Source organism: Hylobates moloch, unplaced genomic scaffold, assembly GCF_009828535.3.
Source record: "Hylobates moloch isolate HMO894 unplaced genomic scaffold, HMol_V3 SCAFFOLD_14, whole genome shotgun sequence".
In the NCBI taxonomy this organism is placed as follows: domain Eukaryota; kingdom Metazoa; phylum Chordata; class Mammalia; order Primates; family Hylobatidae; genus Hylobates; species Hylobates moloch.
In genome coordinates this window covers 4,977,625-5,121,803 of record NW_026652289.1, presented here as the reverse complement: position 1 = coordinate 5,121,803, position 144,179 = coordinate 4,977,625, and the positions used below count along the sequence as shown (strand labels likewise).

Below are 144,179 nucleotides of genomic sequence, written 5' to 3'. Positions count from 1 at the left end.
TAAGTAAGGGAGGGCATCTGAGTTAAAAATAAACATTAAAAAATGCTCCCGAACACAGTTTGGAGATTGAAGGTGTACGGGAAACTGGGACACTGATCAAGCCCCAGTGAGACAGACTATTCCGAAGGAAGCCCGGAGGAGAACCATGACTCCATCTGCCCCCTTCTGCTGGAGGAGTAGAGGCGTCCTGGCAGCTTCACTCGCTCAGGCAGGATGGAGGTGACATAAATGTTTCCTGCACCAAAGCATTCAGAGCTAGGTTAGGAAAGTACAGAGAAGAAGAAAGGACAGCAGTCACAAAACTGGCCTTTCTAGTTCTTCCTTAGATCTCATAGTGAGCTCAGTAGCAACTGGGGTAAAGTAGGCGCTCCTACTTCAGCAAGGACGAATCATAAGATGACCCCATCCCATCACCGCGTCCCCTCATTTTCCACCTTTGTCTCACCGGCTCCCCAACCCCAAGTGTACCTCTGCTCCAACATCCACCCCTCCTCACTTCTGCCTTCAGCGCCTACCTGAGTGGATCCCGCTGGGCCTGTGAACCCCTCAGCCACAGGTGCTGTTTCTCCAGGGCCCTCCATGGGGTCCTGGGCTTTCCAAGGCTCCTCATGCCCTAAGCCTACTGAGAACATGCCTCCAGGAGCTGACTGTACACAGTGCTCCCACGCTCTGGATAGACAAGGTGTCGTGGTCTCTGTTTAGTACTACAGGTCATGAGGCTGAGACAGTTTCACCAAGTTCAAGGACAGGCACTGATGATTTGCTTCTGTTACCCTGTGAGATTTAAATGACAGAATCATGTGGCTACTCCCATTTTTTCCCTTCCCTTCCCTTCCCTTCCCTTCCCTTCCCTTCCCTTCCCTTCCTTCCCCTCCCCTCCCCTCCCCTTCCCTTCCCTTCTCTTCCCTTTTCTTTTCTTTCCTTTCCTTTCCTTTCTGACACAGGGATTTGCTCTGTCGCCCAGGCTGGAGTATAGCAGTGCCATCTCTGCTCATTGAAGCCTCGATCTCCTAGGCTCAGGTGATCCTCCCACCACAGCCTCCCAAGCAGCTGGGATTACAAGTGTGGACCATCACGCCTGGCCAATTTTTTGTATTTTTCATAGAGCCAGGGTCTCACTATGTTGTCCAGGCTGGTCTTGAACTCCTGGACTCAAGCAATCCTCTCACCTCAGCCTCACAAATTGCTGGGATTACAAGCTTGAGCCACTGTGCCCAGCTTTTCTCTTTTTTTCTTTTTTTTTTCTTTTGGACAGAGTCTCGTTCTGTTGCTCAGGCTGAGTGCATTGGTGTAATCATGGCTCATTGTAGCCTTGAGCTCTGGGGCTCAGGTGACCCTCCTGCCTCAGCCTTCTGAGTAGATGGGATTACAGGTGTGTGCCACCATGCCCGGCTTTTAAAATTATTATTATTATTTGTATAGGTCTTGAACTCCTGGGCTCAAGCAATCTACCCACCTCAGCCTCCCAAAGTGCTGGGATTACAGGTGTGAACCACCATGCCCAGCTCTCATCCTCATTTATTCTGAGAATATGAGAAATTGTCCAGGAAGCCCTCCCTTCCTACTCATGAGGTGAGGTCACATTCTGCCACCTGCAAGACCCACTCAGCTCTGTGCGCAGTGCCACGCCAGGCACACTGGAGCTGCCCAAGACTGTGGTCAGCCTCTCTGCTCCCGTGGAAGCAACTGGAGAGAAGAGTGAGAAATACGAGTCAAAAAGTTGTGTGGTGACGTGGGGTGGGGGATCCTTTCCTGCAGGACATGAGAAAAATGGATGGTGAATGGCAGCATTTGAGAAGGACCATATGTAGGCACCTGTCTTTCTGTATCTATGTCAAAAAACCATAATTTTAAGAAAGAAATTGAGGTCTATCATTTTAAAAGTCAAAAACTTTAATCAAACTCTACCTCTGCTCTCTACCAGGTATTTGCAACTCTGAACAAATTATTTCGCTTATATAAGCCTTTATCTCCTCAACCTGTAAACTTGAGATAATAAGTCTTGTTTCCTTCATCTCAAAAGATTGCTGGATGAGCCTATTATATTGGGAATTAAATGTAGGTTTGGTTTTTTTCTGGCAAAGTATAAAGCACTGTAAAAAGGCAGGGTATTTATGCTTGCCCTATGGTAAAGAGAAAATTAGAGTAATTGGTGCTATTATACTCATATTCTACTCCTAGCTTTTGTGAAAGATTTAGTGTAGATTATATAAACTCTTAAAAAGCTTTATTGTATATTGATCAACAAAAAAGTCTGTTTTAGAGATGTGATGCCTGAAAAAGTAATATGGTTATTAAATTTAATAAATGCATCTGTATAAAAGCATCCAGATTCTACCATTTTCAAGGGACTGTTGCAAAGATCCAAGGGCACCGTGAGGCTGGGAACCTCCTTGAACTCTGAAAAGCAATTCACGTATTAGTTGTGGCTGCTATTATGATGAGTGCAAGCTGCAGGCAGCAGCGTGGCCAGCCCTGAGTCCACCAGAGGGAGATGAATCACACCACCGGAGGCTCGGGGAGAGATCAGCTGTGAGGGGGCAGCCGGATGATTGCCATGAAAGGGAGGACGATGGCAGAGAAGGGAGGAGATGGACATGGGGTTGGGGGAGCCACAGGGACAGAGAGCATGGAGAGCCCCAAGCAGAGAGTGGCAGAGTGGCACTCAGAGAGACCCTCACCGCCCGTGGTGGATACCGTTTAGCTCCCTCAAAAGACAAGGAGCACCCGAGCAGGGAAGGGGAGCCCCCAGGAGCACCCAGCCCAGCACCGGTCGGGAACTGGAACCAGCTGCCGAGGCTCCCGCTCTACCCCAGGGCACTGACAAGTCATGAGGCTGCAAATCCTAGGTATGTACCCACCTCACTTCCTGGTCTTTAAGATTGCAGCTGCCAAAACCTTGTCATCGTCCTACGATTGCTTTCAGGGGATTCAGCTCTACTAGTTTAATGCAATGACAGTGTCACATTTATATCCTGGAACCCATCCAGATGCTCTGGAGGCCAGAACACCCCGCCAGAAGAGGATAATGAAGCAGATGACACCTAAGAGGGTTGCAGGCCCAGCTGACAACCCCCCACCCCAGCCTGAGTTGGCAACCTTTGGACAGATTCCTCAGCTTGGGGGCAGAAGAGGCTGCTAGGGGCCCCCTGAGGTGCTGTTGTCTTCTGAAAGCTTCCTCATTCTGGTTGTGCTGAGCAGGGAGGTCAAAGCCTCTTACTCCAAAAAGTCAGCAGATCATTAGTCTAATTAGCATAATAAAGCTGGCATTTTCACTTGGCTCTGAGCCTGGAGTTAAAGTAGCTTACAGTTGTGCAGGGTGTGGACTGCACAACTCAAGGGTTCTCATTCCCATGGACTTGCTAGACATGGCACCCCCCACGGGCTGTTCAGTGTCCAGCTTGTTTAACCCTGAGCAGGGTCTGGAAGTTAGGGACCTACAGGCTACCGTGGTGTAGGGAGGAAAATGGGCATACCTGCTAGTGAAGACTGCAGGAGGTCAGTGTTTAGGGAGGAAAGAAAATCAACAGGAAACGTGGAATACGGGTTTCTTCCACTCTGTTCTCCAGGATTTTCATTCCTTGGCCAGTTGCTTCCGGGAATTTATTCCCTTGTCTGGAAATACCATCTCTCTGTTGTTCCTTGAAAACAAAGAACAGAAACATAAGAGAAATCCTTTCATTACCTGGTACAGGGCTACCCATGGACACAACGAGGGGCTTGTAGAAGCAAACAATGGGGGATTCATTGACCCCACTGAAAGAAATATGCACAAGCAGGCGCAACAACCCACATGTTTTGTTGTTGTTGTTTATTTGTTTGTTTTGCTTTCACAATATTCTAACCAGGAAAAAAGCAAGTTTGATTCACAGGAGGAAAAAGCAGTTGGAGACTTAACTTATGCAAACTGATGTGATATTTGCACCCATATTCTAAAAAGGAGCCCCGTGCCTGCTGATCCCTGCCCACACAAGCAAGGGGGCCTGGAGAAAGTGAGCATTTGCCATGAAAGGGGCAAGGAGGGTTTCTAAGATGAGACCTGCTTGCAAACCAGCCCAAGCTTCACTGCAATGTTCTTTTCAACTGTTTCCACCATTCTGAAAGTGGATGGCAGATGAGACCCTGGCCAGTCTCTGCAGCCATGGAGACAAAAACTACAGGCTCGAGAACAAGGGCTGGTGCTCAGTGAGAACTGCCCAGCTCTCCCCAGCTCCCCCAAACCCCCTTTGTCCATTAAGCAATTGGGAAATGGAGAAAAATATTTGCAGACACAATGTGGTCTGAGGTTGATACATTCTTATCTAGGGTAGATTCATCTTGGATAAACAGACACTGTTCATTTTCCTAAGACACAAGGCATTTCATGCAGGTTCAATGACAGAGCGGCTGTTTCTGCAAGTGGGGGTGCGTGGAGAGGGAGACGCAGAACAGTCGCGTCCCCACTTCTGCAAGCTAACTGGCTCTGCTTCTCGAAAAGGCTACCATCCCCGGGAGACACTGCAGCTTCCCCTGTGAAAAGCAGCCTCACTATCCCGACATGGCACCAAATGCTCAAAGACAGTGTAGGTGGGTGAGGGCAGCCCCTCCCTGCCGCTGCTGCGAAGCGGAACGAGCTTCCTCTTCATTCTAAGATTCAACAACTACTCATTGAGCATTTAACCAGCTTCCGCCACTTGCCAGTTGTGCCTCAGTTTCCTCATCTGTGAACAAGGGTGACAATTGTTAGATCTGCCTTGCATGATGTTGGGAAGATTCAATGAGCTGATACTGTAACGGCTTAGAAGAAGCCAGGTCAACATGGGGCTGTCATGGAGACTCAATGAGCTGATACTGTAGCTGCTCAGAAGAAGTCCAGCTCAACACGCCGCACATGCACTGTCAGCCTCTATGACCACTTGCAGCGTCCAAAGGCCCTTGTGCCACAAGGTCAGAGCATGGGATGTCATGGGACAGAATTCCAAGCATTAATCTGTGAGTCTCCATTGCCCTCCATATGCTTTCCTTCATAGCATCCCAGGGGCTCCGCTCAGGAGGAAATGAGAAGCAAAGGCTGCAGATGCTCACATCAAGTGTTCCTGGAAAAGCTGTTGACCTGAGCGCCAGGGAGATGATTCCAGATGCGGGCACCATTGGGGTTGGTTTTCTCCTCCCTCCTGGTGGGGATGGAGAGCACAGGATGCAGGTGAGGTGAGGACCGGGAGGACAGGCAGTGTTTGAGAAAAACCTGCCAGGGTTGATGAGCCCTCCCTCAGTCAAGTAGTCTTGGGGAAACTGAGTCAGTGTCCAGGGGTTCTGCTTGTGGCTGGCTTCAAGGGACCACCAGCCAAAAGCAGCCAGCCATAGTCTGTGCCTCAGAAACTGTCCAGCCCCTCTGGCCATTCCACATGGAAGCCCCATCCAATGGCACTGGATGGTCACCAGCCCTCCAGAGCACAGGTCGAGGCAGGGGGGACTTGACGAGCAGTCTAGGACAGCCGGGGACCAGCCATATGCCTCAGGGGCAGCAGCGTGACACAGCACCTGTCCTGAAGGTGCTTGGGGCAGGACCAAGTGAAAGCCTGTGTGAGCACAATGGGGCTGGTGTGAGAGCAGTTGCAATGTGGTTTACGGCTAACGAGCCATCAAGAGATACTGATGTGTATGGGTGTGCTGTGTACGTGTCTGTATGTGGTAGTATGTGATGTGTTTGTGTGGTATGTAGTGTGTGTTGTGTGTGTGTAGCATTGCATGTGCAATGTATGTGCCGTGTGTGGTGTGCAATGTGTGTGCCATATGTGTGGTGTGTGTGATGTGTGTGTGCTATGTGTGTGGTGTGTAGTGTGTGTGTCCTGTGTGCTGGTTGCGTGTGTGATGTGTGGTATGTAGTGTTGTGTGGTGAGGGAGTATATATGATGTGTGTGTGGTGTGCAATGTGTGTGCCTGGGTGTGTGATGTGTGGTGTGGTGAGGGAGTACATATGTGTGTGCAGTGTGTGATGTGTGTGTCTGAGTGTGTGATGTGTGGTGTGTAGTGTGGTATGGTAAGGGAGTGTATATGATGTGTGTGTGGTATGCAATGTGTGTGTCTGAGTGTGTGATGTCTGGTGTGTAGTGTTGTGTGGTGAGGGAGTGTATATGATGTGTGTGTGGTGTGTGATGTGAGGTGTGTAGTATGGTGTGACGAGACAGTGTGTAAGTGTGATGTGTGCTTGTGTGTGTGGAGGTTGAGTGTCTCCGTGTGTGTGTGTGTGAGATAGGGGAGAATGGGGTCTCTGAGCCTGGGGTGGTCAGGGAAACCTTCCCATGTGCACCAGGACCTAGTGAGGCTTCTCCAGCAGGAGGAGAAATGGAACCCGATATGAGCAGCTGTTGGGGAAAAAAGCCCAAGATCACTTTCAACAATGCAGTTGTGGAGCACAAGTCAAGGCTTGGAGGGATGGAGGATACCATTACCTGAGTAACTACGCCTTAGAGCCTCTGCTTCCTCATTTGTGGGGTGGTCACAGTGAAAGTACCTTTGGGTTGTTGTGGGTTCGGAGAACCTAACTGCTGCAGCTGTCACATCTGCTACCCAGAAAGAGCTCCGAAGAGTTGCTACTGAAGCCCCTGATGATACTGTTCATCCATCGTACCCTGCAATATCGTTATTTTAATATTGTAAGCTATTAATGCAGTAAAATACTTTACTCAAGTATTGAAATCATCTAAGCTTCCTATTCCCTAGAGATGCATGAATAACAGAGCTCTGATGCTTATTTAAGTTTGCATAGTATTTTACATTTTGCAAAATATTCTCAAATACAAAATCATCTCATATCAGTTACCTTCCCCCACCACTGCCAGTTAGTCTCTGGCTAGTGATGTAACCCTTATGTACCCCAGATTCCTCATCTGTTAAAATCAGGTTGCTGGGAGGGTTAAATGACTTAGTAAAGGTAAAGCGTTGGCATTTGTATACAGTAAGTGCTCAATAAATGTTAGCCAGCAACAATAAATGTTGCTGTCTCCGGGTAAGTTATCTGCTTTGCCTGAGATGCTTGGTCCTGGGGTTCCAGAGTCAGTCACCCTCATTGATAGAAGACAGACATGAAAGTGGGCCTAAGAACATGCAAAGGACATAAAAAGGAAGAAAGGAGAGAGAAAGGGAGAGAGGGAAGGAGTGAGAGAAAGAGAGGGAGAGAGAAGGGAGACAGAGAGAGATTGAGATTGAAGGCCAGTGAGGTCATGTGCAGAAAAGATAGCCAAGATCACCAAACCACGGATGGCCCCAAATACGTGCAATTTCCATTTTCCTCTTCTGTTTTCTTTCTCAGCAGAATCTGCAAGCATATGGAAGTCAAGACCTAAGCCCAGCATCTTCCTGTGTTCTCTCTGGCTGGACGGACAATTGAAGATCATTTAACCTGAATGTCCACATTGAGATCTGCTCATACTAACAGCACTTTCAGAATTGTATATATTAACAGCCCAATTTTTATAGATATGGTAGCACAAAATATTAAATATGGAAAGTAGGTGTATTAGTCTGTTCTCATGCTGCTATAAGGACATACTCGAGACTGGGTAATTATAAAGGAAGGAAGTTTAATTGACTCACAGTTATGCAGGACTAGGGAGGCCTCAGGAAACTTAGAAGGGGAAGCTAACACTTCCTTCTTCACATGGCGGCAGCAAGGAGAAGAATGGGTGCTCAGAGAAGGGGGAGGTCCCTGATAAAACCATCAGATCTCATGAGAACTCACTCACGAGAGTGAGAACAGGATGGGGGAAACTGCCCCCATGATTGAGTTGTCTCTACCTGGTCCTTCGCAGGACACGTGGGGATTATGGGAACTATAATTCAAGATGAGATTTGGGTGGGGACACAGCCAAACCTTATCAGTAGGCAGGCATAGGAAGAAATAAGTGGACTTAAAAGAATTATGCCTTAAAAAAACAAAATACCCTGTAAATCAACTGGGTTTACATGAACAAATAAAAGAGGAGTTACACAAAATCCTATGTATTTAGTGACAAAAGACAATGAAAAAATTGTGTTTTCAGTCTTCTGTCCCAAATCAGAAGTTTTAGTGCCTGTTCATCTGAAAATGACTTTTTAAAACTCATGAAGTTATTTATTTATTTATTTATTTTTGAGACGGAGTCTTGCTCTTTCGCCCAGGCCAGAGTGCGGTGGCGCCATCTCCGCTCACTGCAAGCTCCGCCTCCCAGGTTCACGCCATTCTCCTGCCTCAGCCTCCCGAGTAGCTGGGACTACAGGCGCCCGCCACCACACTCAGCTAATTTTTTTTTTTTTTTATCTTTAGTAGAGACGGGGTTTCACCATGTTAGCCAGGATGGTCTCGATCTCCTGACCTCGTGATCCGCCCGCCTCGGCCTCCCAAAGTGAAGTTATTTTTAATGGGAGTCTTATTTATTAAAGATTCTTGTTGCTATCTGCAGATCCCAAACAAGATTCTTCGGTGTCCTCAGCTTGCTCTTCTCCCTTTCCTTGGTAGACTTTTCTCTTTGTCTGTACTTGAAGTGCCTCCTGCCAAGTAGAAAATGAAGAGTCAGTCCGTGTGCTGGGCTCAGGGCCCTGCCGTTTTAGTGGCTTCATGGATGGCTTGGCACAACTAGGGAGCAATGGTGTCTCCCACCCCTGAGATGGACCCTGTTGGACTCAGAGTGGCCAGCAGGGTCTGGCTTGACCCCAGTAGTACATTAAGCTCAGCCCAGAGTGGCAGGAACTGCAGCAGCCAGGAGAATGTGCAAAGGTCACCCAGACTGTAGGACAAGCTAGGAATCCAGTAAAGAAGAGGGCCCTGGCAGTTCCTTTGGAATCCCTGTGACGCCTTCTTTCATTCATGCCTTCATTCATTCAACAAATATGTGTTGAGTACTTGTGACATGCCACCTTCTGTTTTGGGCATTCAGGATACATCAGTAAACAGAATAGGCAAAGATTGATTGCTGCCCTCATGGAGCTTATGTGCTGGGGAGAGAGGTATGCAGGGAGACAGGGCACAGTGAGATGGTGAACGTCCACAGCAAACACAACGAGCCATCCATTTGTGTGGTTTGTTATAAAATGATTAGAGCTGTGGAAGGATGGAAGAAGGGAAAGAGGAAGAGAGGGAGGGAGGAAGGGAGGGAGGGACAAATGGAGAGAAGGAAGGAAAGAAAGACAGAGGGAGGGAAGAAACGAAAGAGAAAGAAAGAAAGAAAGAAAGAGAGAGAGAGAAAGAAAGAAAGAAAGAAAGAAAGAAAGAAAGAAAGAAAGAAAGAAAGAAAGAGAAAGAAAGAAAGAAGGAAGGAAGGAAAGAGAAAAGGAAAGGAAAGAAAGAAAAGAGGGAGGGGGAAAGGAAGAGAAGAAGGAAGGGAAAGAAAGCAAAGGAAAAAAGAAAGGAAGGCAGGCAAACAGGCAGGTAGAAAGAAGGAAGAAAAAAAGGAAAGAGGAACATCAAAACCACAGGGGACAGTAAGAGTCAGGGAGTGCCTGGGCCAGGGCAGGGAGGAAGGGGCCTGGCTGTGACTGGAAATGGGAAGTGCCCCCTGGGCAAGGACTTGTAGGAATTGTAGGAGTGTTCGTCCTGGCGCCATCTAGCAGGTAGCCTTCCAGGTAGAAGTAAGGGGCTGCAAGGAGGCCTTAAGGGTAGAGCCCACCTGATCATTCCCCAGAGGGACAATGAGGCTGGAGGCCTGAGGAGCTGGAGCAGAACAGGTTGCAGCAGGAGAGCAAGGGGGCTTATGGACCACAGAGGACCTCAAGGACCACTGTAAGATGCAGTCCCACGGGAACCATGGCAGGCTTTTAAACAGAGGACCGACACTCTGTGCCATATTTTAACAACATCACTGGGGCCACTGGGCAGAGAACAGACCATGGGGACAAGGGTGGAGGCCAGAGACCTGCTGGAGGCTGTGGCAGGTGACCGAGGATGGGAGCTGGGGCCAGGTGGCTGTGGAGAGGTGAGAAGCGGTTGGTCAGTTTCTGGTAAAGGTTGAAGGTAGATCGAGCATGACTCCTGATGGCTGCATGTGTGGTGTGAGAAAAAGAAGAGTCGAGGGTGTCTCCAAACTGTGGTCTGAACAACAAGAGGGACCGATGGGACCTGTGGCTGAGGTGAGGAGGACGGCAGGTAGGGAAGAGATGGGATGACAGAGGAGAAATTCCATGTGGATGCTGTAGAATCTGCGATGGATGTGAGGAAAGCCCAGTGGACTATCAAAGAGGCAGAGGGTATAAGAGTGGTGGGCGTTCAGGAGAGGTCTGAGCTGGAACTAAAACAGATGAGATATTTTGAGTCAAGATTGAAACGTGGGTGAGATTCCCCAGAGATCAACAATGGACAGGAGCGCAGGAGAGAACCAGGGACTGCACCCTGGCTTCTCCAGCACTAAGAAGTGGAAGAAAAGAGGAGGAGCCCACAAAAGAACCTGAGAAGGAAGGACTCAGAGGAAAGAGAAAAACCGAGAGAAAGACATTGCAGAAATCAAGAGAATGGAGTTAGAGTGGTCAGCACTGCATCAAATATTGCCAAGGGTTCAGGTCAGATGGGGACTGGGGTTTAAATATGATTCCAAGTTTTATTCAAGAACTAATATAAAATATTCCATTCTGGAGTTTGCAGCCAGAGATTTTTTTTTTTTTTTTTTTTTTTTTGAGACAGTCTTGCTCTGTCACCCAGGCTGGAGTGCAGTGGGGCGATCTTGGCTCACTATAACCTCCGCCTCCTGGGTTCAAGTGATTCTCCTGCCTCAGCCTCCCGAGTAGCTGGGACTATAGGCACATGCCACCATGCACAGCTAATTTTTGTATTTTTAGTAGAGACAGAATTTCACCATATTGGCCAGGATGGTCTCGATATCTTGACCTCATGATCCTCCACCTTAGCCTCTCAAAGTACTGGGATTATAGGCCTGAGTCACCGTGCCCAGCCCAAAGTCCTTCCTTGGGTTATGGAAGCTTATTCCCAGTTTGGTTCCCATCAAGTTCAATATCCAATGAAGTGGCAGCTGAAACTTGAGGATATGACGTGTTTACCTTTGAGCTTTGCGTACAAAATACCGCAGCTGAAGGTCCCCCACAGAGAGTTTGGAAAATAAAAACACTACGACCATCAAATTCCCAAGCAGAAGGAAAGACAAATTCATGAGCAAATCACCACATTCATAAACAGAAAGCCACCAGCCTTCAAGAAGAGGTAAGGCAGGGCTGTTCCCATTTCATGGGACGTTGTTACTGTTCTACTGTTCATCTCTATAAAGTATAGATACATGAAAGTATTTTTTTGCAAACGCAAATTAAAGTTCTTTTCTTAAATGAAAATAATCTAAAAATAGCAATAAAGCATAAAAGAAACGTGCTGTCCTCAAATTTTTCCTGACGTTATACCACGGATCTGATTCTCCAGGGCTGGAATCCAGTGTTTCCACCCAGGAGGGGCAAGTTCCTTCACTTCCCTGGGTGTCGATGGTATCACTTGTAGGTTGGTGATAGCACCCACAATCCACAGTTCCTTAAGAATTTTTTGAGACTGAGTAATTTGAGGCTGGTAAACAGTAATGAGGATAACAGTGATTACCTAGCTTTAAACAAATTTCCCAAGGAGATAAGTTTCTACCAAGGTTCTTTCCTTTGTCAGAAAGCTCCAAACGCTGAACAGTGGGCGTCCCAGCTCCCAGATCCCCATCCTGATAAAACCCTGGTGTGCCCACCCCGACTCTCCCAAGTGACTCCAAAGAGAATGATACCCAGAGGATAGCAACTGGCTCCCAGATCTGTAGGAGACCTTTTGACCTTTTCTCATCATCATGCAAGGGACTGAGGCTCTTTGCAGGATATGGATGGCTCAAGGGAACTAATAGGAACAGTGTCAGCGTGTGGTTCCAATCCCATGTCTGCAGTTTAAAAACAAATGGCTACAATTGCATTGTGTACACAGGCCTACATCCTCCTCTCTGCTCCGGGGAGAATAATAAAGGTGTGACTTTCTTTGTTAAGTGCTTTCTTCCCTACCCTGGAATCAGTCTCCACCCACCTGAAAGGGAGGGAAGAGGAGGAGCCCCAACCTTCCAGAAGAAAAAGCAAACAAATTCCACCCTCCAAACCCAACCCAACCCAACGCTGGGAAGCCAGGTTCCATTTGTGTGGCTTAGCACAGAGGGACACCACCCCAGCCTCCGGTTTAAGTTTATGTAAAAAGAGTTTAAAAATATGTCTGAACCTATATTATCCCATCACCATCAGGAATAATAATTAGTATTAATTAAAATAATACCTAGTGACTAGGGCTTAAAACCTGCCAGCTTTATGTGAGATGATTTACATGTATTCCCACTTAATTTCACAAATATTTGATGAACTGGGCCCTATCTCCCATTTAACAGAGGAGGAAGCCAAGGTGTGAAGAGTGGGTATGGTGTGCTGGGGAGCACACGGCTGGCGGATCCTGAGTGACAATGCAATCCTTGGGGTGACCTCCCTTCCCCATCCCTGTTAAGCTCTCTCCCACTCCCCACCCCCCACCTCTGCTCTCATCACACGCCAGCCCCACCCACACCCCTGGCCAGATGCTTTTTCTCTTTTCCTTCCCTTTTCCCCCTCATTCTTACCCTACTCCTCCAACTCAAAGAGTTAGTTGACGGCTGGGCGTGGTGGCTCACACCTGTAATCCCAGCACTTTGGGAAGTCAAGGCGGGTGGACTGCCTGAGCTCTGGAGTTCGAGACCAGCCTGGACAACATGGTGAAACCCCGTCTCTACTGAAACACACAAAATTAGCCTGGCTTGGCGCCGTGCCCCTGTAATCTCAGCTACCGAGGAGGCTGAGGCAGGAGAACTGCTTGAACCTGGGAGGCGGAGGTTGCAGTGAGCCAAGATTGTGCCACTGCACCCTAGCCTGAGCAACAGAGTGAGACCCCATCTCCAAACATAAAATAAAATAAAATAAAATACTTGAAATAATCTGAAATATTTTTTCTCAGTTGTTTTGTGGTTCTGTCTTTTTAGATCACATCTCTATTTCAAGATTCCTTTCTTAATAATTGCATTAAGCTTTTCGTCATATTACCAACAATTATTTAGATTCAATTTTGTGCTGCAGTCATGTGCTGCATAATGGCATTTTGGTCAACACAATCCCCCTGCATATACCACCATGGTTTCATAAGTTTATACTGATGCTAAAAAATTATATCACCTAGTGATAGTGTAGCCATCATAATGTCATAGCTCAATGTGTTACTCATGTGTTTGTGGTGACGCTGGTGTAAACAAAGCTACTGTGATGCCAGTCATATAAAGGTATAGCACACACAGGGCCGGGCGCAGTGGCTCACGCCTGTAATCCCAGCACTCTGGGAGGCCTAGGTGGGTGGATCACCTGAGGTCAGGAGTTCGAGACCAGCCTGGACAACATGGTGAAACCCTGTCTCTAAAAAAAAAAAAAAAAAAAAAAAAAAATTGGCTGAGTGTGGTGGTGGGCACCTGCAATTCCAGCTACTCAGGAGGCTGAGGCAGGAGAATTGCTTGAACCCGGGAGGCGGAGTTTGCACTGAGCCAAGATCATGCCACTACACTCCAGCCTGGGTGACAAAGTGAAACTCCACCTTAAAAAAGAAAAAAATAAAATTAAAGTATAGCACGTACAATTATATACAGCACGTAATACTTGGTAATAATAATAAACAACTATTTTACTGGTTTATCAATTTGCTGTACTTCTAATCATTATTTTAGAGTATACTCCTTCCAATTATAAAAAAAGTTAACTGTAAACAGCCTCATGCAGGTCCTCCAGGAGGTATCCAGAAGCAGGTTCATGTTATCACAGGAGACATTATCGGCCCCGAAGACCTTCCAGTGGGACAAGATGTGTAGGCAGAAGACCATGACACTGAGAATCCTGACCCCACGTAGGCCTAGGCTAATGTGTGTATGTGTCTTGGTTTTTAGTGCAACAGTTTACAAAGTAAATAAACAAAATAAAAAATTTTTTAAATGGAAAAAAGTTTATAGAATTAGGATGTAAAGAAAATATTTCTGTACAGCTGTATAATGTGTTTTGAGTATATTGCATGTTGTTCACACAATGATGAAATCTCCTGATGACGTATTTCTTAGAGTGTATTCCATTATTAAGCAATGCCTGACTGTACTCTTTTTCCGGTCATGTTATCCACAATTGTTCAGATTCATTTGTTTCACTTATACAATTGTTTCTCAGATACTTCACCTTCTTTTTCTTGAATTCCTCCTTCTGATTCATTTTGTCCATTGGGTTGATGTATTTTGTGAGTAAAAATACAGTGATGGCACATGGAAGGTAAACCATACTTTTTCTGCTTCCTCCCACAAGACAGATAGTTGGGCTGGATATAGAATTCTGGAGTGTGTCACTTTCCCTGGGATCTGTTGCTGTAGTGTTTGCTACTATCTAGTCTTCTAGAGAGTCTCATACCAGCCGGCCACACATTTAAACAATTTCTCTTTCTCTTTTGAATTCTTAAGTGTCTTTTAAAATAACTCCCCAAGCATTTGGCAAGCATTGTTGATCTGATGTCTTCAGCTCAAGGAAAACTTCTTGTTCCTTTGATCTTTGTTTTACCTCCACCATTTCTGTTCTCTTTTCTTGGACTCCTGTGACATGGAAGGAAAAGTCTCCTGGATCTCTTTTTGTTCCTTTCATCATTTCCATCTCTTTGCTTTTTTGTTCAGAGGCTGTGATAATGCCTTAAATTACACTAAACCAATACTTCACGACATCAGATTTTAGCTTAGTCCCTTCTGCCATTTACTGCGTCCACTCAGCTTTTCTTTTACTCTCAAAAATTATGCTTTTATCTCCAGTGATTATTTTTTTAGCTCCTATTGCTCTTTTATTTTTTTTAAGTAAAAGCTCTTATTTCCTTGATAGAATAGTTTCTAAAATTTACCTGAGAGGGGGAAATAGTAGAATGACTTGTTAGGTTCTCCAGGGCCCTTCCTCAGCTGCGGATCCCATGTCTGGGGTCTTTTTATCATCTACACATATTGATATGTCCCAGCTAAGGTGGATGAATTTGGGCAGCTAGTGTGGGCTCTCTCTGTCAGTAGTTTAGTAGGAGTCTTTGGGAGACAGTGAAGGGAATGGAATTGTGGCCAAGGGTAGCGGGCACACTCCCCTTTGGGTGTGGTGCAGAGGTAGGATGGAGGCAGGCGCGATAAAGGCTGAGCTCCAATGCGCCAGGTGGCAGCTGGCACTTGAGCCAGCTAAGTGGCTGTGGAAGGTCAATCTGCAGGCCAAGGCTGGATAGTCACCTTCTGTGGGGGACCCTGTGGTGGAATTATTGAGGTTCTCTAATTAATTCTCCCACAACTGTCCCAGTTTACATTTCCTGACCCCCAACCCCACTTCTGGCCTCTGCACTGGTGAGATCTTAGGGCTTTCTCTGAGAGGGCACTGGGAAGTCCAAAGAAGCACATGCAAAGCTGAGCATGAGAGCATTTCACGGCTGCTGGAGGCCTTCTTCTCCCACCTTTTACATCACAGCATCAGCATCGTAAGGTGAACTGCAGCACTGCCCTCTTCTCTTGGGGTTTCTGTTGTCGGCTAAGGGCCCTGCCAGGCCAGATGCCCTGAAGCACTTGATCTCATTAAATTGATCTAATTTAAACAGGACCAGCCAGGGGTTCCGAAACTCTGCTGAGCACAAGAATCTCCCGGGGAGGGTGTGAACATGCAGATGCCCAGCTGTGCCCTGCAGTCCGACTTGCGTTTTCTCTTGCTCTTTCTTCCTTATTTTCCCCCTTCCCTCCCTCCTTCACTGTTTTACTTTTTTCCTCTGATCAACACATAAATCTGCCCAAAAGACAATCTCCAAATGGTCCCTGTGAAAACAGACACTTTTGCAGGCTCGAGCTTCCATTGGTCTTCCTCCAGATTTTTACCAGGGAAGGGGAGAGATGAAGACTTTCAGAAAATGACCAAATAAATAGAATACATTCATGAAACACTTGTGTCGCCAAAGGAGTCAGTCTGCTGTGGCCAGCAACCCACTTCAGATTTCACCACTCCAGGATTCCTCATTCCTGCTTGCATTGCCATTAATACCAATTAATCACGATGATCTGAAAACCCTTGCGAATTCCAGAAGGATGCTGCATGTTCTAAAGATAATTCCATTCCCTCACCTAGGCTTCACCACTGCACAACTCATCCACGTTACCCAAAACCACTGGTACTCCCCAAAAGTACAGGGTGGATACTTTAATATATATCTATATATAAATATATATTACATATTTATATATCTATATATAAATATATATTACATATTTATATATCGCTATATAAATATAATTACATATTTATATATATTGCTATATAAATATAATTACATATTTATATATATATATAATTAAACACTCAAAGAACTACATACCTAAAAAGGTGAAATTTGCTTTATGTAAACCGTGTCTCAATAAACATAATATAAAAGAAAGAAAAGGGGCTGGGCGCGGTGGCTCACGCCTGTAATCCCAGCACTTTGGGAGGCCAAGGCGGGCAGACCAGGAGGTCAGGAGATCGAGACCATCCTGGCTAACACGGTGAAACCCCATCTCTACTAAAAATACAAAAAAATTAGCCGGGCGTGGTGGCGGGCACCTGTAGTCCCAGCTACTCAGGAGGCTGAGGCAGGAGAATGGCGTGAATCCAGGAGCGGAGCTTGCAGTGAGCCGAGATCGCGCCACTGCACTCCAGCCTGGGAGACACAGCGAGACTCCCTCTCAAAAAAAAAAAAAACCAAAAAGAAAGAAAGAAAAGAAATGGACAGTGTTCTTGGTGCACTGGGAAAGGTGACAGTGCAGTTACAGAGTGGGAAACAGAGGGCGTTCAGACCAAGCCCAAGAAATAAGGAGGGCAGGCTGTTGACATAGGCACCCCAAAAGTCACAGATACACATAGCCAAGGGGGTCACAGGCTTAAAACCCTAGATGACACTTTCAGGAAAGGAAAACCAGTGTCTGCTGAGTGACTGCTATGTTCCAAGTGTTGCCCAGTTTCATCAGCTCTAATGATACTAAGACATATGCCTCGACCAAAAGAACCATCCTTTCATGTACTACTGAAAGCATGCTACCATTAAACCATGATACTTTATTATTATTATTTAGGATTTCTGTTTTGCATGTATGAAGAAGGCTGGGCCCTATTTAGACGTTCTTATATAAACATTATATATAGGTGAAATCAATTGTTAAATAATTCCTAACATTTTCCACACTCAGGCTAACTCTTCTGAATCACATTTGGACTTGGAGTCATCAATATCCATGATTTTCCATGCACTATCATCTTCTTTGCCGTTAAGATGTCAGGTGGCAGAGAATTTTGTAAGAGTAGTGTATGAGTTTCCTACACACTGCAGTCACAAATTATCACAACCTTTGTGGCTTAAAACAAAGCAAACCTTGTCTTCTACTTCTCCGGGTCAGAGGTCGGCCACAGGTTTCACTGGGCTGTCACGGGGTCACAGGATTGCTTTGCTTTCTGGAGTCCGCTTCCTTGCTGTTGCCAGTCTCTCGAGCAGCCTGTGTCCCCTGGCTCATGGCCTCTACCACTGCTACAAAGCCAGCAACGCTGCATCTCTCTGACCCACCATTCTTCCACAGTCATGGCACCCTCTGATCACAGCTGGAAAGGTTCTCTGATTTTAAGGATGCACTTGATTAGCTTGGGCTAGCGTCTGGATTAACCAAAATAACCTCCCCATCTCAAAGATCTTCCTTGAATCACATCTTCACAGTTCTTTTTGCCACGTAAGGTAACTTATTTCTTGGTTCTGGGGATTAGGGCAAAGACACCCTTGGGGGACACTGTCCTCCTCACTACAAGCAGTTTCCCACGGTCTCCAGAACACCCCCAGCCCCCGACACCTTCCTGAAAATGTTTACACTGGGGCTCTCTTGACATCGTCAGAAGCTGTCAACAGGAAGGTGTTAGACACCTTCTCCAATGACCCTTAGTCATCTGGTAACTAAAATGTCAGGAGAGATGGTTTCCCATCATGACACCAGGAATTGCAACAATACGCCTACCCTCACCACCCCATGGCTGTGGCATGGAGAACATAAGACGCTACAGTGGCGTCTGCATCCTGGCTTTGGAATGGTTAAACTAGGAACGAACAGAACTGAGAGACTGTAGACTATGATTTCATCCTCAGGAAGCCCACTGCAGTGAGTCACCGAAGCCATACTGACACACAACTTCAGGAGGGGCCATTCATGTTGAGTCTATGAGAATACGCCCTTGGAGGTGGCCGGTAGACATGGAAATAAGGACACCAGAGCTCAGGGGGCAGAAAATTGCCCGGAACATGCCAATGGTCTAAGCAGAATCAGAAGTTGACCCCAGGTCTTGAGGCTCAGAGCCTCTGAGCCCTCCACGGGGTATCTCCACGCTCATTCAAACAGGAGGGCTGATGATAAACAGACATTTGGAAACCTCTATGATTTTAGCCACCCACCTCTCTAGGTAGAACCTTGCCTAGCTGGGACCTTGCTGATGTAATATAATAGTAACGGGCCTTATTTATCCAACTGATAAGCTCCCGAAAGCATGCACGGCTTTCTGTAAATGGGACTCTATTTTAAATACATGAGGAAAGATTGTTCTTTAAAGGAAGTCCGAGGTGAATCCCTACTTCCCTCTGTTCCCAAATGTGCCTAATTAGTAATTTGAAGAAGGCAACATGGGTTAGGTAAAAAAATATTTAGGCTTCTGCAGCTGACTGGGTTCAAATCCGGGTTCGTCATTTCCTCACTGTGATTTTAGACGAGCCATCAACTCTGTGCGTCCGCGTCCTCCTCTGTGATGCAGGTGCATGGTGCCTACCTGGGAGTGTTGGAGGAGAAGAGTTCCAGGACATGGTGGGAGCTCAGCCTTCCTGTCCCTCAATTTCCTTTAATAAGGAAAATTATCATCCCTACCATCCCTGCCTCCCACTGCTTGAGGAGCAAAATGAGGCAGGATTTGTGATATTGCTCTGAAAATTGAACAGCACCAGCGCCATGCAAACAGGAGAGATTATGATGCAGATGGCTGTGTGTTGAGTGCTCCCATCACATGAGAGTCCTATGATGCTTCTTCCCTGTGCTGCGAGGGCTTCATCTCCTAAGCACTAAATGCTAAATTCCCCCTCCCACGCCCATCGCCACTGTCCTCACGGATCCTCGCAGCAGCTTCCCAATTGGTCTCCCTGTCTCCAGCCTCACCGCCCCCAACTCTCCTCCACCTAGAAGCTAGAGTGGTGTTCCCAAAAAGGAAACATATTTACAGTCAGTCTGTCTCCTGCCAAATTGTAATTTCTGATGGAAGGGGCTTTCTGGGTGTTATTCGCCCATGTGAGCTCGCCTCTAGCGTGGAGCTTGGCACAGGGAGGGTTCAGCATATGTCTGTTAAGTGCCTGGTTATGGATGCAGCCTGTAGGGTTCTACTGGCCTATTGCACTTTCTGTGTCCTGCCAGAATGCAGGTGGCATTCTGCAGCCCTCTCCAGCTGGGACAGTCCATGAGCTCCAGAAAGTTCACATCAAAGGGTGGCCCGGGCTCCATGATGAAAAGTATAGGCTCTGAAATCAGACCCAGGGTTCTGAATACCATTCCCACCTCTCACCAATCAAGTAGCAGTTCTGTGCCTCAGTTTCTCATCTGTAAAATGAGAATGATAATAATGCCTGCTAATAGGGTCATTATTTGTATTAAATAGCTGAGAATATTGCCTGAAATCCTTGCCAACCCACATTATTTTGAAACAAGTCTCATTTCATCCATAAATATGGCAGCATGTGTCTCCGCTAGATAAGAGCTCTCACACACACAATACCACTATCACACCTAAAATATTAACAATAATTCCATAATATCATCCAACCAGTGTTCAAATTTCTCTCATTGTTTCATAAACAACTTTGTCATTTTGTTCAAATCAGGACTGAACAAGGTCTATCTATTGTAAGAGACTGATAGTGTACTGGGATTCTTTTGATCTATAGCAGGGGTTGGCAGACTTTCACTGAAAAGGGTTAGATAGCAAGTATTTCAGTCCTTGTGGGCCATTCTGTCTTTGCTGCTATGACTTAAACGAATGGGTATGGCTGTGTTTCAATAAAACTTTATTTATAAAAACAGGCAGTTGGCCAGATTTGGCCCCAAGAAGGCAGATTGCTAACCTGTGATGTACAGGCTTTTTCAGATTCAGGGTTTTTTTGTTTTGTTTTGTTTTGTTTTGTTTGGCGATAACATGTCATAGATTGGTAGCATTGTGGATTTCCATCAGAAGGCTTAGAATGTCAGGGTGTTTCTCTTTCCCTCTCTCTCTAATGTACATTCGGTGTCCAGATTCATTAACTCATTAAGGGAAGTAAAACGGCAACATTCTAATTCTATTGTCCTTTCATCTGTTAGCCGCAATACTTTTACAAAGAGAAACTCACCTTTATCTACTATTTGCTTATACTGAGGTATAGTTTGTACAGGAAAGTCAAGATAATAAATGCTTGATCCCTTTCCTTTCTTTGCCAGCTTTTAAAAATAATGAGTTGGGCTTCTTAGCATTCTTCAAAGATAATCAATGAACTTTTAAAAAGAACATTATGAGCAAATAGATTTCAACACAATTGAAGTGTTTTGAGGCATTGCAGTTACTGCCTTTAATGATGTTTAAATCGTCTCCGTTTTGCCCCAGCTTATGACAAGACCTCAGAAATCTTTGATAACATCCTTGCTTTCTGGTGTGATGAGATATTCTAGGGTTATCTTATTCAGTTTATCAAATCAGCCTTCTCCAAAAAGCCCTGGTTCTCTCTGGAGGGAAGTGATATTTAGTAACCCTAATATGATACTAAGGATACTCATTGTTTCCAGAACTTTTCAGCAGATATACCAAAGGATCATTTTTTTTAAAGGTCTCAGAAATACAGAATTCAAAATACTGAAATTTCTGAATCAATTCAAGACCACAGCTGGGGCCTCTATGGGTAAGGTAAGTATGTGGGAGGTAAGATCCCCCATGATCAAAGCTGTTTGCGTCCCTCGGCCCAGCCTGATCAAACTTCTGGATGCCATCGAAGAGACCTGCCTAACCTAAAGATCATTGTTCTTTAAAAGAAAAACAAGTTCATTAATCACGTGAGGAGCCTTGGGGCCAGGATATAAAGTTAATGACAAGGGACTCCCTTCTATTAAAAGGACTGTGCAAACAGGCATGCCTGGAGGAAGCCAAGGATAAAGGATAAAGGAAAACAAACGCCTTATGATTCATCTAACATAGGCTCGGTTACAATTGCAGGTGTAAAAGGAACTGGGAGCTGGCAGTGAGAGACAACAAACATCAGTGGAACATGGGATGGTGACTCTGGCTGAGTGCCACACGTTCCTACCAGGAATCTTCTATTAGTCATTTGGGCTGGAGGGTGAGATCCTTCCTCACTCTCCACCATGTTTGTTCTTTCCAAGGAGAGAGGGCCCATCTAATCGCAGGGCTTTTGCTTTCCTGAGTGGACTCAGGAAGGCTGTGGCTGAAAACGAAGGTGCTGAGAGGCTGCAAGGAGAAGGGAAGGAGGTGGAGGCTCTGGTGGAGTGAGGAAGAGCAGGGCAGTATCCCATGTCCTCTGATGTTAGGGGTGAGGTCAGGAAGGTGGGTCTCACCTTCTCCTTTCTCTGCCCTGCATCGGTCACCATGGTTTAAAAATCAATGCTATTCCATGAGAGGGCTGCCACTTATCATTTCAGTTCCAACACCTGCAAAGTCAAATTATTGTCTCCCAAATCTACCCAGCACCATAGGCTTGAATAGGGATTATGTGCTCTAAGACCATTCATGAAAACAGAGACAACCAAGGAGACAGTCACCCAATGCTGTCCCTTCAGCTTGCATTATTTTCTGACAAGACAGCTCTGCCATCCATGGAAGCCTGTGTGCTCCTCCGTCCCTGGATCTTTACGCATCCTTTTCCCCACAAACCCAAACCATCCCTCTTAAAATGAAAAGCTTACGAATACTCACCCTAGACTGAGTCACGAGTTTCTAGTACAAACTTTAATTAGACTTGATTTTTAAAAAATTTCCCTTGTGGCTTTTATTTATTAGAGAGAGCAAATGTCTCTAGTATTAAACTTATATGTCACAATGCCGCTTTATCAATGGCCCTAATACATTTCGTGTGCTTTTCAGAAAGATTATATTCTTCCCAGAGCTGTCTGAATGTCTTTTTGAACCCCTCAAGACTGGACACCAAGGAGTATAAATAACCATTAAAAAAATCACACTCCCTCTACAACCTTAAATCTGAAATGTGAATATATGAATAGAAGGGCTCTGGAATAACAATGCAGATTTATGGAGAATATCAATTTAAGTTATATCACGGGATCCAGCTATGCCTTTCTTCGTGGAGCTGGGGATTTGTTAAAGTTGAGGTACGGTTTGGGGCAAGTGTGATTTATGGTTAAAGTCATCTGAAAATCAATACAGTTGAAGATCTCTGACATAAGGATCCCTTGCAGAGCTAGACGTGATTCTAAAATTGGGAACACAGGAATAAAAATCAAATCTTGAGTAGAAGTAGCTGAAAATTGCAGTGATTCCGGGAAGCTTGGCTTCTAACTCCCCACTGTTTGAAGATGGGCTTGTTTGTTTTTTAAAACAGCCAACATAATTCAGCTGGAGGAGGTAGAAAGAATTTTCTATTCCTTGTTTCTGTAGAAATCAATGGACTTTAGCTTGTATAATTGTCCCCCCTGCCTTTAGTATCTAAAATAAAATAACCCTCGTTGCTTGCATTACTCAACACATTTCTGCGTCTTGGTGTCTATGGCTAAACGAGTATTAATTAGATAGTCCGCGGAAAGCTGGCTGGGGATAGAAGGGGAGGTGGGGGAGAAAGGCAGGGATCGCAGCAGGGTGGACTCGCGGCCCTGATTTGGGATCCTGACAGCAACTTATTAGGTGGCCTGAGGGCCCGGTGCCAGGGGAGAGAGAGCGTTCCAGTAGCATCTGACCTGTATTAGGGACAGGGGCGCGGCGGAGGGGGCGAAGGGGGCGGGGGTGGAGGGAAGGTGGCTGGGGGAAGCCCAGGTTCGCAGCTAGCTCCGGGCAACAGAGGGAGTAAGGGGGGGCAATGAGGCTGGGGCCAGGCGCCAGCAGCAGCCACGCCCCCCACCTCCCCCGATTTTTAGGGAAAATTCTCCAAAGCTCTCGCACCCTCCTCTGCCTCCTTCCACCCTCCACCCTCCCGGCCTCCACTGAGACCTCTTTAAAACCACCCAGGGGCCGCCGGGTGATGAGGCCGGGAAATGGGCAGGACTGGGGGCGGGGGTTCGGGGGCAGCGCACGGGAAACGTCTCGAAAGCAGCCAGACCCGGCGACTGAAATGAGGCGGAGGAGCTTGGCGACGGGAGGCGCAGGCTCGGAAAGGCGCGCGAGGCTCCAGGCTCCTTCCCGATCCACCACTCTCCTGGCTGCCCTCCGAGTCACCCCCGGCAGCCCCCGCCGCTGCAGGGCGAATAGACCCCCGCGGACCCCCACGCGCGCGGGGCCGGGGCCCTAGTTCAGGCCCTCGCTTCCCCTTTAAGGGTTCTCGAAACTTTCCCCCCGGTATCAGATGAGCCTCGTCACATCCGTTGGCCGTGGCCGCTGGGGCGCTTTCCGAGGAAATTCGGGACTCGAGTTTCCCGGGGAAGAGGCGCGGCCTGAGCCCGGCGAGGGTGGGCAGGGCAGGCGCAGGTGGACCCCGGCGGCCCCGGAGCCCCGCTGTGACCTTGGCCGCGGGGGAGGGGCTGGGCCGCTGCGGGGCAGTCGCGGCCGCCAGAGGGGGCAGCGGAGAAGAACTTGCCCAACTTGGCTGCGCGGGCTGGGGCGGCTCTGCGCCTCCGCGCCCGCCTCCCCGGCCTCCGCCTTCTCCCCTCCCGCGAGCCTCCTCCCCTCCCGCGAGCCTCCTCCCCTGGGCCCTCCTCCCGTCCTCCCCGCCGCCGCCGGTCCCGGTGCGCGCCCATCCCTGCCCGCAGCCCCGCGCGCCGGCCGAGTCGCTGAGCCGCGGCTGCCGGACGGGACGGGACCGGCTGGGCTGGGCGCGCCCCCCGGGCCCCGCCGTGGGCATGGGCGCACTGGCCCGGGCGCTGCTGCTGCCTCTGCTGGCCCAGTGGCTCCTGCGCGCCGCCCCGGAGCTGGCCCCCGCACCGTTCACGCTGCCCCTCCGGGTGGCCGCGGCCACGAACCGCGTGGTTGCGCCCACCACGGAAGCCGGGACCCCTGCGGAGCGCCACGCCGACGGCTTGGCGCTCGCCCTGGAGCCTGCCCTGGCGTCCGCCGCGGGCGCCGCCAACTTCTTGGCCATGGTAGACAACCTCCAGGGGGACTCTGGCCGCGGCTACTACCTGGAGATGCTGATCGGGACCCCCCCGCAGAAGGTAGGGACCCCCGGTTGCTGCCGCGGGCTTTTCGGGCTCGTTGGAGGGAGGGGGCTGTCCAGAGACGCCTCCACGCGGCTTAGCGTCGCCCCCAAAGCAGCAGCTGTCCCCGCACAGAAGAGCGGGGAACGCAGAGGGGCTCGGGTGGGCCGGGGAGCGGGGGCGCTGGCTGTTGAGTCGCGGAGGACGGCAGCCCCCGCCCGGGGCGCACGGAGGGGTGTGCGCGAGTGTTTCAGAACTTGTGAGCTCCCCCTCCGCGGGGCTGGGCGGGAGAGGAGACCTGGAACTTGCCGCCTCCAATAACGTGATTTCCTTCTTGCGGGCGACACCTACTTCCAGCGGGAGACGGAGCGGTGGGCCTTGGGCGACGGGCTATTATGGGGAAAATCACCTCGTGTTCTTACTTTCCCTCCCCCCCGCCCCCCCACCATGCTGTCTCATTGCTAAAGAGGCTCGTGGCCGGCTTCCAAAGGCGCAGTACCCTTTAAAAAGGATTTATGCATGAGCTCAGCTAAAAGCAACCCGGTTAAGAAGTGGCTCGCTTGCTGCTCTGAGGAAGGAGCAGCGTCTCCCCTGCGCCCGCTTTGCTTTCTCCGAGTTGGTTTGTCAGCTGTGTCCTCGCTCATCCGGCGGCCCTGCCCCTCTGCACGGTGCGATGCATCTACACGCGGGTGTGCAGAGAGTGTGAAATGCAGTCCAGCTACCAGGAGAAAAATAGGGGCTGAGTGAGGTGTCCGGGGACCAAGTGGTATCCCGATTACAACACAAAAATAAAATCAAACAGCTTTCCTTTTCTGTTACTCTGATGTTCATTTACTAACACTTTTTGTAGCAAGAAACAAATGTTCCCAAGCACAGTAATCTGAAAAAAAAAAAAAAAATCCCAATTGATCTGCTTCCCCTCCTACTTTCAAACTATCTAATCCAAGTGGGATTTGAAGTCCTTTGCTCAATTGAATGCAGTATTTGAAGATACTTTATTTTTATTTTTAACATTGTCATTTGGGTTTTGATTCAGCTATGATTCCCCCATAAATAGAACATACTCATGACTTTTGTATAATTCTCATTAAATTATTCAAGACTTTAAGAGGAAAGACATGCCATGCTAATTCTTTTAAAAAAGGAAACTGCCGAATAACTTCTGTAGTTGTTTAATTAGTTTAGGGGAAAAAAAACCTTCAAAAGCGTATATTCAAACTTTGATTCTAGTTGCCTTTCATCTAAGTCATGGGAAGCCACGTGAGTGATCTTTGCCATCTCCGGGAGTGGATGGTTAGAGGGAGGGCATAGGAATCTCCTTCAGCTGAGGGAGCTTAACTTGGCTGTAAGATGTGGTCTTGGTGCAGCCAACACGTGGGAACATGCGCCTGGTGCTGAGAACCTTGTAAATATGACAAGATATTGAGGAAGAACCTCTTCTGTGACTTACAGAGAATCTTTTGGAACAGGCCTTGAATGAATCCCCATTTGACATGTGTGCTTTGATGCAAGGGAATTCTCTCTACTAAAAGTAAATTTGGGTGGTCTGAGGGCTATGATGAAAGAAGCCCTGAAACCCTCCCTCCAGAGCAAAGGGGAAAGGAAGAAGCCTGAAGAAGGACTAAAAAATACTTAACTTGGGCAATCAAAATAAAAAAAGCTTTTATAAATTATAACTTGCCTGTTAATTAATTCAATGACCTTTACTTTAAAATGATGAGGTTTAATTAATTTAATTAACAGAAATGTATTGAGTACCTAGGCTCCTGTCTTTACCATCGCCAAGGCAGTAGTTGGTGCAAGATTACTTCCTCAACCATTAGCATGTTTCCAGGGAGGGCTGCTTCTACAGAGACAGATTTAATTTTTACATGTGATGGGGAACGAAATATCCTGTACCTCCTTCCTGGCTTGGTTTAGCGATAAGCTGCTTTATAGCAAAATCTTTCCCAATGCCTACTGTAAATTCAGGCTTTACTGACTACTGCATTAGGATTCACTACCTGCCTGTGTTGCCCTGAAATGTCTCTGACCACCAGCAGGGTGTCAGCAGCTGGCTAGAGGGGGCAGCAGTGAGGTGACTTCTGAACCTGGAGTGAGCTTTCCTGCTCTATTAATGGCCAGGAGTCATGCATTTATTCTCTGCTGATTCTCTGAAGCCTAAAATAAAAATTGCTTAGGTGGAAAGAAAAATGGAATTGTAAATTCAAGCGATAAATAACCAAGAATTTTTCAAGAATTAAGTAATCGTCATAGACAACGTCTGAAAGCTGAGTACATGACAAGCACTGCGCCCTGTGCTTTAGGTGTGCTTTCCCAGGAATCCCTACCCACCACCCGCCACCCCTCGGGGGTCTTATATGCATTTGGGGGTGGGAAAACTGAAGCTCGGAGAGACTGAATGACTTTCCAGGGCAACAGGGCAAGAAAGAGGGAGGGCCAAAAATGGAAGTCAGGGAGCTGAACTTCAGAAGCCAAGTTCTGAACCACCAGGCAGATAACGACTTCCTTTCCTTCATGCCTCCTAATCTCTTTGGTTTTGGCCTCAAACTACCCTTTCTAGCCAGAGAACCCTGAACTTACACCCCAAGGTGTTAGAAACTTAATGTATGACTGCAACTGGACCCTCCAGAACTCCCTGCTCTTCCCCCATCTCCTCCTTCCTTCAGCACTGCTGAATGAGCAACAGAATGAAGGGCTGGATCCAGGTGTGCATGGGAGAGGCCTTGAGATGAGAGGTTCAACGGGAACCAGAGCCCTCCAGCTCCCCTTCTTTTATGGGAACGTCAACTGTTGGAAGTGTGCTTGTTCCCCGAAGGCTTTAATCAGGAACTGGAGGTCCATTGTTTGCCCAGTGACTCTGTGAGGAGTCACAGGCATGTGCCCAGAAGCCCGCGTGAGAGCTGCAAGGCCTATGTGCTGGCTGGCAGGGCCACGTTGGCATGGAGATGACTGCCAGGTTTGTGGCTGATCCCATTATGTGGGTTCTTTCGAACCGTAGAACTTTTGAACAGTTCTTTCAACCAGCATCTGCTTGAACCGTGCAATTTGGTCTTAATAATAATAACACTCTTCTAAAGCAATTATAATTACAGCAATTTCCATTATTAAAAAAGAGACTTTCATGTTAACACAATAACTCCAGCTGAAGACAGGAAAAGGTGTACAGCCATATACCTTGTAGTAGCTTCAGAAAAAGCCTTTGGGATTTTTTTTCTGAAAGATTTTCTGTCATCTCCACTAAGACAGGTAAAGCAGACAGCAAAACTATTCTCATACCTGAATACTTGAATGTAAAGGGCCACCTAATTATTTTGGCAAATCCTATTTTAATCATGGTGCATTCACTTGATTATCAGCCTCTTAGTACACGGTTATTTGGAAGACTTGTATTGAAAATATGGACCGAGCATATGCAATAAGAGTTTGTGTTCTTCAGAAGAAGCCATCCAGGCTCCCCAAATGGAGCTGACTGTAGGTGAGGCTGAAAACAAGAAGGCAATCCCAGCAAGGAGAAATCTGAGGGAGCCACCTCAAATGGTAAACTATTAAAGACTGAGAAAAAACAATTACTGAGGTTGAAAGAACAAGAAAGTCAAAGCCAGTTTGCCACCAGCTCCTTCGAGTGAGAAGTGGCAGCTCCTGGGCTTTAGAGAAAGAATTCATCAAAGACTGTATTACAGAGGACTGGGAACAGTGAGCCAAGAAATCAGCTTGAAACAACAAGGAGGGACAGGAGTCTGAGAAACAGTTTATAAGATCAAGAGCTGACCTTGATTTCTTGCTGATGGAGTGTTGGACACTCAAAGGGCATGTGAAGCGCTTTGCGTGGCTCACCTCATTGTATCCTTGCAAGGTCCTGGAAAGTGTGCACAGTGATGTGACTTAATTTTCAGACGGGGTAACCGAGGCTTGGAGAGGCAGAGTAGTTTGTCCAGGGCCACACTAGTGAAGGCAAAGCGGGGCGGAGCTGTCAATCTGGGTCTGCCCAGCTCAGTCTTTGCACTTCACTGCGGTTCCTCCTTAGGTGCAGTGTTTTAGTTACAGTAACTTTTTGAGAAGAACCATCTTCATGCTTCTGGAGATGATGTGGTTTGACAGGAAGCATCCTGGCGTGATTACAGGTCCTGAACACTGTAGTGTCACACCTGTGACCATGAGCAAGTGTGTAACCTCCCTCGTCTTCCCTTTCCTCAGCTGTGGATAATCTTCTAATTTCTGCATTAATGTCCTGGTCTCAAAACAATAGAAACTTGTTCTCACAATTCTGCAGGCCAGAGTTCAAAAAGCAAGGTGTCAGCAGAAACACTATGCCGCCAGAGGCTCTGGGAGAGGGTCCTTCCTTGGCTCTTCTTAGTGTCTGATGGCTGCTGGCATTTCTTGGCCCTTGGCTGCCATCACTCCAATCTCTCGCATCCGTGTAAGTTTCTGTGGTCAAATTCCTCTCTTCTTATAAGGAGACTAGTCATTAGATTAGGGCCTGCCCTCCTCTAACCTGACCTCATCTTGATCACATCTGCATAGACCCACTTTCTGAATAAGGTTAAGTTCACAGGTACCGGAGTTGTGTCTTCAGCATATCTTTTGGGGAACATGATTTAATCCACAACAAGTTCATTCTAAGTTTTTCATTCTATGGATTTTTTTTTCTTTGATTCTACCTCGCCTTTTAATTGTTAATAATTTCAATTTGGGATTCAAGTGTAATTTTTATCATAGGCAATAAACAAATGATGATTTTAGTGCTGTATTAATATGAAGCCTGTGGCAAGAGAGTGCCCTGGGGCTTAGGGTGGGAGAAGGAAGAGAGGAGGGTTTCTGCTTCCCTTCTGTACTTCTGTATTGTTTTTCCTGCTGGAGAGTAACTGTTTAAAAATTTAAAATGTCAGGCCGGGCACGGTGGCTCGTGCCTATAATCCCAGCACTTTGGGAGGCTGAGGCGGGCGGATCACCTGAGGTCAGGAGTTTGACCTGACCCAGCCTGGTCAACATGGTGAAACCCCGTCTCTACTAAAAATATGAAAATTAGCCAGGCATGGTGGCTTATGCCTGTAGTCCCAGCTACTCGGGAGGCTGAGGCAGGAGAATTGCTTGAACCCGGGAGGCAAAAGTTGCAGTGAGCCGAGATCGTGTCACTGCACTCCAGCCTGGGCGACAGAACAAGACTCCGTTTCGAAAAAAAGAATTTAAAATGTCCCATGTCATGTTGCACTAATTCTAGAATTGCTGAAATTAATGTATAATATGAGAGAAATCCAATGTGTGCAAGATTAGATCAATGATATTTAAATACCTATGAGTAATAAACACTTATGTTGGGATGGATGTAGAAAGCTTCAGTATTTCATGTTTTAAACACATTATAAGGCAACCCCCTTATCAATCAGGATATATTTAATATGAAACAGGTGCTTCCCCCCATACTTCCCGCCATACTCATCCCTGATCTCCTTGTGTGATCTCCTTGTTGTTGGTAGGTTGGCTTCACCTCCTCTTGCCTGCCCGTTTTTCCTTTTTCCTCCTAGAATGATCCCAAAAGGATAAGGCTAGTTGTTGTGATGAGTGGCTTTTTTTTTTTTTTTTTTTTTTTTTTTAAGACAGTCTCGCTCTGTTGCCAGGCTGGAGTACAGTGGCCCGATCTTGGCTCACTGCAACCTCCGCCTCCCGGGTTCAAGCGATTCTCCTGCCTCAGCCTCCTGAGTAGCTGGGACCACAGGTGTGTGCCACCACGCCCAGCTAATTTTTGTGCCTTTAGTAGAGACAGGGTTTCACCATGTTGGCCAGAATGGTCTTGATCTCTTGACCTAGTAATCTGCCCACCTCGGCCTCCCAAAGTGCTGGGATTACAGGCGTGAGTCACCATGCTCGGCCAAGTGGCTATTCTTTTGTGGTGGTGGTACCTAGCTGCATTGCTCCCAGGGGTGGACGGGGAGGAATTTAAAGGTGGTGTTTTTCTCCTTCTCCCTGGTATCTGACAGCATGCCTTGGGATTTATGTAACATCTCATTCATAGACCAGAGCAGGTCAAGCCATTGGCCTCTGAATTCAGGGTCTACCTGTGCTGGAGAAGAGGTGGGGGGTTAGTGGGCACTGACTCTTGCCCCACCCCCACACTGGGTACAGCAGGAGCGGGGTGGTGGTCCTGTTTGCTGGTGAGTGAGGCCCCTCTCCAGGTGACCTGAGGCTCCGATGACTGACTGTGGGCCTCTGCCTTTCCTTGAGTCCCTTGCTGTGTGTCATGGATCCCTCCTCTGGGTCACCCTGTTTGCCCGGCCTTGGTGAGACACTGGGGCTCATTGTATGTTAAGGTAACACATACTACCTGGACGATAGGGCATACCTGTGAGGCAGGTGGGCAGCCTGGCACCCCTTCTATAATTTCCCTGGGTATAAGCATGTTTCTGGTGGAACCTGAGGAAGAGAGTGTCACCTCTTCTGGGTGACTTTCCTGGCCTGGCTCCCCTTCATCTTCTCTTGGCCTAGATGTACTATTTTGATATTTGACTATTGCTACTCAATACAAAAAAAATGGTCACTTTTTTGCTCTTAGAATTCTCAAAAGAAGAAAGAGTACTCTGGGAGTGCTGACATTAACCACATAAAGGAAATGCAATGAGTGGGTTTGTTCTGTGCCAACGCTCGCTGTCCAGCCCAGGCCCCGGGTGGGATGTTTTCAGATTTTTGTTGTATGGCGATCATATACCTGCACCTAGAAATATACAACCTCAGTGCTGCCACTGCAGGAAGACAACGAGACTGTCTAGAGTGTAACGTGGCAATGCCCTGGGCAGCACCATCATTCCAGGGAAGCATAAAGGGAAGTGGGAATGCACACTCCATCCGTTTCACGCTAGGCTGAAAGTGGCAGGGGGAGAACTTACACCTGGCCTGCTAAGGGCAGCCTCGTGTTCCCACTTCAGAGCCCCAGCTTCTCCAAAGCCAGTGCTTGGGAAATGGCCTTGTTGGCAGCAGGCAGGACACTGGTGCAGTGTGCCAGCTGTGCAAACCCCCACCAGCAGCCAAAGAAAACAATTTCTAAAGCAGCCCCCAGGATTTCATGCCATGGGGGTGGCGAGGGGTAGGAGGAGGTGGAAAGCATTGAATCAGAAAGTTTTGCAGGTACCAGCAATGCCAGGGTTAATATGGTCTGGCTTGCTTTTCAGGTGAGCAACTGTAGCTGGCAGGAGAGTGGCTTCTTTCCTGGGGCATGAATTCCAGAAGCCTTGGAGGGCTTGAAGCCTTGGTGGGCATGAATTCCAGAAGCCTTGGAGAGGCATCCAGAGCCCCTCCCACTACATCGTGCTGCCTCCTGGGGAAATTCCTAAGCTTTTTTTGAATCAGAAAAGCCACTGACAAGCAGACAGAATTGTGTGGCTTGTGCAGTGATTGGAGAGCTAGGTGCTTTGGGTACTAGTCCCAGATCTGCTACCTGCCGAATGTTGGGTATTGGAGAGAAGTCATTTGACCTGTCTGAGCCTCTGTTTCCTCATCTGTAAATCAGGGAATTTGAACAAGTGACCTCAGATTCCTTCTAGAAGCTCTAACAGTCAATGACATCATCTATTTCATTTGAGAGACTCTCCATAGCTCTAATTTTTTGCCCCAGACCAATATGCTTCAGCTTTGTGTGGGTGCCACACCTGGGGTTCTGTTAAAATGCAGAATCGGATTCAGTGACCGGGAGCAGAGCTGAAGGTGGCTGCTGCCAGCTCACCGGTCACACTTGGAGTCGTTGCTTCTTTCCCTAAACCAGCTGCCGATGGTTCCTGGAAAGACCAGGAGTGCCTTGCAGAAGGGCCTAGAAATACAGATTCCTACATGCAGTCCAGGCTTATTGGGTGAGACTGTCTGCACTAGGACCTGAGAATCTGCATTTTATTATATCCCTTGAGTCCCCTTTAAGCAGCCACGCTGGCCCCAGCCGTTGGACTCTATTTGGAGGCCACTGCAGAGGCCAGATTCCCCTCTGCTCAGCGGTTTCCTGTGCAGAAAGGCTGTGTTCTTTTGTCTTCCTGAATACTGTTCCTAGGTTCAGTCAGTGTTTCCTTCTCTTTGCCCATCTAGAAAATCTCCACCTCAAGCAGATCGTGTTCCAAAAACTCCTTGTGTTGGGCAAGTGGAAAACACGCAGTTTTTTCTAGGGATCTCATTCTGAGGTGGTGCTGCTCAAAATCTTGGTGCTGAATGTGTGTTTTTTGAGATTTCCAGTCTATCACGGGGCCGCAAGGTGTAAATATCAAGAAAAATGAATTACTAGAAAGACAAAGTGAAAAAGACATACGAAATACAAGTGTCATTCTTTTTATTCTGAGTTTGGACAGATGCTCTATTCTTCTACACTGGTCCCACAGTTTCTGAAGCTTCCTGTAATGATCAGTGGTTACCTTGTTCCCCAACTAACTGCAAATCCCTGCTCTACACAGTGCACTTGCTCCAAGGCAGTGCACACTAGAAGCTGTTACAAATGGTTCCAGTAACAAATTTGTTTGGCGGCCTTTTCCCTTGAATGAGACAGTGGTTATTTTTGCTAAAGCAGAAAGGAAATGTGATACTATTGGGCTGTGTTTTGCTCTCTGGAGTAATCCTGCTTGGGGAAAATGGAGGCTTGTTCCAGAATGCAGAAATCCCTGTTAAATGAGGCAGTCTTGGGCTGGAGGACGTCTGCCTGCATCCCCAGTGCCTCACAACTCATATCTCTAAAGGCCACTCAGGTGGGACACCATCAAGACATTGAAAATCGGCAGAAGGCAGGCAGGAAGGGGAGAGGATCGAACCTGTCAAAATAGATATTCAGAAAATCTGTGTTCTACAATAAGGCAGCCCTTCCCTCACAGCACACTTATTCCTAATTTCAACAGGACTCTGAGTCTTGCCCACAGCGTCACAGCCTACAGCAAATTAGAAACTGGGGTGGGGGGGGGATATTATTCCACCAGTAACACCCTTGGGATGGGGCACACAAGATGTTTGCCTTCCCACCTCTCTGTCACCTTCCCAAGAAAGGGTCAAGATGAAACAGTGTGTGTTTATAGTATTGCGAGAGTTAAGTGAGCCGCGGTGTATTAGAACCTTAGCCTCTCACAGCGGCAGCCGTGTGGTAAGCGTTCCATAAATCTTCGTTTAGAAAAAGTGGCAAATTCCAGGCTGATAGTAAACAAGGGAGGGAAGACAGGCAAAACGGAACAGCAACAACAACAGAAAACCCAAGAACTAGATGCCTAACAATCCGGGTCTGTGTCTTGAAGGCATGTGCATCCTGGCCTCTGATTGCAAAGCCAGGCCTTCTGTGGCCCCACGACGCTGCCTCCTAGCCCTCCTAAGGTGGGAATGGAGCTTCACCCCATGGTGGCAAACAGACCTGGCTCCATGGACCTCAACCCGGGCTGATCGTGTCCCCGCCCCAGGGGACATCTGGCGCCCTCTGGAGACATTTTGAGTTCTCACAACTTAGAGGGTGCTACTGGCATCCTGTGGGTGGAGACTGGAAGCGCTGCTCAGCATTCTTTGCCGTACAGGGCAGCCCCACAACAAAAGAACGATCTGGTCCAAAATGGCAACCCTGCCAAGACTGAGAAATCCTGGTTACTCAACACAGCAGGTCGGCTGGCCTAGGAGTCACTGCCCAGAGAGGCAAAGGGAGAATGTCCAGTGGAAACAGCTGCCCTGAGCGTACAGGGCATGCTGACACCTGCTGATTCCCCCATCCTTAAGGTCCTGTCTTATTCCTAACACCACGTGGATCTTCTTGCTAGATGCATTAAAGTGTGAGAAGAGTTAAAAATCACTTATAACTGGAGTGACTGGGGATTAAAGAGGAGAAAAAAATTGAACCTGACTCAAAGGATGAGCATGTTTTTCTTTCTTTCTTCAGCACATTGGCTGGGTGTGGTGGCCCCATGCCTATAATCCCAGCACTTTGGAAGGCCGAGGTGGGAGGATTGCTTGAGGATAGGAGTTCAAGATCAGCCTAGGCAACATAGCAAGTTCCCATCTGTACAATTTTTTCTTTTTTTTTTAATTAGCCGGGCTTGGTGGTGCATGCCTGTAGTCCCAGCTACTCAGGAGGCCGAGGCAAGAGGATCACTTGAGCTCAGGAGTTCAAGGCTGCAATGAATTATGACTGTGCCACTGCACTCCAGCATGTGCAACAGAGCAAGACCTTGCCTCAAAACATATTGATTAAGCACCTACTGCATGTCAGGGCCTTGGTCTAAGCCCTGGTATGCAACAGTCAACTAGACAGAGATAGTCTTGGCTTTTACAGAACCTCTCCTTATAAGGAAGACAGATTGTTAAAGAAGTAAACAGACTTTTAGAGGAGTGCCGTGAGACAGTGCAGTGTGGGAAGGGGTATGGGTGAAAGAATCCTGCTTTGTAAGGGCGGTTACGGAAGACCTCTCTGAGGAGGTGCAATTTGAGCTGAGATTGGCATGAGGAGGACTGAGCCTTCAGAAGTTAGGGAAAGCGTGTCCCAGGCTGCAGCCAGGGAGGTGAAGACTTGAGGGTGTCAGGGTGAGTGAGGGTGTCAGGGTGAGTGAGGGTGTCAGGGTGAGGAGTGAGGGTGTCAGGGTGAGTGAGGGTGTCAGGGTGAGTGAGGGTGTCTGAGTGAGGGTGTCCAGGGTGAGGAGTGAGGGTGTCAGCGTGAGTGAGGGTGTCAGGGTGAGTGAGCGTGAGTGAGGGTGTCAGGGTGAGTGAGGGTGTCAGCGTGAGTGAGGGTGTCAGGGTGAGTGAGGGTGTCAGGGTGAGTGAGGGTGTCAGGGTGAGTGAGGGTGTCCAGGGTGAGGAGTGAGGGTGTCAGCGTGAGTGAGAGTGTCAGGGTGAGTGAGGGTGTCAGGGTGAGTGAGGGTGTCAGGGTGAGTGAGGGTGTCCAGGGTGAGGAGTGAGGGTGTCAGCGTGAGTGAGGGTGTCAGCGTGAGTGAGGGTGTCAGGGTGAGTGAGGGTGTCAGGGTGAGTGAGGGTGTCTAGGGTGAGGAGTGAGGGTGTCAGGGTGAGTGAGGGTGTCAGGGAGAGTGAGGGTGTCAGGGTGAGTGAGGGTGTCCAGGGTGAGGAGTGAGGGTGTCAGCGTGGGAGTGAGGGTGTCAGCGTGAGTGAGAGTGTCAGGGTGAGTGAGGGTGTCAGGGTGAGTGAGGGTGTCCAGGGTGAGGAGTGAGGGTGTCAGGGTGAGTGAGGGTGTCCAGGGTGAGTGCACATGTATGGTGGGGAAGGTTTGCAGTGCTTCAGGCGCAGCTCCTCTCTCATCTAGTTTAAAATTGTGCTCTGAGGTTAGATTTTAGTAGAACAAAGGCCTTACAAAGAATGTGAAAACATTATGCTACCCTGCTTACAGGCAATTAAAAAGGAGAATAAAGTTGACAGTGCCCGGTGTGGGGTGGGGTGGAGAAGACCACAGAGACTGTTGTGTGTTTTATTCAACAGTGTCCTGGGCTGGTTTCTCCAGAAATGGCCCTGAGACATGGGTGTAAGTGTGGCTAGTTTACTGGGAGATGATCTCAGTGATGCACGACAGGCGAGCTCTAAGATTGAGGCATAGCCCGGGAGGGTTCTTAGCTTTGCCCCGGAAGGAACTCAAGGGCAACCCAGTGGTGGTAGCAACTTTTACTGAAGCGGCCAGCCGTGCACAGCAGCACCAGAGGCGCTGCTCCTTGCAGAGCAGGGCTACCCCACAGGCTGTGCGCCCAGAGTAGCAGCTCAGAGGCAGTTCTGCAGTCGTATTTATACCCACTTTTAATTATATGCAAATGAAGGGGCAGTTTATGCAGACATTTCCAGGGTGAGGGTGGTAACTTCTGGGTTGTCCGGTCATTGCCATGGAAAGCGGCAGTAACTTCTGGGTGTTGCCAGGGCCGTGGTGAACGGACTTGACACAGGTGGGTGTGTCCTATGGAAACCGGCATCTGCCCTTGACCTATTTTAGCTAGTGCTCACTTTGGTCTGAGTGCCTGAGCCCCACTTCCAGAGTTGAGGCCCGCCTCCTACTTCATTCCCCCTTCAGAGATTAGATAATCCTCCTTAATCTTAAGGGGGCTGCAGAAGGGCGGAGATCTGTTTTCCGTAACTACTTCCTGCTGAGTTTATGGACGTAGGCCCTGCCTAGTACTGGAGGAGTAAAAATCTCTGGATATCTGATCTAAGGGGCCCAGAGGCAGGACGATTTCATTCTCCGTGTCAGTGGACAGGATGGGCTGGAAGCCTTGTGCCAGCATTGTCTCTGGAACTGTGGTAATCTGGAATACACAAACTTTACTAAGAGGTTAAAGAAGCAAGGACCAAAAATTTGTAACAAGACAGTTGTCAAAGGTCCTAGAAGAGGTGAAAAACAGGTGAGACTTGGGAAGGCACTTTGGATGGTTGACCAGATATAGTTGGGTCAGTGCCCTGGTTCTATGTAACTAGGTAGCTTGCTCATAGAGCTTTTGAATGTTAACCTCAACCTGTCCGGAGTTAATATATGTGCAGCAGGTTGTATTAATAACTGCACGAGACTCCACCTTGTTCAGCTAGTAAATAATCCAATGCTAGTCTGTTATCGACAACTACATTTGCCAGGGTCTGGGGAATTCTTGAATTCTCTTTGATTCCTGAGCTCCGTTGGTGGCTAAGGATTCTAGGATTTGAGCCAAGTTCTTTAGCGTTAACTCATGGTAGGCAAAGCCACCCCAGGGTGCTGCTAGTCCTATTGCCGCGCTGATTCCTGCCAGAATTAGTTTTATTGCTTACTTATTTCTGATATTCTTGGGTCCTAGGGGTTCTAGATTGTGACCCCTGGAGGGGCAAGAGTGGCCAACATTCATTCACGTCAGTTCCAAGTTTTTTAGATACAAGGGAAAGTTATTCCTTAAAGAAGAGGTGACTCCTTAGGGAGTTGGAGTGGTTACAGGGTGTGACTTCTTCCCATTCATGGTCACAAACAAAAATGAGCCCAGCTGGGGCACCAAGAGAAGCCCTGCAGGGTGCGATGTTTATACTTCGTTGCCAGGTTGGGTCTATAGAGATATTTTCCACCTGTTCTCATGGTGGTGGTTGAACAATCTTTGTTTTCTAGAAGAAGGTAGTACTATCACCTTCCCAGATCAGGCAGTTGTTTTTCCTTTGTATGTTCCCATCCGGGAGAAGGTACCATATATGGTCTTTTCACTTACAAATGGAATCTCATTTACCTCCCTGTGGTCTTGGAAACTTGGCAACTAGAGTTGGATCAGAGCATTGCAGGGAAGCTTCCACTTTTGTGTCATTAATGCAAGAGTGGATGCAAAATCTAGAGTTATGAGTGCACTGGAGATATAGATGCCCAACTTCCCAGATTCCGATAATAGTGGTCAAGGCAGGGGGACAGCAGGGTTCAGGTGGGATCCACTAAGTGGGGGAGAGTTCCACTTCACAAGTAGGGCTTTGGGTATTTTGGGATTGCTATGGTTAATTAGGAAGTCTGGGGACATGGTCCTGAGATTTTCCAGATAGATCAGAAGATGAAACTCTCTACCCTGGGGGTGTTGATGACAAATCTAGCAACCATAAAGATGATTGATTCTATGATGCTATAATTTTTGAAATATTTACTGTAGAATTTTGTCCACCCTCCCCATCCACATACACACTGGCTTAGGTTAATTAGAAGAGCAAACAGAATTAACAGTGGCATCATGGTATCTGGTTGGGTCTTAGAGTAGCCTCTGTACCCAACAAGCCCACAGGAGATGTTTCCCAGGAGGAGGTGGCTGGTTAAAGCCATAGAAAGGAAATACTACAGTCAGGAAGAAGAGCAAGATTAATGCTCCTATTCCCATCTACAGCATTACATTACCTCTTCTGGCTGAGTGTTGATTATTTTAAATAGGTAGCAGAGGTCTTCCAAAGCTTTACTGATATTGGTTGTGGTTGTAGTGTCCTTCCTTTGTGCCTGTGACTCATAAGAAACAGGTTTAGTCCTGGATCTGTGTGCCCAAGTAGGTGTTCCCTGAAGTTTAACAGCAGTGGGGGTACTTAACAATACCTGATAAGGGCTCTTCCATTTTGTTGTAATCGATTCTTGGGGGATCCCTGTCTTTACCCTCTCTTTAAGGTTTTAGGAAGACTAAGTCTCCTGGTTTAACAGGGGAGCTATTTTTTCCTTTGTGGGGAAGGACAGTATTTTATTTTTATATTGGAGGGCCTTTTGAACCTGTCCTAAATTCTAAAGGGGAGGGGGAAGGTTCATATAGGTAATTACTACAAGCCAAGACCACAGCAGCTCAACACGTAAAATCCATAGGCAAATCAGTTTTACAACCCCATTTCCTGGCTTCTAGTTCTTGGCTTCCATACTGCTCAAAAGGAGTTCAAGGGCCAATGAGTACCCACCCACCTCCACACTCATCCACACTGTGCAGATGACTTAGACCATCTATAACATGGTTGAATTTCCTGACATGTTCTGTACTACCTCTTTCTTAAAGTTATTTTACTCTAGGATAGGAATTTACTATACAAGATTTCTCCACATATAAAATTACTCTTTCTTTATATCCTTCCTTGCAAAACAAACAAAAAATACATTTTCTATTCATAATGTTCTTTACATCTCTCTTTTCTACTCACTGGTTCACTCATGTTTTGAACCTCCCATTTAATAACTTCCAGATTAGACAAAAAAATTTTTCTCAATAAAGAATACATTTCTTTAGCACATTTTATGTAAACCTAGGAAGGAAGAAGTCATGAACTTCACACTAGATATAGTCATTCTATAGATAAGAACCATTCTACCATTTTATGATTTGAAACCATACATTAAGCATATCCCATTTACATGTATTTAATTATTTCACTTTTAACTTTATCTAGATCACCAAGAACCAAGATACCATGCAAAGCTGGTCACCATTTAAAGCCATTTTAACCATTTTAAAGCCTATGAACATCAGTTATTTTTACCTAGGTAAAAATCCTAAAGTTACATTTTGGAAGACACAAGATTCTCTTCAAACTAATAAGCTTTCAGTAGTCTTATTTGTTGAACGTATGAGCGTTCTTTTATCTGTAAGCCAATTCGATAGCACGCTAGACACAACACACATCACAATACATGTACATATACCCAAAAACGTATTAAACAAAACGACCTATACAAGACAACTGGATTCAAGTTATTTACAGAGCTGGGACCCATCTACCTGGCCAAATTTTGTTTGCCCCGATAGGTATGGAAAACAGGAAGAGGCAGGACAGGGAATCCCGTAGCATCAACTAAAAAGGGGAGGGAGCAAACTGCATTGCTCAAAAGGAGATTCTGGAGTCCCCAAGCCACTGGAGAGCACACTCAGCAGTGGAAATACCAGAGCAAATGTTCAGGCGGCTGCTTATCTGCCACTGTGGAAAGCCGTCCTCTGGGACAGTAAACTTGCTTGAGCTAAGCAGCTCACTGGGGCTGGTAGAAGAAGGTCGGCTCTAGTATTGATGGAAGGTTTTTGTCGTTATTGTTCTCTCTCACCAGCTCAGTTAGGACATCCGCATTGCCGGGGGCCCTTTTGCTTATAGTAGGCGCAGTGATTCTGGCCCAGGGGTCAGCAAGTCAGGCATCAAGTCTTGTTTAGACATCCCAGATGCTAATTTTGTAACATATTCTCAAGGTGAGTAACCCTGAGGGGGAAGGGGGCTTAAAGTCACTGTTAACAATTGTACTTTTTGGCTATTTCTTTTTACTCCCCTCTTTTGCCCTGCCCCTATTGTTGTAAACTTTAAAGGCTATGTTTAAGTGTTGTTTCCTAGGACTTGAAGGTCCCATTGCTGCTTTTTGTAGATTCCTCCTAATGTCCGGAGAAGATTGAATGATAAAATGTGTATACCCAGGAGAGCTTGCCCTTCTAGGGTGTCTGGGCCTGCATTAGTATATTTCCTGAGTGCTTCAACGAAAGGACCCTGAAACAGAGCGGGATTTTCATCTTTTCCCCGCGTTATTTCTTTAACCTTGTCATAATTGACTGGCTTAACCACACACTTTTTCCTCTACTTTTTTTTTCCCCACAGCACAGCAAGCGGATGACAATATTTGTAAGTCATGGCACTTTAAGGAACATAGTCAACGTAACAAACTCTTGTATAAGCTTTCCTGGTTTATCTGAAAACTGGCCAATTCTTTCCTTTTATAAGGTCCAATTAGACATAGAAAATGGCATATGTACTCTTTGAGTGTTCCCTCATTTCCATCAGCTACTTCCCACAGTGGACACAGGCTTGACTTTGGGGGCTGATGTGGAGCCCCACTCCTGGTGTACTGGTTGGACTCATTTTCTTGGGCAGCGGAGGGTATAGGCTAGGGCTAGTTGGATAGGGGGGAAAGGTGCCTGATGATATTGGGGTGGAATCTTTCATTAGAGAATTGGCGAGAACCCCCACTCAGGAATGGGGCACTGAAGAGACTCTGGGGAGGCTTATAAACTTTCTATGGGGAGCAGCTAGTTGGGGATCCCTTATGCATGGCATTCTAATGCCTGGAAGTAATGTGATCCAGTATAGAGCCATAAAAGCCTGTACATAAGGGATCTCTTCCCATTTTCCTTCTCTTTTACAAAATAAGCCTAATCGTAAAATATCATTATAGTATATAGAACCATGTTTAGGCCAGATATATTCATCATCTAACTTGTATTTAACCCAAATGGTGTTGCAATACAAAATGAGTTTCTTTTTCTTTAAGCCAAATTTGAATTTGCTCCAATAGCTTAAAAGACACCCTAGTGGCGAGTCCCTTGGGATGCTCCTTGTTGTTCCCATGGCTGTAGTAAGGATCTCTCTACAGAGGGCTTTAATTAGCTCAAGTTTAGCAAAAGCCTAGTTACTCTTCCCTCTTAAATTCCCGTGTTCTTTAAAGGTGTAAATATAGATAGCAAGGTGTTATAGAAATGGATTATGAGCTACAAATGGGCAGTCGAATGTTGAGCCTAAATTCCATAGAGATCTGGAGTTGGGTGGAGAGGGGGGCTAAACAAATGGAGGAAGGGAAATGGGTAAACAGCGTTGCCCAAGGGGAGACCTCAGAGGCTCTGACTTGCTGGAGAACCTCAGTAGTGGAGATACTGAAAAAAATATTGGGCCGGCCCCTTGTCTACCACTGTAGGTGGCGGACTGCCAGGCCGGGAGCCTGGGAGCTCCCAATTCCTTTGACCCAGAGCGGCTTAGGCAAGGGAGTTATAAGACAGTACACAGGAAGGAGCTTGCAACTGGCTATTAGGAAAATAATACTCTTAACTTCAGGGTGGAAAAAGACAAGACCAATATTCACCTGGCGAAAGGGGTATAACCCACAATCCTAGAAGAAATGTCAGTGCTGAAAACCCCAGAGCATCTGGAGGGTGGCCTATAATACTGATGCTGAGAACCCAGAATGCCTGCGTTTCAGCCAACAAGGATGCCCTCGCCAAAGCAGCTGTGCACAGCAGTGCCAAAAACCCTGGGGCACCCAGGGGGCGGCCAACCCCGTGAACCCAAGACCAGGTCACAGAACATAGAACAACGTGACTCTGGTGTCCCAGAGTCAACACAACAGGGGACCTCTCACAACCAAGTGTCCTGCCTTAAACAATTGCCCAAATACAGTTAACAGAAAGTCGAAAGCAAGCATAAGACTCCAAACAAGACATACATATTAGGATGCAAAATGAAACCGAAGTGGAGCAATAAAATGGAGTCAGAGGAGAAAGAACCAGGTGAAGGGGTGGCAAGAATGTGCTTCAAGGCACCTAAACTGTGGGGAACCGACCACTTAGCCAAAGGCTTTTATTTCCTGGCTTAGCTGATATTATTGGGGGAGGTTGCAAAGGGGACACTCACCCATCCACAGAAGACAAAGTGGCACCAGCCAGTCTTCCACGTGGGACCCGGGTGCAGGTGTCTCCAGGTTCCCCAGCTTGGGGGTGCTCAGCTTCTGTGTAGGGGGCTGGCTGGTTGGAGCAGTGGGTCCCACACGAGGCAGCTATACTGTGGACACTTGGCTGTCCACTCAGTTTCACCACCTGCCAGGGAAAGATGATGGCTGTGAAGAGAGGCACTGATTAGGGTGATAGCTCGGTAGTGCTAGCAGCCCTTTATTATTACTTCCTCGGTGCTGCAGATCTTACATCCTCAATCACAGACTGCTTCACCGGCTCTTGCTGTCTTGCCAACTGCTGTCTCTTGTCTCTCACCAATTGCTGCCTCTCTGTCTCCGCCGTCTTGCCTCTCTGCCAATTGCCACCATCTCCGCTGTCCTCGTCCCTTTGCTGGTTGCCAGATGATGCAGGACAGGCAAGCCCCCAAATGGGGACTTAGCCTGGGAGAGTTCTTGGATTTGCCCAGAAATTCAAGGGTGAGCTGGTGGTGTTAGGCAGCAGCTTTCATGGAAGCAGCTGTGCACAGCAGCGCCAGAGATGCCGCTCCTTGCAGATCAGGGCTGCTCCATAGGCTGTGTGCCCTGAGTAGCAGCTCAGAGGCAGTTCTGCAGTCATATTTATACCTACCTTTAACTATATGCAAATTAATGGGCGGTGTATGCAGATACTTCTAGGATGAGGGTGGTAACCTTAGGGCCATTGGGTCATTGCCGTGGAAAGGGGTGGTAACTTCTGGGTGTTGCCATGGAAACGGTAAACCGACAGGGCATGCTGGTGGGTGTGTCCTATGGAAAACTGCATCTGCCCGTCATGACGTGTTTTAGCTAGTGCTCAGTTTGGTCCTATGTCCAAGCCCTGCCTCTGGAATCAAGTCCCGCCTCCTGCCTCACCAGGAGTCGCAGGTAAGAGTGTGTGTCATGGAGGAGGTTATAAATGTGGGCCACTGAGGCCCACTCCCCCCTGGGGAACTCTGAGAGGTGACATCAGATAGATTCAGCTATGCTGACTAGGGGGCAATGCAGCTGGGCCTTATCACCCCCTCCTGCCAACCGTGGGTAGAGGGCAGCTCACAGGGGGTTCACTCTTCAGCATTTCTGGCTCAATAGCTGGCCAAAGAAACCATCCGCAGAGAGTCATAGGTGCTTGCATTTAGTAGAGTCAAGTGCCCAGGAAAGGTGTGGCCGGCAGTTTGCTGTAGCTACTCTGTGTCTAGAACAGCCACTGTGTGCTAGAACCATGGCTGGCACAAGTTAGGATGATATTTGAGGAATGAAAGATCGAATATGTTCTACCACTGAACGTATTTGAGAGCATTATTTTGGCCCAGGAATCACAAAACAGAGTTTTAAAAGTGTTCTTTAAAATCCTAACCTGCTAACAGGCCCTAGAATCTAACTCATGAAAGCCTCTGTGAGTTTGGAGTGTGCCTGTCACTGCTGTGTAGTACTTTGAACTTTTATTGGAAGGTGAAGATGTGATGTGTAGATACTGAGCAAGAGAAAATGGTTGGGGGGCAAAGGGTGATCGTGTTTGAGGTTATAGACAACCGCAAAACCACCTTTGAGAATTGAGTGCTCTGAATGTAAGAGCTTGCAAACCCTTTAGAATGGCTGGGCTTTGTATGGTTAACTGACAGTACAGCAAAGTTGCAAGCAAGTGTTAAATTCCTGACCCACTACCACTTCCATGAAATCCATCAGGAAGTTTACCAAAGTATAGCTCCCACAGCTTTTGTATACCTAAGAATTTACTATGTAGTAGTTCGTTTATATCCTGTGTAACATCAGTTCTTAAGTACACACACATTTTAAAAGTATCTAATATTGTTATCATCCTTCCATTAGTCAATATATGTACATTTATGTAATGGTTCGGTTATATTCTGTATAACATCAGTTCTTAAGTACACACACATTTTAAAAGTATGTAATATTGTTATCATCCTTCCATTAGTCGATATATGTACATTTTGGCTTGACCCTGTAGTCCAGGGCCAACTTCTATGATCCCTTCTTCTTGCTCTTTGCACCCAAATAGGAGAGAAGGCAGTGTCATTCAGGATGGTCGGGCTGGAGGCACCTGTGGGCCGTGTTTATAGAGACTGGAATCACTCTGTGCCCAGCAGAACCCACATCTTCCCCTCTGTGTCTGAGGTGGTGCTTCACTTGGGGCCTGCTCATCTCTGTCTCCATGGACATGTGCCTCATTGCCTGGGTTTATGAACCATGAGGCTAAGTAGAGAATTGAAAACTCCCAATATTTGTGTTTCAGGCTGAGGGAAAGGCAGGGTGTTCCGTGGTTGGGGCCTACGCAAACCACCCCAGAGTCCAAGGAAGCTGAGAGGCCGAGGAAGAGGCTGCCAAATCCAGTTTCTCAGAAAGAAATATTTAATAGGGACTTATGAATGGAAGCCATGCCTGTGTCTAAAGTGGTGGTGAGACGAGATGGCGGATTCCCACCCATCACCCCCCAGACCAGGGCTTACATACCGTAGGAAAGGAATGTCTATGGCAGTCAAAAAGGCAAGAATCCTATGTGAATCTGCCTAAGGGCGGGATTGCCTGAGCTAAGGGCAGGATTTACCAATAGGTACTTTCTCTTACATAAGGAACAATAGATAACAGAAACCTTAGAAGCCTTCCAGGAACTGGGGTCAATCAGAAGTCAACATGGTGGTGGAAACCCAAGGATGGAGTTGCTTTAGCCTCTCCACAGGGGCCTGCTCAACCTCAGCCTTAAGCCTCATGCTCCAAACCAGCGTCAACAGGATTCTTCCTGGGGCCACTGGGTTTTGGCACAGCCAATGGCACATTGGTTACTGTGGTTCCTTAGCCCTGTAATTGCATCAGAGGCCTGCCCAGAAGACTGATTGGAGGCCAGCAGTCTTGCTCCTGTGGCCAAGCAGCATCTTCTTGTGTCCCTTGAGAGTTTTGAAGGTATTTTCACATTATCTTCCAGATGCTATTGATAAGTCTGATGCAATTGTAATTCCTGATTCACTGTATATGAACTGTTTTCTTTCCCTCCAGAAACATGCGAAATATTCTTGACCTGGTATTTGGAAATTTCTTGTTGATGTGTCTTTAGTCTGGATCTTTTTTAAAAAAAAAAAAATGCTGGGCACTTAGTGAATCTTTTCAGTCTAGAAACTCATAACGTTCATGTCTGAGAAATTGTCTAGTAATTGCCTGTTCTGTCTTCTTGGACCTCCCATTATTCAGATGTTGCACCTTCTAGTCTGGTCTCTCTGTTTCCCTTGTCTGTCTTTTTGTTCTTCTCTCCATTTTCATTTCTGCCACCCACATTTTAGTTTTCAGAATCACTTTCTTTTTCTCTGAATGCTTATGTTTTTGTTTGTTTTTCACCATATTCCTGCTTCAAAGTTGCACATCTTCTTAGATTTCTCTTAGAAAATTATGATTTTGCTTAACATTTGATTTCTGCTTCCTGCTTTTTATCTGTCTCCTCCAAGTTCCTTGTTTCAGTGTGTTTGTCATGATCTTTGTGTCTCATGCTAGAGGCTTTCCTCACTATCTCATGATTATTGGCTGTCTGTTCATATTTAAAAGAGAAGCATTAAAATTTGATTGGAAGTTAAGGACTGTATGGAGACAAGGTATAGAAAATATTTTCATTGTTTTATTAGTCAGGGTTCTGTAGGGGAACAGAACTAATAGGAGATAGATATAAATATAGAGATAGAGATAGAGACATAGACATAGATATGGATAAAGGGGAGTTTATTAAGTATTAACTTACACAATCACAAGATCCCACAGTAGGCTGTCTGCAAGCTTGAGGAGCAAGGAGAGCCAGTCTGAGTCTCAAAACTGAAGAATTTGGAGTCCAATGTTCAAGGGCAGAAGGCGTCCAGTATGGGAGAAAGATGTAGGCTGGGAGGCTAGGCCGGTCTCTCCTTTTCACATTTTTCTTCTGCTTTATATTCACTGGCAGCTGATTAGATGGTGCCCTCCAGATTAAGGGTGGGTCTGCCTTCCCCAGCCCACTGCCTCAAATGTTAATCTCTTTTGACAACACCCTCACAGGCACATCCAGGATCAATACTTTGTATCTTTCAATCCAATCAAGTTGACACTCAGTATGAACCATCACAAGTCCACCCCTTGTCAACTTGAACCCATACACATCTGAGATCATACATAATCTTCAAATAAAGACAATAATAAGATCATAATTATGCCTAACATATTACAACTATTCTTTGTACAACCTGAAACACACCAGTCCCCAACCCAAATACTATTACATAAAGTTAACAATACTTAAATGCTGATTTGAAGTCAGTAAATCTTATGTTACGTGCTAAAGGAAAAAGGAAATAAAATCAAGATATTTTCTTAGTACAAGTATAAACATGCACAAACATGTTTTTAACAAAACAAGGAAAAAATACTTATGACAATTATAGTCCTCATTTCTGCAGCTGGTCACGTGGTTGTAGCCAGTATTGATGACTGCCTTCTTCTACTACCCATTCTGTATTCCCTTTGCCTTCAGCAAACACCTCAGCAGGTTGTGTGTTTTTTTTCTTGGTGGAGTGACCCAAACCTTCATTCCTGAAGGGTCTGGGCCATTTGTAGTCCTACCTAGATTGGGCTGTGGTAGTTTCTTTCCCACTGGCCTTAGTCACAGGGCATGGTAATACTAAGAGATGCCCTAATGGATCTCCTGTATTCCGTGAGTACTCTTCCTTACCTCTGTTGTGGAGTAGTAGACTGATTTCATCTTGATAGTCTGGGTCAATCACCCCGGCCAACACTGTAACTCCCTTCTTAACCTGTTGACTTAAAGGTAGGAGGAGCCCAAACTGTCCAGGTGGCAATCTGAACTTCCAGTTTAATGGGATTGTTGTTGTGTCCCCTGGTGGCAGTGTTCCTCCCTCTGGAACTAAGACCTCTAGTCCAACAGAACTTAATGTTATGGGAACAGGAAGCAAAAATTTTGCTACTTAATCACTAGGGGTGATGGTGAGTGGTGCCATTTCCACTTCCACCCCTTGATTCCTGGACCCGTGAATGCTGGCTATAGGAGAAACAGTACTATATATGGGACGCTGATTCAGAGCATACATGGCCTTCTGGAGAACTTTGTCCCAGCCATGCAAAGTATTGTCACGTAGTTGGCATTGTAATTGTGACTTCAAAAGGCCATTCCAACATTCTGTCAATCCAGCTGCTTCAGGAGGATGGGGGGAACATGGTAAGACCAGTGAATTCCATGAGAATGAGCCCACTGTCGTACTTCTTTAGCCATACAGTGAGTGTCTTGGTCAGAGGCAATGCTGTGTGGAATACCGTGACAGTGGATAATGTATTCCATGAACCCACGGATGGTAGTCTTGGCAGAAGCATTGCGTGCAGGATAGGCAAACCCATATCCAGAGTAACTGTCTATTCCAGTGGGAACAAACCTCTGCCCCTTCCATGATGGAAGAGTTCCAGTATAATCCACCTGCTACCAGGTAGCTGGCTGATCACCCCTAGAAATGGTGCCATATCGAGGACTCGGTATTGGTCTCTGTTGCTGGCAAATTGGGCACTCAGCAGTGGCCATAGCCAGGCCAGCCTTGGTGAGTGGAAGTCCATGTTGCTGAGCCCATGTGTAACCTCCATCCGTGCTACCATGGCCACTTTGTTCATGGACACATTGGGCGATGACGGGGGTGGCTGGGGAAAGAGGCTGAGTGGTGTCCACAGAAAGGGTCATCCTATTCACTTGATTATTAAAATTCTCCTCTGGTGAGGTCACCCGTTGGTGAGCACTCACATGAAATACAAATATCTTCACAATTTTTGACCACTCAGAGAGGTCCACCCACATCCCTCTTCCCCAAATTTCTTTGTCATCAATTTTCCAATCATGCTTCTTCCAATTCCCTGATGATCCAGCCAAACCATTGGCTACGGCCCATGAATCAGTGTATAATCACACATCTGGCCATTTCTCCTTCCATGCAAAGTGCACAACCAGGTGCACTGCTCAAAATTCTGCCCACTAGGAAGATTTCCCTTCACTGCTGTCCTTCATGGATGCCCTAGAAAGGGGCTGTAGTGCTGCAGCTGTCCACTTTCAGGTGGTGCCTGCATATCGTGCAGAACCATCTGTGAACCAAGCCCTAGTCTTCTCTTCCTGTGTTAGATGATCATAGGGAATTCCCCATGAAGCCATCAGTGCAGGCAAAGGGAGAGAAGGTAGGGTGGCAGGAGTGGAGACCATGGGCATTTGAACTGCTTCCTCATGTAACTTACTTGTGCCTTCAGGATCTGCTGGAGCCCGATCACGTATATACCACTTCCATTTGATGATGGAGTGCTGCTGTGCATGACCCACTTTATGGCTAGATGGGTCAGAAAGTACCCAGTTCATGATAGTTCAGGTCGCATGGTGACTTGAAACATTCAGTTTCCACCAAAGCCTGGTAACAGGCCAAGAGCTCTCTCTCAGAAGAAGAGTAGTTATCTGAAGAAGATGGCAGGGCCTTGCTCCAATATTCTAGAGGCCTCCACTGTTATTCACCTATGGAGGCCTGCAAAAGGCTCCAGTCAGCATCCCTATCTGCCACTGACACCTGAAGCACCATTGGATCTGCTGGGTCATATGGCCCAAGTGGCTGAGCAGCTTACACAGCAGCCTGGACCTGTTGCAGAGCCTTCTCCTGTTCTGGACTCCACTCAAAATTGGCAGCCTTTCGGGTCACTCGATAAATGGGCTGGAGTAACACACCCAAACGAGGAATGTGTTGCCTCCAAAATCCAAATAGGCATTGTGCTCTTTCTTGGTTGTAGGCGGGACTAAATGCAGCAACTTATCCTTCACCTTAGAAGGAATATCTTGACAAGCCCCACACCACTGGACCCTTAGAAATTTTATTGAGGTAGAAGGTCCCTGAATTTTAGTCACATTTATTTCACATCTCCTGGCACATAAATGTCTCACCAGTAAGTCCAGTGTGTTTGCTACTTCTTGCTCACTGGATCCAATCAGCATAATGTCATCAAACTAATGGACCAGTGTGATATCTCATGGAAATGAAAAGCCATCAAGGTCTCTCCGAATAAGATTATGACACAAAGCCGGAGAGTTTACTGTCCTACCCCTGAGATAGGACAGTAAAGGTGTATTGCTGGCCTTGCCAGCAGAAGGCAAATTGCTTCTGGTGGGCCTTATGGACAGGAATGGGGAAAAAGTTATTTGCCAAGTCAATGGCTGCATACCAGGTACCAGGAGATGTGTTAATTTGCTCAAGCAATGAAACCACATCTGGTATAGCGGCTACAATTGGAGTCACTACTTGGTTAAGCTTACAATAACCCACTGTCATTCTCCAAGATCCATCTGTCTTCTGCACAGGCCAAATGGGAGAGTTGAATGGGGACGTGGTGGGAATCACCACCCCTGCATCCTTCAAGTCCTTGATGGTGGCACTAATCTCCACAATCCCTCCAGGGATGTGATACTGTTTTTGATTTACTATTTTTCTAGGTAGAGGCAGCTCTAATGGCTTCCATTCGGCCTTTCTCATCATAATAGTCCACACCCTACCAGTCAGGGAGCCAGTGTGGGGGTTCTGCCTGCTGCTAAGCATATCTATGCCAATTATGCCTTCTGGCATTGGGAAAATGACCACAGGATGAGTCCGAGGACCCACTGGATCCACTGTAAGTTGGACCTGAGCTAAAACTCCATTAATTACCTGACTTCCATAAGCCTCTACTTTACTGGAGGACCACAATGACATTTTGGGTCCTCTGGAATTAATGTCAGCTCAGAGCCAGTGTCCAGTAGTCCCTGAAATGTCTGATCATCTCCCTTTCTCCAATGTACAGTTACTCTTATAAAAGGTCTCTTTGGGGAAGGATGGGAGAAAGATTCACTGCATAAATTGTCGGTAATGTAGTGGGGTCCTTCCTCAAGGGGACCCGACCTCCCCTTCATTCAAGGGGTTCTGGGGCTGTAAACTAGCTCAAGTCTGGAAATTGATTGAAGGGCCATGATTCTCTGTTTTTATAATTCAAATTAGTCTTTTGTCCATTTGACCTAGAAGTTTTCTGCTTGTATAAATTAAGTAGGAATGCAGTAGGCTTCCTATCAATTTCACTTCCAGGAACACCATGATCAATTAACCCATGCCAGAGCTCTACACGAGTCGGACTATTCTGATTGCAGCTTTGCCTCTGCTGTCTATCACGGTAGCTATGCCCACCTGACCTTATCATATCTAGTTTTTGAAACATGGCAAGGAAAATGATTCCACGTAACCTGACCATATCAGCTGGATGACTGAATAAAACACCTTCTCAGGTCGCTTTCCTCTGGCCTGAAGCTTTTTTGCTGTAGCTGTTTTTGCAACAAAGGACACTGCTGTAGACAGTGGATCCTAAATGGGGGTTTCCTGGGGGACTTTAGAGAAAGCTTATATTTTCCTGATAAAACTGTCAAGTGTGACCAAGATAATACTTCCCCCTGTTTTCTGACTTTAATGAAAATACAAGGCCCTCGACAGAGATAGCTGACTTCTGACTTTGGGAGAGAGGTCAGGGAACAGCAGTGATGCTGACGCTGATGTTTTTGAGATATTGGTCTGATAACACTAGAGGCTTCCTTTACATATTTGAGCCATCCTAAATCTATAATTTTCTGTTTACTTGTAGCCAAAAATATTCTAAATGTTTCACCTTCATACTTTTTAGAAAAAAAATAATAGCTTAATAATAATAAAGTACCTTAAGGCAATTTGCCATTCTTTTCCTTTCTTCAAAATCAGCAAAGCATGGCAGGACACATCTGAAAGTCTGTTTACTGTTGTTTTTGTTGATGTTATTGGCAGGCAGGGCACTTATTTCCAGCAGGGAAGAAGCGGATCCAGTTAAAGGGATCTAGACTCTGGTCATCAGGAACAGGTCAAGCCCTTCACCATGAGAAGAGCACCAAAGGGAGTTAATATGGGGTTGACCAGAGGTAGGCAAAGAAAGGCTTGTGGGCCAAATCTGGCCAGCTGCCTGTTTTTATAAATAAAGTTATTGGAACACAACCATGCTGGTTTGTTTCATAGTTCCTGAGGCTGCTTTCACACTGCAATGGCAGAGGTGAGTGGTCGACACAGATGCCGTTTCACCAAAGCCTATGATATTTACTGTCTGGCCCTACACAGAAAAAGCTTGCTGACCTCTGGGTTAGACTGTCAGGTGGTAGAGACTAAGGAGGGAGTGATAAGTCCCTGGCTGGCCACCTGAGGTTTTGTCTGTATCAGGAAGCTGCAGATGGGAGATGTCCAGGCAGTGGCTCAGAAGAACTCATGGAGGACCCATTAGGGGAAGGGTTGGTACGTGGACACCAGCCACGCCCAGAGTGAACCAGCTGTGCAGTCAAATACAAAACTTCCCGTCCCTTACACCTCTATTCCCTGTGTTTCAATTTTAGTGAAGTCAGCCACGCCCAGAGTGAGCCAACCGTGCAGTCAAATACAAAACTTCCTGCCCCTCACACCTCCATTCTCCTTGTTTCAGTCCTGGTAAGGTCAGAGGCACAGTCATGAGCAAAGTGGGGAAACAGCAGTAAATCCAACCACAACACCTCTCCTCCCCGACTATAGACCGCCAAGCCTAAATCAGGCCCGTCACATTGGATGCCAGATAGAAACTTTGATATGAGATAGTACTGGACTCAAAATGCCTAAAATCAAATGTATGACCACAAAGCTATTCAAAAAATGTAGACTTTGTCCAAGATACCATTCAAGGGTGGAGAAGTATGACTTACATGGCTTGTTAGAAAGCAGTGGTATGGCAAGAGAGGATTCTATTAAAATATTGTTCCATCATATAATTTCTATGGAGAGGAATTCGGAAATGGCTAGCAAAATTACGTACATTTATCCTTTGACTCAGAAATCCACTTCTGGGCTGGGCGCAGTGGCTCATGCCTATAATCCCAGCACTTTGGGTGACCAAGGCAGACGGATCACTTGAGGTCAGGAGTTTGAGACCAGCCTGGCCAACATGGTGAAACCCCGTCTTTACTAAAAAAATAAAATAAAATAAAATAAAAAATAAAAATTAGCCGGGCATGGTGGTCCATGCCTGTAGTCCCAGCTGCTTGGGAGGCTGAGGCATGAGAATTGCTTGAACCTGGGAGGCAGAGGTTGCAGTGAGCCGAGATTGCACCAATGCACTCCAGCCTGGGTGACAGAATGAGACTCTATCTCAAAACAAAAAACAAAAAACCAAAAAAAAAAAAAGAGAGAGAGAGAAATCCACTTCTGGATGTCTATACAAACGTTATACTGGGGAAAAATATGAAAAGCAATTCACAAGGCTATTCACCATGGCACGACTGTCATAGCAAATGATTAGAAATAACCCACATGTGCCTCGAAAGGGGACTGGTTGATTAAACTATGGTAAATCTACACCATCGAACATGATATAAATGATTGAGAATATCTTCAGATACTGCAAGTGAGAACAGCAAGGTGGAGAAAAGAGGATAGATGTGTACCACTGTTCACCTAAGAAGGTAGCATATGGCATATGGAGGTGTCTTTCCCAAGAAACTGCCCAGGACAAAGGTCTCCAAAGTTAGAGGATGCAGGAAGAAATTAGAATGTCTGAATTTGTTTTGCCTAAAGCAATAAAGAATTTGGCTTTGGTAAGTTGTGATAAACACAGGTAAACCTCGTTTGGTTTACCTGCCGGGTATCCTGGTCTTCATTGACGGTGACACACTGCAGAGGTCTGGGGTCTAGGGATCGCTGATTCTGCAGCTCAGTGAGCACAACTGGTGCTTCCTCTAATGTTCTTTTGCTTGCACCCTGCTGGTGGCTTCAGTTTCCAGGATTTTGTATGGCATCAGTCTGGTTTGTCTTTTATTTTATTTTATCTTATTTTTTGAGACAGGGTCTCACTCTGTCACTCAGGCTGAGTGCCATGGCACAGTTACTGCTCACTGCAGCTTCAGCCTCTCAGGCCCAAGCCATCCTCCCACCTCAGCCTCCCGAGTAGCTGGGACCACAGGTGCATGCCACCACACCCAGCTCGTTTTTAATTTTTTGTAGGGATGGGGTCTCACTATGTTGCCCAGGCTGGTCTCGAACTTCAGAGCTCAAGTGATCCTCCCACCTTTGCCTCCTGAAGTGCTGTGATTACAGGGATGAGACACTGCACCCAGCCAATTAGGTTTTTTTTTTTTTTTTTTTTTTTTGAGAAACAGGGTCTCTAAAGATGAGTTGCATGATTTTATTTCTCAGAAAGTCACAGTTCCAGATTTGCTGACATTTATGGTGTTAGCAAGTGACTGGCAGTGATATGGTACTTAGTAGATATTGAAAAAAATAAACACAAACCAGGTCCCTTTAAGATGATATTTTAATGCTAACTGAGAAGTGTAAAATCTCTCGCTATGGAGAGGTCTTCTGAGGATGATATCTGTACATGTTTACATCATTATTTGATTTCTACTACCAAAATGGAGTACGTTTGCTACCTGTAAAATACTTTGGAACCCTTAACTTGGGGACAGAATTTCCTACCTATGTAAAAATCTTCCAAATAATGTTGCTTGTGTTAAAAAAAAAAAATGGAAATAAGCTGTATGTTCCGATTAGTTTGCTAGTAACTGATTGACATTAGGAAATATGCAAGTTGACTTTTCCAGATGAGGAAACTGAAGCACAGATCAGCTACATGGCTGAGGTAACATCATTCATGAGGGCAGAGCCAGGATTTGAAAGCAGGTTGGCTGGTCCGTCACCGTGTGCCCTGAACCAGTGTACTAAGCTGCCTCTTGTGTGTTTTATAAATTTCAAAATGTATGTGATGTACAAAGGGAGGATATGCATAAGGGGTAGATACATACACACATAGAAGTTAAATACTCAAAAATATTTATTTTTATTTTTATTTTTGAGACAGAGTCTTACTCTGTGGCCCAGGCTGGAGTGCAGTGGTGCAATCTCAGCTCACTGCAGCCTCTGCCTCCTGGGTTCAAGCAATTCTCGTGCCTCAGCCTCTCGAGTAGCTGGAAATACAGGCACGAGCCACCACACCTGGCTGATTTTTGTATTTTTAGTAGAGGAGGGTTTTGTCATGTTGGCCAGGCTGGTCTCGAGCTCCTGGCCTCAAGTGATCTGCCCACCTCGGCCTCCCAAAGTGCTGGGATTACAGGTGTAAACCGCTGTGCCCAGCCCCCAAAATATATATTTTTTGATGGGCCAGTTTATCCCCAAATTTTCAAAGTCACTTGTCACTGAGAATTCTGAAGCCTTGTGGGGAATGATGGACCTCGTCTGATTCAAGAGAAATTGCCTGTTTCTGAGTTGAGTCATAGTGTATCCGGGTTATCAGGCCAGATCCTAGAACACCACAGACGCTCAGGAGTGATGCATTCACCTGTCTGTTCCTGACAGGGCTTTCTAGCTGCCTTCTTTAATCAGCTCCTCTACCAAAGCAGTTCCAGAGAGAATCGAACAATCTTTTTAAAGCATAAATAACAGCTTCCAATGGGGGTCTCCATGCAGTCTCTACTCTACGGGTGGCGTATTTGACCCCTCTTTCCAGCCAGCTGGTGTGAACACACCCACTCGAGTTTCAGCACCGCCGCCTTTTTTTTGTTTTGTTTTGTTTTTTGTTTTTAATTTTAGTATGAGTACTGCTAGCAAAAACAGACTGCTTCTGGAGGTTCAGCCGAATAACCGTCACCCTTCTAGGCAACTTGGGTGATTTGTTGATGGCTCTCTGTACACTCTTTCTTTCTTTCTTTCTCTTTCTTTCTTCCTTCCTTCCTTCCTTCCTTCCTTCCTTCCTTTCTTTCTTTCTTTCTTTCTTATACTTTAAGTTCTAAGGTACATGTGCACAATGTGCAGGTTAGTTACATATGTATACATGTGCCATATTGGTGTGCTGCACCCATTAACTTGTCATTTACATTAGGTATATCTCCTAATGCTTTCCCTCCCCCCTCCCTCCACCCCACGACAGGCCCCGGTGTGTGATGTTCCCCACCCTGTGTCCAAGTGTTCTCATTGTTCAGTTCCCACCCATGAGTGAGAACATGCAGTGTTTGGTTTTCTGTCCTTGCGAAAGTTTGCTCACAATGATGGTTCACCGCCTTCTTTTTTAACAGGAACCCTCTCAGAGGTCAAGGTGCTGCCTAGCGTCTGCTCCTCTTTCCCTTTTCCTCCTTGTGGTGCCGGGAGGAGCTGGCTGCCGGAGTCCCTTCCTCATCTTCCTCCACCTGCGCCTTCCTACCCTCCCTCCCTGCCTCCTTCTGGAGGGAGCCCCAGGGAGGAGGGGAAGGCTGGTGAGGAGGCAGAACTGAGCTCTGCTGGCAGCTGCTCAGGGATCTGCAAGGTGCTGAGGATGGCACCGCTGGGGGTGGCAGTGGGGGTCTGCCCAGCACCTGGATGGAAGTGTCTTGTCTGGGTGCCCCGGTGAAAGCAGTACCACCCAATGTCCTCCCCCTGCGGTTGCCCAAGGAGTAGGGCATTTTCCTGGGGTAGCTTCCTTCTGTCCTGTGCTAGGGAGGCCAGCTTCCAAGAGTGGTTCAGACTTCCTTTTCTTCTGGCTTCTGATTCAGCTCAGAAGGGCAAGAGAAAAGCCGGTGCATGGATCCCACTCACCCTTCCTGCTTGTTCTAGCCGGGCTTCGATTCCCTCTGCACCTCCAGCTTCTGAAAGCAGGGCGTCTCCCAGCCCTGGCTCTCACTGGCAAGCAAGGTGGTGTGTGCCCTGCCCCTCAGGCCAGGGGCGGGGATGGCTGCCATTGTCGTAAGTCCCTTGTGCCCTGCTCACACCTCCACAAATAGCCCTTCCATCAAAACCTGTTCTTCCCACCTATGAGTGAGAACATGTGGTGTTTGGTTTTTTGTCCTTGTGATAATTTGCTGAGAATGATGGTTTCCAGCTTCATCCATGTCCCTACAAAGGACATAAACAATGAGAACACATGGACACAGGAAGGGGAACATCACACACCGGGGCCTGTTGTGGGGTGGAGGGAGGGGGGAGGGATGGCATTAGGAGATATACCTAATGTTAAATGACGAGTTAATGGGTGCGGCACACCAACATGGCACATGGATACATATGTAACAAACCTGCACATTGTACACATGTACCCTAAAACTTAAAGTATAATAAAAAAAAGAAAAAAAAACCCTCTACTTGGGAGCTCTGGAGTAGAATTCTCTTTCTGGCTGGACTCTGATAAATACAGCCAGTGATCATTATTTCAGAATGAAACTTCGTTTAGTTTATGAGTCTGTCTAAATATTTTGATCATTTAAATTCAGATTTTAGTTTACCTCGATTTGTAGAGAATGGACTGGGCTGTAGAAACTTAGGAGTCAAGCGAATGTGGACTCCGCTGTCTTCATTGCTATCTTCTGTTACTATGGATGTCGGATTAGGTGCGCCCATGAGGTCCTGGATTGAAACCCCACGTTCTGCAGGTCTCGGGACCTCTTCCCTGCACTGTGCTAGCCTGGCCCCCTGTGATGGACTGAATTGTGTCCCTCAAATTTATGTGTTGAAGTCTAAACCTCTAGTACCTCAAAATATGACTGTTTTTGGAGATGGGGCCTTAAAAGAGGTCATGAAGTTAAAATGTGGCCATGAGGGTGGGCCCTGATCCAGTCTGACAAGTGTCCTTATATAGGACATGCAGAGAGACATCAAGGGTGTGTGCAGAGGGACCGCCATGTGAAGAAGCAGCAAGAGGAGCAACAGGACGGCCATCTGCAAGCCAAGGGGGAAGCCACCAGCCCACACCTTGATCTGAGACTTCCGGCCTCCACAACCACGAGAAGATACACGTCTGTTGTTTAAGCTGCCCAGTCTGCGGTGCTTTGTTCTGGCAGCCTGTGCTGACTCACAAACCCACTTCTGACCTAGGCCCTGAGCGGGTTCAAGCACGCACAGCCGGGCCAGCTCAGCCACTGTCCGCGTTCACAGCCTCCTGCAGCTTCCATTGCTCGGGTATCCTGGTCCTAGCCTTCTTAGTTGCCCATTGCTCACCAGACCATTTTATGTGGGCAGGAGTGAGGAGACAAGGAGGGCCTTCAGGGACACAGTTGCCCCTCTGCTGTCATACCCTACCTGTCTTATCCTCTGGACCATGCAAAATGTTTATCTTATGAAGTCTTTTGTTCTTTGGTAAATGCATATTAATATAACAGACACATACTTAGTATCCATGGTGTCCCAGCAGCCCCGCAGCTCTGATCGTAGTAGAGGTGGTTTAAAGAGAAATGCATTAAATAGAGTTGAGTTTGTTTTTCACAAATCAAGACACATCCCACTTGGGGCAAAGTCGTGACATTCAGGTGAACCTGCAAGTTATAGCTTCTTTTATAGCCAGTTATCCAAGGGCTGAAGCCATCGAGCTGCCTGCCTTCTGAGCACTTGAGACAAAAAGGATTGGAATGTTTGGTACAAAACCCAGCACTTAAAACCTATGAGGCTTTCAGCTATGACTCTTACTGTCTCGCCTCCGTCTGGGAAGTTCATTGATCTTCAAAACCTGGCAGGCTCCTCAGGGGAGAGGAGATTTAAGATGGGGCAGCCAGCTCAAATCCCTATTAGGTCCAAGAGCCGAGAGGTGCAACGCGCAGCTAGTTAGGAACATATGAACATCCTCCCAAAAAGCTGCGAGACCATTTTGCGTGTAAATCTAAGTTCAGGAAATTATGTGGTGAAATGGGTTTTTTTACAGTTTGCACTTAGGCCCTTTTCCAAAGAAAATCTGTGTTGACAGTGGAGGGAGGTAATGTTTGAGTTAATTGATGAGGGTTTTAAGCAGTAATCAATATTTCCCAAACTAGCAAACCCAGCATGTTTTAGGGTCATTTTCAATGATTCAAATTAAAATTTGGTTGTTTCAAAACTTTGGTTGAATGCTAACCACTGGAGGCCTGGTGTTGGACGAACAGAGCATATTGGGATGCTAAAAGATATTAAGTGCAAATCCCATCTTTGTCTGAAATTGGTTTTTATATAATTCCTGTTTGAGGAAATTGTGAAATCATGTAAGACAGTTTTCACTATAAATTATTTTCATAAGTCTTTGTGCTAAATGATCAGGCATAACCGTAGTGAGCTGTTTGTTATTTGTTACGGTTAATGCTTAGTTGCCATGTGCAGAAATTGATGGTTAGATGTTTGATTAGGGGATTGTTGAAGGTGGTCTGAGGGCTGGATATTGACTCCAGATGAGTTTTTCAGATTCTACCATGATGAGGAAGGAGCGGGAAATCATATCACATGACCAATGCTTGGAGGATTTCAAGGGGGTGTGCAGCCCACCCACCTCCACCCCAGACAGATGCCGTGGGTCCTAGGCAGGGAACACTCTACACTCAACAAGCTGCCAGCCAGGTGGAAGAGGGCATTATTGCAGAGGACAGGCTTGGGTCTGCTGGAAAGCAGGAGGGGATGGGAAGTATTCAGCCAACTGGACGTTTCCTGGGGACAGGCACCAAGTCCCTTTCACTAGCTGTTTATTTCTGGATAGGCCATCGTTCCTGGCACTGGTCAGATCCTCAACAAATACTGTGGAATTAAACTGAAAAAGGGAGAACGTGGTGAAAAATATGCCCTAACACTGTAACAAGTTAGGTCATGAGGTAACGCACTTCCCATCACTGAAAAACCCAGCAGAAACACTGTCACCTCTGCATGCTGATACGCAGCAGTGCGGTCACTGGGAGATGGGACCAATCGGTGCTCCCCAGACCTGACTGATCAGCAGTTACATGGGGACCTGGTTAAACATATGGATTCCAGGCACCATTCTCTGGGCTGGAGATGTATATATTTTTTTAAGTGTCTGAGGTGATTCCAGTGATCAGCCAGGACAAAATGATGACCCCTAAGATTTTCGTGTTTCTTCATAAAATCTAGTGCAGTGACTGAGTTTGGTTATTGTTTTGGAGAAGTTACTGTAATCCACATGTGACTGCAAACATTTGACAAATCGATATTGCATGGACACGTGATACTTGCCTGGTCCTGTTCTAGGCACCGAGCATCCAGTAGGTGCAACAGTCACCAAAAATCCTGCCTTCTTGGAGCTTCCTCTTTCATGAAAGAGACAGGCAGGACAACGTGTTGTAGGCATGGTGACAGAGACTATGAAAGGATGGTGATAGATGCTATGAAGAACATTACCACACGGGCAAAGGAGTGTCAGCGGTAGGGAAGTGTCACAAGTTCATAATTATCATGACCAGGGAAGGCGTCTCCAATGAGGGAGCTCTGGAGCAGAGACCTGAAAAAGGAGGGGTGGGAGAGCAAGGTGCTTGGGGAAGGGTGTCCAGGCAGAAGGAAGAGCCAGCACGACGGCCTTGAGGACGAGCTGTGCTTGTGTGCTGGAGGAAGCCAAGGCGGCCTGTGTGGTGGAGCATGCTAGGTGAGCTGTGTGGAGGAAGGCTTGAGGAAGGCGGGGGAGTGCTGTTGATGAGAGTTGCCTGGCTGCGAGGGTGAATGGGGAGTGTGGTTTTGGAAACGCCAAATGGAGGTGCCATTCCTAACACCCATGGGGAGAGCACCTGCAGCAGCTGATCATGCCTCTGGGCCCAGAGACACCTGAGTTTTGAGAGTGTGCTACACAGAGGTGGCACTCACGCCCTCCCATGGACTGAGCCTAGGGAGAGGAGGTGAGGTCCCAGCACGGGCTCTGGGACACCCCAAAACTTAGAGGTGGGGGAGGTGAGGAAGGGTCAGTAAAGGGCCCCAAGGAGGAGGAGCCTGGTGAGGCAAGATACCTGGAGACGGGGATGGGGCAGGGAGGAAAGGAGTTTTGAAGGACGTCAAACCCCTCAGCAGGTCAACTGTGGCTGAAGAGGACATTGCTACAGAGAGAAGAGCTGTTTTTTGGTGGGGGTGGCCCCAAGAGAGAAAGGGAGGAGAGGATCTGGAGCCTGTGAGCTCACTCAGCTCTTTCAAGGGGATTTACTGTGGAGGAGAACAGAGAGATAGGGCTGTGGTTGGAGGACAATGTGGGGTTAAGCCCAGGCTGGAGTGCAGTGGCGCAGTCTTGGCTCACTGCAGCCTCCGCCTCCCGGGTTCAAGCAATTCTCCTGCTTCAGCCTCCTGAGTAGCTGGAATTACAGGCACCCACCACCACGCCCGGCTAATTTTTTTTTTTTTTTTTTTTCAGTAGAGACAGGGTTTCAATATGTTGGCCAGGCTGGCCTTGAACTCCTGACCTCAGGTGATCTGGCCGCCTCGGCCTCCCAAAATACAGGGATTACAGGCATGAGCCACTGCGCCCAGCCAAGAGTTTGCATTTTCTTTCTCAAGATGGGAGATATCATGTCCCATGTGTAATAAGGGGGAGTGATCCTGGGAGAGGGGAAAAAACTGATGATGCAGAACAGAGGGAATTAGGGGCATGCTGTCCTGAGTGGGCACTGAGTGGGGTGGTCCAGTGCCCACGGAGAGGGGCTGGAGCTAGGACCATGGGTGGTACCTGTCTCCACTGCTTCTCCAGCAAACATATTTAACACTCACATTCAAGGGCTCTCACACGTATGTTGAAGACTTTGCCAAGGTTAGTATGTTGCAATTTTTTCTCCAAGTCTTCTTCATTTTTCCTGTCCCTAGAATGTTCTGAAAGATTTCTTTATGACTTTTCTATACCATAATTAAAGAAAATATCTGTATTTTGCTGGCAATAGAAGCCAAAGAGGGATGCACCTGTCATTTCTCTTCTGGGTTAGCATTCTTTCAAAATACCTGGACACCATAAAAATGTAGGGGTCAGTCAATAGAGATTTAATGCTTTCTTGTGAGAAATTCCCTTGGAAAGGCTTTAAGAAAGTCTTTTTAGAAGAGAATGATATCTTTGATCACCATATGCCTATTAAAATACTTTTTTTTTTCTTGTGGGTTTAACACGGAAAAAAACATCAAAGCCTTATATGAGCCACATAGAAATAGCCTGTTTCTTAAAGGGCTGGCCTGAAATTAGCGAAGGGCAGCAAATTGAACACGATGGTGTTTCTGTGTTGTGCATTCAGTTTGGGCTGATCAGATCCCATGCAAAAAGATGAACGTAAAATGAAGATGAAATTTTAGATTTTAAGAAGATTTCATTGGAAAGCTAGGTCACAGCATTCCACATTCAGGTGAGTACTAGAGTTTATAGCTTATCAGTCATTGTCATTAACATACTCACATATAATTGTCATTGTTGCTCAGAAGTGTTTGCACCTTTTCAACACTTAGAAATTAAATCACATTTTCTGCATTCAAAGCCCTCAACCTTAATCAATATTTTATAATGTATTTTCATAGATGAGATAAATTTGAGTTACCCCAGTTATAAGATGGTTGCTCCTTGCAATTATTCTAGACGTGAAGATTCATTTTGCTAAAATGTGGTAAAATTGCAAGGCCATTCAGCAGGTCAGTTTTAAATACAATACGATGATTATTCCGTCATCTTGTGTGTGATTGAAAATAACAGATTGTGTGATTGGCAATTCGCTTCCCCATTAGAAAATTTACCTTCCTACTTCTGTTGTGTCTTATATGGTATAATTATTCTGTTGCCTTGAAAAATATTATAATAAACAGAAGGGCTAATTTTTTTTAAGCGGGTGGCTGAGGAGAAATGAAATTTTGAGTGGAAAACCTCACATGAATTGTCTGTAGTCGCTTGTCCTTCATCCCTCACCAGTCCAAAAGCCAATTCCACAGGAACTGAAAACTGTTATGAAAGAGAAGGCTGATCTTCCGTCTTAACATCGGGTTATGAATTCAATGGGGAACACTGTATCTTCTTCATCTCTATGACTCAGGCACATAGTAACTGCTCACTTAGTATTTATTAGAAATAAATATTTATTGAAAAAATGAATCTCCCCCGAAGAACTGAAAGCAGTGTCTTGAAGAGATATTCACACACCTGTGTTCACAGCAGCATCATTCACAATAGCAAAAGGTGGAAACAACACAAGTGTCTGTGGACAGTTGAATGGATAAACAAAATTCTGGTCTATACTTATGTTTTAGTTTGGGCTGTCCTAACAAAGTACCCTAGACTGAGTGGCTTATAAATAATGTCAATGTACTTCTCTTAGTTCTGGAGACTGGAAACCCAAGATCCAGGTGCCAGCATGGTCAGGGTCCAACGAGGGCCGCCTTCTGGGCTGCAGACTGCCTGCTCTTCATTGCATCTTCAGATGGCAGAAAGAGGATGAGAGCTCCTCCGTTCTTTTTATAAGGGCACTAATTCCATCCATGAGGCTCCATCCTCATGACCTAATCACCTCCCAAAAGCCCTGCCTCCTAATAGCACCACCTTGGGGATTAGGATTGCAACAAAAGGCAGGGGACACAAACAATCAGGTCATAGCAATATATAATGGACTATTATTCAGCCTTAAAAAGGAAGACAGTTCTGGCACATGCTATAACATGGAAGAACCTTGAAGACATTATGCTATGTGATAGAAGACTGTTACAAAAGGACAAGCACTGGATGATTCCATTTATGTGAGGTTCCTGGAGAAGGCAAATTCATAGAGACAGAAACATTAGGGGTGGTGTCTGCAGGAATGGAGAGTGAGGAGTTGTTTAATGGGTAACGGTTTCAGTTTTGTAAAATGAAGTGAGTTCCTCAGGTGGGTGATGATGATGGTTACACAACAATGTGAATGTACTTAATGCCATTGAACTTCACCTTTAGAAAGAGCTAAGATGGTAAATTTTCAGTTATGTGTATTTACCACATTTTAGAAAAAATGAATGTTAATATCTAGAATAATTGCAAGGAGTAACCATCTTATAAATTGCAGTAACTTGAAAATCTTGCCTGATGCTGCAGCAGGTGTATATGACTTATCTCTTTCTTTTTTTACATTTATTTAAAATTGTGACAAAATTTGAATGTTGGCAACCAGGGTAAAGTTAACGATGTTCTTTTTCTGTAAGTTCAGGTTTGAAGTGGCTCTTCAATGGCTGTCATCAACTCTTGAGCAAAAGAGAACATTTAGTGAAACTCCAGAAACATCTTGAGAACTAAGACATTACACTTTTGATAAGAATTTATTCACATTTCTTTAGAAAATGTGCAGAAAGAACTCATTTGTAGGTAAAATGACGTCCTAAAATTTTGGGAAATGCATAATGGGTTCCTAGGGATTCTTTCCGGGTGGCTTTAGTTGTCGCTTGGGAAAGGAAGAAGCTAACTAACCCTGTTACTAGAAATGTTATTCTACTTCTCCCCCTCCCCAACTATCATTAAAGTATGAAGGTCAAAGCTCTTTTGTCCTTTTTAATAGTTTGTTTTCTTAAAAGTGGTTGAGTGTGAATTTTCTCTTGCGTGGGAAAAGGATAATTGTTTTTACTGGCATCAGTGAATGTGCTCACACATGACTGTTTAAATATGTCTTCATTCCTTAGTCAGTAGGATCGCATCCTGCTAGAAGACAGATTGTGTAACCTCAGAGGCTTCCAGGGAAACTCCAGTCCCAGGGAGAGAGTGGGACAGTGCATGCTCTATAGAGAAAACACCCCTTGTTCTCTCTCTCTGCCTCCCCAACCCTGCCCCACTGATCTCCCTCCTGGTGCAGGCTGTCTTCAGAGGGGCTGTTGGAGCAGAAGAAAACATCCAGCTCACCTGTCACTGAATATCCCCTGTTGCACAGGAACACAGGCTCTCTGGCCTCCAGCCCACATCTGCGGAAGCTTGGTTGGAGTGAGGCTGCTTACGGCTGCTCCCCTTTCAGTCCATGTTTGGTTTCTGCATCCAAGAGGCAGAGCGAGAATCAGACCCTGGACGGGGCTGATCCCTGAAGGCAATGCAGTCATATGCAGTCTCTTGGCAAGCAGCCAGTGCTCTCAGCTGGGACACCCTGTCTTCAGGCATGCTGCTCTGTGGCCCCGATGACAGTGGTGACATTGCCTGATCCTGGCCCTGGTTCTGCCTATCACTGGCCAGGCAGCCCTGAACCAAGCTCATACTGCTAGGGCCTTAGGGAGGGAGAGGAATGCAGGCAAAAGTCATCTCCCATCCACAGCCACCTAAGGAGGAATAGAGCCTTAGGATGTTAAGTGGAACAAACCAAGTCACCACCCACATGTAAGAATGTGACCAAGAGCAAGAAAACCCACAGACACACCTTTCTAAGGGTGGTGGCCTACCCTTAGAATCAGCTTCTCTTTCTCTTCCAAGTGACTGCTCTCCCCACACCTTGGCCTCCACCAGAGGGGGATGTGGGCAGTGCACGCAGGACCACACGGTGTCTTCTGCAGGGGTGAAAACAGTATTTAAACCCCTGTGACTGCAGGTGTCTGCACCTTCTGGGGGTGGGAGAGGGCGTGAAATCCATCACCAGGAAAGTCCATCCTTGCTGCTCCACTCCACTCGCCAAGGCCGAGCTGGGAAGAGAGGAGAGAGGACTTCAGAGGTGCCCAGGCTGTTCCCAGGGGGAGGCCTGTGTGGTACCCGTTTGTTCGGAGATGATAAGGAGTCCATTTGAGGGAGGAGCTGCCTTCTAGACATGGGAGTGGCTGACACTACCTCTTCGGGTTTCAGTGCAGAGATAAGGAATGCCAGTCTGGTGGATAATTTGATGCGTGCCTTGTTCTGCAGAGTGGTGTATTTGAGAAACAGTCCTGTAACGAGAAAAAGCCGCACTACTCCTCTTTAAGTTCAAACACCACTGTGCCAGGCACTTTTCTAGAGGCAGGACAAGGTGCGATGCTCAGAGCAACACTCTTTATTAGCCCAAGGTACAGACAAGGGGGCTGAGGCTCAGAGAGGGTGGCAAACCTCAGATTCTGCAGCTAACAAGAGGTTGAGCTGGGGTTAGAATCTCGGTCCAGCACACGCTGAAGTCACTATTCTTTCCTGTATGGAGAAGACACAGGTGTATCCTGGGACCATGGCTAGGGAATGAACGTGAAACTCGCATCCTGTGAATGTTATGAAAGGACATAGTTCCCAATATCTTTAAGGGCGTTCTCTATGGGTTTGGGATGAAACCTCTCACTGCTGTAGAAATATGTCCTTTCCACTCTTCATAATTGATGTGTGTTATTTGGAAAGTTTCAAAACTCAGGGAGGTCCCTCTCCCCCCTAACCAACCTATCACCCCAGGAATGAGGTTTCAGCTGCAGAGGTAGTGATGACAGCTCCCAGGTCCAGAAGAATTAGGATTTGGGGACTTGGATTTGAGTGAACTCTTAGGTTCTTAAAATGGGCCTCCTACACCCTAAATACTGCTCCCTCAACTTCAACCTCCACAGTTGGTATCAACCTGCTGTCAACTAAAAGTAAGCTTCTAAGCCCCCCACCAACTGAACAGACCTTCTTTTTGCCAAGGAGACCCCCCCAAAAAAACCTTAAAAACTTAGTTCTCAGCCATGATGGGACAGGAGATCAGACACACCTTGTTATGCTTTCTCCCTGTTATGGTTTAGGCACAACGACTGACCAGTACTAATGTTAAAATAGAGAATAGAACAGACTGTTTGTGGCAACAGATACCAACTTATAAGCAGCAACCTCAGGCCATGCCAGGCAAGGGTCGAGCCGCGTACTCTATACTTAGAGAACGGATTCCATTCTCACGCCACAGCGTCTTCTTTTTCTCCAGCAGCTAAACATGCACCGGCCCCGAGATCAGCCAGATTCAAATGACTGCAGCTCATCCACCCACAGACGCTGACTGACCCCGTTCCACAGCCATGACTACAGCTCAGATTGGGCAGGAGACTGACTTCAGGAACCTCCTCCAGATAAGAGACCCCTGACAGTGACAACCTGACTGGTTGATAAGAGACAACCTGACTGGCTCTGGCTGCTTTACAGAGGCTGCTTACTTGAGTGCCTTCAAGTCCTGAAAAGACCTTTTTTGACATTTAGGGCCTAATTGTGATACATTTAAATGTTAAGACTCCAGCCCAGAGTGAACACAGGAGGCATGTAACAGGGATGTTCAATATGTGTGCATAAGGACCGCCTTCATGAATATTCATAGTTCCTCCTGTAACCTGCTGAATATGTATGTTTAGCCAACCCATTCAGCATAAAGCTCCTTCCCCAACCCCTCCTCCTTCAAAGTGCCTGTCTCTGGTCTTGCACAAAGGCACACTTCCCAGACTGCAGGATGGCCGCCTTGCACCTTTATAAGAAGGTATTCTTTCCACCTTCCCAAATGTATAAATATTGTGTTGATTTTTTTTTAAGTGAACACTGCTAAATGCTAAGCATTTGGTGGAAAACCACCACGTTCCAGCACCAGGCAGCCAAGCCCATCCCCATTCCCCCCCCACCCCCCACCCCTCTCCCCGCTTCACTGCCTCTAGAAAAGTGCCTGGCACAGTGGTGTTTGAACTTAAAGAGGAGTAGTGCGGCTTTTTCTCATTACAGGGCTGTTTCTCAAATACATCACTCTGCAGAACAAGGCACGCATCAAATTATCCACCAGACTGGCATTCCTTATCTCTGCACTGAAACCTGAAGAGGTAGCGTCAGCCACTCCCATGTCCAGAAGGCAGCTCCTCCTTCGAATGGACTCCTTATCATCTCCGAACAAACGGGGACCACACGGGCCTCCCCCTGGGAACAGCCTGGGCACCTCTGAACCACACTTGGCAGTTGTGGTTTTCCCAAGAGGAGCCCGGGTATCCATGTGTCTTTCAACATGTGTCTTTCTAGTAGGAGCCTGTACAGCAATAGTGAAATGGCTCACACTCTCACATGTGCACACACAGCCGGAATAAATTGTATAATCAAGCTCCTCTTAGCTAAGTTCTGTAACATCTGTTTGTGTTAAGTGGCGCTCTTTGAAAATGATTCCCCCCCTTTATAAAAACAACCTTAATTTTAGATTGTGGAGAAATGGCGCAAGACAATTATTTTTGCTTTCTTCAACAAGATGTGTTTAAGTAAATGAGATTCATTTCTAGAACGGAAGCGCTGAAAGAGCCTGATTAACAGAATCAGTGCCTACAATCATATGTAATAACTGTGGGCAAACAGCCCCACGTGGCTGGGCTGCAGAGGCCACTGCTGCTGTGCGTTCAGCTTGCCAGCAGACTTCAGCAGATGGGCTGCTAATATAATTAGGAATCGTTGTGTTAAATGAGCCATTATTTAAATTATCTGCTAATTTTCCTATCTGTTAACCTGCTGAAATAGAGTAATATCTGAGAAATCTCAGGCTGCTAATCACTAACTAGATGAATCACCCAGTTTTTCCCTTTAATGCAACATTTTACCTTATTGCAGCAATTAGCAAATGGCTTTCTGTAGGGTTATTGCCCAATGCATCAACTGGAGATTAAGAAGGGACAGTGGGAGACGTCCACAGTCTGTTCAGGTTTCATCCAGGTGGCAGATTGGTGGCTAGACCATGGCTTCTAGCCTAGGAGGCTCTTGGCTTTCTCAACCACTGTTTTCTTATTTATTTCATAGTCTCTGCATTAAAGGATATTTGGCCTTCAGAAAGCTTCTCTTAGTCCATTTGGGCTGCTATAACAAAATACCTTAGACTGGGTGGCTTATTGATGGCAGACATGTATTTCTTACAGTTTTGGGAGCTGGAAGTCCAAGACCCAGGCACTGGCAGATTGAGGTCCAGTGAGGGCTTCGTGCTTCATAGAATCAGTGCCTTCTCTCTGTCTCCTTACATGGCAAAAGGTATGAGAGAGCACTCTCAGGTACTTTTGTAAGGGCACTAATCCTGTCTCTTAGGGCCCCACCCTCATGATCTAATTGCCTCCCAAAGGCCTTGCCTCCTATTATCAGTACATTGGGAATAAGGGTTCATCATACAAAGTTAGGGGTCAGGGCACAGACATTCAGAGCATAGCAGAGCATAAGATGGGGACTGTGTGAGTAAAACTTCTCTCACTCTCCCTACCCTGAGACACTGGTGGGGGCAGGGAAGTGAGGTGGGGGGGAGGAGGAGGTCAATACAGGGTGCACTCAGAGTGGGCTATTGCAGTGCACATCTGGGGCTCAACCCCACAAAGGACTTCTGGGGGATGGCACAGAGACCACTCCAAACTGTTTGCCTGGAGAGTAAGGGAGCAAGGGTTTGGACCCACCAGCTGTTTATTTTTGGTCGAGGGCTGCTCCCAGGAGCATTCACTCCCTGGCGCATCAGACCTAACTTGGACACTAGATAATCTCACTCTTGAGGTTACAGAAGCTGAAGTGAGTGCCCAAGGAATATGGGTAGGCCAGCAGCAATCTCTGCTGTCTTCTCGCTTCTAGCTTTGCTTATACTTGGACATTTAAGAGACAAGTTTGTGGTTATTTATATAGCAGCTGGGAGGTTGACTAAGTTTAGCCTGCCCTAGCCATGTCTAGAAAATCTAAATTAATTCTTTGCACACATGATTTAGGAGTTTGGCCTGTTGAACTTTCTCCACCTACTTCCAACTTCTTGGCGGGTTTGTTGACCTAATTGGCATTCTCTCTGCTCCCAGGTGGGGGCTCGTGGACGTGCTTCCCCATCTTAAGGAACAAGTGATTAGTGAATTCCTATTAGTTGTAGGCACTGTGGGGACCATCAAAAAGAGACTAAGAAGAAGAGCTTTGTCTTAAGGACAAAGGAATTTATAAGCTCATTGAGAGGAAAGATAGGCAACCGGGAAATATTAGAGGACAATAAAAGACACGAGACGACCCTGGACACCAAAAATCAGGGCATGAGCTGTCAGAGAGGAGGAAATCAGAGCTGCAGCTGGGAGGCCTTCTGGGGAATGCAGGACTTAGCATGGGTCTCAAAGGCAACAGCCTTTGTACGGTTTATCATTTACTCTCAGCCAGCGGGCAGAAGGGGTGAGAGGTGGTTTCTACTTGCATCAAAACAAAATAAGGAATATCAAGCCCCACAAATCATGCTGTTTAAAAAAATGAGTAAGCTGGCCGGGCATGGTGGCTCACGCCTGTAATCGCAGCACTTTGGGAGGCCAAGGCGGGCGGATCACGAGGTCAGGAGTTTGAGACCAGCCTGACCAACATGGTGAAACCCCGTCTCTACTAAAATACAAAAAAAATTAGCCAGGCTTGGTGGTGGGTGCCTGTAGTCCCAGCTACTCGGAAGGCTGAGGCAGGAGAATCTCTTGAACCCGGGAGGTGGAGGTTGCAGTGAGCCAAGATCGTGCCACTGCATGCCAGCCTGGGTGACAGAGCAAGACTCCGTCTCAAAAAAAAAGAGTCAGCTTTGTCTGGGCAGGGCCCAGCATGGGGAGAACAGTTCTAAAGGGTTCTTCATGAAGAACCCTTTAGAATCAAATTACTCTAGAATCAGCCATTTTCCTTGTCCAGAGGTTTTAGTGCCATGGGATGCTATGGATTGTGTGTCCCTGGTCACCAGGAGCCAGACTCAGTTTACTCAGTTTTCACACCTTGCTGGCTAAAATTGCACGTGGAACCGGCGCTAGTGTTTATTTGCCCACTCACCATGAGCCAGCACTGTGAGGAGCGTGTGTCACAGCATTTCCTTCTCACAAGCACCCCGTGATAATGGTCATTGCCCCCTTTCCTAGAGGAGGGAGGGTGCAGAGAGACCTGGGGAGAGGAACCCACCTCTCCCAGGTGCCAGGCACCGGCACATGAATGGTGGAGGGAGACTGGACCCCAAGCCCTGCGTGCATTCAGTCATTCCACTCAGTGAAGTGGGGACAGAGTTTGTGTGACGGGAGGTAGAATTGTTCTCAAAGGGCTTGTGACTGAGGAGGAAGATGTCCACATTCAGGACATGTCTACTTCCTGCCCACCTGTGACCTGTGCATAATGGCCCTCCCTGTTTTATAATTATTTTGTAAAATCTGATGATGCGGTTTTGGGTGGGGCTGCTGGAACTGGGGCATATTGCCAAGGACGTCTATGCCAAAGACGAACAGTTTTCATCGTGGGGGCATAGAATTTTCACACATCTTCTGGAATAGATCATCGAAATTCTTTTACTCTCAGATTTTCTGTATAATTGGTAGGTGCTCAAGAGATTCGCTTTAGAAATGAACAAGCCACCTTCCTTTTGCCTGGAGTGTGCATTTCTCCCACTTGCTCTTCACTGCATGAACGTCTCTCTAACCTTGACTTTCATTTATTCATTCAACAACTGTTTAGGGAGCACCTACTAGGCTCCCAGGCACTGTCTGAGGTACTGGTGACAAAGAGATGAGCCACACGTGGCCCTACTGTCAGCTCTGATGGAGGGCGCACTGTGCTGGGGACATTATCTGGAGAAGACAGGCTCCTGTGTGACAGTGAAGCACCCAGGACAGGGGCACAAAAGCCTTGGGAACACCATGTAAAGTTAGAGGAAGAGGTATGGGGGGAGGGCAGAGATCAGAAGGAAGGACTGTGGGGGGCAAACCAGGAGGGCGCATTTCCAAAGCTTCACTGAGGCCTGGTCACTTGCGGCCAGCACTGCCTGCAGGCTGGACAGGTCAGGGGAGAGCTCAGAGATGACCGTGGGCCTGGAACTCAGAGGTCACTGGTGAGCTTGGCCGGCCATGGAGAGCTGAGGCAGAAGCTCCATCTCTGCAGGTGGAGGAGAGAAAGGGAGAGAGGAATTGAGACGGGAGGTGGCCCACTGCTGGATGCTTGACCGCGAAGGGGGAAGGAACAGTAGCTGGAGGGAGTGTGTTTTGGGTTTCGCCGTTTTTAAGAAGGCGAGAAGAAATTAGCCAGTCAGTTCCTGCAGTTCCACCTCCTTAGGTCTCTGGCAGCTTGGATCACAGATGGTTTTTAAGGGCAGGTCCTGGTGGACGGGCCATTCTCCCTACTAGATGCTGCACTCTGCAGGGGCAAGGGCACAGGCACCATCATCTTTGCTGCTCTCACCCCATGCCCCAGGTTCAGCACAGCAAGGACCCACATCTGCCCTGCAAAGGCCCTCAAGGCCGCTGATGTTGGTGGCAGGGTTGGAGTAGTTAAAAGCCAGTGGTTTTCAAGGTAGAAGACTCCACCCAGCTTCTGCTGGAAAACAGGTCTTTGTTAGTTGTGACTGTGTTCTGGAAAAAGGGAATGTGACTTCTATGGGAGGCTGCCTAGTATCACGAAAGAAGCAGGGAACAGGGGTGGGGACGTCGGGATCTCCCTGGGTCGTTTCACGTCTCCAAGGCATTTCTGTTTTCCTCAGTTGTAAAGTGGGGATCTGTCTATTGTATGAGCTTTTGAGTCATTTTAAGTTATGCTTTGCTTGGAAGTTAAGAACATTCCCTGAATTTGAGAATATATCTTTTCAATGACCTTTTATGTAGCTGAAGGGACATGGCCCAGGGCTAGGCTGGCGTGTATGTGTGAACACATGCATACATGCACGTGACGTTGAACCCAAAGAGGCAGGAAATAATTTTGGAAATTCCTAGAATAAAGGAAGGGGCAGATTAAATTGCTAGCATGTGGCGTGAGGTGAGGAACCTGGAAGGAGCCCACAGCCGGGGTGTTTGAGATTTCCGTTGTTTGAGAGTGCCTCGTGTGAAATTTATAGAGCAGGTGGCATTACTATTTTTTTTTATCTCTGTGGTTGAGGCTACTTGCAGAAGTGGGTAATAGTCTTGGCTAGAATTCAACATGAGAAAGGTCCATTTCCAGTGTCACCACGCAGACAATGGTGTTGGCTCCTGTGGGCCGCTCAGACACACGATGTGATACACAGCCCAGAGCATTTACTGTGCCCTGGAGACTCATCCCTTGCCTGATTCTGTGGCCGCCTTATTTATTTGGGGCCATTTCTCTCAGATCATATGCTCTAGGAACGATCATCAGGGTGACTGGCTTTGCCAAGCTGTGACTCTGAGTTGAACCTTCTTGAAAATCAGCTTTTGCTGGAACTGCCACGGAAGATATGGTTGTGCTGAATGCCTGGGCAATGAGAAGAAATCACCTGTGTAAAAGAGTGCAGTCCACACTTTGGTCTGACTTTCTCTGCATTTGTGTTCCCCGCCTCTGCAGAGGAGTGACACCCCCTGAGAGGCAGGACCGGGTCTGGGCGTGTGAGAAAGAGCTCTGGTCATGAGACGATGCAGAGGCTGCGGTGGAACTTCAGATGGAGGGAAGCAGGGTGAAGCGTCTCTGGAGAGAGTCCCCCTGTCACTAGGGCTGCTGTGTGGAGGGCAAGTCTTGTTCCTGCCTTGGCCCTGTCTAGTTACGCAGTCACAATCAGCATGGACATGCATTGCCAGCCTGACCGGCCGGGTGTGGGATCTCCTGAGCTACTGAGTGCAGAGTTACCAGCGAGACCCAGAAATGGTTGTGAAACAGCTTCCACGATGGACAGTGGGCACAGGGAGGAAGGCTGGTCTTGTTCAGAAATCTGTAGCTGTTCTTTTTTTTTTTTTCTTCTTCGAGATGGAGTCTTGCTCTGTCACCCAGGCTGGAGCGCAGTGGTGTGATCTTGGCTTACTGCAACTTCTGCCTCTTGGGTTCAAGGAATTCTCCTGCCTCAGCCTCCTGAGTAGCTGGGATTACAGGTGCATGCCACCACGCCAGGATAATTTTTGTATTTTTAGTAGAGACGGGGTTTTACCATGTTGGTCAGGCTGGTCTCGAACTCTGACCTCGTGATCCACCCGCCTCGGCCTCCCAAAGTGCTGGGATTACAGGCATGAGCCACTGCGCTCGGCCCAATCTATAGCTGTTCTTATCTGTGACTTTTAATGGCTAAGAAAACGTATTTCCTACTGTTGTGCAATTAGTTATCTTTTTAGGGCGATTGATGTTTCTTGCCTAATATCCACACTGTCCTCTTCTCAAGCCCTAATATTCTCTGATTTGCCTTGTAAAGGAATTTTTCTGTGTTTTTTTTCTGTCTCTCCTTTACCTCTTTACCCCCCTCCTTTCCTTCTTTACCCCGTTTTAGCCAAGCAACTTCAAAATTCATCTCACCTCCAGGAAGCATTTAAATCCCCAACACAGAGACAGTGGTGAAGACTCAGGGCCCTGTGCCTTCCCTATGGCAGCTCATGGGCAGCTTTGGCGAGGTATCTGCTGGTTGAGCCTCGGTGCTTTCCAGCCTGGGTGCTGGACACGTGGTACTTTGGAGCCTCCTCCCAGTGATGGTTTAGGTCCCGGCCCTTGCTCTTTTCACGTCAGCCATAGAAGTGGCTTTTGCTCTTGTGATAATCCTAAGCTGGCTGCAAAGGTGTCACAGAGCCAGCTCTGCAGGCAACGAGGAGGCCTGGAGGCCAGCAAGCCTTGAAGATGGACGGAGCAAGTAAAGGCGCCGGCCAGCAGCAAGTGAGTGGGAGAAGCCTGGGGACATGCCTCCATGACACAGCCTGAGGGCTGCCAGCCCCTACTAGAACTGGGAGAGACGAGAAGGGCCCTCCCCTGGAGCTTCTGTGGGAAGCGCAGCCCCGCCCACACCTAGATTTTGGACTTCTGGCCTCCAGAACTGCCAGAAAATAAAAGTCTATTATCTCATGCCAACCAGTTCATGGCTGTTTGTTAAGGCGGCCATAAGAAATTAATGTAAAAAGTGAGTCCCGTTTTCCAGGAAACTTGAATTAGACCAACCAATGTTAAGATATGTCAGTAACACTATAGAACGATGGTTCTAATATAAACAATACAACTATAGAACTTTGTGGCTATGGAAAGAATTCTTCAGTATCCAAGGAGAAAAAGTCACGTGTAATGAGGAAAAATAAGACATGCTTTAGATTTCTCCACAAATACTCGCTGTTGAAAGACACTGGAGAAATATATATATAAAGTGTTAAGAAAAAAAATACGACCCAAATGCACAAAACCCAGGCAGATCATTCTCCAAGTGTAAAGGCCATGGATAGGCGCCCGCAAGCATGAAAGCCCTTGGGGAAGATGGTGTCCGACTTTGGGTGGGGCCCGTGGGAGGCTGAACAAAACCTAGCCATTGGGGAGCTGGGTGAAGTCAGAGACAGGAGGACTGGTAGGAAGGAGAGAACCTCTTTCCTTATAGAATGACTAAGCAACTGTGGGAAATATGGGTATCAAAAACAAATCTTGAAAATATATAAACAACAGTGTAACCCATGGAGAGGTTGGTGGGACTGAGATTCCTGGTGACATAGATACATTCACCACCTCATCTTCCTTAATGGAAGGAAATTCTGACAGACAATAGATAAAAAATATTGGCAGGTAGGTAAAAAAGAAAGATGGTCACGCATTATGTAAAATTACAAAAAGGCATATCATGAAAATAAAAGTAATGTTATAATCCAGCACTTCTTCCCATCGCTCCCTATCCTAGAGCACCCCCTGTCCCTTCCAAGCATCTTGATTTTTTTTTTTGAGACAGAGTCTCGCTCTGTCACCAGGCTGGAGTGCAGTGGTGTGATCTCGGCTCACTGCAACCTCCGCCTTCCCGGTTCAAGCGATTTTCCTGCCTCAGCCTCCCGAGTAGCTGGGACTACAGGTGCGCACCACCACGCCCAGCTAATTTTTGTATTTTTAGTAGAGACGGGGTTTCACTGTGTTAGCCAGGATGGTCTGGATCTCCTAACCTCTTGATCTGCCTGCCTCGGCCTCCGAAAGTGCTGGGATTACAGGCGTGAGCCACCGCGCCCGGCCACATCTTGATTTTTTTAGAAGTGTGCAGAGTGGGGATCCCAAAAATATCATTCTAAGTTGCTAAATCAAGAGAAGAGGTTAAGAGATATCACATAAAATTGTAAAGAAAATGACTAGAATAATTTAAAAATAGATGTAAAGCTTGCAGTTCACCATGACAATTATTAAACACCAGAAATCTGTATAGTAAAGATGAAAAGAATAAAAGAAGAAACATTATAGCAGACAGTGTCACATAGGAAGAGATAGGATGAGGAAAAGTGTGGTATAATTCGATGCAAATTGATAAATTCATCTCTTAAAATGATTCAGTTTGGGGGAATGTTTAAAAAATGGTGCAGGGATTCTGATATGCCTGCCCCCTTTGAGAATCAGGTTGTGGTGAGTTACTGATAACTTAGTGTTTATTATTTAAGAGCAGAAAAAGAGAGAACCCTGTCCTTCAGGAATATCTGGTTCAACCAGACTGACCAAGGGACGGATCTCCTTCACTTACTTTGACCTGTTACTGACTATTTGATACATACAAGAATTACTCAGCCTCCAACAATTTCTCTCCTGTAAAATCCATGTCAATGCAGATTTGTTTGGTTCCTCTAAGTGGAAAAACCACACACTGTTTTCCCTCTGCTCTCACACCACAACGATCAACACAGAAGACTTCCGGGACCAAATGTGTGGGGATTTCTCCTCACCGAAAAACAATCGATCAATTCTGCAACAGACACCAGCTGCGTATCCTCTAGTTTAGTTCAGTTCCTACACTGTCTGCCTGGGGATGGCGTCGGGCCCCAGAGTGAGGGCCCAGTCCCCCAAGACTGCCCCCAGCTTCCATGCCAGTCGCGAGCTCCGGGTCATTGCCTGTGCTTCTGCTCGATCGGCTACAAATGGAAGATTTCCAGGATCCTCTCCTTGGTTTGATTAATTTGCTAGATTTACTCACAGAACTCAGGAAGACACATACACTGGTTTATTATAAAGGGCATTACAGAAGATACAGATGAAGAGATGTGTAGGGTGAGGTATAGGGGGAGAGGTACAGAACTTCCGTGCCCTCCCTGTACACGCCACCCTCCAGGAACCTCAGCTGTCTGGAAATTTAATGAACCCTGTTCTTTTGGGGTTTTGTGGAAGCTTCGTTATGTAGATATGATTGATTAAGCCATTGGCCATTGGTGATCAGCTTAACCTTCAGCTCCTCCCCACTCCCCAAGGTTGGGGGTGGGGCTGAAAGTCCCAGTCCTCTAATCCCGCCTTGCTCTTTCTGGTGACCAGCCCCCATCCAGAAGCTACCTAGGGGCTGCCAGCCATCAGTCAACTCACAGCATACAAAAACACATCACTTTGGAGATTCCAGAGATTTTAGGAGTTGTATGTCAGGACATGGGGATGAAATCAAATATGTATTTCACAATCTTTCATGCCCTTTTGTATGTTTATGAGAAATTAGGATTAAATCAAACCCAAATTGTGACTTTGAAACTTGGGGCTGTTGAGCATCTATATTTGGATGAAGAACCAGATAATAAATTATTATATATAATACATAATATATATGTAAATATATTTTTATATATGTGAGGTTACATTCTATCTGAAATCAACCCAAACACCTCTGTAAAGGAGCGAGATCTTACGCGTTTTCTAGGAGTTGTGTATTTGTAAATAGAAATTAAGAATAGAGCATTCATTTACTAAAACTAAGATGTTTAAAGTAACATTTATAGTCTCATTATTTAGAGTGCCTTTGCTGGGCAGGTATGGTGGCTCACGCCTGTAATCCCAGCACTTTGGGAGGCCGAGGAGGGTGGATCACTTGAGGTCAGGAGTTCAAGACCAGCCTGGGCAACATAGTGAGACCCCATCTCAAAAAAAAAGTATATTAAAAAAAAAAAAAGTAGAGTGCCTTTGCCATTGTTTTAGATTCACTTCAAAACTTCATCCCCCAAATCTGTTTCTCTACCATTCCTACAAAGTTTTTGTGAACATGATCTTCATTGGTCGGGAGGGAATTCTCTGAAGGCACAAAGTAGCTTTTCGTTTGAGAAAACGGGTGTCACCACAGGTTATAGCATCGCCCCTGGCAGATGCCCAGGACTGTCGTTCATTCCTCTCCACTATTTCCACAGCCTCCTGTAGGAGAAGGGGCAATGGCACTTAGTAGATTAGGGAAGTAGGAGCCTGACTGTTTTTGCCAGCAGCTCGAAAACTGTGTGTGCAGAACATACACACAGCTGCTTTGTGTGCACAGACTGCATTATTCTTGCTTGTTTATTTTTTTTGGAATCTGTTATCTTTTTACCAAGGGCAAAACGAATGTCTTGGATTTTACCTTTGCGAATAATTTCGTTGTCGATTCCACAAATGTGTGAGTGTCTACTGTGTGCCTGGCCCTGTTGTAGGCATTCATGGCAGACAGAGCAGCAAACAGCAAAAATCCCTGCCAGAGGGAGGCGTCACGCTGGTGGGGCGGAGACAGCCGGAGCTGTCGGGACCCTGTGAATGGCATGATTGCGCACGGGGCCCAGGCAGTGGCTGAGTTGGTTACAAGAATGCGCTCGGAGTCTGACTCTGGGTTCCAGCCTCAGCTCTGCCACTTACCCTTATAGAGTTGAGCAAGTCAGACTCTCTGCACCTCAGTCTTTCCATCTGTAACATGGAGTGAGGACTGTGCTGCCCTCGGAGCTCTGTTATGAGGTTGAAATAAGCTAATGGATATAGGAAGCACGTACAGCAGTGCCCCGCCCACTGCAGGCGGTGTTCAGTGTCTGCTGTCACTGTTACATGAAAGGTGTGGTGTCATGGGAGGGAAAGGGATGCACAGGCCGGCAGGAGACTGGGAACAGCAGTTCTCCCAAAGGGCCAGCCAGGGTCAGGTTCGCAGAGAAGGTGGCGTTGAAGGAAGCCTGGAAGGGAGCGATGGGCCATGCCACGTGGACCTGGGTATCCTGGGGAAGAGCCCCCACCCCAGCAAGGTGGCCAGGGGAAAGGCCCTGCCTCTGGGGCATGTCTGGGGCATTCACGGAGTGGCCTGGTGGTCAGCGTGGCTGGGAGGAGTGATGTCAGGGCATGGCGAGTGACTCGGCAGGCCATGTGAGGACTTTGCCAGTTACTCTGGGTGACGTGAGAGCCACGGGAGGTGGAGGACTGACTCCCTCTGACTTAACTGTAATAGGACTGTGGTGGCTGCTGGTTGGAAGTAGGCCTAGGAAGGAAGCAGAGACACCAGTGAGGACGAGGAGGGGAAGACAGTGGTGTGGACCCCCACAGTCTCCTTGGAGGAGGTGAGGGGTGGGCAGGTGTGGGCCAGAACCTGAAGGTGGAGCCCTTGGGACCTCCTGGTGCCTGGATGTGAGGCGTGAGGGGAAGGAAGCCCTAGGCATCACTCCGGCATGGCCTGGCCTGACCTGATGGAGCTGCTGTTGACCGAGATGGTCAAGTCCACCGGGAGAGCGGGGGTGGGGGCAGCTGGAGCTCAGTTCGGGACACGCCAGGCCTGAGATGATGTCCCATCTCAAGATGTTTCCTGGACCTGCTGTAACTAAGTACACAAACTGTGAGCTTAAAACAACAGGAATGGGCCAGGTGCGGTGGCTCATGCCTGTAATCCCAGCGGTTTAGGAGGCCAAGACCAGAGGATCACTTGAGCCCGGGAGTTCAAGACCAGCCTGGGCAACATAGTGAGACCCCATATCTACAAAGCATAAAAATAAGTTAGCCAGGCATAGTGATGCACGCCTGTGGTCCCAGCTACTTCAGAGGCTGAGGTGAGAGGATCCCTTGAGCCCAGGAGTTTGAGGCTACAGTGAGTGATGACTGTGCCTCTGTACTCCAGCCTGGGTGACAGAGTGAGACACTGTCAAAAAAAAAACCCAAGAATGTATTCTTTCACAGTTCTAGAGGCAAGAAGTCTGAAATCAAGGTGTTGGTGGGGCCATGCATCCTCTGAGACTCCAGGTGGAGCCGTCCTTTACTCTTCCAGCCCCTGGCCATGGTTGTCAGTCCTTTGGCATTCTTGTGGCTCCGTCACTCCCATCCCTGTCTCTGCGGTCACTTGGCACCCCCCGTGTGTCTGCTTTCCGTGCATTTTCATCTCCCTGGAAGGACGCCTGTGATACTGGATTAGAGCTCACCCCCGTGGTCCTCACCTTCACTTGATTATCTTTGTAAAGACATTTTTTCCAAATAAGGGCACATTCACAGGCGCAGGGGTTAGGAACTTCAGCATCTCTTTTTGGAAAACACATCTCAACCCATAAAAGATGACTATTAGCCAGCCAGGGAAAAGTGTGGAATAGGTAGAGCCCAGAGTGCATGTGCAGGCCGGGGCCAAGATGTACACTTGGGGGTCGTCAACATGAGGATGGCATTTGAAGCCTTGAGACTCAGTGGGGACATCAAGGGTGTGAGTGGATGGATTCCAGAAGTGATTCCTGAGCTGAGCCCCAGGAAAGTTCAGCAGGTTGGGGAGATGAGAAGCACCTGGCCGTGAGACTAAAGTGAGGAATCAGAGAAGGAGGAAATCAGGAAAGTGTGGGGCCCCGGGATCCAGAGTGAAGAATATTTCCAGGAAGAGGGAGTGAGACTGAGTCAGATCCTGCTGATGGGTCAGCTCAGAGACAAACACTGGAACCAGCTAAACTGAGGTCCTTGGCAAAATTATTTTATGATTGTTGATAAGATAATCCTAGACAAAAACTTGCCTATTTTGACTTTTTTTTTTTTTTTTTTGAGATGTAGTATCGTTTTGTCACCCAGGCTGGAATGCAGTGATGCGATCTCGGCTCACTGCAACCTCCGCCTCCTGGGTTCAAGCAATTCTCCTGCCTCAGCCTCCCGAGTAGCTGGGACTACAGGTGCGTGCCACCACGTCTGGCTAATTTTTTATATTTTTAGTAAAGATGGGGTTTCACTGTGTTAGCCAGGATCCGCCCACCTCGGCCTCCCAAAGTGCTGGGATTATAGGCGTGAGCCACTGTGCCCAGCCTATTTTGGTTTCTTTAGTCTATAGCTTTTTAAACTTGTTTTTCAACCTTTTGGGCTATATCTATATGGTCTGTGTTTATTTCTAAAAGATGTGTTCATTCTGTAAACAACTGGGCATGTGTCTGGACTTGGGATAGATGCTGGGCATAAAATGATGAGTAACATACACACCTGCCCTGAGACATCATTCACTGGGGAAGATGAGTGAAACAATGGGATACTGGGCAACAGCCCAATAGCATTGGTCCCTAGGGGACTGCAGATTAAAACCACAGTGAGATACCATTCCACACCCATTAGCATGGTTCACATTGGAAAGACCAACACCACCAAATCTGGGGGAGGATACGGAGCAAATAAACCAAATGGCCCATGGATCCATTGCTCATGGGAATATAACTTGGTGGACCCACATAGCAGACCTGTTCAGCAGTTTTCTTTAAAACATTAAAAATGTATCTAGTCGGCTGGGCACGGTGGCTCACACCTGTAATCCCAGCACCTTGGGAGGCCGAGGCGGGCGGATCACGACTTCAGGAGATCGAGATCACCCTGGCTAACATGGTGAAAACCCGTCTCTACTAAAAATACAAAAAGTTAGCCGGGCTCGGTGGCGGGCGCCTGTAGTCCCAGCTACTCAGGAGGCTGAGGCAGGAGAATGGCGTGAACCGGGAGGCGGAGTTTGCAGTGAGCCGAGATCGTGCCACTACACTCCAGCCTGGACAATAGAGCGAGACTCCACCTCAAAAAAAAAAAAAATGTATCTAGTCTGTGATCCAAAAAGTTTCACTCCTAGGTATTTACCCAAGAGAAATGAAAATATATGTCTGCAAAAAGACCTGTACAGTGTGTCCATAGCTGTCTTATTCATAGTAGCCTTAAACTGGACACAACTCAAGGGCCTGTCAAAAGCAGAGGCAAATCATGGTGTGTCCCTGCATAGTGAAGAGAAACAAAGGACTGATGCGACATGAGGACGTCTCAAAGACAAGTTGCACTTAAGAAGCTATGCTAAAAAAAACAAACACACAGAAACCGACATCATTACATTTATAGAATGTTCAAGAACTGATGAAACCAGTCCATGGTCACAAAAGCCAGAAAGCGGTTGCTTCTGGGGACCAGAAGGGAAAGGGGTATAAAGGGACCTTTTGAGGTGAATAGAAGTTTCTGCATCTTGGTTTGGGACACATGCCAAAACTCACCAGGCGAACATTTAAGATCTTGCATTTTTATTATACACAAATTATATCTCAAATAACCTAAAAAACAACACTTGTGACAGGTGTTCCCAGGTGCCGTGCAGGGAGGTGAGGGGCCACCACATGCCAGGAGGAGGCTGGGAGGCATCCTGGGGAGGGGAGGTCACGTTGGATCGGGGTTTCCAGGCAAGATTTGGAAAAGCAAGGGGAGGGTGAGCCCAGCGGAGGGCTAAACCTGGCCGAAAGCCCAGAGATAAGAAAGGGCTCAGTCTTGGTTTCAAGCGCCAACGGCCTAAAAAGGAAACCCAGTTATTTAACAGAATCCATTCTCTTTTAAGGCTCAGTGTGTATCTGAGACACGACCATTTTCCCCTCACCGGTGCAAGCTTCTTCATGGACTTTGTTCAGATTTCAATTTTATAATAGCTTTTTGTATTCTCCTTGTCAGTATACTTTTTTTTGTTCCAACTGATAAATTATTCTTGGTACTTAGTTTTAAAAAACTTATTCAAGAGTATTGCCTTATTAAAATAACTTGATGCTTTCTATTTTTTTTTCTCCTTAAAACATAAAAGCTACAGATTCTCGTTGACACTGGAAGCAGTAACTTTGCCGTGGCAGGAGCCCCGCACTCCTACATAGACACGTACTTTGACACAGAGAGGTAAGCGCTGGCCCCGTGGCTGGTGTGCTGGGGCGGGGCACTGCATGATCAACATGCTTCAAAATGCACCAGAGTATAACAGCCAGAAAGCTGTTTCATTTTAAGGGGGATACTGATATGTATGTGTATGTATACATACATGTGGACATGTGTATGCATATATACATGTTCATTCCATCCACAAATCCACAGCAGGGGTCTCCTGATAGCCTTCACGCATTTACACGAGATTCATTTTCTAAAAATCCAAGTCAAACACAACTCCTTTAGTTATCCCAAGTTGCAGGGAGTTTGTGGCCCTTTGGTGTTTATTGCAGCAGCTTTAGTTCTGCAGTGGAGGTGGGCTGGAGCAGGGGACGAGGTCTTGGGAGTCTGTGAGGCCACTCTGGCGAGCCAAGGGTGTGGGGTTGCTTCCTCAGCTGAAGGAATACATGGAAACCCACCTTCGCATAGTTCGGTAGGGGTGAAGGTGTGGTTCATGGAAGCCATTTCTGTGGGTTGGTTTGCAATACTCATTTGGAAGAGTGAGTTTTGTGAGCACAAAGTATTAAGGGCCAAGACTGGGGCTGCACGTGAGAAATTATGGGGTGGAGTTGAGAAAGAAAAGTGGAGCCAGATGGAGGTCTCTGGAATAGAACAAGCCCTGCCCATGCAGACTTCCGAGCAGCCCTGGGTGGGGTTGTGGGGAGGCCCCCAGCAGCTTGTGGCAGCCTTCAGCTCTGCAGGAGCCTGTGGGGTCTAGAGTCACTGCCCTCTGTGAACTGGAAGCTGCTCTAATGCTGTGCATGTTTTGATGTCACAACTATTTTTACGATCCTGAAATTTAAATTCAACGGACAGAACAGGTAAGCTGACATGCTGGTTTGTTTTTTAGGGTCATGAACCATCTAGAGGCTCGGAACTGTCACATTGGGTTTCCCTACTATAAATTCTTTTCCTGACTTCCCTTTCTCGCTTTCCTTATCCTCAGTGTTTTGTTCCAGGGAATAAAGGCCAGCTCTAGTTGGGGACAAAAGGAGGGGGAAAGAATAGCTGAAGTCTTCTGAAAATGCCAGGCAATTTAATAAAGCAAGATGATTTGCTGTGTATGAAAGAAAGCATAGAGGAAACCCTGTATATCTGTTCTACCTACACCACATCCTGGGCTCCACTTTGGTGCCATAAATGATGGGGCCTCCTGCACGTATGGCTGCAGCTGCTTGCTGGGGAGAGGGCTGTGGTGGCCAGTGCTCTGAGGCTTCAGAAAAATATGGCTGGCCCCTCCCTCAAGGAACCTATAGCTTGGTTTATGGCTTCATGTGTTGGTAAGCTTTCTTCATTGATATTCCCGGATACAACACCCGCCTATGATCACTATGTGCCCAGCTGTTGCTATAACCACAAACGTGTGTAGAAGTAGTGGTGGTGTTTCTCTCTGTGTATGCAGCAGAGGTTTGGTTTACGATGGCTTATGCTGCCCCTTCCCACTCAGATCTGTGATTCATCCAAGTCCTCAGTCCCCAAACAGCCCTTACCTCCAACTGTTCACTCTGGACTGCTCATCATGGAACAGGACTTGGAGTGGGTCCAAACCTCTCATTTTGATTCCTGCAGCACAGGAGTTCAGAGAGACAGGGGACTTGCCCAAGTTCAAGCTTTGAGGCCAGCAGTCCCCAAACCTTCAGCCAACACCCGCTTTTTATAGCAAGTGCTTTGTCATTCCCTGAAGTGAATGCAAAGGTCATATGACTTGTCTACATACACAGCTCAAAGTGCCCTGACATAATATGGTGGGAATACAAGGGAAGTAATGTATAACCGGGTAATCAGTACCTCAGTACATGAACACCTTGGCTCCATGGTGCTGGTAGACCATGCAGTAGGCAGATGCTGGAGGTGAGTTAACGTCACCATGGACATGTACACCCAGTGTAGACTGATCAAGGCAAGCTGACTTAGACTCACACACCCCAAGCAGCTCAGCTTGCTGTCTTAGACTGTTGTGCTGCTATAAAAGAATACCCAAGGCTGGGGAATTTATAAAGAAAAGAGGTTTATTTGGCTCATGGTTCTGCAGGCTGTACAAGAAGCATGGCGCCAGGCTCTCAGGCTGCTTCCAGTCATGGTGGAAGGTGAAGCAGAGCCAGTGTGCACAGATCACGTGGGAGAGAGGAAGCAAGGGTAGGGGAAGGACGTGCCAGGCTTTTTTTTAACAATCAATCAGCCCTCCCTGGAACTAACAGAGTGAGAGCTCAGTCATTATTATGGGCAAGGCACAAAGCCATTCTTGAGAGATCTGACCTCACCACCCAAACACTTTCCACCAGGCCCCACTTCCTACACTGGGGATCAAATTTCAACATGAGAATTGGAGGGGACAGATATCCAAACTCTATCAGTTGCTGATATGATTTTCCAAAATGGAAAAGAATCTTAGGAAAGTTCCAAGAAAAACAGAAAGAGAATCAGCTTCCCTGGATTTCCATAGTAGCGAATATGCAATGTATACTAAACCTATGTAGAAAAGATTGTATGTACATGTGAATGGGAGGTGCATTCTGTGCCCAGATGATCCAGCAGATTTCACCCATATTGATGCCCAGAGCGACTTTGGAAAGCGGTGTGGGACGGGAACAATACTTCATTTTGCACGACCGCCCTTCACATTCCAGGATAACCAGCATGCTTATCAAACACACCCCCAAAGTTTCCAAAACTTCCCCTAGGGGACAGAACCTTCCCCATTGAGAACCACTTATCTGAATAGTCCCTGATGGTCCCAGCCCTGTGTTGTTTCCACTGCCGGACTGTAGTCTGTATGACACGTTTTCCACGTTTTCCCCTCACTGGGACTCAGCACATAGGGGCAGAACCAACACACGTGGAGCTTGCATTTTCTCATTTAGCAATTCTTTTCCCCTTAGAACAGGTTTTTCTCTCATCATCTGTAGATGCAAGATACAATAGAAAGAAACAGTAAAGCACAGTAAAGTCAAGGTTAGGGTGATGTGGATAGTTACTTTCCAGATTTAAAGGGAACCATGGAAGTCAAGCCCTGTGGATGGCTACTTTTTTCACGGCAGATAAATAGCAGTTCTGTGGCAGCCGCTCATAGCCAGAGTCCATCAAGGTCAAAGTATGCTTCTCAATCCACACATCCTTTCGCTATGCAGATGTCATTGTTGAAACCTTCAAGGGTAAATAATACTCTGCATTATCAAGACTATGTGCAATATTTCATCAACCATAGACAACCCAGCATCTTTCTCAGCTCCCTTCGACTGTGTTCAGTGTTTGGTTGAGCTGTGGTTCTCTTTCAGGCTACCGTGGGACACATCTCTCTTATTTACCTGCTAGCCCTGTTTGGTTTATTCAGGTGGATTTTGTGTCCATCACCAGTTTTGCATTCAAGTGGCAGATGGTTCCTGTTTTCCATCCTTTGGGCTTCTCTAGTCCATATGCATTTGATGAATATGAAAACTCCTGGGATCATCCAGAACTCATTTGATGACTAAGCCTTCCCTCCTGCTAATCTCACAAGATAATTCAGGATTCCTTGCCACCATTCTGACCACTCAAGGTCCTGATCTGTTTCTCCTTTTATGGGTAAATAAAAAGAGAAAGAACACACCAGTGTCTAGGGAAAGCCTCTCAATGCTTGGTTTCACCCCATTACCACTTCCACCATTCAAATTCAGCATACCTTCCTTATTTGCGAGTACTGCAGAGACTGACTTATTACATATAACACATCACTCACCTTTTGGGTGTCTACCCTGGTACCGCCTTTCTTTTCAAGAGACCATTCTTCAACAGAACTGTAAGGTTTCTTCTTGGCTGAATCAGATGTGATGCATCCCACTTCTGAGTTTGAGGTGAGTTCTATTCCTTCAACTGCATCCCTGCTACCATGCTTGCTTTGCAGGTTAACTACTTTCTTAGATTGATATTAACTTGTTTCCTTTTATCTGCTTTTTACATGCTTTATTATGGTTGATATGCTTTATGATTGAAAGATATGAATATTTTCTTTCAATGTCAATTATGTATAATTAATTTGTCTAATGCTTTCATCTAACTTTAGAGTTGGCCTAAGTTATACTTTCAACCATTGTATTTGATGGGAGCCAAGAGACTGTCCTTTTGCCTTCTCAATTTTTGACAAAGGTTTCTTTTCTGAGCTGCAGCTCTCTGCCCTGTGATGTGTCTGTATTTGCTTGTGCTTCTGATCTCTCTTAGTTATAATAAGGTTCTGGTTGGGTTTGTCCGCCTCTGATTCACGTCCTCAGTCTTTGGATATTCAGGTCTAATGCTTCCTGAAACATGTTACAGTAATTGGAGATTTGGCGTGGGGTTCTTTGACAATATCTCTTTGATTTATGGAATGAGATGTCAGGCTACCATTAGTCATTTGTGAGCTCGTCTTTATCAGAATCCATCTTTTCATGGTGGTGAATGTTCCAGTGAGTTACTATAGAGCAAAAAAAGAAAAAAAGAAAAGATCATGTATTTTTTAAATGTACATCTATTTTAGCCAATAAAATCTCACCTCCAGCTAGTTGGCTTGAAGAGAGATCCAGTATACTCATCCCTTGACCCTCCATGAATCTATTCAGGAAATTAAGTATATTTCCATTAAAATGTCTCCTTACTTCTGTACTATATCCGGGTTGAAGTTCACAGAGCAAGAGACCAATTTATTTTCGTCAACTAATGTTTGTAAGTGAAATTAGGGACTTCTTTAAGGAGGCTAAACTGGATACAGATCAAATGGCTTTCCATTCAATGAGGACAGATATTTTTACCTGATTATTGAGATCATTTCTCAAGTATGTCCATCATTTGCCTGGTAGAAGGGGACTTGCTGTTTTGGAGCCTGTGAGCATTTAACGTTATTGAGGATGTTGATGAACCACCAAGCTGGGCAGGCTGAGCTGACCCTGAACCTCAGGGGGTCTCATGCATTCAGGTCTGGTGACTTCGAGAATCACAGAAGATTAAGAGGGGCATCTGGTCATCTAGGCCAGGACAGTAAGCCCATTGGTAGATTTCAGACCCTGAGAGCCCCAGGGAAGTCCTGAGCAGAGTTCTTTAGGAGACTCAGCATTCCCTGGGTCAAGTGGCTTAGGAGAACCAGAGCTGACCCAAGGATTGAACTCTAGAATTCTGCACATCCACCTTCTCTTTTCGTGTTCTCTGCAACCAACAGCAGGTTTCTTTTGAAATAATAAAATGTTCTGTAGCTCTTTTCCCCTCAGTTCAATTGATTTCACTTTTTAATCCTGCATTCCCTGAGCAGTCTTATCAGAGGCAGAACGTCTTCTGAATTTGGTTCAAAGTGTTTTTATTACTGTGAGCGGGCTTTTTCCTGGCCACCCACATCCCTGATTGATTGCTGTTTCTGAGCATCCGGAATGGACATTGTCAAGGAGAAGCCCATCCGGGTTTCTTGTTCCATGTATTTAATTATTGTGCAGAGCAATCGAGAGCCAAAGCATTTTAGACCCAAGAGGTGGGACGTTAGAAAATGAAGATGAAGGCATATTTTTTATTTAAAGTGCTGGAAACTCTACGCTAATAATAACCCCTAGAGTCACTTATGATTCTTCTCTGGGGTTTTACTTAGAGGTTTAGTTCAAGGAACCCAGAGAATATGAATATGAACTGAGAATTACCTTTTTTTTTTTTAATGTTATCTAGGACTGTGCTTTCTACAAGGCTAGCCACAAGTCACATGTGGCTATTTAAATTTAAATGAATGTTAAATAAAATAGAAGTTCAGTCTTTCAGTTGCACTATAATCACATTTCAAGCGTTCATTAGTCACAAGTGGCCAGAGTATTGGGCAGAATATTTCTGTCGTCACAAGAGGTTCTGTTGGACAGCACTGGTGCAGGGCAGAGAGGAACTCTGCCGTTTAGACACCGGTTGCACAAGGGCTTGAAGCGTCACCACCTCTCCTTGACCTCCTTAGCTGAGTCACCCCACACACATTTGCTCCTTTCATGGGGTGGTTGGACTTTAGAATGAGACAGCTTTAGATTCAGTAAGAGTAGCTATAGGAGCATTTTCCAGAAAACAAACAAACAAACAAACAAAAACATCCTGATGGTATGCTTTGGGTGCAAATCTCATGTTGAAATGTGATTCCCAGTATTGGACCTGGGGCCTCGGGGGAGGCGTTTGGGTCATGGGGACAGATCCCTCATGAATGGCTTGTTGCTCTCATCAAGGCAATGAGTGAGTTCTCACTCCGTTAGTTCACGAGAGCTGGTTGTTTCAAGGAGCCAGGCACCTCCTCCTCTCTCTTTTGCCCCAGCTCTCACCATGTAATGTACTGTGTCCCCCTTCACCTTCCACCTTGAGTGGAAGCTTCCTGAGGCCTCACCAGAAGCAGATGCCAGCAACATGCTTCATGCACAGCCTACAGAACCATGAGCCAAAATCATACCTCTTTTCGTTATGAATTATTCAGCCTTGGGTATTCCTTTATAGCAATGCAAACATGGCCTAACAGACTTGAGTTGTTTTTTTTTTTTTTTTTTTTGAGATGAAGTCTCGCGCTGTTGCCCAGGCTGGAGTGCAGTGGCGCAATATCAGCTCACTGCAAGCTCCACCTCCCAGGTTCATGCCATTCTCCTGCCTCAGCCTCCCGAGTAGCTGGGACTACAGGTGCCCACCACCATACTCGGCTAATTTTTTGTATTTTCACTAGAGACAGGGTTTCACCGTGTTAGCCAGGATAGCCTCGATCTCCTGACCTCATGATCTGCCTGCCTCGGTCTCCCAAAGTGCTGCGATTACCAGACTTGAATTTTCTAATAATAACTCATAGACTGAAAAAAGGCAGCAAATGATTAATTATAATAATAGCAGCTATTTTGTGGCATATCTCCTGTGTTCCAAGCTTTTGTTCTACATGCTTTACAGTATTAACTCTTTTAATCTGCGTAATTAACTTCACGAGGGATGGTATTATATTATCACCATTTTTTAGTTGAGGAAACTGAGGCATAGAGAAATAAATAACTTGGCCCTGGGTCACACAGCTAATAAGGGATTAAACTCATATTTGAACACAGGCAGTATAACTCCAGCTGCCTCTGGTCTCTCTGGAAATGACACCAAAATATCCAGAGTGCTCCCTCTGTAAGGAGACCAGCAACATGAGCAGGAAACTAGAGAAGACATACTAAATAGATATGCAGGCTGGTTCAGGTTCTTACTAACACTACAGATTCTACGGAGTTTTCTATAGCCTGGACAGAGTGAAACTAAACTTTTCAAAAGGAAGTCATAGCACTTTAGACTGTTTTGGAAAGATACAATTACTGTACCAGGGCCGGGCAAGGTGGCTCACGCCTGTAATCCCAGCACTTTGGGAGACTGAAGCAGGTGGATCACCTGAGTTCAGGAGTTTGAGACCAGCCTGACCAACATGGTGAAACCCCATCTTTACTAAAAATACAAAAATTAGCTGGGCATGGTGGCATGCACCTGTAATCCCGGCTATTAGGGAGGCTGAGGCAGCAGAATCGCTTGAACCCGGGAGGCGGAGGTTGCAGTGAGCCGAGAAGGCACCATTGCACTCCAGCCTTGGTGACATAGCGAGACTCCATCTCAACAACAACAAACGATTACTCTACCAGAGCAGGTAGTATGGCTTGGCTGTGACCCCACTCAAATCTCATCTTGAATTGTAGCTCCTATAATTACCACGTATTGTGGGAGGGACCCAGTGGGAAATGATTGAATCAAGGGGGCAGTTTTTCCCCATACACTGTCTCGTGGCAGTGAATAAGTTTTATGAGATCTGATGGTTTTATAAGGGGAAACCCCTTTAACTGGCTTTCATTTCTCTCTTCCCTTCCCCATGTAAGACATGCCTTTCACCTTCTACCGTGATTGTGAGGCCTCCCTAGCCACGTAGAATCGTGAGCCCATTAAACTTCTTTTTCTTTATAAATTACCCAGTCTTGGGTATGCCTTTATCACAGTGTAAAAACGGACGAATACACCAGGAGTTGGCAAACTCTAGCCCATGAGCCAAATCTGACCTGCTGCCTGTTTTAGTAAATGAAGTTTTATCAGAACACAGCCATGCAAGTTTACTTACACATTATCTGTGGCTGCTTCCACATTACGTTTGAGAGCTGAGTAGTTATCACAGAGGTCCTGTGGCCTACAAACCTAAAACATCTAATATTTGTTTCTTTATGGAAAAAAATTGCCAACCTCTGTTCTAGATCATATTCTCCAAGCATTTCAAGATAATTAGTCTTCGTATATTTCAGAACTTGAGGAATGAACCCAAATTGTCAAAATGGACTGAATAATTCAGTATTTTTATTGCTATTCAACCTAAGCGTGTGCATCTCCTCCCATGTGGCAGGCACATCTGAATTTATATTGGCACTAAAACTTGGCATTCCACCAATCTTCAAATACCCCATTTCAAAGACCTGACTGCATGTTACCTGGGTAATTTCTGGTGGATCCCTTAGTCCTCTAAGGTCCCTCTGTGGTCACTTTGCTGTTTTTGTACCTACCCATTGTCAGGAGATTTGCGTACAGAAAACATTCACCAAATGCCTCTCTCACTTTATGATCACGGTGGAGTGAACCAAGATAGTAGGCAAATATTAAAAGCCAACCATCTTTATATTCTGTACCCCATTATGAAGTTAGAATCAGCGGTTTCCCCAAAATCTGTTTGCCAGACCTTCGTAAAATAACATATTTTTCCTGATTATAAAAATAATACATGCAAAAACGGAGGTACCTAACCACAAGAATAGGAGTCCTCCCACCCCCAGTCCTGCCACCCCGGCTGGCCACTGTTAATATTTGAGTGGGATAAAGAGTTTTGAAGGAGAGTCTGTCTCCTTGACTTATTTTTCTTTTAACTTTTGCTCCACATCATTTAAAATTTCTTAGAAAAAGAAACATTTTTTCCTTGGCACATAATAGCGCATCATATGGATATGCTGTAATTTACTGAACTGTTTCCTTGTTACTGAGCATTTGGATGGTTTCCAGCTGTTTGCTGTTATACATAAAACATCACGACCATCTTGGCACATGAACCTCTGTCTGCTTCCTGGGTGTCTCTTTAGGGTCAGAGTCTCAGAAGTGCAGTTACTGAATTAAAGATAGTTAACATTTTTAACGCTTATGAGATATACCAAGAATGAATTCATGAATAAAAGGCCAGCTATGGTGGCTCATGCCTGTAAACCCAGCATTTTGGGAGGCTAAGGCAGGAGGATTACTTGAGCCCAGGAGTTTGAGACTAGCTCGGGCAACATAATGAGACCCTGTCTCGGCAAAAAAATAAAAATATTAGTTGAGCTTGATGGTGTGCGCCTGTAGTCCCAGTTACTCAGCAGGCAGAGGTGGGAGGATCTCCTGAGCCCAGGAGTTCGAGGCTGCAGTGAGCCATGATTGTGCTATGGCACTCCAGCCTGGATGACAGAGCAAGACCTTTTCTTTAAAAGAAATAATAAATGAATGAATGAATGAATGATCATGTCATCTCCAAACTTCTTTACGGACCTTAAGCAAGACTGCACTAGTTCATGTAATCCCACAACAAAGACTTATTAATATGTGTTAGTGTTCGCGGACTGATTATTAAAACAGTGAAGTCAAGCCTGCAGGCGAGCAGGATCGCTTTAGCGTGATCTGCTGGGTGATTTGATATTTAGCTTATGATTGTGATCATTTTCTTGGAAGGAGCGTGGTTCGAGTTCACAGACATTTGCCTAGAGATGTTTCTTAGGTTCCTTCCTACATTCCAGCAATTTCCAAACTCAAATGGGCGTAGGAATGACCTTGCAGGGTGGGACTCCCCAGGGCCATGACACCTGCTGTCCTCTCTCCACAAGGCTCTGCCCCTAGAGAGCCCCAGGTCTCACTGTCTTCATTCAGGTCTCATGCAGACATGGTCGGATCCAAGAGTTCTCTCCAACCACTGGGTCACTTGAGGTCCCCTTGCCCGCTTTGTTCCCTGGGTGGCTGTCGTCCCCGTAACCACCATTCCCGCATTCATTGTCTCTCCTCACTGCAGCATAAACTGAGGGGGCAGGACTTTCCTCTGATCTTGTGACTGTCGTTCTGCGTCAGTAGCTCTTACCTCCAGGGCCATGTGAGTGTCAGGCTCTCGGTCATGTCACAGTGATTCATGTTCTGGCATGCCATTAGCGTCACTGCCCATATTTTGGTGTGAGTATAATCACCTTTGGGGCGTTGGGGGAGAACCTTGAGAAGGACCTGTGACATGAAGGACCTGGGCTTCAGCAGGTAGGGCTTGGTCATTATTTGTCACATGAGTTGTATGTGTGAACCTGAACCCCAGCTACTGCGGGCACAGGCTGGTGGAGCCTCCCTCTGGGATGCTGGCACCTACCCGTGTCACGGAGCAGCAGCGCAGCAGCCCTGCAAAGTCGGAGGGCCAGGCAGGTGCCCGGATTGGGTTGTGTCCTTCAAAGGGTCGTGTCCTACAGTGGCCAAGCAAATCACCTGACTTATAGGGTTTAACTTGGGTATAGGGAAAAATTAAACTCAAGCCACATGTCTACACCAGTGCGTCCCTTCCACATGACATGGAAAACACTGTTATCAAAACATCAACAATTATGTTTTTGGGGGAAGCTGTCGCTTTGTTAACATTGATGCTGTTCATGATAAAGAATGGCTTACAGGCTTACAGTAGACTTCCTGTGTTTAAAATGGCTGCCTTGGACATGGCAACCTTATCTTCGTGGTTCGGGAACATGGATACATAAAAGAATACAAGGGGCTTAGCCGGGCGCAGTGGCTCACGCCTGTAATCCTAGCACTTTGGGAGGCCGAGGCAGGCAGATCACAAGGTCAAGAGATCAAGACCATCCTGGCCAACATGGTGAAGACCCGTCTCTACTAAAATTACAAAAATTAGCTGGGCGTAGTGATGTGTGCCTGTATTCCCAGCTACTCAGGAGGCTGAGGCAGGAGAATCGCTTGAACCCGGGAGGCGGAGGTTGCAGTGAGCAGAGATCACACCACTGCGCTCCAGCCTGGGTGACAGAGCAAGACTCCGTCTCAAAAATAAATAAATAAAAACAAAATAAAATAAAATGAATACAACATGCTTTTCTTTTCTTTCTCCAGGTCTAGCACGTACCGCTCCAAGGGCTTTGACGTCACGGTGAAGTACACACAAGGAAGCTGGACGGGCTTCGTTGGAGAAGACCTCGTCACCATCCCCAAAGGCTTCAATAGTTCTTTTCTTGTCAACATTGCCACTATTTTTGAATCAGAGAATTTCTTTTTGCCTGGGATTAAATGGAATGGAATACTTGGCCTAGCTTATGCCACACTTGCCAAGGTAAGGCTAATCCATGGATTTAAGGAAATCAAATAATAGGACGACATTCTGAAAATTGATCATTAAAGGGCTGACACATGAGTCTTGGGCTGTTCTCGGAGGCAGTGGGAACCACGTGGTGGAAACAGACCAGCATTCGCACAATTATATTTCCAAGCATTTTTTAAATTGAAGGTAAACAGCATGATTCTTGGAACCTTGCTGTAAGAGAGACTAATAGCATTAACTTTTTGTTTTATTTTCGTTTTATAGTTTAAAATGTTAACAGAATTTGAATCATGTAGATTGTGGTGTGTGTTTAGGAGTTTTTACTAAGGTAGGATTAAAAGAAAACACATTTATTAAATTCATACGTTTGCGTGAAGATGGAGCCTGCGGGCGGCCCTGGAATGCAGGCAGGGGATGGTGCCCTCCGCCAGGCTGGGACGTGGCCTGTTTTCCTGGCTCTGCAGGGGACACCTCGGAGGAGACACCCAGCACGGGAATATGGGCAGCCTGAAGGCATGTCCTGGGGAGAGCTAGCCCTTCCCAGTGGTGGTGAGCCCTGGAGGAATTGTGGAGCCCTGCTCTTGCTGTCGCCAGAGCCTCCCCAAATGGGGAAAGACAGAATTGGATGTTCCCCAAATATTTGTACTTGGGGTGTACCCAAAGGAAATAATGTCTGTATGCAGGAGGAGGGAGGCAAGCAGAGGAACTTCCACCCGGAAGCATTGCCAAAGTCAGGCGGGAGTAGACACCAGGGGTGTGTGCTGGGCTCCCGGAGTCCACATGGGTTTGCATGCATCGAGAGCTGCAGAAGGAGACCAGCTCTCCTGGCCCCGTACCTGGGCACCACGCCCTGGCCTCACCTGGCTCAGCATTAGGCTTGGAAGCAGAGCTACGTGTAGAAGGAAACAGAAGTGACTGCTGGAGCAACAGGCCCCCACTGTCCCATGAGAATAATCTTCCCGTCTGGAAGAGCATTTGTTCCAGCTCACGTTCATGAGCAGATGGGGTGGGGTGGGGAGGGCAAGAGGAATTTTACAACCCTTGGCCCCTCCAAGGAGACAGAATCACAATTACTGAGAGCCTATTAGGCCCTAGGCTGAGAAGATGCAAGATAAGATGTGGGTCACTCAGTGCTCATGTCTCCCCTGTGACGCATACTTTGTAAGGTCGTATTCTCCCCATTTTCTTAAAGGTTGTATTTTCCCCATTTTCTTTTTCTTTTTCCTTTTTTCTTTTTTTGAGAGAGAATCTCACTCTATTTCCCAGGCTGGAGTGCAGCAGTATAATCTCAGCTCACTGCAACCTCTGGCTCCTGGGTTCAAGTGATTCTCCAACCTCAGCCTCCCAAGTAGCTGGGACCACAGGCACACGCCACAATGCCTGGCTAAGTTTTGTATTTTTGGTAGAGATGAGGTTTCACTATGTTGGCCAGGCTGGTCTCAAACTCCTGGGCTCAAGTGATCCATTCACATCAGCCTCTCAAAGTGTTGGGATTATGGCATGAGCCACCGTGCCTGGCCTTATTCTCCCCATTTTCAAGATGTGGGGATTGAGGGTCAGTGAGCTGCTGCCCCTTTGAAGTCAGAGCATGGAGCTTCTCACTGTCTGCAGAGCCAGGGCTGGCTCATGAACCCTTTTGTCCTCTGCATCATAGGGAATTGCAGACGGATGAAAACTTGCGTTCCTAAATACATTTTCAAAATGCTTTATCTGTATGTGACTGGAAATGAAACATGTATATGACTGGTTTTATGCGAATTGTTTGGAAGATGATAGAGTAAACCTAAATTGCCTGGAATGAATAATATGTAAAGCTTCTGTGAGAACAGACCCCTTTGGGTTTGCTCAGACCTTCTGACTCTCCGTGTGACATTTTATCTTTTCATTTATGAAATTCCAAGATGACTGACAATTGGCTCCCCATTTCCAGAGTTTGAGGAGAGAGCAATGGGACTCACAGGAAGCAGAGTGTGGCTGGGGACAGGGCCTGCAGGGTGGGCAGGGCGGACTGCCCACCGGGGTCTCTGAGACAGGTGGGCTGAGTGCCCTGCAGTGGTCTGCTTGTGTGGTGGCCCCTGATCCATTCCAGGGGCTTCCTGTCAAGGCTGTGTCAGGAACACCTACTGGGCTTCTAACACTACAGCTGCCTGGGCCCCGCTGCTGCTGAATCAGGTTCTCTCAGGGTTGGTTGTGGGCACCTGGATGCTTTTAAGTCCCTAGAGGGATCCCGAGGCACAGCCCTAGTGAAGGACTTGACAGAATGATTGCAGCTCCTTCACTGTGTGCCAGGTGCCGCTCCAAGTGCTTTATAGGTATTGGCCCATTTAAGCCCCAGAGCGGCTCCAGGCAGCCGCCCTTATCCCTGTTTCACAGGGAAGGAAGCAAAGGAACAAGTCACTCGGCTGGCAAGTGGCAGAGCCGGTCTCTCATTCGTGTTTGCTTTGCTCTACTGCCTCTCAAGAAGATGGGTAGAACATCAGCTGGGGGCACCCCCAGGCCCACCCTGTTATCCCAAGAGATGATTTTGTCTCACTGGTTGACCCAAACGCCCACAAATGTTCTGACAGAGATTGCGTATGGAAATCGTGCTAGATTCTGCCTCGGAATTCTGCAGAAGCTGAAATGAAACAAGTAGGAGGTCAAACACAAAAGGACTACACCAATGGGAATATCTGTATCTATTCCACGGTGGAGTTCCCCTGACACTCCCTCTGGAATCACAGTTTTAGCTCTCACAGATAGTAAATAATCATTCCTGTGAATGACCACGGGCACCCAGGGGATGCCTGTAGCATCCGTGCTACTATAGTTAATTATGTTTTCATCAAAAACTAACAACTCAGGGTCACCAACTCCAGTGTCTCCCAGTTGTCAAAGCCAAAATCTAAACTCAGGTGTATCACTGACTTCCTACATGACCGCCGGCACCCCTGGCACACCCGCACCTCACAGCTGTTTGCAGACCTTCCTGCTTCCCTGTGAGTCTCTCTGGAGAAATGAGGGCATCCTCTGTATGTCTTGCTGGATGTGAGGGATACACAGAGCACATGAGGGCTTCTGAAATCTGGCCTTGGGGGAATAAGAAGGCTCTTATGCTCCTGGAGTATAGATTTGTGCCTTTCCTGCTTCTTTCCTGCCAGAGTTCATCTGGCAGAGCTAAGCCTCGCCCCAGGCTCTGGGGCCCGGGGGATACTGTCCTCCTGGGTCAGCCACCTCTCATTTGCATGGTGGACAGCTGCGGCTGACGGGCAAACAAAAATGTCTGCGGCCATGGCAGCTCTTAGAGAAACTCTTCTCTCCTTACTCTCAAATGTCTAAGATTAGGATCCACCACCTGCCACGGTAACCCACTTCCACGGCTTCTCACACCCCCTCACAAGGCAGTCATGATGATAGATGTGACTGCGTCGAATGGCTTCCAGAAATACGATCTTATTTGTACAACAGAGCCGTGCCCGAAGGAAGAATGCCAACCAGTGGGAAGCTCTGCTGGGGCTTTCTGAATTCCTAGACCCGATCACAAGCTGGTGTATTGTTGAACCATGAAAAAATCCAGTATAAACACCAGGAATGTTTTCTGTGATGTGTGGCGTCTACACTGGGTGACCCATGTCTACACTGTGAGTCCTAAGCAGGTGTCCCTCTCTGTCGCCCTCCCGCAGCCATCAAGTTCTCTGGAGACCTTCTTCGACTCCCTGGTGACACAAGCAAACATCCCCAACGTTTTCTCCATGCAGATGTGTGGAGCCGGATTGCCCGTTGCTGGATCTGGGACCAACGGAGGTAGTCTTGTGGGTATCTTTTAGTCTTAAAGGGGCGAAAAATCACAGATGGATGGGCTGTTTTTTTCTGTTGTATTAAACACCTGAGCAGAAATATTAGGCATGTAGGTGTGCATAGGTACTGTAAAACTTTCATCCTCCTTGTAGTAGGTCTTTTTAAAAATGGCTAAAATTAGGCAATCCTTTATGTCATCCTGCCATCTGGAAGGATGATTCTCATCACTTCTCCGAATTCCATTAAAACTTTTCTTTACGGCCCTTGGAAGGGCACTGCTTTCTGTGGGTGGGGGAGGGACAAGTGAGGAGCGATGGGGAGTGTGGTGAGTGGCCATGACTGTGGGTAGGGGGCCAAAGGAGAGTTCATAAATTTGGCAGGGAAGCAGGGGCCCTTGTAGATCCTTTTTCTCTCTCTCTCTCTCAACACACACAGGCACACACGCACCACAGCACAAGTGTTTGCTACTGAAACAGAACCAAAGCCATCAGCACTACGGAGGCGCTAGAGCCTGAGCTTCCCTCCAGGACCCAGCACCCAGACGTCAAAAGTAGTAGGGGACAGAAGAATGCACTAGAAGAGAGTGCTGCCAGTCCCTTTGCTGTCTGACTATGAGAGGCAGGATCTGCACCCCTGGTCCTCAGCTACTTTCATTTGCTACCATTTCCAGGCAGAGGATAGCATAGGATTTATGAGGAAATGTTTTATGAGTTTGCAAAATGAAGCTTTGATCAGGGAAGTGCTTGTTCTTCTGTTCTCTGATCTCCAAGGAACTAAATAATTGTCAGTCAGTGTGGTTAACTGTTTTATTGCATTTCTTTGAAGGAAAAATCTCAATATTGTAAAGCTAAACTTGCATGTACTTTCTTTGGATAAGAGAAACCCCCAAAGCATCTTGATTAGATGAGGGCCTAATACCATCTGACCTTTGCAGATGTGGACCCATAAAATTCCTTGTTTATTTTATTTTATTTTACTTATTATAATTTTTTTAGATGGAGCCTCGCTCTGTCGCCCAGGCTGGAGTGCAGTGACACGATCTCAGCTCACTGCAGCCTCCACCTCCCTGTTCAAGCGATTCTCCTGCCTCAGCCTCCTGAGTAGCTGGGACTACAGGCGCGCGCCACCTCGCCTGGCTAATTTTTGTGTTTTTGGTAGAGACGGGGTTTCAGCTAGCCAGACTGTTCTCGAACTCCTGACTTCATGATCCATCTGCCTCAGCCTCCTGAAGTGCTGGGATTACAAGTGTGAGCCACCGCGCCTGGCTCCTTGTTTATTTTTTAAGCATTGATATTTGTTTCATGACATCGTCACGAAGTAGAAGCCCTGATTGCAGTGAAGTTTCTCTTTACAAGTGCATGCTTCTCTGTGTAACCTGTTGATATGTCTGTGTATTTTTTCTCTTATACCTGAAAATATTTTCTGTCCTAGGTCCTGGGTGGAATTGAACCAAGTTTGTATAAAGGAGACATCTGGTACACCCCTATTAAGGAAGAGTGGTACTACCAGATAGAAATTCTGAAATTGGAAATCGGAGGCCAAAGCCTTAATCTGGACTGCAGAGAGGTATTTATGCTACGGTCTCTGTTGTGTCTTTCTGTGTGTGTCTGGGTCCCTTAAATATGCCAGCTGAACCCGTAGATGCCAACAGAAGGTACATTACCTCGTAAGATAAAGGCTCATTACGTGAAAAGATGCAGGGACTTGCTGTACAGTAAGTTGAAATCAATTAATTGTCCTCCCTCCCCACCCCAAATATTGCATCCTCCCAACCACTTACCTTCATAGGGCAAAATTACCGTTAAATGGTGAGTGAAGAGGACTATCTGAGCTACACCTTTCACCATTCGTTCATCTTGGACTGATGGTCCCTAAGCTCAGTTTAAGAGGTTGAAATAAGCAGATTTTTAATCAGTGTAGGACAGAGAGGGACGAAAATTAAGCAAAATGAAACCGAAAAGATCATCAGCTTTTTATCCTCCATTCACAGCTAGCCTGGCCCCCAGAGTACCGAATTCTTCCTAAAAAACAGTCATGCTGTATAGATGTGTGGCTTGGTAGTGCTAAAGTGGCCACATGCAGAGCTCTGACACCAAACCTCAGGACCATGTTCATGCCTTCTCACTGAGTTTTGGTTTGTTCGTGACACATTATGACATTATCATTATGATGACTTGTGAGAGCCTCAGTCTTCTATAGCACTTTTAGAATGCTTTATAAAAACCATGGAGATTTCATTATATTCCAACCTATTAGCACTTCTGTTCATATTACCCATCACATCGCAACATCAATTCTCATATATGCAGGTACCGCTTGTCACGTGTGTCCGTGTGAAGAGACCACAAAGCAGGCTTTGTGTGAGCAGCAAGGTTTTTATTTCACCTGGGTGCAGGCGGGCTGAGTCTGAAAAGAGAGTCAGTGAAGGGAGATAGGGGTGGGGCCATTTTATAAGATTTGGGTAGGTAGTGGAAAATTATACTCAAAGAGGGTTGCTCTCTGGCTGGCCAGGGTGGGGGTCACAAGGTGCTCAGTGGGAGAGCCTTTGAGGCAGGATGAGCCAGGAGAAGGAATTTCACAAGGTAATGTCATCAGTTAAGGCAAGAACCGGCCATTTTCACTTCTTCTGTGATTCTTCACTTGCTTCGGGCCATCTGGACATATACGTGCAGGTCACAGTCACAGGGGATATGATGGTGTAGCTTGGGCTCAGAGGCCTGACACCTCTGAGAAACGATTGCAAATCTGTGTTTATTGTCAAGAGGCACTTATTTGTCAATTAAGAACCCAGTGGTAGAATCAAGTGTCCGAATGTAAAACAAAATACAAAACCTCTGTGTATATGTGTGTGTCTGTGTGTATGTGTGTGTGTGTGTGTGTGTGTATTAGAGAGGAAAAGCCTGTATTTGGAGGTGTGATTCTTAGATTCTAGGTTCTTTCCTGCCCACCCCATATGCACCCACCCCACAAAAGAACAAACAACAAACCCCAAGACATCTTAGCGCAACATTTCAGTTTGCATATTTTACATATTTACTTTTCTTACATATGAAAAAACTGAAAATTTTATGAACAAGCTAAGTTATATTTTAAATTAAGTTTGTTTTTACACTGAAAATAATTTAATATTTGTGAAGAATACTAATACATTGGTATATTTCATTTTCTTAAAATCCTGAACCCCTCCTCCCTTATTTCCTTTTGACCCGGTTGCTGTATTGGTCATGCGACTCATGGATTTGCCTTAAGGCAGGAACATCAAGTCGCCCAGGACTCATTCCATCCCTGAGTAGACTTGCCCACGCAGCTGTGCCCGTAGTGGTTGGGGTGGCTCGTCTGGTGTTGGCCACTGGTGTCCCTTCTCCTCCCTCTGCCACATGAAGAACGTTGCAGGTGGGGACAGGGCTGGCAGCGCCTGTGTGTGTCTCAGTCTATGATGCACTGTGGCTCTGGTTCTGTTCCCAATGCAAATATGGGATGTCTGTTGAAAAATTGTCCGTCCTTCTTCTCTTCGTTAGTGAGGTCATAGAGAGTTGATTTGTGTACAGTTCGTACAAGTGGCTTTTAATATATTTCAGCCTCAAAAGACAAATAGGTCTTCCCTCTGCCCTGGGGCAGGAGTGGGGGGTCCTCAATGAAGGAACTTGGGCACCTCTGGGTAAGGAAAGAGCTGTGCCTTGGGAGGACTATTGATTTGCTAATTTGGGCCTTGTCCCCTCCCTTTCCTGGGCCCATTTCCTCGTCTCTGAAGTGAGCGTGTTTGGTTGGAAGACCCCTGGTTCCCCAGTTCTGAGAACATGAATGAACTACACAGTCCGCGACGACTGGTGTGGCTTCCTGGATTTGTGTGTAACAGACAGATGGTGATGGCGGCTGGAGCCACACGGGGCGGGGAGTGCCACTGTCACTCACGCACCTTTCCCTTTCTCTCCCGGTTCAAGTATAATGCGGACAAGGCCATCGTGGACAGTGGCACCACGTTGCTGCGCCTGCCCCAGAAGGTGTTTGATGCAGTGGTGGAAGCTGTGGCCCGCGCATCTCTGGTGAGTCCTCGGGACACTCACGGGTCCCCGAGTTGCTGAGTTACAGTCACCTGCTGAGGAGCAGCACTGCGTGTTCTGAGCGTCTCTGAACTATTCCACCATGTATTTCAAATTTTCATATTGTGTATTTATATACTTTATATGTAATGGTATAGGTGGAATATGTAAATATATTTTATATGTATTTAAACTCTTTATATTTTGAAGGGTTTTGTTTCAACTATTACTTGTTAATTTCACAATCCCCTTCTTTGATGTTAGCAAATAATACCTTCATGAACCTCAGAGGACTTGGATCTGAATGTGCAATGCCCTCTAGTATTTCAAATAATAGTTCAGTTGGTATAGTATTTTTTTAATCTGCGAAAAACAATACTTGATAATATAACTATGTTAGAATAAACAATAAATCAATAATACGTTTATAGCCTTTAAAACAAAACAAACCAAACATTTTACTGCTTTGTGGCCTTCATCCCTGCACTAGTATCTTAGCTTCTGTTTGTATAAAAGAATACCATTTTTTCACAGAAGACGAAGAACAATCAACCAATCTAATAATTATTTTATGGCCATGCTCTGAAATACAATTAAAATTATGATTGTGGACAACATGCCTTTAGGGACCTGGCTGATGGTATTCCTGGTGTGACCCCAACTTTCCACTCAGTTCAGGGCAATAAACATTGGATACAGCACAGCTTTGGGGATGAAATAGGATTAAATTTAGTCTAGTTTTTGCCACTTTTAGCTGGATGCCTGGGGAGGGGTTTTGTACCCTCTGAGAGCCTCCGTATTCTCAACTGAGGGGTGGTTGTGAGTTTTGGGTCAAATGCTTGGTGTTTAGTAGATACTTGGAGCTTCCATTAAACGTGCAACCACGGCGTTGCTGCTATTTGTTTAGATGCGAGATGTACAAGACTTTTGGCTTCCTGAGTGTTCTCATAGCATCTGTCCACTCAGGGCCTTCCTTGTGAGATTGTCAGAAAGTGTTTCCTGCACAAAGCCTGTACTGCGGCCCTGGCGTGGCTGATTGTCCCGCTACTCTGCTGTGATGGCTGAATTCAAAGAGTGGCCGACAGGAGCACGTATGGTGGTTGCCTTGTTACAGCTCATAGCAGAAGCGTGACAAGCGGGAGAGGGCTTTGGGTTGTCCTGAACTTCAAACACCTGTAACTGCTGCGGGAAGAGCGGCACGTGGATGAAACGGACACAGAGGGGGAATAAGCAGGAAAGGACGCGGGCCCTTTTTGAAGCAGCAGGTCTCAAGGCGGCCAGCGGCCTGGCGCAGCTGCAGCTGAAGCCACGGCAGAGTCTCCATCTTTCCCACTATCTGCTGAATCAGAGAAAGTGGCAGGTAACATTTTTAGTGCCTTAAGTTTAGAACGCTTGCTGAAAATCAGACCCTACTTGAAATAAGGAGCGATACCCTCATTTCTTAAATAGTAAAAATGCCCTCAGCAGAATTAACGTGAGCATCTTCCAACTTCATATCCTGAATGGAAAAGTCTGACCACCATCCCGAGCACGTGTTTGAAGCACAGTGTGAAAATCCAGCGAGTCGTGGACCTGCCACAGGCCCCTGTGCCGTGAGAGGCGGGGCGGCGGGGCTGTGGGGCGCTCGCACTCCCAAGCTCATCGTGGCATGTGCTGAGCCGAAAACCACGAGGTAGAAGGAATGAGATCACAACATTTGTTTGCTTTGTCTAAAATTATCCTCTGATTTCAGTCGGTGCCTGCGTCAGGAGGGAGAAACATGGGAAGGTTGTTTGTCTTGGGCAGGGAAAGCATAACAAGGCCACATTGTGTGTCTGTCTTACTGTCTCTGGACCAAAAGTTGTGTTTGTTTTTCTTATCTACCAGTTCCGGTAAGCCAACCGTCTTGGCGTGGGTTTCCTTCTGGTTAAGGGGAGGGCTGGCTTCAGAGAGTGAAAGACAATGAAAATGTGGAGGTCTGTCCCCCGGCATGGATTGTTCAGACGGGATTCTAGAAATAAAAGGTTTGGAGTTCTGTATTGAGAAATGAACCTGGAGCAGGGAGTATTGTACAGGGTGCAGCCCGTGCAGAGGCCCGGAGACCTGGGCTCGTTCCCACCCTGCCGCAGTGCCCGCGTGGCTCAGGCCCAGCGCTTCTCCAAGGAGTAAATCCAGACGCAAAATAATACCCACTTGAAGATGACTTCTAACTTTAAAACTCTGTGATCTGAGGGTCGAAACTGGCTCCCAAGGAAGGATACGTGGCTTCACCCCCAGGGAGGCTGCCAGACTTTTAGTTAAGGACCATGGCTCTGGGGGCAGTAAGTCCCACATTCCAAATCTGAAGTGAGCTACCCAAGCCAGTGACGTGGCCCCTCGGAGCCTCATTGTCCACCTGCTGTTGGAGCTGGTCATGGCGCTGTCATCTGAGCTCTGTGCCCTGTGTCCCGCTGCAGACCTGGTCACCAAAGCTCTTCGCAGAATCCAGCAAAATGACCATCCCACCTCTTATGAGCGTGTCTGAGAAGGGGCTCTCCCTGTGATGCACATCTTCAGTAGACTTCGCTTTTTTACAAAGCAAAGATGCGTTAATGCCAGCATTAGAAATTTCACAAATCAATCACAAATGGTCTGAGTGGAGAACATGGGATGGATGAACCAACCACAGGGCGCTTTCTCCCCAGCTGCACGCCCTGGTGAGGAGGGCAGGTGTCTGCAGTCCGCATGGTTACGTGGCATGTGCCACCCCCGATATTCAGTGTGTGGGCATCGGCAGATGCATCCAGGGGCACCCACGTGTGTTTTCAGTTCTGGTCTTGGCAGCGTTCTGTCCCATTTTCGTGTCTTCTGTTCTAACTATCCCTTTGGCTTCTATAAGACCCTTCTGCCCCCTCCTTGGACTCTCCCTGTCCCTGTGCCCCTCCTCATGGAGCTTCTTTTTCTGGCCTGAGCCCCCTGTTCTTGCTGCACACCCTCCTGCGTGATCCCATCCTTAGCCTCATCGATACCTCCTGCTCACCTGTCAGTGCCTCTGGAGTGTGTGTCTAGCCCAGGCCCATCCCCTGGAGCTCAGGGGACTCAGCACTAGTGAGCCCCACATGTACACTTGGACACATGAACCACATCAATGTGCTGCAGAACTCAGCCCTCTGCAGATGAAATGCGGCTTGGCATTCCTTCACAGTGGCACCCCTCGTTCCCTCCCCACCTCATCTTCCATTCCTGTCTGTCTTCAGCACCAGCCATGTCCAGCGGGCAGGTTCCACGGCAGCATCTTCTGCAGCACCCCCACCACACCCCTCCCCAGCGCTGGCTTGGCCCTCCAGCCCAGCTCACGCCTTTCTTCCTTGGGGAAGCTCCCTGGACAGACACCCCCTCCTCCCAGCCATGGCCTTTTCCTGCTGTGCCCCACGCGGGACCCTGCCCTGGATATGCTGCGATAGACACATCAGACACAGTCCTTCCTTAGCAGCCGGCAGGCCCAGGGCGGACTGCTCGGGAGCCTGCCTCTGAGGTCACGCAGGTGTCCTTAACTTGCCATCTCAGCAACTAGTGGATATGGGCAGATGATACCTTCCTTCCGGTTCCCTGGTGAGAGGTGCTGGTGGATGTCCTGTGTTGCCGGCCACCTTTTTGTCCCTGGATGCCATTTATTTTTTTCCACAAATATTTCCCAGGTCTCTTCTGTGTGCAAGGTGTTAGGGCTGCAGCGGGGGCCAGGTCACAGATCTCTGTCCTGAGAAGACTTGGATTCTAGTGCAGGAGACCGAAGTGTATCACACCAGTCAGTGTAAATTGTTAACTGCCACAAGGAGAAAGGCCAGGAAGGAGAGGGGCATGGTGGTGTTCTAGTGTTATAAGAGGAAGCCAGGGAGGACTTCCTGGATGAAGCGGCATCTGACCTGAGATCTGGAGGAGGAGAAAAATGTCCCAAAAGAGCAGAGAGCCCATACTAGGCTCGTACCAGGAGGCAACTTGCTGGGCTCATGGAATTCAGAGGGCAAGTGAAAAGCAGAAAGGCCTTGGGGGCCACAATTAGGATTTCTCTCTTCTGAAGGGCCTCTGCCCTCTGCTGTGTGACCTTGGGCAAGTTACTTCACCTCTAGTGCTTTGGTTGCCTCATCTGTAAAGTGATGAGGATAATGCTATCACACTGGTTGAGAATTGAAGTTAACTATTGCTGCAAAGGTCTTATAAAGGTGTCTAATACTAGTACTAGTAGGTACTTCGTGTGTCTTGACAATTTTAATCATTATTATTTCGTCATCACTGTCACTCTTCCAGGGGACTAATGTCCCTGCTATTCTGTCCAAATTAAACATTGTTTATCCCTGTGGGCATCTGGCGAGGTGGCTAGGAGAGCCTGGAGCTGTTTCCTGTTGACGTGCCAGACTAGTCATGGTTTCTCATGTGATCTTGTTTTGTCTAGATTCCAGAATTCTCTGACGGTTTCTGGACTGGGTCCCAGCTGGCGTGCTGGACGAATTCGGAAACACCTTGGTCTTACTTCCCTAAAATCTCCATCTACTTGAGAGACGAGAACTCCAGCAGGTCATTCCGTATCACAATCCTGCCTCAGGTACGAACTGGGATTTGTGCTTTGCTCTTTTTATCATGCAAAAGTGAAAGCACTCCATGCATGACACGTGTATTAGATGTCACACCTGTATTAGATCTCTATCACCACAATAATGCTGCAAAAGGCAGCCACACGTATTACTGCCCCTGAGTCCAGGCAGGGTGGTGTCCCTTGGCCGGGTTCACTCACGTGTCTCTGCTCAGCTGGTGGTTGGCTGGGTCCCTGTTGGCCTCCGCCCAGGCTGGTGTAGGATGGTCTCACTCACATATCTGGTGGCGAGGGGGATGGAGGAACAGAGCCATGCGTTTCTCTCCATTCAGTGTCTGAGTCACACGTGGTAACAGGGACCTAGGAGAGAGAAACGAACCACACAGGGGTTCCTGAAGTGTCAGCCCAGAACTGGCCACTGTCTCTTCCATGACGCTGCCCAAACAAGCCCAAGGCTAGCCCAGATTCCGAGGATGGAGGAAAAGATGCCCCTCGCACTGGGAGGAGCCACGGAGCCACATTGCCGAGGGTGTGGCTACAAGGAAAAGGGAAGACCTGGAGACATTTTTGTCACACCTACCACATCACCCTTATCCATTTTTCCTGTTTATGTATAAAGAATAAAAGGGGGCTGGGTGCAGTGGCTCACGCCTGTAATCCCAGCACTTTGGGAGGCCAAGGCAGGCAAATCACCTGAGGTCAGGAGTTTGAGACCAGCCTGGCCAACATGGCAAAACCCCGTCTCTACTAAAAATACAAAAATTAGCCGGGCGTGGTGGTGCATGCCTGTAATCCCAGCTACTCGGGAGGCTGAGGCAGGAGAATTGCTTGAACCTGGGAGGCGGAGGTTGCAGTGAGCCGAGATCACACCACTGCACTGCAGCCTGGTGACAGAGTGAGACTCTGTCTCAGGAAAAAAAAAAAAAAAAAAAAAAAAACGAGATTGCCCAAGATGAAGACATCATTTTTTTCCTATACTCCCAGTACCCACTAACTCCCTCTTTATCCTACACGTCTAATGAAATGGCCCACGTCTGTCTTCCTCAGTCCCGTTTCTCACCTCTTCCTCCTCTCCTCCATTACTGAGCCCTCATGCGTGTGGCTCTCACCAGCACTTCTGTAACCTGCAGAGTGCTGCTGTGCTCCCGAGCCCCCACCCTCTCTTCTTTTTGAAACTGTTGTCAGATCCATCTTCCTAGACCACCGCTTTCACCCGAGCCTCCCCTGCTATGAGTAAGCAGTGCGTCCCCATGATTTAAATGCTCAGGGCTCGCTCCTGGCATCGCTGTCCATGGCCTCCCACCAGACCCCTCCTAGTTCCCCAGTGTTTTCACTGCACCCCAACCCTCTGCTGGGTGGCCACTGACCCTCAAGGCTTCTCGCCTGCAACCATCTCCTAACCTTTGTTCTACCAACCCCCCTGCCTGAAATGCCCTCCCTTCCTTACTCTGCCCGTATATCCAGATTCTTCCCATCCTTTAAGACTCAACTCAAACAACCCAGCTTTTGTTGAAACTATGCCGAGCAGAATAACCCATTTGTGAGGTTGCACCTCCCACTCAGCACGCATATTTTCTGGTCTGCTCATCTGGCATGGAATCTTATCTTTAGGGTACGTTTTATGCTGTTGCCTTTTTCATTTGACTTCTGTTTTCTTAACTTCTATTTCGTTTTCAATTAATTATAAATTCCTTGAAGATGAGAGCTGTGGGGATAAAAGATTGTCCTTCCTTCCCCAATGCCACCAGGCAGTGGAGGGAAAGTACATCAGAACTGTTTGTGGAATGGACACATCAATGTGTCTTTGTTGCAACTGATTAATTTGAGATAAAGGGAATTGGATTGCAGGGACAAAGAAGGAGGCGTAATTTCAGGAGAAAAAAAGTAAATGGTACTACTGCCTTTTCCCATTTTCATCTTTACATTGTGGGGATGTGTTTTCCAGAAAAGGAGAGATCTTGGGGAAAGGATTGAAAGCTTCAGGAGAAATTCAGGCTGACAGGAGATACCACGCTCTCAGGAGAGGCTTGAGTTACACGCTCAGCACTGCCCTTCCCTCACGCCGTAATTTTGAGCAAAGCATTTAGCCCTGTGTCTCTTTAACTATAAAGGAGAAACAATAATACCTACCAAAGACATTTTCAGAAGAATGCAGTATGCTTGGATGAATGGCGCTGCACTGAGTGATGTTACAATGCTATGTCTTCAGCATCTTTAAATCATCTTTAAAATCATGTGCTCTTGGCCGGGCGCAGTGGCCCATGCCTGTAATCCCAGCACTTTGGGAGGCTAAGGAAGGTGAATCACGAGGTCAGGAGTTCGAGACCGGCCTGGGCAACACACTGAAACCCAGTCTTTACTAAAAATACAAAAAATTAGCTGGGCTTGGTGGCAGGCACCTGTAATCCCAGCTACCTGGGATGCTGGGCAGGAGAATCATTTAAACCTGGGAGGCAGAGGTTGCAGTGAGCTGAGATTGTGCCACTGCACTCCAGCCTGGATGACAGCGTGAGACTCCATCTCAAAAAAAAAAAAAAAAAAATCATGTGCTCTTGATGATTACATTTTGGCTAGTAGAGCGGCAAAATGTGGACATTATTTCATCAGTGTGGTGTGTAATAATGTCAAAACCCAGCTTGAGGACCCAGGTGTGCACTGCTGAATAAATGTCAGGCACCAAGGACTCATAAGAAGCAGGAGGAGAAGGCAGGCGTTAGGGGGAAACCTCTCAGTCCAGGCGGGTCGCAGCCAGGAAGGCTTGCTTGCCTTCCTCAATAGCTTTTAGGACCCAGCACTGGGCAAGCTCAGGAGCAGAATGAGAGGGATTTGGGAGTATTTCATCTCATTTGCACATCTCTGCATAAGAATTCATTATTGCTTTCACCTATAATGGTAGATATTTTTTGGTTGTCTTTGACATGTTCAGATTCTTGATTTTTAAAAATCCACTTTGCCCGCTGTTTTCCTGATTTCTTACTCAGCATCACATTCCACTTGCTTTCCATTCCCTTTCTGGGAGGGGACTCCAATAGGAAGCTGGGAAAGATCACCTGGTGAGACCCCACATGCTCCATGTTTCCCAGCAGAAAGGCTCTGCCCAGCAGCTTTTCTAACACCAAGGGAAACCGCCAGGGTTCTTGTCCTCAGAGTTTTAGGATGGGGCCCTACCTGGGACCTCTCAAACATGAGCCCTAATAAGTGGGCAAACGATTGCTCCTGCAGAAAAGAGTCAAGTCAAAAGCAATTACTTTAAACTTTGTCTATACCCAACACTGTTTTCCAAAATCCCATGGGCTGAATCCTATGTGGCTTGTTAAAAAACAGCAGCCGCCAGCCCACAGGGGAGCTCTAAGGTTTCTTCACAGCTTCTGCATTGTCCCTACTTGACCTGCTCTTCAGTGTGGTCACATGGCAGCCCCTCCCTGCTGGTCTCCTCTCAATCTTTTCTGCTCCCTCCAAAATCACCCCTCGTAGTCCCTCAAACCCCCTACAGCCGGAAGGCCTAGGACTCTATGTATTAGTGTGTCTGCCTTTTTCCTCCAAGTCTTTCTTCCTGTCTCTGCCCTTTAAGGCTAATCATTACTCACAGGAAGTTTTGTTTTCTTACTCATTTTGCACTCTTGCTTTTCTCCAAACAGGTGGCATTTTGTCATACTCAGCTGCTATACTCTCTAATTGCCTGCATTTGAATTATTTGCTATTCAAAAGCCAAGAGATTGTTACTGCTGATAGGATATTGATTTGCTCAGTGATTGTGTTAAGGTTTGACCCATTTCCCCACATACTCTTGGCTCCAGAGATATCAATGGCCAACTCATCTTCATTTAACACTGCACAGCACCTGTGGGAACTGGCCCTCCTGAACAGCAGAACTTCTGACCCACAGATGCTGTCTTCTCTCTGATGTTGATTACTTCTTCCTCTTTTCACTGAGGAAATCATCCTGCCTCCATCAGGCTGCCTACTTTTAAAACTCTGTCTGCCCGAGGGGGCATGATGGGCTCTGGGCCAGCTACGAGCCATTGCAGTGGATCCCGAGGGATGAGGACGGTGAGGACTTGGCCTAAGTCGGGCGAGGGAGTGATTAGATTCCGCTTCGGTTTCACAGGAAGGCTCAGAAGGGTCTGGTTACAGTCTGTATGCAGGCTAAGAGAGAAAAGGACTGGCCCAGCACTATAGGGCCTGAGTAACTGGGTGAATCATGAATTTACTGCGACAGAGAACTGTGGGAGAGGTCTGATTTGGGGGAAACAGCCAGCATTCAGGTTTCACAGGTTACACGGGAAATGCCATTTGAGAGGTGGACAGGCAGGCGGACACAAGCATGTGGCAATGATGGCCCAGGTCTGGGCTGGAGAGGAGGAGTTGGGAGTCTCAGGCGAGATTACGGGGTGACCTAGGGCCATGGGGTGGGGCCAGATGGGTCAACCAAGGAGGGAAGATTGAGAGGAAGCCAGAGCCTGAGAGTGCTCCGATGCTTGCAGGGGAGGAAGATGAAGGAAATCCAATACAGTGCCTGGGAAGGAGCAGCCAGGGAGTTAGGGAGAAGAAGAATGCAGCCCTCTTAGAGTCCAAGTGAAGAAAGCTTCCACACGGAGGAAGTGATTAGTGGTCAGCAGTACCCACAGAGGGGGTCTGTGGGGGCACTTCCCCCCGCTATGGTTACTGCCTGGTCCCCCCTAGATTGGAAGCCTCGAGGGAGCAGGGACCGTGTGTCATTCACCGTTGTAGTGCTGGTGCAGAGGGCAGCATCTGAGCCATGTGAAGTCTTCAGCGGATAACCGCTGGGCAGATGGCCAGATGGCCAGACGGACATGAGGACTAAACTTTGACATTTTTTTTTAATTCTCTTGCCCAAAATTCCTACCTAAGTGGCCTAGGGTGTCTGCCCTACACACCATAAAGTTTCACCAGAGGGGTTTTATTTAACCTTGTATAACACGGCCTGCTTTCCAGCCTGGCTCTGGCGTAACATCATCACATGACAAATAAGGAAAGAAATCAAAATATTTTGACCCCAAATATATTTCCTTTTCATATTTTGAAATTGCCCTGCAGAGTTGTCTCTTGTGAGAAAAATCTACATCGTATAGAGAATCCCCTTTTCCCTTGTTTTATTCTTTCCAGATCTAGAAGATAATCAACTAAGAGTCAGGCAACCTCTTTTTTTTTTTTTTCAAATGCATATATACTTTAAATTCTGGGGTACGTGTGCAGAATGTGCAGGTTTGTTACATAGGTATACACGTGGCATGATGATTTGTTGCGCCCGTCAACCCGTCACCTGCATTAGGTATTTCTCCTAATGTTATCCCTTCCCTAGCCTCCCACCCCCTAACAGGCCCTGGTGTGTGATGTTCCCCTCCGTATGTCCATGTGTTCTCATTGTTCAGCTCCCACTTATGAGTGAGAACATGCGGTGTTTGGTTTTCTGTTCTTGTGATAGTTTGCTGAGAATGATGGTTTTCAGCTTTATCCATGTCCCTGCAAAGGACATGAACTCGTCCTTTTTTATGGCTGCATAGTATTCCATGGTGTATATGAAGGCACCCTTTTAAATTCTGTAAGACACATTTCACAACCTCTTTTCTTCACAGCCTGCTAACTAAAAGCTTCCTCTGCACAATAAAACTTTGGTCTCCACAATCCTTTCTCTTAATCCAAACATTTCCTTTCTATTGATCCCAGGTTAGATAAACTTAACCAATTATCAACCAGAAAATTTTTTAATTTACCTCTAGCCTGGAAGCCCCACTTTGACTTGTCCTGCCTTTCTGAACCAAACCAATGGACATCTTAAAAGTATTTGATTGATGTCTCATGTCTCTCAAAATTGTATAAAACCAGGCTGTGCCCTAACCACCTCGGGCACATGTTCTCAGGACCTCCTGAGGCTGTCTCATGGGCCATGGTCACTCATACTTGGCTCAGAATAAATCCCTTCAAAATATTTTACAGAGTTTGACTCTTTTCATCAGCAGACAGTTGGACAGATATCTTCTGGGTGTGTGCACCTGTGTGTAACTCCAGGTGGTGCATATGGGTCACCTGCGCTGTCACTGATCAATAATATTGATCACCATGCTTTTGATCTTCTGTCCTCCTGGATGGCAGGATGAGATCATCTTTCTTCCCCTGTGAGTCCCCCCAGCACCTGGGAGGGTCCTGAGCATGCGTGTGACCTCAGCAATTTTGTGATATTGCCTGATTTGTGATTTTTCTTGTTTGTTTGCTCTCTTCTCTCCGACAAACAGCTTTACATTCAGCCCATGATGGGGGCCGGCCTGAATTATGAATGTTACCGATTCGGCATTTCCCCATCCACAAATGCACTGGTGATCGGTGCCACAGTGATGGAGGGCTTCTACGTCATCTTTGACAGAGCCCGGAAGAGGGTGGGCTTTGCAGCGAGCCCCTGTGCAGGTGAGTGATTCTAGCATCGAACAGGGATCGCCGACAAGAGTCCTTTGTGTAAATGTGCTGACTTGGAAGCAATTCTTGATGGCAAATCAGTTACCATTGAATTGTTTCACTCATTCCTATCAGCAGTGATCCAAATCTTCTCAATAAAATGGGTCATGGGGTTGCTGAGAAAATTAAATGACATCATCCATGTGAAACTTCAGTGCTTAGCACAGGGGAAATGCTGAGTGTGAGTCCTGATAGTCACTAGGAGTAAAAATATGCCGTGGAGCCTTGGAGTTGAATTGCAACTTTTTGACAGTTAAAGCAAAATGAGTAAGGAAGAAATTTCACATATAAGCTGTGTACATTTATTTGTCCATAAAGCTGTCCTCATTTTGAAATAGGAAATGGACACCTATCGTTGCGATTTCTTGAAATCCTAATATAATGAGACCAAGGAACCCCTGTTTCTCGTGGGATTCCTTTGAAAGATGTGTGAGGGCGGCCCGCAGCATGACTCTGCAGTCTAGCTGGAGGGTTGGCAGGTCTTCAGAGAAAGTCAAGAGGGTGGATAAATCCCATAAGCTTCAAAATGTCTTCAGATTTCACGGTTTGCTTGAAACGGAGTGCTCACACCGCACACAGCTTAATGGGAGGATTAGGTATTTCTGACTGAGAGTCCAAACCTGCAAGGCAGAGGCAAATCACAGAAGTGGGCATGAGATTGAATTGCCGGAGACAAGTGGAGGAAGAGCCTGAATCAGAAAAGTGGTCAGGAGAACTGCAGCCTTTCAAAATAAGATGTCAAGAGACCGAAAAAAAATTGGTACATTGGATTTGAAGTCACGAGCAGAATGGAATTCCAAAGTTGTGCTGGTGATATGTGAAAGGAGAGAAAAATTAAGTGTGAGGTCAAAAAAGAATCTATGACAAGGAGGTAGAATAGAACAAAATTTGGGAATCGATAGGGAAATACAAGATCACCATGCAGTTGAAGGAAAGGGGGTTTTGTAGGAATTTGACGGATATGAGACGCTGTTGGAGGACAGGTGAGAGTGCTGGGCCATCCTGGGAGCCTCAACTCAGACCTTCGCTCTGATCTCAACCCAGGTAAAGAGCTGCCAGGATGAGGTGCACAGGCAAAATGCCAAGTTGATCACAGCTGAATTATTCCAGGGGGGAGAGATTTCAGTTACTATTTTTTAATACCTAAAACATGGTCTTAAAACAGGACTCCTGGTAAATAAAGCAGATAAGGGATGCTTCATTAGCTGGCTTTAGCAGAATGGCCTTTCAGGAAAGTAAAGTAACAATGTAGAGAACAGAAATATTAAAAGGAAAGATTGCATGTGGACTATTAGGCCAATTCATATTCTGTATAAATAAAATCATCCAACCCAGTGTATGTATATGACACATCATGACTTGTCTTCATCAATATCTGTGCCGACATATTTCACTTTGCATTTGTGAGCAGACTTGGAACCCTTCCCATTGTCATGCTTTTATCTTTGCTATGAGTAAATGTTTACCTTTTGTGTGTGCGATAACTCTTTTAGCCTGTTCAGTTATCGAGTGAGACCTTTCTCTGTGGCAGCAAGTGGGACTGAAATATCACTAAATTTCCTAACTGTGGCTATTTTACTTCTTTTTAACCAAGGGAATCTAAGAACTTAAGCAATTTTGCCCACAATTTCTGTTTTCTCGTTAGATATCATTAAATACAGGCTACTATGGCAACAGCTGTTAGAGTGTCCACTTAATACAGTGGAGTCTAATAACCATTTGTTTTCTAAGTGAATAACTGTTGGAAATGATGTAATATTAGGCGTCTCTAGGCAGGGCAACTTTTTTTCCCTGAATTTCACTGTGAGTTATTTGCTAGATGCTCTTATATACACCTTTTGTTCCTTTTTTAAAAATGTACTTGAGGGTTTGGTACTTAAATGTTAGATTTTACCAGCCGTGGGAAAATACGCTGATATGTGTCTCCTCTTCCGTGTGGATTGTTTCGCCATTAAAGTAATTACTTTCCTCAGGGCTGCAATTAAAGGCCCCAGACAGTGCTCGATAGAACCCTAATAAATGGAATAGCTGTGCTGCCTTTCTTTTTTTTTTAAGTGTTTATTTTTCATTATAAAATGTTTAAGTAGCGAAAAAACCTTAAGTTACAGGAAATCATATACTATGTGTGCATTTATGCAATATCTAGATTTAATATTTTGTCATATTTTCTTTAAAAATTTGTCTTAGAAATAAAAAACCAAGTATAGCTAAAGTCTCACCCCACCCCCTTCCCCAGCATTACTCATTATCCTGAGATGAGTGTATATTCTTATCTGAATTACTGTACATTTATAATTTTACTAGATGGGCATGAGCACCTTGTATTGATTGTCTATTGCTATGTAACAACTTACCCCCAAATGTCACAACTCTCTATCACCTTCTGCAGTTTCTTTCTTTCTTTTCTTTTCTTTCTTTCTTTTTTATATTTTAATTTTTTTTTTTATTTTTAGACAGGGTCTTGCTTTGTCACTTAGGCTAGAGTAGGGTGCAGTGGCATGATCAGGGCTCACTTTAGTGTCGACCTCCCTGGTTCAGGTGATCCTCTGACCTCAACCTCCTGAGTAGCTGGGACTACAGGTGTGCACCACTGCCCCAGATAATTTTTTGTGTTTTCTCTAGAGGGGGTTTTGCCATGTTGCCCAGGCTGGTCTCCAACTCCCAGGCTCAAGCGATTGACCCCCCTGCCCCGCCGTGGCCTCCCCAAGTGCTAGGTTTATAAGCATGTGCCACCAAACCCAGCCTGGCTTGGTTTTGTTTTGTTTTTAAAAGACAGGGTCTCACTCTGTTACCAGGCTGGAGTGCAGTGGCATGATCTTGGCTCAGTGCAGCCTTCACCTCCCAGGCTCAAGCAATCCTCCCACCTCAGCCTCCCCAGTACCTGGGACTACAGCATGTGTCACCATGCCCAGAAAATTTTTGGCATTTTCTGTAGAGATGGGGTTTCACCATGTTGCCCAGGCTGGTCTTGAACCCCGGGCTCAAGCGATCCTCCCATCTTGGTGTCCCAAAGCACTGGGATTACAGGCGTGAGCCACCATGCCTGGCCATCTCGTGGAGTTTCTTAGGGCCAGGAGTTGATGAGGGGCTTCGCCAGTGTCTCTGGCCCACCATTGTTCATGAGGCTGCAGCTGTCTGAAGTCCATTGTAGGAGCTGGTTCCGAGCTCACTGTTGTGGTGGCAGGAGCCCTGCTTCCCTCACCATTTGGACCTCACCCCAGGACTGCCTGATGTCCTCTGGTCAGCCCTGAGCAAGTGATCCAAGAGAGCATGACAGGGCACCCAGGACAGAAACCCCAGGTTTTCATCACCTAATCTTGGAAGCAGCATGTTCTCACTTCTGCCCCACTCTGTTGGTCGCACACAATGACCCTGATACGACGTGGGAGGGGACGACGCAGGTAAATGCCAGGAGTCATCCACAGTCATCTTGGAAACGTCCTGCTATATACTTATCACAAAACCTAGGTTGGTTGATTTGTTTGTTTGGTTTATTTTTTTTTTCTTTTTAAATTTATAGGAATGCTGTGGTAGTGTGTATCCTTTGTCAACTCGACTTGATTGTTTGACATTACATTTTCTAGATCTTCCATATTGATATGAGTCCTAGGTTATTTGTTTTGACTGCATACTATTTCACTTTATGAATGTACCCAGATTACCCGTTTTTATCTTAATTTACATTTGGATTATTTCTGTATTGGCAATTATAAACAGTACTGCAGTGAACGTCTTTGTGTAGGTGAATGAGATCATCTAGGAATGGAATTTCTAAATGATTTATTATGCAACTCTTCAGTGTTATTGGCTACAGTCAAATTTGTCTTTAAAGTAGCTGAAACATCAGCATTATATGAGAATTTCCATTCCCTGAAAGCATTACTGTATTTGTTTTGTCTTTGTGTTTTGCTAATCCATGTATGTGCAATAGTGTCACATTTTAGTTGATTACTTTCAAGATCACACAACTTTGGATATCTTTTGGGGATGTTTGAGCTTCTTCCCTGAGGGCGAATTTTTCTGCTAATATAGTGCGCACATTTTTCTACCCATATTTTTTACTGATAGACATGATTTCCTTATATTTCTGAGGTATTAGTTTTTCTGAGTTATACTATCTAGTCTCCCTGACTTTTTACTTTGTTTTGGTGCCTTTTATTTATATATATCTTTAATTTAGTGAAATCAAATTTACCAGTATTTCTCTCATGAATTATGCCCTGTGCCTTATTTAAGAAATACTTCTTTAATCCAAGAAAATAGAGATTTTTTTCTTCTAAAGATACTGTATACATTTTTCTTATTTTCTTCCAAAATGTGAATTAGGAAATTAATTTTTATAAGGACATTCCATTTTCTCAGCATCCTTATTGAATATATGATGTTTTCCCCTCTGATTTTTCCAATTTTTTCATTTAAAAAATTTATATACAGAAAAGACTAAAAATAATACCATCCTGTTCTGCATACCAACCATCTAGATTTAGTAATTTTTAACATTTTGCCATATACCAGTATGTGTGTATAGGTGAATATGTAGTTTTTGCTGAACCATTTGCAAATAAGTTGCAGATATAATGACTTTCACCCCTAAATATTTCATTATGCATTTTAAAAATAAGGACATTCTCCTATATGACCACAATACCATAATCACACCTAAAAAATTAATAATATTTGCTAAATATCATGACTATGTAGGCCACATGCAGATTTCCCCAGGTGTCCCCAAAATGTTTTCATTAGCTGTTTTGCTTTTGATTTTGTTTCAGAAGGCCAGTTCTCTTGTAGAATGTATCATATTCAGTTTTATCTGTTTCCTAATGACATACCGCATTGATTTTGCATCATATTTCCTTGAACTTAAGTCTAGAGGCTTAATTAGACTTGAATTAAGTGTTTTTTTTTTTGCAAGGTATCTAATGAATTTTAATAGCATCTTTGTCATGTACCAAGTCCCCATTTATGCCTGAGCCTACTTCTGAGCATTCTGTTCCATTCCACTGGTCAGGTTGTCTATCCCTGGACTAAGCTATATAGTTTTTTTTTTTTTTTTAGTTATAGGACAATATCTGGCAGGGACTTCACCCTTCTTATTCTTCCTTGGAGTTCTCTTGGCTACTTTTGCCCTTTTATTCAGCTTGTCGAGATCCCTGAAAAACCCTCTTGGGATTTCTATTACAACTGCAGTGAACTTACAGAATTAACTTGAGAAGAAACCAAATCTTTACCATATCAAGTCTCCCCTATGAATGTACCAGATCTTTTCATTTGTTTAGGTTTTCTTTTATGTCCTACTGCAGTGTTTTATAATTTTGTCCAAAAAGATTCACACATAGACTTATTCCTACATACCTCTTAGTTCTTACTACAAATGAGATTATTTTACATTGCATTTCTTGTGGGTTGTTGGGAATCTGGGTATGCAACTTTTATATATTATATATTAATCTTCTATCCAGCCACATTGCTAAGATCTCCTTTCTAGAAATGGTTTTTAGAGTCATGTGGATTTTCTATTAAAACAGCCATATAATCTGCAAATAATATATTTTAAATCCCTTGTAATTGTTATATCTTTTATTTATATTTTTTGTGATGCCCTCTGAGACAATATTGAATACAAATGGTGATAATGGACTTTTTTGTCTTTTTTCTTACTTTAAAGAAAATATTTCTCATTTTGCACCATGGAGCATTATGCATAGGATAGGTTTGTGGAATTTCCTTCTGAGTCCTAAATTTAGGGATTCCCAGTTTCTGAAAAGTATTCAGTACGAATGGAAAAGCTTTTTGACAATTTCCACATTAAACATATGCCTACTCTATAATCAACATTCAACATTAAGCATATGCCTACTCTAGAATCCAGCAGTTGTCACTCTTAGGTGTATGCAAAGGAGAAATGAGTATGTAAGTGTGCTGAGACTTAACCAGAAGGTTTGCAACAGCTTTACACATAAAATAACTTAAGTAATACATACTTTAGTAGTTACATAAATACATAAAACCATCCCTTTTATCAAAATAGAAACATCCCAAAAGTCAACCAAAGGAAAACAGATAAACAATTGTTGACTTGCCATTCAGTGGAACACTGCACAGCAATTTTCTTTCTGCTGAAGAATGTGCTTTTGGATGTCTTTTATAAAAGACTATGAAAGGTAAATTTTATTTTGCCTCAATTCCAAATCACAATTTAGCTACACATGGAATTCTAGATTGCCCATGTTCCCTTAGTATTTTGAAGATTCAGTTTCGTTGTCCTCTGGCTGTGATGATTGCTGAAGAAAAGACCCTAGATGGTCTCTGTTGTACCTTTAAGGGTAATCTGTTGCTTCTCCTTAGTTACCAGTAAGACTGCTTTTATTTTAAATTTCTAGTGTTCTGAATAGTGTTCTGAAGTTTCACCATGATGTGTCTAGGGATAGGGTATTTTCCTGTCGTGCTGTACCCTTTACACTCTCTGAATCTGACAACTCATGACTTTTGTCATCAATCTTATAGAATTCCCAGCTGTTACCTCTTCCACTATTGCTTCATGCACATTCTTTCTAGTCTCTTCTTCTGGATCTCTCATTTCAAGTAATGAGATTTCTCATTATTTATTTCAGGTCCCTTGACCCTTCATTTATGTTTTCCTTTCTGTCTTTGCTGCATTCTGTGTAATTTCTTCAGATACATTTTATATTGGCCTAATTCTCTGTTCAGCTATGTTCAATCTATTTAACCTATTCAGTGAGTTTTTTTAATCCTTTTAGTTTTTATTATTTTTATTATTTTTGGATTCTTTAATTGTCTTTGGTTTGGGGGTCTTTTTTTTCTTTTGAGTTTTTCATTTCGATGACTATATTTTTCATTTCTAGAAATTATATCTCATACTTTTCCAAATATACCATAGCCGGGCACAGTGGCTCATACCTGTAATCCCAGAACTTTAGGAGGCCGAGGCAGGAGGATCGCTTGAGTCCAGAAGTTCAAGACCAGCCTGGGCAATTGTGTCAGTTCATTCCCATGCTGCTATAAAGACATACCTGGGACTGAGTAATTGATTAAGAAAAGAGGTTTAATCGGCTCATGGTTCTGCAGGTTGTACAGACTTCTGCTTCTCGGGAGGCCTCAGGAAACTTACAATTGTGGCAGAAGAAAGGGAAGCAGGCACGGTCTTCACATGGCCAGAGCAGGGGGCAGAGGGGAGAGAGAGAGAGAGAGAGAGAGGGGGGGGGGGGGAGGTGCTCCACACTTTCAGACAACCATATCTTGTGAGAATTCTATCATGAGACAATACTAGGGGGTGGTATTAGAAACCACCCCCGTGATCCAGTCACTTCCCACCAGGCCCCACCTCCAACACTTGGGATCCCAATTCAACATGAGATTTGGATGGAGACACAGTGCCAAACCATATCAACAACGAAGTAATACCCTGTCTACAAAAAATCAAAAGGTTAGCCAAGCATGGTGGAGCATACCTATGGTCCCAGCTACACAAGAGGCTGAGGCAGGAAGATCACTTGAGCCCAGGAGGTCAAGGCTGCAGAGAGTCATGGTCACGTCACTGCACTCCAGCCTGGGAGACAGAGCAAGACTCTGACTCTAAATAAATAAATAAACAAATATGCCAGTTAACTTTTCTATAGTGTTGTGTAACAATTTTATTGTGACTTGGATTTTCTTTATCTTCTTTTTAGTTTTTCTTTAATTTAAAAGGCTAGGTAATATTCAGAACGTACAGTATAGCACATAGTCCCACTCCCTCAGAGGTAATCGTACTAATGCCTAAAGTTCTTCCTTTTTTTTTTATTTTTTGAGCCTCATCGTCTATTATATGGGTGCACCTAATTTATTTAACCAGTTCATTATTGATAAGCATTTAGGTTGTTTTAAGTCTTTTGTTGTTACAAATAATACTGCAGTGAACGTCACTTATATATATCATTTGCATATATGAAAGTATACATCTGGGTTAAATTATTAGAATTGCTGAGTTAAAGGGTATAAACATTTGTAATTTTAATGAATATCACCTCATTACCTTGCATAGAGCTTATACTCGTTGATACCTGGCCATACCTTCTCTTGTAATGTAGATGATAACCTACTTGGAAATTTTGGTCATCTGACAGGTGAAAAATGATGATCTCAGTGTAGTTTTAATTTGTGTCACTTTCTACGAGTGAGATTGAGTTTCTTTTCAATGACTAAGGTCACTGTTTGTCCTTTTCTATGAACTACCCACTCATATCTTTGCCCATTGTTTTCTGTTGGATTCTTTTTTTGTATTAATTTGTAGGAACTCTTTATGTAATGGAGTAATTAACCATATGCTTGGAGGAAAAAGAAACTATAATTTGTCTCAACTGTACATTTTTAAAACTTTGCTTATGACATGTTTTAGTGTAAAAAATGTTTACTTTTTATATTTAAATAGTTTGATATTTTGCTTTAAGGGTCTTGGGACTACTGTTACCTTTTAAATGGCTTTCCTCACTAAAAGTGTTTTGTGACTTATTCAAGTACTTTCATGTTTGATTTAACTTGGCATAGAATGTGTGGATTAAACTTCTTTCCTCTAGGATGACTACCCCATTGTTACAACATTTATCAAATAATTTATCTTTTTTTTACTTTAAATCCTAAAATTAATGCATACCAAATTCTAGTAAATATTTGGGAGCTGTATATCTGTTTCTGGATTTTCTGTACTATTCCATTGATATATCTTATAGGATTAGTTTCTTTTCATTATTCTTTTTTCAGAACTTTCCAACTCTTCTTTCTTAATTTTTCTTTTCTTTTATGAACTTTTGAGCCAGCCTGTTTAGTTAAAAAAAAAATTGTATTTTAATGGGTTTTTAGTCACTTTAAACACAGCTATGGTATAATCTTGTGCACATTGTTCTATTTTTCCATCACTGATGGGGAGTTCGTCTTGTTTTTGTGTCTGCTGGCTGCTCTCTCATAGTAGGCTTTTTTCTCATTTGCTTTGCAATTTTTTGTTGTGAGCTTATATTTAGAGGGAGCATACTTTTTCTTCCAAGAGAGTGCAGTGTGCCTTGGGCTGTAAAGTGTTGCTATAAAGCAATTTTGCGTATGTTTCTGCTGAGTGTCTGCAGACCATGAGAATCTTGGGATTTGTATACCAGGTGGTGCGAATTTAGATGCCAGCCATGTTTGAGGTGGAGGTTTAGGGGCTCCATTTCTCATGGGAGAGTTTCTTGCCCTCCTCCCCCAACCTCTTAGCCCCTAAGCTGAGCCAGGCTTCCTTGTTGGTAGAATTTCCCAGCTCCTTTCACCAATGGGCAAGGCTTGCACAGGCATCTTGACCCCAGTGCCCACCTCCTTGGTGCCCAGGGTCAAGTCTCTCGCCCCTCCCGGTCATGGGAACCCCAGCCCTAGGGCCCATTTCTGGTTGAGGAATGTCTCTTACTTCTGGACTCAGTTATAGAGTTAAAAAGTTATATTTTGTCCTCATTCCTCTTTGTTGCAGCAGGAAGAGGTTCTACCTTCACACCAGTCACTGTTTGAAGACCCCAAATCTTTGGGAGCTGCCTTTCTCTCGCAGTGGTGTGTGTGTGTGTGTGTGTGTGTGTGTGTGTGTGTGTTTTCATGGTCATTTGTGTTTGTCTGATGACACTTAGTCTAAGGATTGGGGTGGGGGGAGCAGTGATTGGGAGCTCCTTGATAGAATCTCCTGGGGAGCTTTTTCAAAATACACCTGGTCAACATCCTCACACCCTTTTCCAGCCAAGGCACAGCAGGATGGCGGTGGGTGGGAAGGTGATGGGTATTTTGGAAAAAGTTCCCCAGATGCTCCTCTTATGCTTCCCCTGCCTCTCCTCAGCCCACTCCCACCCCTGCTGAGAATCATTACTGCAGTCAGATTGGCTGGAGGTCAGGATGTGTTATGGCTCGGGCCAGCGTCTCATATCTGACACAGATACTAGGGACTGGAGCACTTTCAACCGCCTCTGTGTTGCTGGGCCAAGTGTCCTACAGCTACGAAAATAATAGAGTGTTAAAATTGACAACTCTCTGTTATTTTAATGTATCCAAAGCTTATGAAATACCACCCATCTCTTTTTATAGATTGAGACATTTAGCACCCAAGAGCTGTATAGATCTCAGCTTGTACAACTTGAGGCACATGATGGATTATGGCAGCCATTTGACTGTGAATTTTTCTTGCTGCAGGTTGAAAGTGGATCATCTGGTACATGCTCATGTTTAAAAATAGGAAAGTTAGCTGTTAAGAGCAGAGTTTCAGAGATACTCCTCTGCCATCTACTTAGACTACAATGAAAAGATACCAAAGCCAGGGGACCCCAAAGGTGTAGATCAGGCCGCTCTGTCAAAGCAAAATCCATGACTCTTCTCATTTTACAGAAGAGAACACTGAGGGCCCCAGTTATTCCATAGCTTTCACATGGTTGCAGAAAAAAAAAGCTGGCTCTGGGTCCAGAACCCCTATCCTGAAACTCCAGAATGTTCTTCTAAGTAAACCATGCCTACTCAGAAAGCATCTCAGTACCAGATAATCAGTGTGGCGGGACCGTTCTCATTATTTTGTATGCTATGGGGAAAAAGACCTGACCATTATAATTTTTATCCTTGGTAAAATTATAGATCTTCCACAGGTACTCATTATCAACCAGATCCTGACCTTTCAGAGAAAATACACAATTAAAATTGTAACTCGAGACATTGATGAAAGAATTAAAAATAACAATTTAGTAACAGCGGACACTTAACATAGCACTGATCTTAGCCCAGGACCGTACTAAGTGCTTAACATCTATTAACTTGATTGTTCTTACAAGACTGCTGTGTAGGGGCTGTTACTACCTTCATTTTATAGATGACAAAACTGGGGGGCAAAGAAGTTAAGTAACTTGGTCCAGATCACACAGCTTGTATGTGGGAGCTAGGATTGGAACCCCAGAAGTCTGGCCCCAGGGTCATGCTCTCACCCACCGCATACAATGGCCTCTCATAAATCAATCCAGTATAAAACATTAGAATCTGCTTTAAAACCATAGAATTAGTAGCGTAAGTAATAAATGTAGAGACCATGCAGTGAATGGCATTCCTGGATAAAGCCCCCAGAAGGAATTTTAAATCAGCTTTCCTCTAATCCTGAGCAGCTAGTTAGCAAATATGAGAATACAGTTGTTCCCAGATAATGCTTTATGCCTGACCATCTTAAACTGGTGCTGTTTTTCAAAAACTTAAAAACAAAATCCATGACTCTTCTAACTATAAAAGTGATACATGTCTACTCGGGAGGCTGAGGTGGTGGGAGGATGGCTTGAGCTCAGGAGTTTCAGGCTGCAGTGTGCTACTATCATGCCTATAAATAACCACTGCATTCCAGCTTGGGCAACATACCCAGGCCCTATCTCAAAAAATAAAAAGTAATACATCTACATTGAAGAAAATTAATTTTATTGGGTTTTTTTGCATTTTTATTATACACAGCACACACAGCACATATGAAAAAATGGGTATGAACTCAGGCATTCAACTGGAAGAACAGTACTAAAATCAATGTCCATGTAGTCAGCGTGACTGAGGTTGGTTTGTTTTTTCTTTTTTCTTTTCTTCTCTTCTCTCTCTTTTTTTTTTTTTTTTTTGAGACGGAGGTTTGCTCTTGTTGCCCAGGCTGGATTGCAATGGCGTGATCTCAGTTTACTGCAATCTCTGCCTCTTGGGCTCAAGCGATTCTCCTGCCTCAGCCTCCCGAGTAGCTGGGATTACAGGCATGTGCCACCACGCCTGGCTAATTTTGTATTTTTAGTAGAGATGGGGTTTCTCCATGTTGGTCAGGCTGGTCTCGAACTCCTGACCTCAGGTGATCTACCTGCCTCGGCCTCCCAAAGTGCTGGGTTTACAGGCGGGAGCCACCGCGCCCGGCCTTGGCTTTTCTTTTCTAATCTCAATGAGATTATAACAGATGTGTTCTTCTTTGACATGCTTTGACTATCTTATTCTTTTGACTTTTTAAAACAGCTTCGTTGGGATATAATTGGTGTAAAATAAACAGTTCATGCTGAAAGGATACAGTTTGATAAGCGTTATATGTGTACACATCTTTGAAACCATCGCCACAAACAAGGTAATGATCATATGCATTGAGCTGTTTTCCCTGCCCCCCAGGTCTTATGGACCCCGTGCCATTCCCAGGACACCACTGACTTGCCTTCTGTCACTGTAGTTTGCATTTGTTAGAATTTTATATAAAGGAAATCATACAGTATGTATTCCATTTTGTCTGACTGCTTTCACACAATAAAATTGTTTTGAGGTTCATCTATAATGTTTCACGTTCAATCGTTCATTTTTATTGCAGATCAATTAGGCATTATAGTTTCTTTATCCCCATACACCTGTTGATGAACTTTTGGGTTGTTGCCAAGTTTTGGGTTTGTTGGCAATTATAAATAAAGCTGCTATCAACAATAGCATGCAAGTCCTTGGACATATATATTGTTTTTTATTTCTCCTGGATAAACACCTAGGAGTGGAATGGTTGAGTTATATAACATGTATGTTTCACTTCTTAAAAAGCTGCCAAACTCATTTTCAAAGTTGGCTGTATTATGTCGCATTCCTGCCAGCAGTGTATGAATGTTCCAGTTATTAAACATCCTCACCAATATTTGCTATGGTCAGCATTTTCATTTTAATAGGTATTAATATTTAGCGGTCTCATTGTGATGTTAATTCGCATTTCCCTAATGACTAATAATCCTGAGTATCTTTTCATGTGCTTTTTTGCCATTCATACACATCTTTTTAAATGAAGTGTCTTTTCAAATGTTCTTGCCCATTTTTGTATAGGGTTGTTTGCTTTCTCATTGAGTCCTCAGAGTTATTTCTATATTAAGAATACAAGGTCCTTTATCAGAAATTTGGCTTGCAAATATTTTTGCCAAGTCTTTTTAGTCTGTTAATATTTTCTATTAAAGAGGAGAAGTTCTTACTTAATTTTGATAAAATCCACTTTTTTTCCTTTTACAAATTGTGCTTTTGGGTACTATAGCTAAGAAATTTTTCACCTAACCCCAGGACACAAAGATTTTATATATATATATATATATATATATATATAAAATGGAGATGGGGTCTCGCTCTGTCACCAGACTGGAGTACAGTAGTGTGAGTATAGTTCATTGCAGCCTCCATCTCCTGGCCTCAAGTGATCCTCCTACCACAGTCGCCTAAAGTGCTGGGATTATAGGCATGAGCCACCACCACACCTGGCCACAAATGTGTTATTTAGTTTCCAAATAATTAGGGATTTTTCCAGAAGCTTTCTGTTATTCTAATTTAACCTCAGTGTGAGCAGGGAATATAGTTTTTATGAATTGAATCTTTTGAAATTTATTGAAACTTCCAGAATATAGTCTATCACAGTAAATATTTCTTGTGCTCTTGAAAACAATGTATATTCTACTATGATGGGTGGATTATTTTATAATAGTTAGATCAAGTTAGTTGATAGTGTTGTTTAGGTATTCTATATCATAACTTACTTTCTGTCTACTTGCTCTATTATTGAGAAAGGGATATTGGAATCTCTGACTATATTTGTGGATTTGTCTATTTCTCTTTGCATTTTCATCAATCTTGTTTTATGTATTTGAAACACTGTTATTAGGTACAAAAGCATTAGGATTTTTATGTCCTATTTATGAAGGGAACAGTTTATTGTTATGAAACTACCGTATTTACCTCTAGTAATTTTTTTGATCTGTATCTATTCTGTCTAATAATATAGCCACTCTGGATTTCTTTTGATAAGCATGAATATGATAGTTATTTTCCATCTGTTTAGTTTTACCATTTTGAGTCTTTACATTAAAAGCGAGTTTCCTGTAGAGAGAATACACTTGGATCTTGCTTTTTATCTAATTTAGCAGTCTCTGTTTTTTAGTTGTAATGTTTAGGCCACAGATCCACAAACAACTGTCTATAGGCTGAATCCAGCATGTAGCTTGTTTCTGTATGGCCTGTGAGGTAAGAATAGTTTTTAAATTTTTAAAGGGTTGAAAAAAATCAAAAAGAAGCTAACCTAAAAAGCTTAACATATTTACTATCTGGCCCTTTACAGAAAAAGTTTGCCAAATGCTGGTTTAGACTATTTATATTTAATGTATGATTGATATGTCTGTGTTTAACCAGTAACACAAGAAAGAAAACTATTTTTCTTTTTGTCTCATTTGTTTCATTTTTTCCCTTTTTTCCTTTTTTGCTGCCTTCTTTTGGATTATTTTCTATTTCTTTATACCTCCTTGGCTAGTTTATTAGCTATAACTCTATATTGTGAAATTTTAGTGGTTGCTTTAGGATATGTAGTGTAAATTTTTTAACTGACCACAGTCTACCACTTCATATAGTCTAAGAGCCTTACAACAATACACTTCCATTTCTCACCTTCGGTCCTTTGTGCTATTGTCATCCGTTTCACCTATGCCTATATTATAAGCCACCTTGCACATTGTTATAATTTTTGCTTTAATTGGTTAATTATCTTTGTAAATATTTAAAAATAAAAGTAAAGATTTTATAACTACTATATAGTTCCCATTTCTGGTGTTCATCATTCTTTTGTGTAGATTCAAGTTTCCTTCTGATGTCCTTTTTCTTCTGCTTGAAGAGCTTTCTGTAGTGAAAATCTGTGATGAGTTCTCTCAGCTTGTGTATGACTGAAAACATTTTTATTTCTTCTTCATGTTTCAGATATTTTTGCTGGGTATAGAGTTCTAGGTTAACAGGGCTTTTTCTACCCCCAGTACTTTAAAGATGTTACTCTATTGTCTTCTAGTTTGCATTGCTTCCAACATGAAATCATCTGTAATTCTTATTTTTATTCATTTGTACATAATATTTCCTTTTTCTCTCTCCTTGATTTTAAGAAATGTTCTCTTTATCACTGGTTTTCAGCAGTTCACTATTATAATCTATGTCATGTTTCTTGTGTTTGGGGTCCTTTGGGCTTCTTGGATCTGTAGGTTTATCGTTTCATCAAATTTGGAAAATTTTGTTGGTTTTTTCAAATATGTTTTGCCTCACAATCCCTTCTTCCTTTTGAGTACTCTGATTACATGACTTAGCAGCTTGATGTTGTCCACAGTTTACCGATGTTCTCTCTCTCTCTCTTTTTTTTTTTCGGTTTTTGTCTCTGTGCTTCATTTTGGATGGTTTCTATTGTTTTCTTTTGTTTTTTAATTTATTAGGCTGTTTTTCTGCAGTGTATAATCTGTTCTTACAACCATTCAGTTTATTTTTCATCTCACGTATTACAATTTTTATCTCTAAAAATTTGATTTATATCTTTAATATCTTCTGTGTCTCTATTTAACTTGTCTAACATTTTCTCTGGCATCCTGAGTAGAATACAGTTATAATAAATATCTTGATATCCTGCCTGCTAATTCTATCATCTGTGCCATTTCTTACTAAGTTCCAACTGATTGATTTTGCTCCCTATTATGAACTGTGTTTTCCGGCTTCTTTGCATAATTAGTGCAATAGAATAAATGTTTATGTCCTGCCAAAATTCTTATGTTGAAACCTATTGGGGGAACCTGCCCCCGATAATTCAATGTTATTTCATGTAGGTTCTTTTCTATTTCCTTAAGTGTCGGCTGGTCTGAGAAATAATGGGAAAGAGTACAAAAGGAGAAATTTTAAAGCTGGGTGTCCAGGGAAGACATCACATGTCGGCAGGTTCGTGATGCCCCCTGAGCCGCAAAACTAGCAAGTTTTTATTAGTGATTTTCAAAGGGGAGGGAGTGTACGAATAGGGTGTGGATCACAGGGATCACATACTTCACAAGGTAATAAAATATTACAAGGCAAATGGAGGCAGGGCGAGATCACAGGACCAGGGCAAAATTAAAATTGCTAATGAAGTTTCAGGCACGCATTGTCATTGATAACATCTTATCAGGAGACAGGGTTTGAGAGCAGACAACTGGTCTGACCAAAATTTATTAGGCGGGAATTTCCTTGTCCTGATAGGCCTGGGAGCGCTATGGGAGACCGGGGCTTATTTCATCCCTTATCTACAACTGTAGAAGACAGACATTCCCAGAGTGGCCATTTCAGAGACCAACCCCTAGGAACACATTCTTTTTCTCAGGGCTGTTCCTTGCTGAGAAAAAGAATTCAGCGAAATTTCTCCTATTTGCTTTTGAAAGAAGAGAAATATGGCTCTGTTCCACCTGGCTCTCAGGCAGCCAGACCTAATGATTATCTCCTTTGTTCCCTGAATGAACATCACTGTTATCTTGTTCTTTTTTCAAGGTGCCCAGATTTCATATTGTTTAAACAATTTGTGCAGTTAACGCAATCATCACAGGGTCCTGAGGCAACATACATCCTCAGTTTATGAAGATGATGGGATTAAGAGATTAAAGTAAAGACAGGCATAGGAAATCACAAGAGTGTTGATTGGGGAAGTGATAAATGTCCATGAAATCTTCACAATTTATGTTCAGAGATTGCAGTAAAGACAGGCATAAGAAATTATAAAAGTATCGATTTGAGGAACTAATAAATGTCTGTGAAATCTTCACAATTTATGTTCTTCTTCCATGGCCTCAGCCGGTCCCTCCGTTTGGGGTCCCTGACTTCCCACAACAGAAACCTAATCTCCAAGGTGATGATATTTGGAATTGGGACCTTTGGAAGGTGATTAGGTCATGAGGGCATGAGCTTTTCTTTGTAAATGGAATTACTGCCCATTATTAAAGACAGTCCAAGAGAGCTCCCTTGTCTCTTCCACCCTGTAAAGACACAGCAAGATCATTATCTACAAACCAGGAAATGGGAGTGTAGATTGACTGCAGGGTGCATCCCTCTGTTCTCAGGTGTTGGCAGGCTCTTGTTCATTGCCTTTCTTTTTCAGTGCACTTAGGAAAGCCATGTTATGACAGAATCCACATTAGCAAGAAAATGCAGTCACTTTGCGAAGTAATCAAGCCTGTTTTCCTCTGATTTTAAAACCATTCTTTTCAGGTCCCATTATTATTTTGACTTTTTCTTTCCTCAATCAAAAAGGGTATCATTTGGCAGCTCTGAAGATCTTGAGGCTTTAGTTATAGAAAAATCAAATGCTTAGCAGTGTTGTTTTCTGGTGCCAAAATATTCATTTCTGTGATTAAATATAGGAAAAATGGGTAATGAGGCCTATTTCTTTTCCATATTGCAAGTAAAGCTTAAGATTCCATATTCCTGAAAGGGGCAGAGAAGCCTAGTGTAGGGAAAGGAAGTCTACGGATAATCCACAAACCAGCTTTAAGAAATCATCTCAACTTTTTTCTTGGTTTGAAGTTATTCAAGAGTCTCTAGCAGAAGTCACCGGGTGACTTTTAACTGTTTCTCTTTGTCACCGGTGATGTCATGAATTAGGTGTTGCGTTCACTTACTGCTCCTGGCTGTCGATGAGACCTAGGATAAGAGTGGGGCAGGGAGGGGCTCTCAAGCCAGCCTGACCCCGGGAGGTCTCACAACTCACTAAGACTATGAGTCAGGCTGATATGAGTTCCCTATCTGTTGTAGAATCCATGGTAGAGGGTGAACTCAGGTTGACTCTACCAGGGAAAATTCCCCATGACACAGGCAGGTCCAACTGAGCTTCTTGTGGTAAACTCTCCTTCTCTTTCTCCTCTTTTTTAATCTCCACTGAGGAAGCACAACCCACGCAGCTGTCACGACCAGGTGCTGACCTGCACTCTCACCTGTGTAGTACTGCAGCATCACTGGCCTTCCATGAAGCACATGGTGCTTCCATATGTGCCCTGCTGCAGTTTCCCTCTACACCTAGGCTCAGTACCCACACACCTTAAAACACACCATCATTCCAGTTTGCAGGGACTGGAACCCCAAAGGCACGCTGAGCCGTGACATCCTCAGTGCTTCCTGAGCTGTCTAAGCCACTGGGACCTCAGTGGACTTTAACTGTGGTTTAATAAACCAAGGGGTTCTGTCTGTGTCCAATGTAAGAGGTGGACCGCTCATTTCACAGCTGTGGATTTTCCCTTTCTGTCTCCCCAGAAATTGCAGGTGCTGCAGTGTCTGAAATTTCCGGGCCTTTCTCAACAGAGGACATAGCCAGCAACTGTGTCCCCGCTCAGTCTTTGAGCGAGCCCATTTTGTGGATCGTGTCCTACGCGCTCATGAGCGTCTGTGGAGCCATCCTCCTTGTCTTAATCGTCCTGCTGCTGCTGCCGTTCCGGTGTCAGCATCGCCCCCGTGACCCTGAGGTCGTCAATGATGAGTCCTCTCTGGTCAGACATCGCTGGAAATGAAGAGCTAGGCCTGACCTCAAGCAACCATGAACTCAGCTATTAAGAAAATCACATTTCAAGGGCAGCAGCCGGGATCGACGGCGGCGCTTCCTCCTGTGCCCACCCGTCTTCAATCTCTGTTCTGCTCCCAGATGCCTTCTAGATTCACTGTCTTTTGATTCTTGATTTTCAAGCTTTCAAATCTTCCCTACTTCCAAGAAAAATAATTAAAAAAGAAACTTCCTTCTAAACCAAAACAGAGTGGATTGGGCTGCAGGCTCTATGGGGTTCATTATGCCAAACTGTCCACATGTGCCACCAACACAAAACAAAACCAAGCCTTGGCTAGTTCTCTTCTCTCTTCAATCTCTGGAAAAATAAGTGCATATAGTTGATAACCCCTCTTAGCTTACAGGAATCTTGTTGTATTAATCGCCTTTGAGGGTATTTTGCACCAGACCTCAACCTGGGTCAAAGTGGTACAAGAAGGCTTGCAGTATGATGGCAGGAGAATCAGCCTGGGGCCTGGGGATGTAACAAAGCTGTACCCTTCATACCTGGAAACAGAGCCACAGGCCCCTTTTGTGGGTTTCTCTGTGCTCTGAATGGGAGCCAGAATTCACTAGGAGGTCGTCAACCGATGGTCCTCACAAGCCTCTTCTGAAGATGGAAGGCCTTTTGCCTGTCGAGGTAGAGGGGAAGGAAATCTCCTCTTTTGTACCCAATACTTGTGTTGTATTGTTGGTGCGAAAGTAAAAACACTACCTCTTTTAAGACTTTGCCCAGGGTTCTGTGCCTGGGTGGGGGTGCAGGCAGCCTTGACCATGGCTGTTCCCTTTACCCAAAAGAATTATCCCAACAGCCAAGACCCAACAGGTGCTGAACTGTGCATCGACCAGGAAGAGTTCTGTCACCAAGCTGGCCACTATCACATATGCTTACTCTTGCTTAAAATTAATAAATCATGTTTTGATGAGAAAAAACTATTCTATTTCACTAGCTTAGTTGTCTCTTTTTCCAAATCTTCTCTGGAAGTAGGTTGGCTATTACCCTGTTGGGAAACAGGGAAATGGCCTGATGCCCCTATTTCTGACCAGCTGTCAGGGAAGGAAGATGCAAGATGTGCAGAAGACACGAGGTAACGTCTACTTATCCCCGTGCTTCGAAGCCGTGTGTTTCCCTTTGCAGAACTGGTTAGCCTCAAGCATACCCATCCAATCAGCTTAAATTGTTTAGCAGTTGACCTCTGTGCTTCTTCCTTTGGGGGTATTTAATCTTTGGTAACAGGTGTGCAGTGGTAGCCTTATTTGGGGGGCAGTCCCCACTTTCTGTCACTTATTGAGGCCTTTGCCAAAGAAAAGTGGAAGCCGTTTCCTTGACATAGCCTTATATGACCTGATGTCATTAGGAGGAGAGTTAAAAGACAGTATCCCCTCTCTCCTGCTTGTGTGCCAAGTTCAGTGTTCCCTTCTCATTTCTTCTGGGGTGGGTTGGCTATATTACAGAATTCCACCAAAAGTGCTAAGTGTCCCCTCCTGCAGAAGTATCGTTTGTATTCCCAGTAGGCTACGTGTGGATGTTTCAGCCATCTGCTCTGCTCCCTGGGTCCCTGGGTCACCACCATACTGAGAAATATATGACTCTGCCAAAGAGACGTGGAGGCCACGTCGGCTTGTCATGGTGTCCTGGAAGACTCTCCAGCAGCCAGAAGAACCTTCTGCGCTGTTTTCACTAGAGAAGATTTGAGCTACAGCCTCTTGGAAAGAACATGACAGCATGGAATGGGAGGAGGGGGCTCTTGTATCAGGGCCCATTGTCACGTCTGCTCTCAGCTTGTTGAGAACTCATAATCTCAGAATGCATTTCACACGGAGAGATGTCTGGAAGTCCAATTCTCATCCCATTGGCTTTTTCTATGGTTGCTGTTTTGTGGGCTGCTTTGCACAGGAGTGAAGCCAACACCCCTAGATTGTGCCTTCCCCTTGCTGTGAAAAATTCAAACCCCTGAAATAAGAGGAGGGAATCGCAGACATGCCCTGATTAGTTTTCCCGCTTATTTCTTCATACAGGCATCATCTGTTCCGTTGTATTGTGTTAGGTTTCAGAGGCGGGGAGCTTCCTCCTGCAGCAGATGAACAGGCATAGTTCTTAAAATACAGGAAAGTAACAAGTGAGGTTTCCAGGTAGAGTAGGTGAATGAAGTTTGCCGTCATGCTCTGTATTTCATATCAGATTTCTTTATCTTTTCATATCGCATGTCATTGGATGTGACATTTTGATGAAAATACTGAAAGTACAAAAGCATAACTTAGCAACAAGAATGAGATAGACAATTGAATGTGGGACATTTTTCTGGCATGCCTTGCTGCTGAGAATCGGACTTCCAGTCAAAACCCTGTTAGTGACACCCACCTCCTCCAGTTATGCAAATTGATGCTTAGCAAGCCTTCAAGGAGGTTTGCTTGGAACAGGAAAGGAATTAACAATCCTTTGAGGGTGTCATTTTTACCTTGTAATACACTGTGGAAAATTCTGGAAGACGGTCCTTGCCTGAAAATGTGCAACTTAGCATTAGGTTGTTATCAGAAACCTTGTCAAGTCTGATGGGAAGTGGATACTTCTATATAGACGGTATTATTTGAAGATGCTGCTTTATTTTCTTGATAACTTCTTTGGAAGTCTGAAATGAAATCCTGCCTTCAGTAACTGAAACCATTTATTAAAAATAGCAAGAAATGAGATGGGGACCAATTCTATTTTCATTCTTGGGAATTTAAAAGAGCCACAAGTGATTGGTGTCCGATCTCCCAGCATATACTGTACACAATTTTGTATTTCTCCTGAACCAAAACCAAGTAGTTAGCACTCAAGAAACAGATGCCCTGTGTGTGACCGCAGGGAATGTTTTTCTACAATAGGTTCCCCTTCCGAACACTTGGAAGGACCTTACCTGATTCATGGTGAAACACAGAGGTTTTGGTTGGAGATAAACCTGGGGTCAGTTACTGCTCAAAATTGTAAAAGTAGTTCCCAGGAAGACAGCATTAATGACTCCGCAGTGCTTTGGGTAATAGATTTTGAAAAGCAATTGTGAGTTGGGGATTCCATCATTTTATTTAAGAGGTGAAGAGGGATTTAATTATTTAATACGCCAGGTGCAAACTGGTTAAATTCCTCTTTCCCTGTCCCTGCTTGGTGGGGCTGCCACGTGTGGTTCAGTTCTAAGTTCTGGACTAGTGCCACTCGATATCATTGGGAATAAATCGCTGTTCAACAGTCTGATCCACAAACAACAGTAATTGAGTTTCACAGACTTTACCCTGATTAGTGGAAATCAAATAATTGAGTGGAATCCCCATGTGTTTTCTCTTGCACAAACTTATTAGGCTTGATTAGAAAACTGGAGGAAAAACTTGCCACTAAGTTTTTTTGTTGTTTTGTGTTTTTGAAAAACGACCCAACACCATAAAGTGTAAAATTAGGGGTTTTGGCCAAGAGAGGTACTAGGTTTTTTTAATGCCAAGAAAAGTCCATGCCACAGAAGTTACTGTGTATGTCTCTAGGGAGTTTTAAAAATTTCACGTTTGAACTTTACAGCCGTTTACCAATTAAATGGCAAGCTGGAAAAATACATTTTGAGAGGGGTAGAAAGAATAAGAATATAATTAAAAGTATGCTAACAAAATAAGCAGAACTTTTTTTTAGAAAATGCGGTTTAGGCCAGGCACGGTAGCTCATGCCTGTAATCCCAGCACTTTGGGAGGCCGAGGCAGGTGGATCACCTGAGGTCAGGAGTTTGAGACCAGCCTGGACAACATGGTGAAACCCCGTCTCTACTAAAAATACAAAAAATTAGCCAACAGTGGTGGTGCGTGTCTGTAATCCCAGCTACTCGGGAGGCTGAGGCAGGAGAATCGCTTGAACCGGGGAGGCGGAGGTCGTAGTGAGCCAAGATTGCACCACTGCACTCCAGCCTGGGCAACAGAGCAAGACTCCATCTCAAAAAAGGAAAGAAAATGCAGTTTAATTCCAGCCATCCTTAGATTTCTTTTCCCCTTAAAGTGGCTGAATCCACTGGAGATGTGATTTATTTTGCAGATCCACCAATTCCAAACTTCAGGAATATTCAAGCGGGAGTCGTGTGTAAGTGACAGCTTTGACAAAGGGAGAGACTGTAGCCGGGCGGCCTGGGTGTTGCCCACATGGAGCAAGGATTGGTTCATTCAACGGATGGAGAGTACAGGATGGCTGGGACCTGGGAAGTTCCAGAATCTGAAAAGAGGGCAGGGCAAGAAGGAGCCAGAAGAGAGGTCCCACCCCTCAGTTGGCAGTGGGGCATGGAGGTCCGCACCAGCCAAGAACGTCCCCGGGATGCCGTGGGCACCTCATTTCACCCCACATTTTTGGCACAGTCTACTTTTTAAGTATTTTGTAAAGGAACTTCTCAGGATTGATTATTTGTCAGAGGAACAAATTAGGCCAAGAGAAACTTGCTTGACAGCCATGTGTAAAACACGTCTGTCCTAATAAAGCTAGAGATGCCTCAAGGCCCAAGCAGGACACAGGCAGGTTCAAGGTTGTGCACCAGGAAGTTCGTAGGCAAGGGTCAAGCAACTGAGGCCAAAGGGGGCAGGTAAAGTGGCTTGTGGAGTCTGAGCATCTGGAAGGCTCCTGGCAGCAGTTCCTGATAGCGTCGTTGAGAGGCACGGCAGCTGGGCCCTCACCGTTTCCACCAGCTCTGCTGAGCCAGCCCAGCCCATGCATTCCGAACATCCGACAGCTTCTTTCTCCAGAATGTCTTCTGTCAGAGACTCCCAGGAAAGGAGCTCCCTCCTGTCTCACTGCTGTCAGCGTGGGAGCCCTGCTCCCCGGGATCCACGTCCCCAGAAGGTCCGTGTTGTCCTGGATGGAGCACACCCAGCTCCATTCAGGGTCAGTGCAGGAGGGAACAGGGAATCTGCATTGCAGTAAGCTCTCCAGGTGAGGCTGCAGAGCAGAAACCACGGCTTTCAGATGTGAGCAGGCTCTGTGGGCTGTTGGTGTCACCCTAGGGGTGGGCGAAGGCTGTTAGCCACATCTGTGGAATGTGGAAGTAGGAACAAAGCCACGCTGCTTAGTGCTGCCAGCAAAACCTCAAGCTGCATCAGTGGCTGGAATCTATCACAGGTGTTGAGGATACGTAACTCCCCCCAATAAATACAGTATTTTCTTCCCTGCCCTGAGCTTCCTCTGGGTTTCTTATTATCAGCTATTACACACAGATGTCCAGTGCTTCTAAACGAAATTGTACTGTGTAACTTTTACATCACACTTGTGTGCTTAAAAAGCACACAGTGGGTAGTGGCTGGGCCAAGAGACATCACAAAGCTTCCTGATAAATTCGAATCCAGCCACGGCAAGAGCGACGTGCGGGTACCTGGTCCCTGATGCTTGGGTGCCCCGTTGAGCCTTGGGTACTTCTTGGACACTATTGTGAGAGCAGCCATCCTGGTATCTCTGCCAGCATCTCAGGAAAGGGTGTGATGGTAAAATATCTGTCTCTCCTCTGGGAATCAGGGCAGCCCTGAGAAGTGAGCAGTTCCCTTTACAGATGGATAATTATTTGTGTAAGACCAACCAGATAAAGTCCAAACTGTGTAGAACACACGTGTGCCTCACACATAGCCATCTGAGTAAAATATTTTTTCCAATATAGATTTATAATTAGAAATGATAGATTTATGATATAGATTTCAGTCAGTTGGGCACAGCTGTCAACTTTAGTGGTATCAATAAAAGGCTAGAAACCTTGAGTGTCCTTGGCAACCTAGCCTTTGACATTGATGTTTTTCCATATGATTTTCTTCATTTGGGTTGGAATAAAAATGCATTTTTATTCACAAGACACGGACAGATAAGAATATCATACGGAGGGAAGCGTCTCCAAAGGTCAGGACTTACGTTTTTCTGTTGAGTGCTATATGTGGAGGTTATTGCAAGTTCCCTCATATGAGTATGGTTTCGCTTGCTACATTGTACCTATTGAAGTAAACTTTTACACAAGCCTCGCATTTCTAAGATTAGTGTTCCCGAGTGAAATGTTAAGAAAACATTAAAAGATTATCTCTCTTTAAGATGGAGGAAAAAAAGTGAACAAAGCTAATTAATCTATAATGAAAATTGCACAAAATAACATTTCTTAACAAATTTAATACAATTTTGTGTTCTTTGTTGCTAGTGGTATAAAACGAGATTTTTTCCCTCATTTTTCTAATTGTAGATGTCATCTCTCACATTTTTATCAGTGAGGTTTGAAATTCTGTGTAGCAGTTACTCAGCACATATGAGAGGGCGGCGAATGAATGAGATTTGTCATGTGCTAATAAAAGCTGAATTTTTATAATCTAAAATGATGTATTTTCTACTATTGCTGTTAATTTGCATTGTTAAAATTCTTAAAGTTTAATATGTTATGTTCAGTCATTGAAAGCGACCACTCATTTTTTTCTTAAAGTTGATGCCTTTTCTGCTGTGCTAGAGTCAGTATTTTGCTTCTGGCAGGAGAGCTGCAAACTGTATTCTCAAACAGATGCAAAAAGTAGTGCTTTGCAAAATGTTTGTTTTGTGTTTATCTCAGATTAACATCCTTTAATACAAGTTTCTTAAGTGTAACTTGTATTTCTGAAAATGCTTTAAATTATTTTATATTTCCCTTTGGGAATTTTGCTCTATTTCCAGCACACTGATTTGATTTAAAAATGTAATAAGACCAAGAGTTGGAGTAAAGGGATATTCATTCCATGTTAAAAGTGGCTTCATACTGACAAATGTCTGAACTATTGTTGTGCCCTTCAAAACTGGAGTTTTCTAAAATAATCTTATTTTTATACTCATATGTTCCAGCAATTTAAGATATTTACCATTGAAAGGGAAATAAAACATTTTTGTTTATTTGAATAAATAATACTCCCAACCTGTTGCTTTTGGAATGTTTTGTAAATACTTCTCTTGGGTCACATGTCTGGCGGTCCATTACGTCCACTCCTTCATTGTGGGTTCCTAGAAAATGTCAAGGATAAAATGGAATGGAAGGGAGGGTTCAGCCTCAATCATTAAGATGCAAAACATGCTGAAGGTGGGGAGGGTAAAGTGCTTTAGAATCTGGAAACCCTACAGGTGGAAAGAAAACACCTGTAGAGAAGAAGCTTAGTAAGCACATTTCAGCGGTCTTAAGGATGGGACAGATAGTTCAGCTTGGTCCTGGGGACTGAGGGTGACCAGGTTGGCAATGCCTGTGCGGTCACTCCCATGATCACCCTGCAGGGAGATGGCATTCTACCATTTCATGGACGAGAAACCATCTCTTAGTCACCTGCCCAGAAAAACACAGCTAAAAAGTGGAGAGGAACCCAGCTCTGTTCCCCTCCAACATCCCGGCTCTTTCTCTGCACTACACTCTTGTCCATCCGTCATCCTGAACCACACTCTTAGAGCCTAATGCATCACTTGTGCCAGAAGAATCCAGTTCAGTGGTCAGTCTCTAGAGACGGGTGTGCACCAATTTGGGCACAGCAGAAGTACTTAGTGAATGAAATGAAGATCATCCATGAGCCATGATCTAGCTGCTACGCCAATCCTTGAAATAGACACTGCTTTCAATGACTTGACACTTTTTGTCTGACAGTATCCAAATGAGGAGAAAAAAAAGAATCTCCAACCGTTAGGAAGTAAAGGGATAGTTACTGGAGAAACAGAGCAGAGTATCTGCTTTCTAGTAAGAAGGAGATGATTTATCCTATTTCGCCATCCCTAAGCTGGAGGGGACATAACGGATGGGATTTTCACGAGTCTGTCACTAGGTGGTGCTGTCGTAAAGCGTTAACGTTTGTGCCTCTTTTCCCCGTTCCTTGTAGCTTTCACAAAGCAGCTTTTTATCAAGTATGTGTATGTAAATAGACTATATCCCAGAGCTTTTTCATTCTGTTCTTTATAGAATCTGAAAAATAGGCCAGCTAGAGGTGTACTCAATCCTAGAGGCAACCCCCAAATACACATTTCCAGCCCTGGCCTCTACCTGGGTTTTTAGACTTCTATCTGCAAGTTCCTTCTGGATGTGTCTGCTTGGAAGGAAACTGAGGCACAGAGGTGCTATAAAGTCTCCAGGTTCTTCAGTAAATGACAGCCAGATTCAAAACACCAGTGTGTCTGGTTACCAGACACAAGCTCAACATTATGCCATTGCCTTTTTAAGGTTAAAGATTTAAAATTACATATGCTAAAATCAAAATGCTACGAGGAAAAAATATTGGGGAAAATATTTGTAACAAATATAAGGGCAGAAGCTGACATTTATCGAACAGCAAATTCTGGCCATGCATCCTGCCATTTCATTCTCAGAACAACCCACAAAGAGGTGCACGTAGTACTAAAAACATTTTAAAACCCAAGATCGGAAGACGGGGCTGCACCAAGGACAGGCTCGGGGAAATCAGGAGGTCCAGGGAGGGGAGAATCTCACCCCACAGGATGAGATGCCACAGGCCAAAGCCTTAGGCATCATTGCAGTAAAAAATGTAAAAACAAAAAGACCTACTGTCTTCAGCATACACAGATGGTACAGAAATAAGCCAAATGTATTATTTTCTGTATTTGATGCTATGATAGCTGAAGCCCTGTTGACCCTGAAGGGTCTGCCTCTCTCAGGGTTGGCTAATTCTTCGAGAAAGTCAACGACTCCCCCGGAAGCCTGCCTTTTAGATGCAAACCCCACGATCCAGAGCGCACACCCATCCACCTCCTCTCTGGAGCTCTCACACTCAGGCCATATCCACCTGCCCTCATCACCCCAGAGCCAGGTACCCGACAACTAGGCACAATCTCCCTGCCCAAAGCCACTGAAATTATTCTAACTAGCCAAAGCTAAGCCTGCTTACCCTGCCTCTTCCCTTCTTTCCTACAGAAACCACAGTAAAGCCTCCTGTTCCGTCTTCCCCCATCCTTCGGCCTCCTGACTACCCCTGTGCTTTGCTGCGTGGCCCTCAGTGGCAGCTGTGCCTCCTGTTTCAAGGGATCTATGAATACAAAGAGCTTCTTCCTTTATGACAGTCATTTCTGTGTCTGTGTGCCTTATTACACCTCATTAAAACAAATCCCAGATACCCTTCAAACACCAAGAATAGAAGAGTGTTAGAGTCCAGTAGAAATACATGCAAGGGCTGTCAACCAACAGCTGGCCAAAGTGGGAACACAAATGGCCGAGAAACTGAGAAGTGTTCAATCTTATTAATGTGTGCATAATATGTAAGTAGTTACAGATAGAATGAACAAAGCTTTTAATTATTAATAGGTGTCCAAGAGGTCACCAATTTTCTGCTTTGAAAGTGTAAATCAAAACAATCCTTTCAAAGAGCCCTAAAACTAGCCAAGACATCTTTACATCAATACTTCCTTTAGAAATCTATCCTAAAGAGATAGAAATATGGACAAAATGGGATAGGGTATAGAGCAAAAAAAAGCAATTTGCTGAATATGCCAGTATTTCATTGATTTTTAAAGGGAAATATCATATATGGATGTGAGAGTATAGAATTTAAGAGTGTAGTAAGTACATGAAATTCACACTAATCTATTACCCCCAAATTGGGACTCATACATAAAGGAGATGGCTTAAGGATTTTTAAATTAATTTTATTTTGTATCCAAGTAATATGTTGTAATGGTTTATGTGTCAACTTGAATGAGGCATAGGGTGCCAGGATATTTGGTTAATTATTATTCTAGATGTGTATATTAACTCAGGCCACCATAACAAATGCTATAGGCTGGGTAACTTAAAAAAACAGAATTTTATTTTCTCCAACGTCCTGGAGGCTGGAAAGTCCAACATCAAGATTCAGTAGGTTCCTGGTGAGGGCTCTCTTCCAGGCTTACAGGCAGCCACCTTCTTCCTGTGTCCCCACATAGCCTTTCCTTGGTGTGTGAACATGGAGATCTCTCTGTTGCTCTTTCTTTTCTCATAAGGCTGCCAATTCTATTGGATTAGGATCTCATCCTTATGACCTCATTTAACCTTGATTACTTCCTAAATGCCCTATCTCTTATGCAGTTACATCAGGGTGAGGGCTAGGATTTTGGGGGGCACACAATTCAGCTCATAGCAGTGTGTCTGTGAGGGTATTTTTGGATGAGATTAACATTTAAACTGGTAGAATGAGTAAAGATTACCTTAAGGCAGGTGGGCCTCATCCAATCACTTGAAAGCCTAAATAGAATTTAAAAAACCTGATCATTTTACAAGAGCGAACTCCTCCTGCTTGATTGCTTTGACCTGGGATATGAGTCTTCTCCTACCTTCAGACTCGAACTGAAACACCAGCTCTTCTTGGGTCTGTAGCCTGCCAGCTTTTGGACTGTAACTTACAGCATTGGTTCTCCTGGGTCTCCAGCTTACAAACTGCAGATCTTGGGATTTCTTAGCCTCTGTAATCAGGTAAGCCAATTCTTTTTAGTCAATCTCCCTAGAGATAGATTGGATAGATAGATAGATAAATGATAGATAGATATTCTGTTTCATCTTATATATGTTCTGTTTCTGTTTCTCTGGAGAACCCTAAATAATGCATACAGTTACATCATTATTAAACATTAAATAGTTTCAAGAAGCTTATCACGAGGTGTCTACTGCCTCACTTCTGCCCACCTCAAGGTCCTACTGTGCAGTGGTAGTTCCTCCTCCACCAAATCTTCTGTTTGCCTTGATGGTTGCTTGCATATTTCTAAATTACATATTCATGCTCTGTTTGTTATCTGGTCAGCCAATAGCCTTGATTCCATTGATTTAGTAATTGCCAATTTGAGCATTTTCTAAATTTCTACATTTATTAGGGCCCATTGCCAGACTCTCCTGATCCCATCTATGTGTCTGTTTTTGCATCTGTGCCTGCGGTTTTTGTTACTATTGTTTATTAATGTGATCTTTAATGTGTAGCTGGCCAGTCTCCCCCAGTTAATCATCTTGAATGATATTCTCACAAATGTGTTCATCTAGATATCCTTTAGAAATACTGAACAACTTTCTTTAAATTCTCCTTTTGAGATTTGTTTTGGAGTTTCACTAAATTTATAAATGAATTTAGAGAGAATTTACTTCTTCACAATACTGAGGCTTCTAATTCAAAAGAAAGGTATACTTCCATGTTTAAGTTATTATATGTCCCTCAGTAGAGTTTATTTTATGTAGCTCCATGCCTATTTCTTGATACCTTAATTCTCAAGGATTTGGGATGTCCTGTTGTCATGAATGGGGTGCCTCTTTACATATTAGGCACATACTAGCTGTGTGACCTTAGCAAATTACTTAACCTCTTTCTGCTTCAATTTCTCAGCTGCGGTATGGGATGAGCAGTAGTACTGCATCACAGTGTTGGTGTACTAATTAGCTGAGCTAATTTTGTAAAGTACTTGGTATAGTGTTTGTCATATAGACACACCACATGTGATGGTTAATTTAAAAAAAATAGATTATACTTTGCAAATTCTTTTTCCAGTTTGTTGTATCTTTTGACTTTGCCTGTGTTTGGTTTTTTGTTTTGGCCTTTGGAAAAAAAGTGTATACAAATACACATTCAAATATGCTAAACATGTTTTAATAAGGATAATGGATTTGGGTCCACTGGAAAGGGCTTCTCAAGTTTCTAAAGAAACCCTTTCCTGTTTTCTTTTAGTATGTTTATCATTTGATTTTTAACACTTTGATCTGTTTGGAATGTATGCTCATGCAAGATGTGAAGTATGATTTTACCCAATTGTTGAATGGTTTACCCTGTTGTTCCAACATTATTCTTTAAATAATTCATCCTTTCCATTGGTTTGACATGAAACTTTATCGCACACTTAATCGTTGTGTGTGTTTAGGCTTCTTTTTTGACTTTATTTTTCCACTTACACTTCTCTTCCTCTTGTCTGTCCAAGCACTTGCCAGCACTATGCTGTATTATAGTTTAAAAATTAATACTAGCCATCATGGCTGCTTCATTCACATTACCCTTCTATTTCAAAATTTCCATGGATATTTTTATTTTTTCATATAAGCATTTAAATCAGCTGTTATACACTCCCCTAACAAATATTTACTGTACTTTTATTGGGATCACATATGTTTATAATTTAACTTAGGGAGACTTGACACCTTTCTGATGTTGAGTTATCCTATCTAAGAAGGGGAAGTGTGTTTCCATTTGTTAGTTTTTCCCTTTTAGTTCTTTAAGAGCATTTTAAAGTTTCCTTGATTGCTGTCTTGCCAATTTCTTGTTAAATGTATTTTTAGGTATTGATCTTTTTGGTCGTTAATGCAAATGAGGCCTTTTCTTCCACGAAATCTCCTAACTGGTTGTTGTTTGTGAACATGAAAACTGGTGATTTCTATATATTAATTCTTACTGTGTTTCTTAGTAAATTATTTTGTTTGAGACTTTTCAGGTATTTTGGAGTGTCCAAGTATGCAATTGTATCATATGCAAATACCCATAGTATTTCTTCATTCTTTCTAATTTTAAACCTCTATTTTCTTTCTCCTATCTAATTACATTGTCCAGTACCTCTAGCATAGTGTTTAATAGTAATGGGCATTTTAAAAATTTTGTTTCTAGCTTTTTAAACTGGTACTAGTGGCTGAGAGAGATATAACTTATTATGTTGAGGAAATAGCCATTTATTTCTATTTTATTGAGAATTTTATTAAAAGTTTTACAATTTTATTAGTTGTCTTTCATCATCTGTGGAAGACATCTGATTTATTGAATAGATTTAAGAATATGTTGAATTATATTACTAGACATCCTAATATTGAATCATGTGCATTTCTAGAATAATTTCTGTTTGGTCATGATATCTTTTAATGTGCTTAAGATTATTTTTTATTTTATTTAGCATTTTTCTAACTGTAATTGCAAATTTAGTTGGTCTGTAGTTTTCTTTTTCTGTCGGTGTTGTATGTCAAGTGTCACTGTTTGCTTCATAGAAATAATTTGGATGTTCATCCTTTTTTCTAGGCTCTAGATATGGAATTATGTACTCTTTAAAAATGTGGTAGAATTACCTTCAGACACTCTCTGGTCCTGGTGTTATTTTGAGAGGCAGTGCCTTGATGAGTTTCTCTGTCTTCTACGGAAATAATCTGTTCAGATTTTTTATCTCTACTGTATCAGTTTTGATAAATTGTATTTTCTTTTAAAATTATTCATCTAAGTTTCCAAATTAAGCAGAACAGTGTTGTGATTTTTTAAATTTCTCCTGCTTTTATAGTTGTTTTCCCTGATTTCCTATAGTGTATGTTTTTATGCCCACACACGCACACTCTCTCTCTCTCTCTCAAATCCTTAGCTCATGACTTATCTATTTTATTAAGAATTTTTTTCCTAAAGGTTTAATTCATTAGTTCTACTATTTACTGCTCTTATTACTTTGTTTTTGTTTTTATTACTTTTGCCTTGTTTAATTTTGATTGACAATTCACTTGTTTTCATTCTGTTACACTGGCATAAGCATTTATGGCAATAAACATTCCTCTACGCACTGATGTAATTGTTTTTCAAATATTCTGATATGTCTTTATTTTCTAAAAATTCTACATTTCTTCTGTTTATTTTCTCTTTCACCAAAAAGGAGTTTAAGAGACATTTTTGAAACTTTTTAGTGGAAGGTGCTTTTTCTTTTCTGGTAATTTCCACTCGAGTTGCCCTGTGATTATAAGTGTGGTCTATAACAGCGGTCCCCAACCTTTTTGGCACCAGGGACCGGTTTAGTGGAAGACAGTTTTTCTACGGGTGGGAGGTGGGGGATAGTTTTGAGAAGAAACTGTTCCACCTCTGATCATCAGGCATTAGTTAGATACTCATAAGCAGCCTGTAATCTAGATCCCTCGCCTGCGCGGTTCACAACAGGGTTGCGCTCCTGTGAGAGTCTAATGCCGCCTCCGCTGATCTGGCAGGAGGCGGAGCTCAGGCGGTAATGCTCCCTCGCTCACCTCCTGCTGTCAGGAACCAGGCTGCTCACCTCCTTCTGTGCAGCCTGGTTCCTAATAGACCACAGACCGGTACCAG

The 144,179-nt window shown here is 45.3% G+C and overlaps 1 protein-coding gene across 1 annotated transcript; it reads left to right on the top strand.

Moving 5' to 3' along the window:
* Nucleotides 1-24,011: 24,011 nt before the first annotated feature.
* Nucleotides 24,012-131,066, top strand: BACE2 (beta-secretase 2). Its single transcript, XM_032174732.2, has 9 exons — nt 24,012-24,413; nt 81,548-81,636; nt 92,767-92,983; nt 96,634-96,762; nt 98,180-98,314; nt 100,690-100,791; nt 105,197-105,346; nt 111,589-111,757; nt 129,869-131,066. Exons 1-9 carry the CDS (start codon nt 24,102-24,104, stop codon nt 130,120-130,122), a joined length of 1,557 nt encoding a protein of 518 aa, XP_032030623.1. The 5' UTR covers nt 24,012-24,101; the 3' UTR covers nt 130,123-131,066.
* The last annotated feature ends 13,113 nt before the right edge of the window (nt 131,067-144,179 follow it).

Coding starts and splice junctions, on each gene's coding strand:
- BACE2 (XM_032174732.2), top strand. CDS start 24,102: ATGGGCGCACTGGCCCGGGCGCTGCTGCTGCCTCTGCTGGCCCAGTGG. Junction 24,414..81,547: donor TCGGGACCCCCCCGCAGAAG/GTAGGGACCCCC, acceptor AAAACATAAAAG/CTACAGATTCTCGTTGACAC. Junction 96,763..98,179: donor GGACCAACGGAGGTAGTCTT/GTGGGTATCTTT, acceptor TTTCTGTCCTAG/GTCCTGGGTGGAATTGAACC.